At 44.4% G+C, this 143,345-nt stretch overlaps 3 protein-coding genes across 8 annotated transcripts; all 3 read left to right on the plus strand.

Annotated features, from left to right (window-relative positions):
* Positions 1-21,793: 21,793 nt before the first annotated feature.
* On the plus strand, positions 21,794-84,521 carry HK2 (hexokinase 2). 3 transcript variants are annotated; one of them, XM_043603803.1, is made up of 18 exons: positions 21,794-22,348; positions 41,559-41,721; positions 57,553-57,701; positions 62,461-62,580; positions 63,197-63,292; positions 64,098-64,197; positions 64,485-64,668; positions 67,731-67,886; positions 69,155-69,388; positions 70,376-70,680; positions 72,019-72,167; positions 72,398-72,517; positions 76,035-76,130; positions 76,585-76,684; positions 76,782-76,965; positions 78,216-78,371; positions 79,611-79,844; positions 82,215-84,521. In XM_043603803.1, exons 1-18 carry the CDS (start codon positions 22,286-22,288, stop codon positions 82,357-82,359), a joined length of 2,754 nt encoding a protein of 917 aa, XP_043459738.1. In that variant the 5' UTR covers positions 21,794-22,285; the 3' UTR covers positions 82,360-84,521. The 3 variants fall into 3 exon arrangements, with proteins under 3 accessions (XP_043459738.1, XP_043459739.1, XP_043459740.1); XM_043603805.1 differs by lacking the exon at positions 21,794-22,348 and adding an exon at positions 22,752-22,868; XM_043603804.1 differs by lacking the exon at positions 72,398-72,517 and having other exon boundaries at positions 21,817-22,348.
* A 23,188-nt stretch (positions 84,522-107,709) lies between these two features.
* On the plus strand, positions 107,710-108,376 carry LOC122466998 (60S ribosomal protein L12-like). The gene has a single exon (XM_043553288.1). The coding sequence runs from the start codon at positions 107,839-107,841 to the stop codon at positions 108,331-108,333; it is 495 nt and encodes a 164-aa protein (XP_043409223.1). The 5' UTR covers positions 107,710-107,838; the 3' UTR covers positions 108,334-108,376.
* A 9,728-nt stretch (positions 108,377-118,104) lies between these two features.
* On the plus strand, positions 118,105-130,048 carry POLE4 (DNA polymerase epsilon 4, accessory subunit). Of its 4 annotated transcripts, none has more exons than XM_043603806.1 (5): positions 118,105-118,371; positions 118,952-119,036; positions 119,664-119,705; positions 120,147-120,293; positions 129,686-130,048. In XM_043603806.1, exons 1-4 carry the CDS (start codon positions 118,162-118,164, stop codon positions 120,248-120,250), a joined length of 441 nt encoding a protein of 146 aa, XP_043459741.1. In that variant the 5' UTR covers positions 118,105-118,161; the 3' UTR covers positions 120,251-120,293; positions 129,686-130,048. The 4 variants fall into 4 exon arrangements, with proteins under 4 accessions (XP_043459741.1, XP_043459742.1, XP_043459743.1 ...); XM_043603807.1 differs by having other exon boundaries at positions 120,151-120,293; XM_043603808.1 differs by lacking the exon at positions 120,147-120,293 and having other exon boundaries at positions 118,106-118,371; positions 119,664-119,709; positions 129,725-130,048.
* Positions 130,049-143,345: the final 13,297 nt, after the last annotated feature.

Genomic DNA, 143,345 nt, shown 5'->3' on the forward strand with positions numbered 1-143,345 from the left:
CATCCTGGCTCCCAAGAAAAGAATATGCCCATCTCGTCTCAATTTCCTTTTCAGTGAACTCATGTGGGTAGCTTGCAATCAGCCATGGTGGGAGTATTTATACTACAGAAATCAGGAAAAGGTACAAGTCAGGCCTTATTTATTTTTAAGAGAGCCAATTTTCTAGTACATCAGTAGATTCTCACCTGGCAGCGTAAAGAGAAGAGCATTCTAGGCAGGATTTATGAGAGACAAAGCAGGTAGGTATGGAGGCACCGGCTTGTTTGGGAAAGCCAATCCTCTGCTGTCCTACAGGGCTGACTAGTCAGTGGCAGGCACTGAGGCTGGATGGAAGGATGGGTGGCTGCATTGAGATGGGCCTTGTGAGTCATGCAAAGGTACTGGGGATTGTATTTCAGGAAGACAATAACTGGTAGGAAACTAGTTGGTGGATGAGCATGCAGTGGGACTGGTGGCAGGAAGACTGGTTAGGAGATACCTACGAGAGTTCACAGAGCCTCACCAAGTCTTTGCTTGTGTGGGTCAAGGCATGTCCAACAGCACGATTTCTCTTTGGACTCGAGCCTAACTAGTCCAATCAAGCCTCAGATGTCTGTTAGACTCAGAATTCAAGTCCCATTCCAACATATCTCTGGAACCCTTAGTTATGGTAAACAAACCTCCTTATGGCCAAAATCTCTTTAAAAACAAACAAAAACCTTCCCATGCTTCCCTGATATCTGGTTCTTTCTGGAGAGCACTGGGCTGTTCATTGACCAATTCCCATTTAGGCGGTGGAGGCAGGTTGTCAGAATTCTTCTAGTGTTTTGCTGCTTTTGCCCCCAAATTTTCCTCTGTCTTGTCTGGAACTCTCTGTCATTTGGCGAAGTACCAACCTGTTTTTCCTGCGTGCTCTATGGATCTTCTGCCTAGTCCTCGAGGTCCTAGAAACTCAGGTCACAGTGTTTTCGCCCAGTTCAAGTTCTGTGTCATCCTGGAAAACTTTATGCAGTTGATCTACCCTATATCTGGACTCAAAGTTCCCTGATCTCATGATTGATTTAATAGATCTATTTTAAATTTTGTATCTTACAGAGAATGTACTGTATTATCTGGCATTCCTGGGGGTATTTACCAGGAAGCAGAAGTTATCACTGTTCTTCAAACTCTTTCCTAACATATCACTCCTCCATTGTCTCCTTTGTTTTTCAGAAACCAACTCTTTTTTTATTTATTTTTATTAAAATTAAAAAAAAATTTTAATTTACATCCAAGTTAGTTACCATATAGTGCAATAACTATTTCACAGGAATTTTAGATTCCAGTGATTCATCCCCTATGTATAACACCCAGTCCTCATCCCGACGAGTGTCTTCCTTAATGCCCCTTACCCATTTAGCCAAGTCACCCACCAACAACCCCTCCAGCAACCCTCAGTTTGTTCTCTATACTTAAGAGTCTCTTATGTTTTGTAATTTTTTTTATGTTTATTTATTTTTGAGAGAGACAGAGACAGAGACAGCACAAGCAGGGGAGGGGCAGAGAGAGAGGGAGACAAAGGATCTGAAGCAGGCTCTGCACTGACAGCAGGGAGCCTGAGGTGGGGCTTGAACTCATGAAGTTCGACATCATGACCTGAACCAAAGTCGGACACTTAACCAACCGAGCCACCCAGATGTCACTAAAAATTTTTTAAAAGTAATCTGTGTTTCTAATGTGGGTCTCAAACTCACATTCCCAAGATCAAGAGTTGTGTGCTTTTCTGACTGAGCCAGCCAGGGGCTCCAGAAACCAACTCTTTTGAGGATCATGCCATCTGATTATGCCACTTTGTCTCATCACTGACATCAGTGTGACCTGGGTAGTCACCCAGGGCTCCACACTCAGAAGAGTCCCCCAATTGGTTTAATGCTCTACTGTTGCTATCTTGAAGCTTTTGTTTTGTTTTTGTTTTAAGCAGGCTTTACATCCAATGTGGGTCTTGAACTCCCAACCCCGAGATCAAGAGTCACATGCTCTACTGAATGAGCTAGCCAGGTACCCCATCTTGAAGTTCTTAATAATTTTGTCTTTGAACTTGTGTTTAGCAAGTGAAGTCCAATATGTGAACATGCAACGTGTGGGTCTGCCATTCCTCACTGCCCCATGTGTATTGCACTCATAGTGCCACATAAAAAAAGGAATTTGGGGGACACATGATGTGTGGGAGTTCTGTGAGACTTAAAATGAATACTAGGTAAGTCTGTTATTTCTGTGTCTGAATAAGTGGGATTTTTATAGCCCCACAGGCCACACTTCCTGTTACACTAGACCTTGCTTCAAATGCAGGAAGAAGGTACTTTAGGGAGCAAAAACAGTCAAGGACCCCTAATCATATCCTTTCTTATTGTATCAGCCAGCCACTTATTCTGCAAATGATGACGCAGAAGGAAAGGGAAAGATCAGGAGACCCACAGTTCCTTTTCTTTCCAGTCCTTCCTTACTCCTTGGGAAGACTAAGGTAGAGAATGTTGGTAGATTGATATGTACATTAAGAAGTAAAATAAAAATGGGTAAGTTACTTTTATTCTGATAAGAATGTGTTTGTGGGAGGGTTTGTGTCAGGAAGGACACATGGCAGAACAGGGAGAGCAATGAATACAAACTTAAGTAGTTTGGACCAGATTTTGTGGGTAGTGAGTCTTGATCAGAACAATGATATGGTTAAAGCAAGCAAGCAAGCAAACAAACAAACAAACAACTTCAGGTGATATGGGTGTGGGAACAGTGGCTCACATTAGGACTTCTGAGGGTGGGGGAGGATTGGAGTAGGGCACTATCAGGAAGGGCTTTGAGTGATAAGCTAAAGGTTTTAAGTGTTATCTTTTCAGCTAGCGTTTTTTTCAAAAGGTTGTAAAGCAGTAGAACCCTTTTTACTAAAATAATCTTAGCAGAAGTCCAACATATCAAGCAGACACAAGCAGCCACCAGGTTTGCCTGTCTTGGAAGCCACTGGTGGAGGTGACGGGGATCCAGACTGAAGGGGGAGAAGGCAGAAGAGCTGGGGTCAGGGTTAGAAAGAGATGATGAGGGGTGCCTGGGTGGCTCAGTTGGTTGAGCATCCAACTCTCAATTGCAGCTCAGGTCATGATCCCAGGGTTGTGGGATCAAGTCCTGAGTCAGGCTCTGCACTGAGCATGGAGCTTGCTTGAGATTCTCTTCCTCTCTGCCCCTCTCCCCTGCTTGCATGCACTCACATGTGCATGCTCTCTCTCTAAAAGAAAGAAAGAAAGAAAGAGAAAGAAAGAAAGAGAGAGAGATACTGGCTTATGGGGGAGGCAGCAGAGATGAAGGCAACAAGGTGGACTTGAAGAACTTAGCAGGGAGAGACAATAGGCAGGGGAGGGGAGAACCCAACCTCAGGCAGGATGGAGGAAGGAGGGGTTTTGGTGTGGTGGGATGAGGCTCTTGGCTGCCACCAGGGAGCAAGACTTAGAAAATATCTGGTCCAGCTGTGTGACCACTGTCACAGATAGTCATTCCTGCCTGTACCCCTAACTTTGTTCAGTGCTGGGACTTTTTTGACGAATTTGTGGAATAAACTTTCAAATTTAGAGTCTTATGAGAATTGTAATACTATGTTCATGCAGTCTGACAATCTGCAGAAGTAAAAGGATCCCTCCACTTGGGCTGTTGGGGAGTTGGAAGATCCAACTGGCCTTGAGTCCTATTACATACACCATGGGTGCTTGACTGTCAAGAATTGTGAAGGGTTTGAGATTTTACTTTACCTGCAAACTAATAAGCCTGCCTCATGGATGCTGGCAGAAGACACAAGATTCCTGTGTCAGAGATAAAGCACAGCTTATTACTTATAGCAAGAGCAGTAACTCAAGTAACATCACTTGTGCATTTGTTCCTCAAACCTCAGTTTCCATAGGGTAATACATGAAAGGACCAGGTAATGCTTGCGCAGGTAGGGGACTACATTATAAGAGAGGAATCCCAAGTTTGGGGAACTTGAATATTTTATAACGGACACTAAGCCTACCTGAACTTTGCCCTGAAGGGAGATGCTATCTTTATTACACCAAACAGTAAACAAACTTGCCAGTGCTCTAGAGGGAGACATTATCTCTGTCTTCCAAGGTGGTTTGCTATACCAACATCCTTGAAAAGATAGTCTCAAATAAAGTCAGGTAGTCCTCTGACCCCAAGATATGCAGAAATGCCAGAAAACTGTGGAGAGTTATTTCCTAAAATGACAAGGCTCTGATAATGATGACCTGGAGGGATGACAACATCCCTTCACTCCCTATCTCTTTCCTCCTGGACACTATTAGGCAGTTGAAGAGAATAACCTTCCTTTAGGAAGGTTTAGGTTTAAAAGGTCCTTCTTTTTTTTTTTAAATTTTTTAATGTTTATTTATTTTTGAGACTGAGAGAGACAGAGTGTGAACGGGGAAGGGTCAGAGAGAGAGGGAGACACAGAATCCGAAGTAGGCTCCAGGCTCTGAGCTGTCAGCACCGATGCGGGGCTCAAACTCACAGACCGTGAGATCATGACCTGAGCTGAAGTCGGAAGCTCAATCGACTGAGCCACCCAGGTGCCCCTAAAAGGTCCTTCTAACCACCAGTCTTGTTCCTTTATAACCTAGCCAGACTGAAGATTCATACTTTGGCACTTTCAGATGAGGATGAATTGTGGCAATAGCCTGCAAGATGGGACCTGGAACTGTAGTTACTTCAAGCCAGTTCTCTAAAGCATATATCCTCAGCTCCTTCAGAGGCTGGAAGACTCAAACAGAGGCTGCATTTGTTGTAGTGGTTCAGGCCTGTACACTGAGGGAAACTAACCTCATTTCCATCACAGTGACTGGCTGCAATGGGGATCATTATCCATTACTGTAGGCAACTAGGTATAGATTGGATGTCATGGAGCTCAACTTATGGCAGGTTGACTAGAGAAAAACTTAGCTCAGGACCCATATTGGGTGTGACAAACCAACTCAAACAAATCCTCTCTATTGAAGAGTATGAATGTCATATCCACAGACGGATGCTGGCATACCCTTGGTAAGCAAAGCTATGGGTCATCCAAGTCCAGGATTCACTGGAACCCAGGAAAACTAAAGAGTTAAGGATAAACAGATCTTGCATGCCCTCACATTCCCTTGTACCATCATCTCTGTTTCTGATCTATCCTTGAAATTTTGTACTGTAATATCATGTCCTAAGATAATTAAAAGGCCTTTTAATCAGTGTGTGACTAGACCCAGAGTCAGAGGTAGGGAATAAATGAAGGATTCCTACATGTGAATGAGCAGAGATGCTGGGAATGAGGCATTATGCTCTAGCCAGGACACCACAAATACTGAGTTGATCAAGCATCTGCTGGTAAGGAGAGAAGTTAGCTTCACTGTCTGCACTGTTAGAGACAAAGGTGAAGACTTGTTGCTAGCTGCTCCTGAAAAACTACGTGGTGTGGTCCTCAATGTATGGGAGGCCTTGAAAAATTTTCAAGCACATTAGAAAATAAAACTCCTTTGTGCATACTCCCTCACTAGAGGATCTCACCCTTTCCCAAGGCTTTAAATGCAACCTTATATTGGGGTACCTGAGTGGCTCAGTTGGTTAAGTGTCTGACTTTGGTTCAGGTCATGATCTCATGGTCTGTGAGTGCAGAGCCTGCTTCAGATCCTCTGTCTCCCTCTCTCTGCTCCTCCCCTACTAGCACACTCTCTCTCTCAAAAATTAATAAACTTATTTTAAAAATAAAATAAATGCAACCTTATGCTAACAACTCCCAAATGTATCTCCAACAATATTTCTGATATGAACACAAACTCATCAAACTGGCTACTTGCCATCTCTACTTAGATTACCATAATTATTTCAGTTTAGCGTGTCCAAAATGGAACTCGGGATCTACCCACTAATCCACTCTTCCCCATGTTCCCCTGTCTCAATAAGTGGTACTGCCAATTTGCTTAAGTGAGAAACCTGGAGTCATTCTTCGCCTCTCACATCCAGACTACTAGCAAGTGTTCTCACTTCTATCTCCAAAACGTCTCTCTACTCCATCTATTTGTCTCTCTTTCTGCAGCTGTCATCTTTGACCAAGCCACTTTCATTGTTGGCCTGGTTGACTCAATGGCCCCCTAACTGGGTACCCACTTCTACTCTTTTCCAACCCATGCTCCAGATGGTAGCCAGAGTGGCTTACAAACCATATACATTGAACCATGTCACTCATATGCTTAGTATTCTTTAGAGTCTTCCCACTCAATTTAGAATAAAAATTCCACTTTCCTCTCATGGTCTCCCATATTCTCCATGAATCTGAGGCTCATCTCATGCCCCCCTTCCTCTATGCTGTCCTTATCAGTACTTCTTGCAGTGGCTTGTGCTTGCCAAAATGTTTCCTATTCTCATGCCAGTGAGTATGCTTTCCCCTCTCCTGCAAGGCTTTTTGGTCCCAGTCTGCCTGGTTGATATCTGGGGATGCCAGTGTTTTCCATGTGCAATGTCCTCTAGAACTGTACATCAAGGCAGCCCTCTTTCCTGACCACACAATTATATTGGGCTGCCAGCTTCTCACTCTCAGAGCACATTTTTTACCCTCATAGCATATGTCATAATTTGTATCACATACTTATTCGGATTTTGCATTTCCTCCCCAAACTGTAAGCTCCATGAAGGTAGGGATCATGTTTGTCATGTTAACCACTATCTCTTTGGGCTTGATACAGTGCTTGATGTTGAATGAATAAATGAATGAATGAATGAATGAATGAATGAATGAATGAATGCAAGTCTATAGGGAAAGTGGCACAGGGTGATAGGGGGCTGGGTAAAGACAAATCAAGCAGCAGCACGGCACCAATACTGAGGGAAGCTTGAAGCTAGAGGGCACGGTATGCTGAGTGCTGCTCTGAGAGTCCTATCCCTGAAAGCTCTTAGAACTGTGTGCTGATCGTTTTCTAAGTGGGGATAAATATTAACATGCTATCATTACCCTGAATGTGACCTCAAGCTATGCAGTGCTAGTTGAAGGCTTTATCTCATGACATGATCATCAAACACACAAAATGAAGAGAGATCAGTAGTCTCTGCCTCAGTCACATTGAACCCTTGCCTTTTCACCCACTCCTTACGCCCCCACTCCAAACCCTGATATTCTTTGCCTTCTCAAGCCACTGTGTTCTGCCTCTGCTTTTTATCTTTTTATCTTTTTTTTTTTTTTTTTTTTTTTTTGGTGCTCCCTTCTCAATGCCCCAGAAGGCTACCCTTTCTTTTCAGTAAACTATATTCCATGGGGGTCTCAGGCATTCTGGACCTTGACTTGTTGTTGAGTCGACAGCCTCTATGCTCCCATCTTTCCCTTTGGTCTAGCCAATTATCTTGGCTAGAGAGCCCCTGCTGTCTGCCTGCCCCCACTAATCAGCACGGACTCTCACTGATCCCTGTGTCATGTTGGCAATCTGACACCTTCTCTCAGAGGCTACACATAGCGATCTCTCAGGAGGGAGGGAGAGCCACTCCTCATGCTCCTGTGGTTTGAGAACATTACTTCATTAGTAAATACCTAGAAAAACCAAATTTCTGGTTTAAAACAGACCCTTTCTCTACAGTTTCTTTCTACTTCCTTTTAAACTTCCTTTTTTATTTGTTTGTATATATAGTCAACAGATGTTAGAACCAAAACATTTCTGCTGAAAAAACGTAGCATTTGATATATTTATTTGTTATTGTTATTTAAAATTTTATTACATTTTATAATGGTGCCCATGCTATAAAATTGAATTGGTATGAAAGGTAAACACAAATGTTAAGTTTCCCTCCCATGTCTGCACTGCCCCACTTCCCTCTAAGTTTCTTTCTTAGCCTCCTGGAGATCTTACATGCACTTACAAGCAGGCATGTGTTTTCACTCTCCTCCTACCCCCACTCTACATTGTTCTGTATCTTGCTCTCTTCTCTAAGTGCCGTGTTCTACATCAATAATCCAAAATCTCCACCACTTTTTATAGCTGTGTAGTTTTCCATTACTTGGACAAATCATAATTTACATTAATAAAATACACATATGATGTCACATATATTCAAATATATTTGTGAACACATTCCTAAAAGTCAAAGGACATTTTTAATTTGATAAAGGTTTTCAAATGATCCTCTGGAGAAATTGGTGAAGACACCTCTTTCCATACATCTTTGTCAGCTTAGTTTCTATATCTTGCAATGTTGTCAGTCTGTGAGTTGAAGAATGCATTGCCATTGTGATTATCATTTTTCTTTTTGTAAGTGATCTCAAGTATTTTTTCATATATTTAGAGGACTTATGTATTTTTTCTATGAACTCTTCATATTCTTGCCCCCTCCTTTTTTTTTCAAATAGGAGGATGGTCTTTTTCTTATTGATTTGTGATTTATTATTTATGTTCTAAGGAAGTTTATTTATGGTGGGTTTGTCTTGAGGAATTAAAATTTTTTTAATGTACCTAAATCCATCTTTCTTTTGAGGTATCTGGTTTTTTGTGTGATGCTTTTAAGCTTTAATTGGTGATTATCACAAAAATTTTCCCAAGATTTTTTTCTAATAATTTAATTTTTTAACATATAAATCTTTGCTTCATCTGGAATTTATTTTGCTATAAGCAGTAAGATAAGAATCCATATTAATTTGTCTGCCCAGATGGTCACCCTGATGTTGAACATTTACTAGTTAATCCATCTTTTCCTTGCTAATTTGAAAAACCACCCTTAGCATATGACACCCTTCGATGTCTCTGGGTCTGTTTCTGGGCTTTTTACTTTGCCCACTGGGGTCTGTCTGTCTAATCAAGTCTGGCTGCGTGTTTTAAGCCTTTTTACTTCTATCTTTATGTCAAAGGGGTTGCAACAATATTTTAGGCTAGTGTTAGGGGTGTTATTCATATCTGGCAAAACTAACTGGGCCATATGGAGACTGAATCCTTAATCCTGGCCTAAATCACTCTTTATTTAGTCCATTGCCAACTATAACAAAAGAGGTTCTGACATTAAGGGGCAACGGGCCTGGGAAGTCTAGACGCCACATTTTGTTCTCAGTTAAGCCTCACAACCACCCCCATGAAGTAAGGTGTTCCTTAGGTTATTTTGGTTGCAAGAACTGGGGCTGGTTCAAATAATAAGGGATGCTTTATTTTCCTATATAAATAAGAGGGACATAAATGTCAGCCACCTCCTCAGGAGAAGCCACACCATAAGACCTTATAGGAAGCTCTTTTATTTTGTTTTTTTCCTGTTTCTTTCTCTCTTTTTTTGATAAGTTGCTTATCATTTTTGTGATTTAAAAACATAAGCATACAAGACTCATTTTACAAGGTTGAATGCATGCATATTTAAGGACCTATGTCAAACATATTAGAGTGCTGACTTATGACAAGGATTGGGGAAGAAAAAGAAATCAGTATCAAGGTTGAAGGGTTACAAAAAATGAAAACAAAAAGAAATAAACCACGAGTAGAGGGGCATTTAATGGGCTGATGAGAGTGTGCTATGCAGTGAAGATCAGTGAACCATTTGCATTTGAGATCCTTTAAAAACTTAAAAGTCAAAATGTAAGACTCCAGGCAGAACTCATAGTTGTGTGGACTCCCTGAGACAGGGCTCGGGTTGTTGGGTAGGTTCCAAGGGGACTGAGAGAGCTCGGAGAGGCAGTGGCGGGCTCTTCTCAGAGGAAGATTAGGAAGCACAGGACAGCCACATCTCATGGACACTTCACTCATGTGACTCACAGTGAGGTCCAGGGGCATGGCCATTGCCTGGCAGCTAGTCAGAAATGCAGAAACTCAGGTCTGACACCAGATCCACTTAATCAGAGTCTGACTTTTCACAGGATCCCCAGGTGATTAGACTAAATCATTAAATTTTGAGAACCTCTGCTCTAGGACATTGTTTGGGAAGTGGAAGGTTGCTTCGGATCCAGTGCAGTTCAACCTCCTGAGCCACCTCACTGTCCCTCCACGGTGGCCATCACAGCTTTGACCGCAGAGTGGAAGCAGTCCTCAGTGGTGACAAGGTTTAGGATGTAACCTCAGAGCACAAAGAGGGTGGAGACCACTGGAGTTGGAAAAGTCAGGAAGCTGGTGAGGCTAGGGCATTTTGTAATTGTCCCTAGGGTCACTGAAGTCTCCCAGGATTCTGTAGGACTTGGAGAAGAGAGGAAAACTATGATCCAGGCACCCAAAAGGGCAGTGAAAGAGGAGGAGTGACCAGGATGTGAATTTCACAATGAAATGTGAAAAGGCCTGGGGTGATCCAGCTGGTGGCCATGAGTCTTACAGGAATGGACCTTTTTCTTAAGGATAAAAGCAGCATTGACACTGGGAATACCAATATCACCTCCCAACCCTCAGGTCTGAGGTGTGGGAGAGGAGAGGCCTCTAGAGGAGAGCCAGGGTTCAGGTAAGGCCCAGAGGTGAAGGGCACACTCTGTGGAGAAGCTAAGGATGCAGGGTAATTTGTTTGGTGCAAATCTGGGGCTCCAGAAGGCACACTGTATTGGGATGTGAAAAGAGAAATAGAAAGTTTGGTTCGAGAAATACAGGGAGGAGATGGAGGACACAAATGACTGGACGGGGTCAACATGTGGGGAATTGTATCAGTCAGTATACAATAGGCTATCCTGCTTCAACAAATGACCCCAAATCTAAGCGGCTGAAAGCTACAAAGGTTATTTCTTGCTTATACTACTTGTCCATTATAGGTTGATGTGGAATCTGCTCCATGTCATCCTCATTTAGGGATCCAGGATGACAGAGGCTGTGTGTCTGTGCTTCCATGATAGCCAAAGCTCAATTCTTTTGTGTGTGTGGTCTTGTTGGAGTTTTCATTGACCAAAGCAAGTCACGTGACCACATCTAAATTTAAAGGGACAGGATTGTGCAAGTCCATCCTATCATGGACTTAGAGGGAGAACTAGAAATATTGGGTGGCTAGAATTAATGATTACCACAGGTAGTGACTAACTTATAGGGATGTGAGACATAGGGTGAATTAACCTGACTTTAAGTTTCAGAAGAGAACTCTGGGATAGTTATGTTGGCATGCAGACCTGCTGCTGTCCACTGGAGGGTGACTGAGTCCTGATGACACCAGAAGTCTGTGCCCATTCCATGGGCATGAATTAGTTCTCAGTATATTTCCAGAGGCTTAGTAATCGGAAATCTACACACATATATACGGTTCTTGGGATGGCATGTCAACCCTGCTCTTTGCTCTAAAAAGTTGGTCTTTGTAATTAATGGTTTTGTTTTCAAGCCAAAGAGATATTGGATAAATAATTGTCTCAGCAAAAAACAAAGAACAGGGATATATTGTTCTTCTGGGTATTTTAGCTGATACTTTAATCTTGACTCCCTGAACTCCCATGTCTCCTTCAGATACCAACCAATGTTGTGAAAGGGAGCAGCCAGCCTCACATTTTTCCTGATTGCTAAAATCCATCTGAAAAGATTTAGAAAAGTTCATTTAGAATGTTCTTCGATTGGCCAGTGAGCAAGTATCCTGTGGCCATTTTGAGTGCCTAGCCTTCTAGTTCTGCAGAAACATGCATATTAAATCAAGAATGTTAGGGGTATATGGCAGTGGGTGAAAAGGGTGAAGAAAGTCAAAAGGTACAGACTTCCAGTTATAAAATAAATATCATGAGGATGTAATAAACAGCACGGTGAAATACTTAATAATATTGTATTATATTTTGAAAGTTGCTAAGAGAGTAGATCTCATCACAAGGGAAGAAACTGTGTGGTGGTGGGTGTTAACTAAACTTATTGTGATGATCATTTTTTTTTGCGATATACACAAATATTGAATCATTATGTTGTGCACCTGAAGCTAATATAATGCAGGAAATCTATGCTCGACCCCAATACCTATGAAGCAGCAATGTAAGGAAGATTGTTAGCTGCCTAGCACATCCTTTCTTCTCCCTAAAAAAAACCCTGATATTGTTTGTGAGCCATCAGATGACTAAGGGAAGGGGACCCCATCCTCAGCTCTAGGGCTGGGCCCTGATTAGTCTCAGCCAGGCTGTTTCAGTCCTGGCAATACTGACATTTGAGCCTGGTAATTCTTTGTTGTGAGGGCTGTCATGTGTGTGTTATAGGATGTCGAGCAGCATTTCTGCCAGTAGCACCCTGACTACAGTTGATATAAGCAAAAGTGTCTCCACACCTTGTCAAATATCTCCTGGGAGGAAAAACCACCCCTAATTGAGAACCACTGGTGTGAGCTAACCATGATAATCCTATTCTTCTTTCTAGATAACTAGTGTAAGAGTGGGTGTGTAACCAGGCGCCTGGATGGCTCATTTGGTTAAGCATCTGACTCTTGGTTTTGGCTCCAGTCATGATCTTAGTTTGTGGGATCAAGCCCCGCTGTTAGCACAGAGCCTGCTTGAGATTCTCTCTCTCCTTCTTTCTGTCCCTCCCCTGCTTATGCTCTCTCTCTCCAAATAAATAAACTTAAAAAAAAAATGGGTATGTGACCATTTGGCTAATGAGATTGGGGGAAGGAAAGCTGCTGAGGGTGGTGGGTTGAGGAAATGTTTTCTTCCTTACAAAAAAGACCCAAGAGGAGATAGGCCCTTTCCCTTTCTCTGGATCTTGTAGTTTGTGGCTGAAACCCGGACATGTTTGTAGCCATCTTACTACCAGCATGAAGATGAAGCCAACTCAGGCGGTGAGGCAGAGCCAAGAGATTCTCAGAGAAGTATGGCCAGAGCCCTGATGCACCCAGCCAGGAGTCCAGTCCACCATTGGGGTGGCTTTTCATTTGACCAACAAATATGTTTTTGTTGGAGTCAGAGTGTTCTGTTCCTTGCACCTGAAACCATCCAACTGGCAGAGAGAGAGGTAGGGCCCTCACTCATTCCTGCTGGGACAAGGGCTCTCTTAAAAGTAATACATTACCCATCACTGAAGTGACAGGAGGTTAGGAATTTAATTGGGTTTTGGCAAGTTAATAAGAAGAAAACTGAGCTCCTACTGTCTAGAGGGGAAGAAATGAGGCATCTATAAAGATAAGGACCAGATACCACGGGGCCAGGAAGGAACAGATAAAAAGATCAGAGAAGTAAGTGCAAAGAGATAGTGCTTAGTAGGTGGAGGAGTCAGATTTAGATGCAAAACTGATATAGGTTCAGGAGATGTTCCAAGCACTGAGACTAAAATACCCAGAGCCACGATGCAGTCATGGTTTTTGGATTGGCTGCACATTGGAATCACCTGGGGAGCTTTAAAAAATACTGATGCCTGGGTGCCACCCCCGGACATCCTGATATAATTGGACTAGGGTGTGGCCTGGGCATTATTTTTTTAAGTTAAAATTTTTAATTTTTTGGTGGGTTCAGGTGTCTCACCCCATGTCATTTTTACTCTATTGTTTTGACTTTGATGCAGGCTGGTTGGGTCTGAGGACCTAGAGTGCAGTCTCACAGAACCAGCCAAGAGGGTCCTTGGCTTCATGCAGGATAGAAATCAAACTCAAGCCAAGAGGAAGTGAGAGCAGAGTTTATTGAATACATAGAGAGAGCTGATGCAGACAGGACATCTGGGAGACTCAGAAAGGAGAGTGAGTCTCATCTCTGCTTTGGTCTGGGGTTTTTATTGAGGACTGTGGTCCAGTTTGTGTGTCTTCTCAGGTATCCAGGGACACAGATGAGTAGTTAGGTGTCCTCTATAAGTCACTTATGCTCTGGAGCCAGGGGTCTTGGTGAGTCAGTGGTCTAGGAAAATGTTCCTGACAACCCTGCCTGGTCACTCCTTAGATGTTATCTATTGTGCTGGAAGCCTCCAAAGAAATCATTAACCCTTTGATGTTTACAAGGAGGACATACATTACCTGTTTCATAAGGTGTGTGTAAGGCAGGGGTGCAGGTCCTAGGAAGAACAGAATCAGGAAAAGGAGAAAAGAAAGCAGTTTTTCATGATGTCCCTTTATTTTATTTTTTTTAAGGTTTATGTATTTATTTTGAGAGAGAAAGAGAGAGAGACAGAGACAGAGAATCCCAAGCAGGCTCTACACTGTCAGCATAGAGGCTGATACGGGGCTCCATCCCATGAACCCAAGAGATCATGACCTGCACCGAGATCAAGAATAGGACACGCAACCAACTGAGCCACCCAGGTGCCCCTCATGGGGTCCCTTTAGTTTCCCAGTAGATTCTTTTCTTAATTTCATCCCATTTTTTTGTGAATATTTGTACTCGGTACAGATGACTACTACACAATACAGTCTTCTCCCATGCTTGTCTTCCAGTCATTCAGTTCCTCTACCTAGAGGATAGTTTAGAACTAACACAGATAATATGTTTATTTTATTTCCTATTCCTTTTTATCTGAAAGGACTTTGTATGCACACTTTTCTACATCTTCCATTTTGACTTAACTGTATCTTACAGATTATTCCATTTTAATACTTAGGGAGTATCTTTTTCTTTTCTTAATGTGAAGCCAAGTTATTCTATTATCCGGATGTGCTTTACTCTACTTAACCAGTCTTCAAATGATAGGATTTAAGTTGGTCCTAGTCTTGTTTTGACAAATGATGCCCCAGTGAATAACCTTACACAGAATGTGTAGGTATAGTTGTAAGAAAAATGGGCTCTCAGGGTCAATGGGCAGGTGTACTTGCAGTTGGAGAGTGTCAAGGAGACCTTATGGAGGCCGTGTTTTTCCATTAATAATGTGCTGGGTGAAACAGCATCTCTTTCCTCATGGTAAGGTGTATTATCATTATTTGATTTTTGCCAAGCTGACGGGTGAAAAAATGGTCTAGCTGTATGTTTTAACTGTGTATTTTCACCATTTGGAGTGAAGTTTATACTTTTTTCATATGTCAAATAGCCATGTATTCCTTTCCTGTGAACTCTGTATTCTTTACCCAAGGGTTTTTTTTAATTTTTATTTCTTTTTCTTATTAATTTGAAGAAGCTCTTTATACAGTAGAAAAATAAGCCTTTTGTATCTGATATGTATTTTTGTCTTGGTTGTCTTTTGACTTTACTCAATAGATACTCTTTTATGGGTCTTTTCTCTCATGACATTTAGATTTTCAGCCTTTCTCAGGAAGGACTTCACTACTCTGACATTAAAAAAGCAAATGAACAAGCTTCTTTCTGTGGTTTCCAGAATTTGGAGGATAGTTTTGTTTATGTTTCCATATGATGCTAGAATCAGCCTGTTTATTTTTTTAAAATCCATTACTTTCAGTTGGATCACATTTAAAGGCTACAAGTTTACCAGAGGAATTGAAATCCAGGGAAGCAACATTAAGCCTCCCTACCTGTTCTAGGCATCCTGAATTCCTTGTAATTTTAAATCCTAGACTTTTTGCCTTTTTGCTTACTATTACGACAGAGGAAAAGTTGCCATTAACATCTGTTGATTGTTTACATGGCATCAGGATTTGTAAAAGCTCTCCAGATGATTCCAATAGAGTGGATATATAAGGGCAGGAAGAGGGGTTGCAGGGAGGGCGGTTAGCTGTAATCAGGAAGGCATACTTTGTCACTGCCATTGTTTAGAATTGCCAGCCCATGGAGATAATAAAAACCCAGACAGGCTAAAGGTTTATTATTATTTATACACTCTCTACAGCAAGGTACCCCTTGTTGTCTGTCCCCAGGGCCAACGGCCCCCACCCCTCAGTATACCATTCTTCCAGAGAGCAGCCAAGAGTGAGAATCGCCATTTTAGAGTCTTTCTTGTCCCCACCCCTTGCATTCAGTTATCTCTCATGTTCTATTTGAGCTACCTCTTACTTTTCTCACTTCTTTCACTTCCCCAACCTTTTGCCATAAACAGCGTAGAGGCTTTCAGCATCTTTCCTCAGGACTCTGGTCTCACTCTTCACCATCTGTCCTCCATGTTGCTTCTAGGCCAGGTGCTCTGACTTTGAGTGCCAACAGGATTCTAATATTTTCCTTTTTGTGGAACACTCCTTGCCTACCTGCCCAACCTTCTTCCTGTCATTCCCCACTGAGATCAGCTCTTTAGACCAGAGTGCTACATACCATTTGGAACAAACCAATCTCTCCCATGTCCCAGAGACTCTGCATTCGCTATTCTTGACGTCTGGATTTGTTTTTTTAATGTTTGTTTGTTTATTTTTAAAAATATTTATTTATTTACTTTAAAATACTTATTTACTTATTTATTTTGAGAGAGATAGAAAGAGAGAGAGAGGAGGGGTAGAGGGGCAGAGAGAGAGAAGGAGAGCGAGAATCCCACTGTCCAGGCAGAGCCTGGTGTGGGGCTTGAACTCATAAAACATGAGATCATGACCTGAGCCGAAGTTGGATGCTTAACCAACTGAGCCACCCAGGTGCCTCTGGAATATTTATTTATTTATTTATTTATTTAAACGTTTATTCATTTTTGAGAGACAGAGAGAGAGAGCGCATGAGCGGGGAAGGAGCAGAGAGAGGGAGACACAGAATTCGAAGCAGACTCCAGACTCTGAGCTGTCAGCACAGAGCCCAATGCGGGGCTTGAACTCACAAACTGCGAGATCATGACCTGAGCCAAAGTCAGACACTCAACTGACTGAGCCACCCTGGCGCCCCGCCCCTGGGATTTTTTTAATCATTGAACTCTTCTTGCGTAGAAGACTTGATTATTATGAGTGATGTGTTTAAGAAACTGGTATTCAGGATCTACTGTGTATCAGTTTCTGAACTAGAGTCTTTGCATATTCTATCTCTTGATTTCGACTTTGCATATGAGGAAACTGGGACTCAGAAAGGTCCAAGGCCACACAGTGTTGTCACGCGAGCCTCAGCATGTCCCCATGCTCTTCTCAAACTGTTTGGGGGATATATAGCTCTATGGCTTTCAAGATGAGAGCATCAGACTCCATAGCTCTCATGTTTGGGATGGCACTGGAGGGGGGCCTCCTGGCAATATTTCCTATTTTCCTTATTTGCTGGGACACTGAATACATCTGTGGGCAGGGACTGAGTTACAGAATGTGTGTGGAGAGGGTCAATTATCCAGCACGTGTCAATTTATTTATACTTGTTTTCCTGGTGCCATTTGGCCTACTACCTATTTTCTATCTAGTTTAACTCCCGTCCAGTACAGATGTTCCATTTTTTAATTGTTTTGATATATTTTGGACTTTTAGGAAGCCAATTTCTCGAAGGGTCCTCTAAACTCTATCATGTAGCATATTCAGTGACTGCTGGGTGTGGTGGATGTTTATAAAGCTTTGGGCCCATCCAGCCCTTTTCTCAAAGTTAAGATTCCTGACCCTCAGGGCTGCTTTCCCAGCTTCCCTTGCAGCTAGGGCATGGGCATGTGGCTCAAGCTCTGACAACCAGCTGCAAGATGTCAATTTGGATGCAAATTGCACCAGAAAGGAGGTGCTGTGCAGAGTTCCTTCTAGCAAGGATGCTGAGGGACAGACATTCAATTGTCAAAGATGGCTGTGGCCTGTCCTGGCTAATCCTGTGCCCAGCATCAGGGGTGTGGGCAGAGATGCCTGAGCCCAGTGGCCAGAGCAAGAACATTTCCACTAGCAGAGTCTGATGATATAATTTGGGCATCACTCTTGAATGGCAAGAGCTTGATTCTCTGGCCCTCCAGAAGATCCTGAAAGGGGCTAAATATACATCAGTTAACTATTTTTCTGCTTAAACTAGCTTGACTAGGTTCTTTTTGTAAATCTGACTGATAAAATGAGGTAGTTGTGTATCTTGTGGCTTACATTTTTCTGTTTTAACTGCTTTCAATGCCTTTTTTCCCCAATCTCCCAAATTCATACATTATAACTACGAAACTATGAACTATGAAACACAAGCGATTATGGAAATAATTAGGGCCCAAAGTTAAAGACAACACAATGCAAGGTTCCAAGTATTTACATTCAGGGAAGGACCACCCTCAGTCTTAAAATCCTCTGCATAACCTCATCACTTATAACTTGCTGCAAACTTGATAAATCCTAATAAGAAAAAGAAATATTTGGGAGATAGAGATCTTTTGGCAAAGAGGTCCCTTCCCAGGACGGCTCCCTAAAGGCTGATGGCCAGGTTCGGGTCAGTCCTATGTGAGGCCTGATATAAAAGCTGACATTTGTGTCCATCATACCACCCTTGGCTGACTCTGTCTCTGTATTGCAGCTCTGTCTCTTCCTCTTCTGAAACTCATATAGAAACACATACATGTTTAGCTCTCAGCAATCAACCTTTCCATTCTGCACTAATTGTTTTATGTGTTGGTTTTATATCTCTGATTAAACAATTAATTCCTCAGGGGCAAGGACCATGTCTTGTGTTTCTTTTATATTTATTACAGCATTGAACAGGCTGTCCTGAACATTGTAAGGGTTTGCTTAATAAATATTTGCTGATTGATTTCTCTCTTGGAGCTGTGGAGTGTAAATTAATGGATATCTCCTGATTCTAAAATGTCTGTGAGTGTATGTGTGTGTGTCTGTGTGCGTGAGAAGGGGAGAGAGAGAAAGAGAGAGAGGGGTCTGAGAGTTAATAAATCATAAACTCAAGGCATGGATTTTGGAGCTAGAAAAGTCAAAGACACAAGTCTTAGCCTTGTGAGCAAACCACCATTAGTTTGTCATGTATAAATTGCGGCTTATAACAATACCTACCTTAACTACCTCCTGGGATTGTGGGCTTCAGAAGAGATAGTTTGTATTTGAGACACCCTGTGATTATTACCTGGTCCACATGAAGTGGGACCAGAGAGGGGAGTTGAGAAGAGGCTCTAAAGTTAGTGTATAGAGAAGGGATCAGAGCTGACTTGACCCACTGGGTTTAGTCCCACTTGCCTGGGGCTAACAGGTTTTATAACACTGGACTATTGGGTTTCCAAGTATTTCCAGGTAGCAGACATCCTCCTCTTTATCCTCGACTTCTAGCCAAGGGCATCAATTCTACCTCAGACTTTAAAACATCTAAACCTGTAGCCTGTTACCTTGTATCACTCCCACCTTGGTTCAGGCCCTGGTCCTACCTTACAGCTTAGGGCTCTTTCTGCCTCTGGTCTCTAACCTCCTCCCCCATGGCCCCCACATGGAGGATAGTTATTGGCCTAAAAAAGCAAATCTGATCACATCACTTCTCTATGAAGCTTTGTTGGATGTCTAAACCTATGTTTTTTTGTTTTGTTTTGTTTTGTTTTGTTTTTTGGTATTTCTATATCTAAAGAGGGAAGCCCAGTTATGAGGCTGTTTCAGTCAGGTGAGAGATGTTGGGTGTGTGAACTAGGAAAGATCTAGAGGTAGAAAAGATTAGACAAATAAATATTTAAAACTATAAACCCTTTCTGTGTATGCATGTGTGTACTGTTATATAAAACATGAACAATGGTTATTTCTAAAATTTCTTCTATTCATTTAGATATTCAACAAATATTTATTGTGTGCCCACCATGTGCTGGGAACCATTCTAGGCACTGCAGATATGAGGGAACAACATAGATACAGGTCTTGCCTTCTAACAGCTCACTGTCTAGTTAGGAAAGAAAGAACACACAGAAAATCAATAGGAAATCCATCAGGACCATGTGAGTGTGACTGGGGGAACCACTTGAGATAAACTGGTCAGGAGAAAGTCCTCTGAAGAGGTGATATTTAAGCTGAACTTCAATGAGGAGCAAGAGTCAGCTAAAACACAGATCTGGAGAAGGATATTCCAGATAGAAGAAAAACAAAGAGTAAAGGCCCTTGGATGGGAAAAGAGTTTGGCATTTTTGAGGACAACATGCCCGTGTGAATGCCAGGCAGTGTGCTGGGGAAAGTAGTATGGGATGGGGTGAAAAGGGAGCCGGGGGCTTTATCATACCATTGTCAGGATTTTGAATTTTATTCTAGGGTTAGAATCCATTAGATGGCTTTGAGCCAGGGAGGGAGAGACACAGAATGGTTTATCTTTTAAACAGGTCACTCTGGTCCCTGAGTAAGAAGACTGTGTAGGGGTCATGATGGAGGCAGACATAAATGGAAGCTGTGACAAAATTGGCTGATGTAGTGTTGGCACTGGCTGGGTTGTTGATGGCTTGGCTAGGAGGTATCCAAGGACATGGAGAGAAGCGATCAATTACAGGGTTTATTCTATGGGTCAGACTGACTGCTTGCTGATGGACTGACTGGATATGAGGGTGAGTGGCAGGAAGGAATTAAGGATGACTTAGGGTGGATGGTGATGTCATTTGCTGAGACAACTGGGAAAGGCATAGATTAGGGGAAAATAGTTGTGTTTGGCTTTGGACATGTTAAGTGTGAGATGTAAGTCATTCAGTGGAGGTGACAAATGGTTGTTGGAGAAATGTCTGGAGCTCCTGGAGAGCTATAGATTTATATCTGTGAGTTACCAGCATGTAGATAATGTAACAGTCATGAGGCTGGGAGGGATCACCCCGGGAGAGAGCATAACCAGATCAGAGGGTGGAGGACAGCCCTGGAATATTCCAGCATTCACCAGTAGAGAAAACAGGGTCTGAGGAGCCGGAGGAACACCGGGAGGGTGGAGCTTCCTGAACTCCCACAGAGGAAGGTGTGTCCAGATATCTGGAGGATGTGGTCAACTATGCACAGGTATCACAAGAAGTGCAGTAAGACAAGGGTAGAAGTGAGATAAGAACACAGGATTTGGCAACATGCAGGTCGTTATGATGAGAATGACAAAAGCAGTTTGGGACCCAGGCCTGAAGTTGGCAAGGGTACATAGCTTTTAAGAAGTTTTGCTGAGAGGATGGATCATGGATGTTTTTGTTATTTCTGTCTCTGTATTCCAACCATGAACATTTAATACCTACATAATACTACAATAATACATACTTTGCAGATAGCACCCCACTCTTTGGGAGAAGGAGAAACTCCTCAGTACAACACGGAAGCCCTTCATCTCCCCTCCCTTGCTACCTCTCCAACCCCAGGCTCACTATTCTCCACAAGCACCAATCTGCTGTCTGCAGCAGCCTATATTTCATTCTCGCTAGCTGCCACCGCGTATATGACCTCCCACTCCTCTCAGCATCTGTAAGCCACCCCATCCCGCCCCCCACACGGATTCGGTTACACACGAATCACCCACCCAGTTTCACCCACACGTCCGTCCCACAGATGCAGATAAAGCTCCTTTCCTGCTTTCTCTTTCCCCAGGCCCCTTAGAGAGGTAGGATAGGAAACTAGGGAAGAGAATTGGGCCTCAAAGTCAGGCGGGTGTGGGTTCCTTCCTGCATCTGCCACTTACTAGCTGTCTGACTTTGGGCAAGTCTCTTAACGGCTCGTGCCTCAGTCTTCTCATCTGTAAAATGAGGTTAGTAAAAAACACACCCTATCCGTTTTGCGATGCCTGAGCAGCAGCTACGGTGCCTCATTTTGCTTCACCGTTGCTCCCTGTTGAGCCACAACAGGTGAGGACTGAGATGCTTCAGAAATGTGACCCGGCAATGGGGGCCCCTCACATGACCCCGAGATACCAGAGGTGTCTCTCTCCCCGAACAAGGCACGTGCGGGCCGGGTGACCTGTCTTTCCAGTAGGCCCACACTCTGGATCTGTGATCACGCGCCCCCCACCCATAGCTGAGCCTGACGCGGCGGTGGCTCATGCGCCTTTCCGCCCCAGCCTCTAGCCACGGACCACACGTCCCATCCCTGCCGCCCGGCCCCGCCCCCTGCCCCGGGCGCGCCCCTCCAGTTTGCCGGCTCGGGTGTCGGAGGGGCCGCGCCCGCGGGCCGCGGGCGCGGATTGGCTGAGCCGCGGCGGCGGGCGGCCCGTGGGCGCACACACCCTCCCCGTGCAGCCAATGGGAGTGCGCGCGTCACTGACCGGGAGGCCCGCGAGCCGGCAGCCCCTCAATAAGCCACATTGTTGCACGAAACTCCGGAGCAGGAGTCCCGGGCCGCCGCTAGCGCCGCCGTGTCATTAAGCGAAGATCCGTGGGCAAGAGCAGCACGCGTGTTGAGCCGGAGAGGTCCGCTCGCTCAAGTGAGGCCGGACTGAGATTCTTCCCAAGTTGAGCCTTTGGTGATTCTGTGGTGAAGTTAGCGCCTTGGCGGCGGGGCCACCCCGACACGTCGCCAGGAGTGATTTTTGGGCGCCTTCTGGGAATTCGGACTCCCAAAACCTGTTTCTGGAGACCCTAGACTCTCCCGCCAGGCGTGCCATCGCCTTCTTTTTGTGCCGCCCGGATTCACTGCTCCCGGCCGGGCCGCCAAGCCCGGATACAAAGCGGTCGGACCGCGCTGCCCTCCGCCCCCGCACGCGCTCCAGCCTCGGTTTCCCAACTCGGCGCCGACGGGCCGCGGCAGGATGATCGCCTCACATCTGCTCGCCTACTTCTTCACGGAGCTCAACCATGACCAAGTGCAGAAGGTAGGCAAGCGCGTGCAGGGGCGGCTGGCTCGCTTCTGACAAAGTTGTGCGGTCCCCGGCCGGCCGCGGACTCTCCGTCTTGACCCTGCGGGGGACCGCTTCCACCCCATTCGGGGCCGTGGGTGCGGAAAAAGTCAGGGCTGCCGGGAAACTCCAGGGCGCGAGGAGCCACGTCCGCTAGGCACCGGCAGGCGTGTGCGCGCGTGCGAGGCGCCTGGGCTCGCGCTCCGCGCGGCTCTCCGCCTTCCTGACACCCTGCGCGCGCTCGCGCTTTTTTCTTTTCTTTTTTTTTTTTCCGCTGGAGGGGCGGGTCAGCCAGCACGTAGTCTGAGACTGCGGAGTCCACATGGGTGGAGCCCCCCTTTGGCCGCCGGAGTTCCGGCGAGAGCACGTGTGGAGAATCTTGGCTGCGGTGGGGGAGGCTCCTCTGCCACGTGGGACTGCCAGGGGGCTCCCGCGCCGAACGAGCGCGTCTTGGGGACGTGCAGTTCCCCTCGGCGTTCCTCATGGCCTCGCGCAGGTGGGCTTGGGGAGAGGCCCCCTCCCCCGCCAGAGGGAGTTGGGACCGGGGCCAAGTAACTCCGCCCGCCGCACCCCCTCCCCGGAACTGAGGCGCCCGGAACTGAGGCCCCGCGAGGGGCGTACATCCCCCACCGATCGGCCTCTGGACCGCCAGGCCTGGAGTGGCCGAGGCCCGCCTCCAAGAAGAGGGCCAACTTTGGTTGATACTTCTGGTGCTCCTAAAACTTGCTCGAGGAGGATCTCCCCGCCCCCCCCCCCCTTTTCCGTCTTTTTAAGAAAAGTTTTTGTTATGTAAACGAGCTTATTCCTGCCTTAGGCTCCGACAGGTCTGCCTACCTAGTTCTCGGCAGGTTCATATTCTCTCTCTTTTCTCCCCCCCCCCCCCCCCCCCCCCCCCCCCCCCCCCGGTCTCTCGCCAGGTCATTTCCATAAGAAAGAGCTTCTGGCCCCGCCGGGACCAAACTCTAGGTGCTTCGGGATATGGGGTGGGGGTGGGGCCCGGCCCAAGGTGCAATCACTCTAGGGAGAATTGAGTTTCTGAAATCCTGGGAATTTCTGGATTGGCACCTGACCATGCACCTCAGCTAGGACTTGAGAAGAGGGGATGGGCTGAGGCGGAGGTAGGGGTGTCCAGACCTGTGAGGCAATGACAGCGTTGCTCAATTGCATACTTGAAGCTTCTGTGTCTTACAGGGAACACAATTTTGGGAGAATGTCTTGACATAAATTCGGTGCGGGGACCTGCTCTTACTCCCATTCTGGGTATTGTGAGAGCAAAGGTGGGCTGCCATTATGGTGCTTTCAGAGCAGAGACACATGAACCCCCATATAAAACATGGCCATACTCAGCCTCAGACTGGAGTAGCAAGCAGCGGGAGGCTGGTTTAGTTGAGTTTTACTCTGCTTATAAAACGGCTGTTGCTCTCTCATTCCTGGGATGTAGCTCTGCTCTGCACTTTAATGCAGTTTATTTAAGAATGTGTCTGTGAGCCGGCAGGATCTTGGCAACTTCTTTCGGCTTCTCTGCCCAAGAAGTGAGTTAACCCTTGGGGAAGACTCATCCCTTGGCAAATTCTAAAGCAGGAAGCTGGAGGATTATTAATCCAGGGGAGGTCTTCTCGGATGTGTGAATATCAGACCAGGACATTTTAATTCTTTTACAAATTGTCTCCTACTCCAGGGGAGGGAGGCTAAGACCTGAACCGTGTCATAGAATGGATTGGGGGCCATCTCTTTGGTCCCAGAGTGGAGAGATTACTAGCCAGGGTATCTGGAAATGAGTTCTAATCTCTGTTTTATGGTTTATTAACCTCAGGACCTGAGCAAGTCACTTTGCCTCTTTGGCCTGCTGATTTCTTTTTGTGTCTTCAGCAGGCTCCACGCTCAGTGCGGAGCCTGACATCATGACCTGAGCCAAAATAAAGAGTTGGAAGCTTTAACTGACTGAGCCATCCAGGTGCCCCTGGTTTCTCTTGGTAAAAGGGGAATGACAGCAGTGGTCCTGTCCACTTTATAGAGTTGTGATGATTAAGCACAGTAATGTAGAAATGTCTTTCTTGTAGGTTACTCTTATCTACACTCACAACTTCTTTTACCCTGTGAAGTATCTGGGGGGAGACAGGTGTATTTCCTCTAAATTACCAATGGGGGCAGAATAGAGTCAGGCCCTTAACTTACCAGGTGTCAGAACCTGGAGCTTGGCCTCCTGGCTTAGGTGAGCAAAGCTGTTTGATTCCAGCTGCAATTAGATAGGAAGTAGGAAGAGAATCAGAATATTTTGGAAGCATCTTTTCAAGTTGCTGCTACAAGGATGAGTTAGGAAAGAAGGATGAAGCTTGAGTTTAATTTTAGAGTCTTTTGAAAAGGTCTTGATTTGGACTCTTCTGAAATCCCCATTATCTTACATATTCTGGGTTGTGGTCTGAGGCATGGAAAACATAGATTCACCTGCCCAGAACTGTCACCCACCTCCCTTCCCCCACCCCCCGCCTCCAATTTGTATCCTGATGGACAAGCCCAATGTTTTGTACCATTAGGAGGAGAGTAAGCGTCGTTTGCTCACTTTTGCCGATTAATGCTTTGAAACTCAAGAGCAAATACTTATAGCATCTACTGTGTACCAGGCACTGGTTTAAGCTCTTTACATTTGTTAGCTTATTAACATTCATAACAACCTCACAAAGTAGATGCAGTTATTGACAGCATTCCTGTTTTATTGGTGAGGAACGAAGGCATAGTAACTTGTCCAGGGTCACTAGCTTTTTTGTAAAACGTGGGAATTAAAGCCATGCAGTTGGGCTCCAGAGTCCCATGGTCTTGACCATGTTCACCTGCTTCTGGTAACAATATTGGACTCCATCCTAGCCTGTGTCTGCATTCACTCTTGGATGCTGGCAGCACCCTCACTTAGCATGCCCAGAAATGCAACTAGCTCTTCTCTTGGTTGCATTAATGGCACCAGTACCCTCTGGCCATTCTGGCTGGGAGCTTTGGACTCATTTCATTGACTTTCCTTTCTGATTGCTACACATTTGTCAACCGGTGTCTGGCTTACTTCAGAGGCCTCCTAGGGTTTCTCTGTTTCCACTCTCTTTCTGGAGCCAGATTGGAACATTTCAGAAGCCTTTTAACACCGCATGCTGAATGCCCCTGACTCCTTCATATTCTGTATCTTCACTCCCCAAGGACTTGCCTGGCCATTCCTTTGAATGCCACACTCTTCACACTAGGTGCTTTTTCCTTATCATGGCATTTTTATCATCCCACTATGCATCAGAGTTGGTAGTTTTCAGTTCCAGTTCCCTCCTCAGGACAGGGAGAATCCTGGCTGTTCATCTTTGTAGCCACAGTTTCTGGCTACTGATGTACTCAATGAGTGTGAGGATGAGGGAGGGGACCTTCCTGGAGACAGCAGCTCAGCAAGGGCTGTGGGAAGGGGAGGAGGGTGAGAAGCAGATTGGAGGATGGCTAGTCCTGGGCTGAAGGGATGGGTGGATGGGGAGACATTAAGAGAGAAAGGCAGTGGGCTCTTCCTTCGTCAAGGCCCAAGGTTGATCCTGAGAAAAGGTGGGGGGGCTTGGGGGACACGGGGAAAAAGGCAGAGGGTAAGGGTGTTTCCTGTCTTCCAGCAATCAAGGCTTTATGCTCTGTCTGTGGAGAGATAGAGGATTCTTTTTATTAATTGCGGTATAGTTAATATTCAAGATACAGGGTTTTTGCCGCTTGGGAATGAGGATCAGTTTTAACCATGGAAGTGAAATGAAGTGTGCATGCCTGCCTTTAGCCATTGGCCAAATTATTTAACATGCACAGACTGGTGACATATTTTCACTCCAGTTATGGAATATAGATAGCTCATTCGGGCTTCTTTCTGTGTGAGTGAAGGGTGGCTTTCAACTCTGGACTTAAGAGTGGGAGGAATATCTTGGAAGCGAAAATTCAGCAGAGCCCCTAAGAGTCAAGATAGGCAAGAGTTTTAATGTTTTCTGAGAACTTATTGTGGGTACCAAGCCCTCTGGCTACTACGTGGGAAACTGAAACTAAGACCCCTTTCACTTGTCTGGTGAGATAAGTTAGTAGTGAAGAGAGGGTGCCTTACCATGGGGTGAAGAGTTAGAGACCTCCAGAGAACCTTGATGGGTATGCCTTGAGCACCTGCTATGTGCCACTAATCTTCAGATAAGGGGTTAAAATACCAGGAGTTCAGTACTGATCACAACCTTACTGAGATTAGTTTTGGCTGAGTTAACTGACATTGACAGGTACAGTTTTGCGTTTGTTCAGCTTGTATGTACTACTTAGCATCCTAATACTGTCTCTTCCCTGCTCAGGAGCAGTTGATGGTGGTAGGAATATTTTGTAACTTTTGCTAATCATCCATTTTTTTTTGTATCACCAAATTTCTATTTCAGAGAGCTCTGGGAAGCACTTTTCTTTACCATTGAACTAATTAAAATTCCCTTTGAGGCTCCTCAGATAAAGCCAACTTTTTTTTTTTTTTTAACATCACTTTTCAAAGTTGAACTTTTCCAGCACTGTGAGGAGGGTGAGAGCAGTTAGGGGCCCTTTTCCAAGGAGAATCAAAACAACACAAACTGCAACAGTTTTCTCAAAATCTGGCAGCCAGAGTAAGGAGATCTGATGTACTAAAAGACCTCAGGAACCCCAGAAAACTGGCTTCCTTTGTTCAGATACTTCTTTAAAAGACAACTCTAGATAATGGGTTCCTCATTATCATTGTTGAGTTTTGCAGTCAGCAAGTTTGGTTTGTTTTCCAACACTGTGTGTTGTCTGTCTTTTCCTTTCCAAAGCAGTGGGGGGCTGGGGGTTGAACAGATCAGATCCCAGAGTTCATTGGCTGAGTCTTAATATCGCACACCACAGATCACAGGCTATGCTTTCTTGTACTGGAGTGGTTGTTTCTGCTTGCTTCTCAAGCAGGTCTTTCAACTGAAGTGCTGTTGGCATTTTGGGCCATGCAGTCTTTTGTGAGGGGTGATCCCAATCTATAGTAAAGAGCAAGGATTCCCACTGTACCCAAGTTGACAGGGGCAAAGCCTGTGTTTTATTTGTTTCTTTGTTTGGTTTTGTTTTTGTTACTACTTCTTTGGAACCATAGTTTTCAACTATTGGTGATTTTGCCCTCCAGTGGACTTTGGTAATGTTTGGAGACATTTTTGTCTGTCACAGGTTAGGTGGGTGAGGATACGTTATTGCATCTAGTAGGTAGAAGCAAGGGAGGTGCTCAATCCTACAACACACAGGACAGTCCCCTTGCAACAAAGACTTTTTTGGCCCCAGATATCTGTAGGTTGAGAAGCTGTGTTAGAAGAGCATAGTTCATCCCCTCCTTCAGTTTTATAGCGCATTGTTCATGGTCATAGAGCTACTTAATAGCATCTGTAACTAGGACCTTGGCTGTCAGCTCTCAGGGTGCCAGGACATGGGACAGTCATGGTAGGAAGTGGTCTTTTACAAAAGTTGAATTTGAGGTGAAGTCTGCAGACCATGGCAGTCAGCAGATGTCCATGACCCCTGGATAATGGGTAGGTTACCTGGGTTACTGTTTTTCTGTATTTAACCAGAAGAATGTGGGCAATGTAAGCACTCCAGGAAGCCCATGGGAGAGAAGTCTGCTCAGTTATCCACAAGAGAATCTCACCCTGGTTGTTGCTGGGATTTTCATGGAGGCCAGGCATCCATCAGGCTTCTGAACAAAGCAGGCGGATGAGCTGACAGAACATGAGTAAAGGAGCTACTATAGCTGGGGGCAGAAGAGAGAGGCCAGTGATACCCACCAAGGGCCAGTCCAGCAGTCATATTGGGAGAAGCTGTGTGGTGAGTGATAGAGCCAGTCTCCTAGGGTTGAGTCCTGGCTTATGTAACCAGCTTTGTGAACTTGGGCCAGTTAATTTAACCTTTGTAGGGCACTGTTTCTTCCTCTTGTAAAATGGAGAGTTTTGGAATTAATGCCTTAATAGGGTTATTGTAGGGATTAAAGAGAGTTCATATATAGGAAGCTCTTGGAGCTGTGCCTGACACATAGTCAGTTCTTCATGTTTTAAATATTAGTACATAGAGAACTACAAGCATATAGTACCACACTCTTAGATATCCTATTGTGCTGTCATCTGGGCAGGAGCAAAAGAGGCCCTTTTTCTTTTTTCCCCGAGGGCTTTTAGGGCATATGGATTCTGGAACATTGGTGCTTTCTGTCAGATGTCGGGTTGGAGTAGAAGATAGGGAGGGCAGAAGGATAGGAAGTTCCTAAATATGAGGACTAAGGAAGCATCCTCACCTGCCCTCTCTGCCATCTAAAACTGTGTCTTTCCTGGGCATAGGAGAACCATCCTTAAGTTCTTTGTCTAACTTGCTTTCCTCTGGGAAGTAGCATCTCCACTGGAGGGTCTCGGGGATGCCATGGCCACTGGTGTACCACAGCTTGAAGCATCCTCCGTGAAAGGCATGACTGATCACAGCATCAGTTCCACCCTTTTCACTGTAGAAACCTAGTCCCCTCCTCTTTAGTCCCTCCCCCAAAGGTCAGAGGCTCCCAGGGCAGTTGCTGAGACCACTTATGCTGCAGTTGGCCAATGAGATGCTTGTTTACCCTTCCTTACATCTGCCCCAGACTCTGACTTCCCACTGGGAAGCCGCTTGGGGTGGGGGATGCCCTGGGCTGTTGAGTCATGGTAGGTTTTGGTCCCACTGATCCCTGGAGTTTCACTGAAAGGAACCATCAATCTCATGTTATTTTGGCACATCGGGTAGAGGATCTGTGGCCATCTTGGGTCTCAGCAGAGAGCTCTTTGCCCCTCATATACAGACTCTGGGCTGTCTAATGTGGCCCTTCCTGACACTTGGGTACCCAGGGCCCTTTCTTGACAAAGCCCAAGGCAACCTTCTTTGTGGAACCCACACTTGCCTTCCCCGATCCCTGTATAGGCTTTGTCTTGTCCAAACCCAGTTGGGAGTCTTGGCTTTGTTGCCCTGAAATGCTGCTCTCTTTTAAGGGTGGCCATGCTTTTTGCACTTTTGTCTATGGGTCTCTAAGCATTTCCTTGATGTTCCTTCCTAGGAGTGACCTTGGTTAAAACTTACCTTGGAGTTAACCAAGAGAGTGAGTCAGGGCTGAGACCTTGGTCCTTGGTGCCCACCCATCCAGCCTTCCTGCCTCTTCTCACCTTAGCTCAGTGACTCCACCCTGGAGGTGGTTCATGTGCTTCAAAGGCCTTGTTCCCAGACTCTTCCTTCTGGCATCTCATATTGTCTGATAGAGGAGTTAAGACAGATAAGCCATCAGGGTTAAATGAGGGCATGTGAAGCTACACTTTTCCTTTTTCCCATTTGAGAGACTTCCTCCTCCTGCTTCCTCCCAAATTTTCCTGTCTCAATCCCTTCCAGGGAAGCTTTCTAGCCACGTCTCATCAGTTCCTCCATCAATACCTAAAGCTCTTAAAATAACAAACATTTCTAAGTGCTGGGCTTTGTCTATGCACTCACACTCAGGCCATCCTGAAGCAGCCCTCTCAGGTAGACATTATTATTACCTATTGTTCAGATAAAGACAGTAGGGTACAGAAAGGGACAGCACCTTCCTTGTTCAAGGGCCAGCCAGAATTCAAACCCAGGCAGCCTGACCCCAGAACCCAGACCCTTAAGCCCAGCCCTTAAACACAACTGGAGATGGCCACTTGTGTTTCAGTTTCATGGGGCTGTGAGTCAGGTGTCATTTGGGACCTTTGGATCATCTAGTTCCAGTTCTTCATTTTATAGATGAGGAAACCAGGTGCTGTGTACCGAGTGACCAGCCCAAGTTTATATAGGACAAGCCCCAGAGCAAGAACCCAGTTTCTTGGTCCCTGTTTCCCTTTTGGCACCAGTTGTGCAGCATGAGCTCTTCCCATCAGTCAGGCGTGGGCTCCTCAAGAACAGAGGCAGGATTTGCCTTGCGGCCTGTACCTAGAGTAACCCTATAATTTATTGTCCAAACTGGGCCACTTTGGGTAAAAGGGGACACTGTTAATACTTACGCTGCTACCTCAGTGTAAACTGAGCTCGTTCTAGGCTAACTGGACATATGGTTGCCCTGTCCGTGGTGGCTGTGATTGTGGGGTGGGCGGGCAGACTGGGAAGGTCTGGGGCAGGACATGGTGCGCAGGGACAGATCCACAGGGGCTCAGTGCAGCAGGTGGACACCTGGCAGCAGGCAGGAGTAGGTCGTTCAGACACGAGGCTCAGGGGTAGACTCAGGTCCCTGGCATGGGGCTATCCAGGGAAGGCAGAATCTGACACTTCGGGGACCTGGGGGACTAACCAGGGCAGCCAGGTAGCTGTAGAGGAAACCATGCTACTGCCAGGGTCATGTGCCGTCAGGGCTCAGGTGAAAAACAGGGTTAGGCTCTGAGCCCCTAGGTATTCTAGAATGGCTAGCTCTCCCCTTTACCCAGGTTACTCTCCTACTGCTTCGGCACACTGTAGCCCCTTGTATGTGACTGTGACATATGATTTGAACACCTAGTGTATCTCAGTACTGAGATAACTGTTGGCATCACAAGTGTGAAGTTGGGAACCTGTGTGAGTGCCCTTAGTCCTCTGGGACCAGCGAGGGTGGAAAGACACAAGGTACCAAAAGTGTTTTGGCAGCTGGGAATTTGGGGAGATGCCATTTGTTCTGGGCCCTGAAGGTCAAGTGGGAGTTTGTTAGACCAGAGGAGGAGAACATTCTAGGTGTGGGGTCAACATGTATACCTTTGTAACCTTTTTGAGGCACTCCTTAGAATTCTATTGATGTGTGCATGATTTAAGGGATTGTAAATCTGTATTTTATTACGGTGAAAGGAACTGCCCACTATCTGCCCTTACTTTCAGTTTGTAATTACTTGCTGACATATTTGCCTCCTACCAATAGACTGAACCCCTTGCAGGCAAATACTGGGGTCTCCTTTCCCCTGGCATCCTCTGCCCCTAGCACACTCCATTTAGCACTCAATTAATGTGTGTAAATAACTGTGCCAGGGTCATGTACACCTGGGACATATCATCACCATGCTGCCCAACAGCTGGAACAGAATGTCTGAGGACAGGAAGGTCCCATCCATGTCCCAAATCCCATCTCCTGGACCCCTGATGGGTGCTGTTGCCTGAGGTCTGTCTGGCTGTAACTCCAGGCAGCTGAGGCAAGAACTGGAAGAACAGGAAACCCTGTGACTCACGGAGGTGCAGCAGGATCCCGGAGGAGTGGCCTATAAGCCTCTAGGTCAGCTCCACACTTAGCCTGGCGCCCCAGGCTTGTGAGTGCGTCGTGCGTCAGCTGGAATCTCCCTGAGGTGGCATGGTGGCCCCAGTGAGGTTCTGCCTTGTCCCATCCTGAAGAAAGTGTTTTGGCAGATCTGTTACTTTTGGTTGGCTGCCTTTCAGAGGAAGGAGACTTAAAGAATCCAGGATCTGCTGTGTCTTTGCCTCCTCAGTTTATCTTTTTTTCTTTTCTTTTTTCTTTTCTTTTTTCTTTTCTTTTCTTTTCTTTTCTTTTCTTTTCTTTTCTTTTCTTTTCTTTTCTCTTCTCTTCTCTTCTCTTCTCTTCTCTTCTCTTCTCTTCTCTTTTCTTTTCTTTTCTTTTTTTATCAGAAACATCTGGCTTTGGCTTGGCAACATTACAGGATAAACTTGCTGCTCTTTGCACAGCCTCGGTCCTCCCAGGAGAAGTTTGTGAAGGCATTATTATTAATGAGGTCACTGACAGTAGTTACCTGGGTTTCCCAGGATGGGCACACCTGTGCCCTAGGTTAGGGCACTCAGCTGACCACTGGATGTTGTAGGGCCTGCTAGGGACTTGGCCTGTGGTTTGGGGAAGCTTCTCCAAGCCTTGGTTTCCTTGTCAAAGATTTGAGGTAACACCGGCAAAGGAATAATGCAAAAATAAATTCTTTTGAAACTAAGTTGCAAGCCTGTGTCAGCATGTAGAGTCACTGGAAGGCTGTGTGTGGCTGCATTTAGATTATGGCTCCCCCCTCTGGTCTGACCTCTTACAGACTTCTTTGATCTTCTTGGGCCCTCTTGACCATGAGTAGGGGGTAGACCAGGGCCTTGACCTTTATTCCTCCTGTATTTTAAAATTATAGTATAATATACAAAAGAAACTGAAAACACCAGGTAACCACCACCCAGATACAGTAACCGATCATTACCAGCACTAAGTGTAATCACTGTCCTACCTTCTGTCAGCATAGATCTGTTTCTGTACTTCATATAAATGGACTCATAAGGTATGTCCCTTTCAGTGTCTAGCTTCTTTCGCCCAACTTTATTATTTTTTTATTTCTTATTACAAAAAATTTTTTAAATGTTTATTTTTGAGAAAGAGAGAGAGAGAGCTCGAGTTGGGGAGGGGCAGAGAGAGAGAGGGAGACACAGAATCTGAAGCAGGCTCCAGGCTCTGAGCAGTCAGCACAGAGCCTGACATGGGCCCAAACCCGAGAACCGAGAGATGATGACCTAAGCTGAAGTTGGATGCTTAACCGACTGAACCACCCAGGCACCTCTCTTTCACCCAACCTTATATTGTGAGATTCATCTATGTATGTTGCTATATGTGTGGTAGGTGGTGTTTTTTGTTTTTGATTTTTTTAATTTAAATTCAAGTTAGTTAACATATAGTGTGATAATGATGTCAGGAATAGAATTTAGTGATTCATCACTTACGTATAACACCCAGTGGGTAGGTGGTGGTTCTTAACAATTGCTGTATAGTATCCCTTCTCCTCTACCCCCAACCCTGTTTCAACTGTCTGATTTAAAGCAGATGAGACCAGTCAGAGCCCTTCAAGAGGGTGCAGACTTTCTGAAATTTGTTTTCAGAAACTTGTATATATACAAATATACAGGTCATCTGTGTAGATGGCCTGATTATATCTTTGGGACAAGAACGTGAGTGCTAGGAAAGTTAAAATTCAATCAGTTGGTCTGCTTGGGGTCTGGAAGAGGCTAAAGAGTAGCAGTCAGCTGCTGTCCCTCCAGCACCTCCTGGAGCCTGGGGACAGAATGTCCAGCAGTGCTTCCGGGTGGCCCTGACGTTACATGCTTGTGGAGTTGCTTTCTTATCCAGTTTATTCATTTGAATTCACACTTCTGTTGAAGAGGATGTGTTCTGTAGGGATGGCTGATGAGCATTTGTTTGATCATGTATTATTTATTATTTCTGCTTACTAAAAGGATTAGGTGATCTAGTTCAGCTTTCAGTAAAAGGAATAGACAAGGGTGAATACCAACACGTATGGAACCAGGGACGGTTCACTGGAGTGGAGAGCAGAGCTCTGAGTTTCCCGGCAGTCTGGGCAAAAAGGACAGCTGTCCTTGAAGCAGTTGTTTTCATTTCACTGGCCTGTGGCAGGAAACAGTGACTCTGGGCAGCCAGACTTTCTCCTGGCACCAAACCCTACAGAAATGTAAATGGTCAGTAAATAACACAGCAACTTTACACAGTGGGGTGACTTTTATGATCCTTCCTTCCTGTGATCCCATGACTAAAAGTGGTAGGTTTAAATTTTTTTTTTTTCAACGTTTATTTATTTTTGGGCCAGAGAGAGACAGAGCATGAACGGGGGAGGGGCAGAGAGAGAGGGAGACACAGAATCGGAAACAGGCTCCAGGCTCTGAGCCATCAGCCCAGAGCCCGACGCGGGGCTCGAACTCACGGGCTGCGAGATCGTGACCTGGCTGAAGTCGGACGCCCAACCGACTGCGCCACCCAGGCGCCCCTAAAAGTGGTAGGTTTAAATCATACTAATATGAAGACATTGTAGTAGGGAGTTAATGTAATACAGTGAGGTGAGTAGTTTTCTGGTCCTAGAATTCATAATGTCTTTCCAAGATCTTGGCCCACACCTTCTGAGCCTTTTCACATAATATCCCTACTCTCCAGGTCAACATCTATCCACTGAAATGTATGTTGGATATATGTTCTTAGCCCAGAACAGTCTCCCCTGCATGCCAGTGTCACTGGCCACTTACTCACACCTGTGACACTTCTGGGGCTGCCTTGCATTGTGCTCCCTTTGTTATCTACTGGGATCCATCCTCCATTCATTTCAGAGACATTCATTTGTTGGGTCTAAAATACGATTTGAGTTCTGTGCTATCTTGTAAAGTCTTAGAGAATAGGAATCTTGAGTTCTTTTAAAAAAATTTTTGTTTGTGTGTGTATATATGTAATGTATCATTCAATGGCATTCAGTACATTCACGTTGTCGTACAACCATCATTACTATTCATTTCCAGAATTGATTTCTTCTATTAATTAATTTATTTTTTAAAATTTTTTATTCATTTTTGAGAAAGAGAGAGACAGAACATTAGTTGGGGAGGGGCAGAAAGAGAGGGAGACACAGAATCCAAAGCAAGCTCCAGTCTCTGAGCTGGCAGCACAGACCCTGACGTGGGGCTCGAACTCAACGAACTGTGAGATCATGACCTGAGCTGAAGTCGGACGCTTAACTGACCAAGCCACCCAGGCGCCCCTGATTTCTTTTAAAATCATGTTCCTGTACACTGTAGTGCTTTGCATGTAACTGGTTTTCATCACAGGCTATACAATGGGAGAAACTGGGGTTGAAGCAATGGCCAGAGTTCTGGGGTTGAATGATACAAATCTTACAGAGACAGATGTTGAAATTTAAGGTTTCTTCCACACTTCCCTTTGAAACCTCTTAAGGTATTCAACTTAGGATTTGTAATACTTTGTATAATCAACTGCCAAAATTAGAATATTGTTGTCTTCTGGATCTGACCAGTTTGGTCAGGACTGTTTTCCCACTGGGATCAGACAGGGCGGCTTTAGGATGTAGTCAGTGGCCACCAGCCATTCAGTTGGAATTGGCCTGCAAGATGACATGGGCCCTTGTGGACCAGCAGCAGGATTGTCATTTATTGTTTTTGACAATAGAAGAAGGTGTCTGGGTGATTCAGATCGTAGTCTCAGCTGTGTGACCTTGGTCAAGTCTGCCCCCTTGGCCTCAGTCTTTCCAAGGTCCCTTTCTGGCTTCCACCTGTAGGCCTTTCCTTTCAGGACTTCCCCATGCCTGACCGGGGCTGTGTCTCCTCCACCCAGGACACTGCATACTTTTTGGTGGATCTTTTGTGAGGGTGACCTGCTGTCTCCATTCTCTGCATCATTGCTGTGCCATAATTTCCCCTCCTTTTAGGGCTAGTCTGGAGGAAAATGTGGACACTGAAGAAGACAGGCTTTTCATTTAGGGTGTTACCTCATTTCATAAAGAGTATGGTATTAATTTCTCTTTAGAACTTCTCCTGCCTCTACTCACAATCCTCTAGAGGAAACAGGGATGTTGGACTGGTGTGTTAGCAGAAGAAACTGACCAAAATTGCCCAATGAGGAAGTTCTAGTCTCAAGATTGCTAAAGAGATGTCATTTAAAACTGCTATCAGGGCGCCTGGGTGGCTCAGTTGGTTAAGCATCTGACTTCAGCTCGGGTCACGATCTTGCAGTTTGTGGGTTCAAGTCCCACGTTGGGCTCTGTGCTGACAGCTTAGAGCCTGGAGCCTGCTAAGGATTCTGTGTCTCCCTCTCTCTCTGCCCCTCCCCTGCCCGTGCTCTGTGCTCTGTATCTCTCTCTCTCTCTCTCTCTCTCTCTCTCTCTTTCCCTCAAAAATAAATAGACATTAAAAATTTTTTAAACTGTTACCACTTTTTCTTTAACACACGTGCTTGCCTCCAGGCAGGCAGGTGGCCTTCTAATACCTCAGCCAGGCTTTGCTTTCAGCCTGCCTCTGTTTCCCCAGTTTCTTCTTTCCCTCTTTCTCCCTGCTAGAGTTTTAAAGAGAAGCAGCCCAGTGTGATAGGTCACACATCTACCACAGAAAGAGAAGGAACAATTTGGGGAAACAGCCTCTCCTTTTGTTAACCCTGAATGTGACTAAGGTAGTGTTAAGAAGTGTCACTGATCTGCTGACGGTGCCACTGGCCAGTGGGGAGTCTAGGAGAAAAAGAGAACGGTTAGATAGAGCTTTAGGTCCATCATAAAGTCATTTATGCCAGTGACTGCTGTGTGGCACATTCATCCCGTTTTACAGGGAGGAAACTGGGTCTCAGAGAGTGACTCATCCAGTGTTACATACCTGTACATATGCTACAGCCAGGATTTGAATGATTTTTCTGATGCCACAGCTTGGCTAGACCATCTCTAACTATGAAATGAGGGTTGGCCTGAGTGATTCTGCTTTGATAGTTTCCAACCACCTGAATGTTTCCAACAAGTATACAGGGTTTAATCTTTCCAATTCCCAGCACCCAGGATCAACACAGGATTATTTCACACTTGGCCTAATGTCTTATTAACTACTGACTTCCAAAGACTGCAGGTAGAAAAATGGTAGAAATGACCTTAGGTAGTGTTGACCGGAATATAGCCCACCATTCTCACATTATTGGCATGGTGGTACCAGCCTAAGGAGAGGGGAAGATGTTTGAACTTCTAAAGGTATCAGTCAGTTTGGTCAGTCTGGAATGAATCTCTGGAATTCTTAATGTTTTTAAAAAGCTTCTCATGTCAGTCATGCTGATGTGTCGCCAAGTTTGGGAACTCTTATCCCAAGTGGTAGAATGGAGACTAGACAGAAGTTCTCAGAAAGTAGATTTCTCTCAAATTGAGGAAACATTTTTTAACACCTAGGGCTGACCAATAGTAGCGGCTAACCACCTTAGAGTACTGAGCCTGTCATGCTTGGAAGCATTCAAACCTAGGCCTGATGGTTGCTGGGGCAAGAGAGACAAACCTGACAAACTAGACAAAACAACAACAACAACAACAACAACAACAACAACAAAAACCGCATGATGCCCCAAGGGCATTTTTAAGGGTATTTTTTAGTTGCAGTCCTACTGCCCTGCGTCCATCTGATACCTCTTAAATGACTTTGTCTGTGATTTTGGGCCTGGTGCTCCCTCCCTTTGGCTGCACAGTGGGAGAGGTTGGCAGGATCTTGCAAAGTTGCATTCACTTTCTTCCCAATCTAGGAAAATCGTCTTTGTATGGAAGCTGTTTCTTGTTTCTGGCTCTTAGCTTCCCTCGGCCACCCTTCACCCAACCCAGCAGTGCCAGCCAAGGCTGGGTGGGCCCCGCAGAGTGTTTAGGAAGCTGTAACTTTAGGCGATTAAGCATTCCTTCCTACTAAACTCAGGGTGGCCATATCATTGTGCTGTGAAGAAGGGGAAGTTCGGGCCAAGGTGCTCTTGTTGCATTTTTCAGAGCTGTCCCATATCCTTTCTTTGGTCTCATGTGTTAGAGAGGAAATCAAGACCCCAGGGTCATCCAAGAAACCACAGGACAGGTGAAGTACAGGTGGTGGTCCCAAGTGCACGGCTTTAGAGTCAGATGCACCTCAGTTTGAATCCTAGCTCTGCTCCTCACCATCAAGTGGCTTGTAAAACAGGGGTGTAGAGGGGCGCCTGGGTGGCGCAGTCGGTTAAGCGTCCGACTTCAGCCAGGTCACGATCTTGCGGTCCGGGAGTTCGAGCCCCGCGTCAGGCTCTGGGCTGATGGCTCAGAGCCTGGAGCCTGTTTCAGATTCTGTGTCTCCCTCTCTCTCTGCCCCTCCCCCGTTCATGCTCTGTCTCTCTCTGCCGCAAAAATAAATAAACGTTGAAAAAAAATTAAAAAACAAAACAAAACAGGGGTGTAGAAGTTTTACAAAAGGGCAATGGCAGTCAAGTCAGTAAAGTCGTAGGATGGTGTCTGGCAGGTAAGAAATATTCAGTACGTGTTTAGCTACTGTAACAATCATCGTCATTGTTTTCGTCTGTCACCGGACACCAAAAGATGACTATACTCTTAGGTAAAAGGCAGTGTGACTTGAATTAAGGCTGTTTACTTGTTAGTCTTTGAGGGTTAAGGATGAGAAGTATAGACTGGATTTCCAAGCAGCCTGTCACAGCTGAAGCATCAAAGTTAAATGAACAATGGCCGCTGTAGAACTGTGGCCAGTCCACCTTTGCTCTTTCGTGTACATGACCTCGCCCTCCGAGGTCGTGGCCATGCAGCCTCTTAATAAAGCAGTACAGGCTTTGCTTTCCTGGCTGGCTTCCTTTGTAACACCCAGAGCCATCCGTGCTGGCGGTGGGGCCAGCCGGGGCGGGGTGGGGAGTAGGGGAGTGGGTCGCAGTGAAGCTTCTGGCACTCTACTTCTCTCTTTGCAAAAGTAGTAATATGGGAGCTCCAGTTTTATCATGTGGCAAACTCATGACAATGTCCAGAGACATGTCTGCTGCCTCTACTGCCCTCTGATCTGCCAGACCATTCCCCTTGGCCATGCTCTTTGCTGTTTGACCTTTGTATCTGCATCAGGGGATGACTGAATAGAAGATGGCCTTTTTAGTGGGCATGGCACTGTAGTGCCATTTGGCCAGTATAGTCTAGTCCCAGCCTGGCCCTTTGCGTCTCTGTGACTGGGCACATTGCTATCCCTTTCTGGTAGAGTGGAGGTGATAACATTGCCTACCTCACAGGGTTGTTGTGAGGGTTACATGAATTCATGAATGTAAAACCTTGAGAACAGCGTCTGTGCCACGTATGGGTTTACTGTTATTACTCAGGCTGCTCTTGGACATGGCCTGGTGTTGGTCCGTGGTCTGGTGGCCCTGGGTTATGTACATTAGCTTTATCAGCCAGGAGGCAGTGTTCTGGGCCAGCCCAGGTGTCCCCGTATCTGGAGCAGGAGGCCTCTGGGGTGATTAAAGTTGCCCTGGGCCCAGGGTCACCGGGGATTTGCCTCCCACCAACAGGGAGGGGACTTGAATGGTGTAGGGCTGAGGTTGTGCCCTTTTACCTCCTGGGGAGCCTCAAACATTGTGAGGGAGGCCAGGTATCTCAGGAGCACTTTGGCTGTCCAGTGTTATAGGATACCCGGATCAGTGGTGGGGCTGGTGTCCACACAGCCCTGAGAGGCTGAGGCTGATGGTGGGCTCATGGCAAATGACGTGCCAGGGGCCTGAGGTCAGCAAACAGAATGGGCGATTGGGTTCTTCCTGATTTAGACCAATACACTTGGATAGTCTGTGGTGGCTTTTCAATAAATGCTGGCCACAAGCATGTTCAGGGAAATCCTCATTTCTGCAAATTTGAAACCCAGCCTGACAAGCTCAGTTCCTCTCTGTTGGCTGGGGAGGGAGAGAAGTGGCTGACTGCTTTTCTCTACTCCTACCTTGCTCTTGCCCACCCTGTGTAGGCAAGGGTTGCGTCTCAGTGTTGTGTTTTAACCACACGGTGGTTGTGGAGCAAGGTGGGCTGACTCACCAGAGACTCTTGGCCTGGCTTGTGGCTATTTTTAGCGTTTTACTCCACACTCTGATCTTTCACCTTTGGGGATTTTATTTATTTTTAATTTTTCACCTTTTGGGATTTTTGAAGAATGATCAAAGATGAGTCTTGAGCAGGATATTTGAAATGATCCAAGGAGGGCCAATCTTTTTGTTCTACAGGGGCAGAAAGAGGCCCAAAGGGGAGGATGTGCCCCAGACCCCATAGGGAGTTAGGATACAGCCTGGAATAGAGAAGATGTGAGTAGGGGGACTGTCTCTGCTGAACAGACTGAGTTCTTTTCTCAAAGGATTAAGCACCTTTTGCTGTTCCTCTGGAAATCTTAGGCTGCAAGTTTGGTTAAAAAAGAAATTCTAGACGGCCCAACAAAAAAGGCTGGAAACTGTAACAGGCTATAATGCTAACAAGCACATTTGTCTGGAAACTCTGATTATAAAAATGTGTGCTTCTTTGTCAAAGTTGAGCAAGGGCAGGGGCAGGCGGGTGCTTACTTGTCTCCCACAGGAATAACAGAGGCAGTGGTCATCAGCCAAGCTTTGCCCTTGGGGACCCTGACATTTCAGAGCAGGGAATAGCAGGGTTGCTTGAAGTCTCTCAGTTTGCTGATGATGCTGAGAGGACCGTAACCTTGTGTCTGGTCTACCCTTCCATGGCCAGCAGTGTCACCTGTCCTGGACACTGCTGCTGAGGATAAGGGTATTGCGGAAACTTGTGTGCCTCCTTGGATGGAAGTCTATCAGACCTTTTCCTGATAGGAGAAAACTGGGACCAACCATGGCCAAGGCAGACTAGAACTTCCAAGGAGGAAACTGTGAGAGGGACTCCTAATGCCTCTTTGAGTAGTAAATCAAGTACATGTAGCTTTATGTTGGGAATAAGATCAATGACATAAATAGGGAGAGCTGTCTCTGCCTCTGAGGACAGGAGAGCTTGTGTTGCTATTTATGTAGAGGCTCTATTCTGTGTCAGCCACATGCCAGGGATGCAGGGGTGAACACACAGATGTGGTTCTTCTTGGCCTTGGTGCTTATGGTTTGGACACCAAGAAATTCATATTATGGATGGTGTTGTGAAGGGAAAACTCTGAGTTTTTGGAATAATGGGAGGCCTGACTGTTTCATTAGAAGGATGGGAGGCCTCCATGGAGAGAGGTCTGGAGGGGGCTGAAGAAATGGGATGGAACAAAGAGCTGTGAGGGCCCCTGTGCATGGGTTCCGAGGCAGGGAAGGACTGAACCAAGGGTAGGTAGGGTTTGCACAAGGAGTGCAGAGACATGCGATGAGCTTAGGAGGTGGCGAGAGGCCAGATCATGTGGGGCCTTGGAAGGATTTCAGGTTTGGTTCTCATCGGAAGCCACTGGAAGGTTTAAGCAGGGGAATGGTTAGAGTCTGGCTAGGGGTAGAAATTAGATGAAAGAGGTAAAGGCAGAATTGGGGATTGTGTAAGTGAGGCAAGAGGAGCCGGCTGCTCGGCCTAGGGTGGGGGATAATAGGATTGCCAGGACTGGCCTTGAGGTGTGTGGGGGTCAGTAAAGAACCCCAGCTCCCAGGATATTGTCACAGACCTTTAAACTCAGCCTTTCTGGAAAGAACTCTTCCTCTTCCCCAGTGTGCCTTTCCCCTCAACTTCACCACTCTCCAGAAATAAAGTTAAACCTATTTTTTTCATTTGAGAAATTTGAGTTTAGTATTTTTTTTAACAGTCTTGTCAAATAGATTCCAAGTAAATGGTCTTTAATAATAATTTTCTGTACATAATAGACTTTATTCTTTCGAAGGACTGAGTGATGTTCTACCACATAGATGGCTGTACCAACTGATTTAAACTACAGGTCTGTACTCTTGTTTCCCCCTTTGCAGGTCGACCAGTATCTCTACCACATGCGTCTTTCTGATGAGAACCTTCTGGAGATCTCTCAGCGGTTCCGCAAGGAGATGGAAAAAGGGCTTGGAGCCACCACCCACCCCACTGCTTCAGTGAAAATGCTGCCCACCTTTGTGAGGTCTACTCCAGATGGGACAGGTACTGCCCTGGGGTAGGGGGTGTTGGCTCTGGGTGGTCCATTGCTTGGGGAAGATTTGGGTGGCCTGGCTCAGGGTCCCAAAGAGCGATGTATCAGTGAAGGTTCTTTGATTTCACCCATCAGAAACTAGCCCTGGCTAGGTTAAGCATACAGGAAATTTAGTGAAGTCTGTAGGGTGGGATAGACAGGAAAATGGGGCAAGCAGGCAACCATTTGTTTCCTGTCCATGTGCTGAGACAGGCTGATTGGCACACTCTGTCCTCAGGGTGATGGAGGACAAACACATTTAAGGGGGTCACAGCCATGGGCCAGGGCAGTCACTCTACATGGCACATTCCACAGCCTTGCTGGAGAAACAGTACAGTACAGATTGTCCTAGATTGTTTCTTGAACTCTGTGAGAAAAGAATACTTGAGGTCCACATACACTTGGGACAACGTGAAGAGCCACGGTGCAGCTTAAGGTATTAAGGGCTCTGAAGGTGTGCGCATGACCCCGCCAGGCTTTGTTTAATCCCCTTATTTGGATATAGACCCTAGCTTTCATGATGCAGCATCCAGGAAACCAGAGTAAAAGATTATGGTGAAGGTAGAAGTTGGAAGGTAGGTTGGGCTAGATCACAGAAAGCCTTGCGTGCACACCTGAAACCGTGAGTCTTTCTTCAGTGAGCACTAGGGAGTAACCAAGTTCTCGTGGGGTGTGGGCAGAACGGCAGCAGCAGCAGTGGATGACGGGCAGCTGGTAGAGACAGAGTGTGGCCCTGGTGGGATGTGCTGGGCAGACACAGAGGACTCGGAGGTGATGCTGGGATGTCGAACCCTGCTGTCTAGGGGCTGCAACATCCTCAGAGAGGGGACGCGACTCAGTTGTATCAGCACATTCACACAGCTTGTTTCACTTACTGCTCACAGTATCCGTTCGTTTTAGGGATGAGGTACCTGTGGGGGCCGCGAGGGGTGAGCAGTGTAGGATAACTACCCACACGTGGAGGGTTGGGAGAAAGAGCCCCAGGGGCAGCTGCCAGGGCAGTGGAGGAACCAGCAAGCACAGATTCCCGAGAGCCTGAGGGAGGAGAGGCTTATCCATGTGCCATATGCCTTCAGATTTTCTATCCCATGTGGGCCGTTGAGGCTAACCTGCCTGAGAGCCTCTGGGGGCCTGGTTTGTCTGACAAGACTTTGTACCTTCCTACGATTTGTAAAACAAGTATGTTTGCCCTGGGACTCAGCCTGGACCCGGCACCGAGGGTGTGACCTTGTTCAGGGTTGTTCTGAGTATATGTCTCAGCCCTTCCATGAGTTCCTTGAGGTGAGTGGCCTCCTCCAGTTCTTGGGTATCCCTCGTATACCGTCCAGATTGGCACTGTTTACTGTACCTGCCACTCCCTCTGACCTGCAGCCACACCCGCTTCTATTGTTTTATTTGACATTCTGATAAATTTACTAGCTCCTTCAGGCCAGGGACATTGTTTTATTTCAGATACCACCACAAGGCAAGTACCCTGAATATTTACTAAATTTTTGTGGGTTAAGAGCTTTTCTGAGCACCTACATGCAGTAACTCATTTACTTTTGATAAAACCCTATAAGGTAAGTCCAAATTTTGTCTACTTTTTTTTTTTTTTTTTTTTTAAGAGGAGGAATTTGATGCTTGGATGGTCAAATAACTTGCCTAAGGTCACACAGCTAATGAGAGGCTGAGTCAGGATTCAAACTCATATATGCCAAAGGTCAGGCATCAAGACTGCACCCAGCCCATTGTGTGTGTGCGTGCACGCGTGAGCCTGTGCACTCAGCACCAGAGAACACAAGCGCAGCTGAAATTGTTTGAAATGTGGTTGGGGCTGGATGTCTGGCTTAAGTATAAGTAGGTGAATAAATTTGCTGAGGAGAACTAGGTTTGAGACCGGCATTTAAAATTCTCACTGCTTTCCTGAGGTTGGAGACCTGGACACCTCCCTCTGCCTCAGAGTTTGCATCGATTACTGTGCTATGTGGTCACTGACTCTTCTTCCCTGACCTCAGGCTGGAGTCCTGGGAGTCCCGTCTGCGTGCCAGGCCGAAGGAGCAAGCATGTACTTAGCCTCCGTGAACATGAGGTGCCTGGACTGAGGATAAGAGTCAGAGGCTGACTCTCGCAGCCTTCTGGAGCAGAAGGATCTAGGGCAAGATCCTTTTTGCCTGACCTCCTTTCCACACGGAAATGGAGATTTTATGTGACTTTTGTGATACACAGAGTGCCTCTTGATAGTGTCAAACTCTACAGGGTAAATGGGGATGACGTGTATTGGAATGTTTTATTCACTTAAGCAGAAGCAAGTTCCGCCTAAGAGTGCTGTAGACCAGACTGTAGGAACCCCAGCCCTCAGCCCCTTCGTTTCTCACTTGCTGGGGTCCTTGGGCCAGCTCCTCACCTTAGCTCTCCAGGACTCGGCTTTTTCTCCTTTGTAAAATTAAGTGGTGGATCTGGCAGTCCCAATCTGTTCTACATTTGTACTAGAACCAGTGTGCTAGTTATCGATGCGCAAAAAAAGTTCTCTGAAATAGTGTGATTGGGGAAAACCCCTTAGTGTCCATCAGTTGGGCTCTGGTCAATTCATGCAGAAAATAGTCCTTTGCACCCATTATAAAGCATGAGATAGACTTAACCTATATTCATACTCTGTAAACTCACATATATTTATGTGTGTGTGTACAGGTACATAAAGTCCCAAGGGCGCACACTGAACTATTAATAGTAGTTTTCCTGGTACACGAGGTTGGCAATAACTAGTCAAGTTGAAGGTATGTGTATTTGATAACTCAGTAATACTATGTCCAACTATATTGTCACTTGAACAGACTTCCATATGAACCCAAGGAGGCATGTTCAAGAATGTTCCTAATACTGTTGCTTATAATGACAGCATATTGGAAACAGTTTATGGAATATCCCTGTGGATAGAATAACTATGTGGCATGTTACATAAATGAACATATATTAATACAGATACTTCTAAAAAACGGTGAGTGAAACATTGGGGAAGGACACATACCTCCTCCTAGTTGGATGTAACTTAAAAAAAATCCCTCAATGTCGTGCATTGCTTATGGACAGACACACATCATGAAATTATTAGGCTGTAATATGGAATATATACACAAGATGAATGATAGGGGTTGCTTTTGGAAATCAAGAAAGGAAAATGAAATTGGGGAGGGGAACATGAGAGAATGCAATTTAAAATGGTCAACATCAAGGTTTTATGCTTTGTTAGTGCTGGCTCAGAGTTATAGAATGTGGCATTAAGGACTGACTTCTTCAGTAGGTAAAGCCTATCAAAAATGAAATTTCTGGGGGTGCCTGGGTGGCTCAGTTGGTTAAGCGTCGACTTCAGCTCACATGATCTCATGGTTCGTGAGTTTGAGCCCCACGTCAGGCTCTGTGCTGACAGCTCAGAGCCTGGAGCCTGCTTCAGATTCTGTGTCTTCCTCTATGTCTGCCTCTCCCCCGCTCATGCTTTCTCTTTCTCTCTCTTAGAAATAAATAAACGTTAAAAAAATATTTAAACAATGAAATTTCTGCTTTGTTATTGGCACCCCAGTGAAGGGCTGAGAGGGGAGACCTTGGGGTCAGTTGTTTATAGGGATCTCTGCCTCTCCCCTAGATTGGTCACACAGCCCATGGGGCCTTGCTGCTGTGTTTGCTTCCTGGCCCAGGACACAGCCTGGGTTCTGTTGCTGCTACTGGTGGTTATGTGTCTCTCCCACAGAAGGCTAGGGGCTTTACTCAAGTGATGACTTTTCCACAATGTCCTTCCACAGCCTGTTCCTTGCCAGTATTATTTTTTGAATCTGGGTGATTAAACCTGGGATCTAAATCTCTGATCTAGAAGGACCTAATCTTTAAGTCAGTGGCTGTCTAACTTTTCTGGACTACAGGCTCATACCAAGAAACACATATGTATAATTATTTATGTACAGCTGGAACAAGTTTCAGGGGCCAATGTCTATTGTTAAGTGTGATGTAGTCAGATACATTGCAGTCCATTCTTTAAAAAAAGCTGCTAGTCAGGAGCTGCTGAGTTTTTTCCAGCTTGCAGTTTGAAAGCTACTGCCTTAAAGGCTCCTCACCCAGTCTTGTCCTAGACTGGCATTTGTAAAATTGACTACTTGGTGGGGAGGGAGGTGGTTTCAGGGCAGTGTGTCATGAGGGGTGAGGATAGAATTCTAGTTTAAATGGGGTTGAATTCAAGCTGTGTGCTTTAGAGCAGCTTAGAACAGGTTAGAGCAGTGTGTGCCCTGGTCCTCCATTTTCTCACTTGTAAAAAGAACCATCAGGGGGTTGGTGATCCATGAATTAAGGGGGAATTGGATATGTGACCGTCTCATGTTCTGTAAACACGATTCTGTGTGGCCACAACCCACCTCTGTGAGGCATGGCCAGCACCAAGTTCACTGAGAGAGGGCCCTGCATTTTGGAGCGAGGACCAGGTTCCAACTCTTGTTTGTATGGGCCCGAGCTGTCTAATGGTAGTGAAACTCATGGTAGAAAGTGTGGGAGAGACTTCAGGAAGTTTCAGGCCATCCATTTATGATGGAGGTCTCCATTAACCCTGAAGAAAAATGAACCTCCAAGTCATGGTTTGAATTCTGTGTGAGAAGGAAGGGAATGCCAGTGGCCAATGAGCCCGTGGGGACTGATACTAAAACATCTACACTTTATAGATTGTGTGGACCATGCAATGCAAAGAAACATAGTTGGCACAGATAAAGATGAAATATATGTAGATGGGCCAAGAATATCTTATTCACATGACTGTCAGTCAGGGTATATAAAAAAAATTCTCTCTCTTCCTCTGCCTCTCCTTCCCCCTCCTCACCCCCACCTCCCATAAATAGTTGAAAGATTTCTATAACAGACATCTATATACGGACTATCTAGATACTTCTATGTTGGTATTTTACTAGATTTGCCTTACCAAACTCCTCAGTCCTAACCCATCAGTCCCTCTTGTTTTATTTGATGCATTTGCAAAGTAAATGACAGAAATCAGTTTATTTCAACCCTAAAACTTCAATATGCACATTACTAACTAGATTTCAATATTTGTTGTTTTTAATGTAAAATTTACATACGATGAAATGACAAATTGTAAGTATCATCTGATGAGTTGACAAATACATAATACTTGTAATACAGTGTATATATCTAATACAACCTCCACTGAGATAGTGGACATTACCATCAGCCCAGAAAGTTCCCTCATGTTCCTTCCCAGGCAATCCCTGTCCTTGACCCCAGAAGCAATAATGTTAAAATTTTCCATGTGTATTAGTTTTGCCTGTTGAACAACTCTCCATAAATGTAGCCATTCGGTATTTACTCTTTGTGCAAGGCTTCATTTATCCATTATAATGTCGGCTTTATCCATGTTGTGTAGATCAGTATTTCATTCCTTTTGGTTGCTGACTTCATGGTATGATTGGAATCCTATACGACATGCATACTGATGGACACCTGGGCTGTTTCCAGGTTTCGCCTATTAGAACTAAAGCAGCTGTGGGCATTTTTGCACGAGCCTCTTTGTGGACTCACGTTTTCATTTTCTTAGGTCAAAAACTAGCAGTGGGATTTCTGGGTCGTAAAGTTTGGTGTATATTTAAGAAACTGCAAGACCTTCCCCAAAGTGGTTGAACCCCATTCCATTTTATATTTTACACTCCTACCAACAATGTGAGAGTTCTGCTTTTCCCTTATCCTTACCAATATTTGTTTTCTATACCCTTCCCCTCCCTTCTTTTGTGTTTTGCAGTACAGCATTGAATAAAGAAAGCATTCATTTGTATCTGCCAGGGACCCCATCATCTCTGACCTCTCTGGAGGCAGCCCTAACCTAAACTACGGCTGTGCTTGTGTTGTGGTGCAGCCCCACCCGCAGTCCTGTCGGGGGGCCTACTGCATACATCACAGGGATGTGGCTTTCAGAGGACCGTTCCATCTTAAGAGTTAACGTAAGAATAATTGATACCATTTAATGAGTATCCACAATGTCTGTGATAGGCTATTCACATAAATAATCAGTTTTATTCTCCATGCAAACTCTGTCAGAGAGACATTCCAATTTAAAAATAAGGCAACTGAGGCTAAAAGAAGGTTGGTGATTGCCAAGGTCACACATGGCCAGTGAATGGCAGAGGTGAAGAGTTTGGGTTTAAAGATTTAAGCAGATGTAGTCCTCACTCCATGCCCATTAGGTTCATAATTTACATCAGCTCATGTTGCTGAACAAAAGTTTCTAGAGCAAATTGGACTAGCATCTTTGTAAATACATCGTAAATACGGGTTGGCTTTGTACCGTCAAAATAAGAAGCTCAAGTACAACCCACACGAGAATCTACGAATTTTTCAGATGCAAGTCCTAATTTAGAAATAAAATATCTTTGTAGTGTTTTTATCACCCTCTTGTTAGGCAAGATTGTTTAGATATAAAAATGCCTTGTAAGGCAGAGTGAGTTGAAGGCTTTGCTGTATTGATCATCTGATAATTCCCCACTTCCCTAAATTGTTAATTATTTTCACAGGTGACTACATCTTTACTATCTAGCCAGAATGAACTCCTTGGAGAGTAGGGTATGATGATGATGATGATGATGATGATGATGATGATGATGGTGATGGTGATACTACAACTGTAGGCTTATTAAATGCCAACTACTGTGCTGAGCACTGTATTTGAGCAATCCCATTAATTCTGACAGTGACCCAGTGGGAGGCACTATGAACCCCATTATATGGAAAAAGAAACCAGATTTGTTTGATTAGCCAACTTGCCCAAAGTCACATAGGGAGCAAATGGAAGGGTTTGATTTTAAGCCAGCCAGCTGTGTGCCAATGTTTAGGTACTTAGGCATATCCCAAGCAGTGCATTTTATGCTTATCTGCCACCTTCACCCTCCACCCCCTGCTAGCACAGTGCATTCATTCTCCTAGTAACTCAGTTCTACCTCTTCAGTTTGGCTCCAAAGAGTCCCCACCGAGTCTGGTCCTCTGTGAGGCAGTACTGTGCTAAGCTGCCTTGTGCCCTGCCTCTGAAAAGTGAAAATCGTCCTTGGAGAGGTAAGGCTTACACAGATGAAATGATTATAGAATGATACTCAGTCATGTAATGCAAGCACATGATATGATAAAAACTAGGCTGCTAATAGGTTGCACAGAGGCTGTTAAAACCCGAAAGGAGTCCTTATCTTGGTTGCTCAGCATTATATCAACAGGCGTGCAGTGGAGTCAGATCAACCAGCACACAACACAAGTTAGTGGATTTTTATGGTGCCTGGAATAAGCCAAAGATTGTATTGATAAGAGGCCTTCATATAATATAGTAGCTAGAGTTTATTAAACATTTACATGTGGCCGGCATTGTGCCAAACACCTCACACGTTCATTGCATTGAATCTTGGCCCAAAACTGTGTGTGTGTGTGTGTGTGTGTGTGTGTGTGTGTGTGTGCACGTGCACACCCCTGTGCCTTGGGGAGTGGAGAGGTGGTGCTGGCTAGAGAGAAGGTTATTGCTATTCCATTTTAACAGATGATGAAACTCGAGTGTCAGGTTTCTAATAATTTACTTGAAATTGTATGACTAATATACATTAAAACCGGATTTGAACCCCTGGTCTGCCTGCCTGAAAACCTTAACACACTCAGAGCCTACAAAGTATTGAAACATATTTTAATCCTTTGAAGGGTGGTTTCACATCTATGGAGTGAATGCAACACTTCTGTGACTGGAACATATTTCGAACTTAAGAAACGTTTCCTGAGTATCAAAACACGAGGATGGTGCTTTCCGGTGGTGTTCTGGGAGGTTTGGGGGGCACCTAATGTGTTTATGTCCTCCAGCCCCTTTCCTTCAATTGGTGAAGCTCTGTTTTTCTCCAGTTTTACATTTTGGCATTTGGCATCTTATTGCTTAAATGATTAGAAGACCAATGGCGTAGAAGATCAGATTACCCCATTCCTTGATTGCTGTAGACCCAGCATTGACTGTGTCATTTGATACCTTTAATAACATGGAGTTACTTTATTTCTGAGCTATTGAGTGGGGTCCAGCATTGTATGGTAATGGGGTAGCAGGGATCTTGGGGCTTAAAAAAAGGCTGCCAGATGTGGTAGTGGCTGTGGTGGTTCCAAGTACATGGGAAATAACATGCCTCAAAACCTGTGTCTGCCAAAGATAGTTTTGCTGGATTACCTATCCAGGACCTGGGTTGGAGACCATGCCATACATTCTTAGAGCAGTCTATTGCAGTATGCTAGCAGGCCCTTGAAAACTAAAGAATAAACAGGATCTCCAACCCAGGGCTACTCCATGGAAGAAGATTGAATGTTCAGTGCAGTCATCTGGGGCCCCTGGAGGTGTTCTTGCTATGTCAGGGCAGGCAGGAGCTACTCCCTTTTGGGGCATTGAATTATGAAAGGGCCATTTCAGGGACTGGATGTGAAAGTGTGGATATGTGTCTTTGACCTACCTCATGGTTCAAGGCTGCATGTGTCTGGCATTAGATGACAAGAGGGGATGACCTTATGGTTGGATATAACATGGCCCTGGGGTGACCAGCCATCCTGGTGTGCCTGGCACGCTCCCAGTTTTAGCACTAAAAGTCCCATGTCAATCTTGAGCAAACAGAGGTGGTTGACTATTGTACATAGTCCTGGAAACCAGGGCTTCATCATTGCTTGGCCCAAGAGTCTTGTGGCATCCTCCTCACCAGCTCTGGTTCTAGACCCGTCATCCACAGTGCTACTGAAGACCTCTTGAAAACAAAGCTAACCCTGTGCTTAAAATCTGGCGTTCTTGGCATTGGCATTTGCTACATGTATGTAGCCATGCTGTAGGATCCCTACGTTGCAACCACTCCTGATGTGCCATTCCCTAACACACCGTCAACTTCCGCACCCTTATGTGTGTCCCCCTTTCCATGTCTGGCAACTTCATCCCATCCTCTCAGACCTGGCTGTCTTGTGTTGCTTCCCAAGAAGCCGTCCTTGTCCAAGCAACCAATCATTCCTTCTTATTGGTGCTCCTACCATGTACTAGCCACAGTGCATCTAACTACTTCCTTTCTCCCCGTCCGGTCAGGTACTGGGTTGCACACAGCACCAGGTAGCCGAGAAGCAGTGAGTGTTGTGTTCAGTGCCCAGTGTTGAAATAGCTAATTGCAGACTGGGAGGCACTTTGTTGGCAGGGCCTAGAATAGATTTTCAGTGTTTGACTCTCAACACAGTGATTTTTAAAATGTTGGTTTTAGTAGTGGACCCCATTCCCAACCTTAAACAAAATGAAATCTTACGTAGAACCCCATATCTAAGACAGTGAAAGTAGAGGAAAGAGATATAATTGGAAGTGAGGAGGTGGGGGGTGAGGTTGTACCTTGATTGGCCTTCCTTCACCACCGAGGCCAGACTTCACCACCTTCAAGGATCCCAGAACTCTGGGAATGCTGCGTAAAAGCCGCTTATTCAGAAAGAGGCTTCTGGAGCTTGTGGTTCTGAGGAAGCTCTGGGGTGAGGGGACTGGGCTCTGGCTCCAACCATAACCCTGCAGGGCACTGCCCCTTCTTTTTTTTTTTTTTTTTTTTTTTTTTAATTTTTATTTTTAGGACAGAGAGAGACAGAGCATGAATGGGGAAGGGGCAGAGAGAGAGGGAGACACAGAATCGGAAACAGGCTCCAGGCTCTGAGCCATCAGCCCAGAGCCCGACGTGGGGCTCGAACTCACGGACCGTGAGATCGCGACCTGGCTGAAGTCGGACGCTTAACCGACTGCGCCACCCAGGCGCCCCAAAGGCACTGCCCCTTCTAAACGAATGTAGTTGCCTTTGACGAAGGTCAGTGTTGCTTCAAAAGACAAAACCAAACCAAAGCTGTTTGCAAGTCACTGTTAGAGCACTGGTGGGCACAGTGCTGCAAGTGCTGCTGGGAGGAACAGGTGGTGGAGCTATTTTAATTAGTGACAAGTACTTAATGATTGAAAATAGATCCTGTTGGAAAATTCAGTTGGCCCTTGCCTTTCGTTCCTCAAAAATTGTGTGGACATTGCCAGGTACAGGGCACGTATTTGTGTGCTGTTAACAATGAGGGAGTTACGGCCTGCTCCGACACATTCTGGTGTCTGATCCACCAACCTGATGGGGACTGTCATGTTCAGGTGGCCAGTCTAATGCCATTTTAGTTTTCCTCAGCCTTTCCCTGAGACAGGTGAGTTCCCAGGAGAAATTGAAACCCTTTTATCTTGCTGACCTTATGTATTTGATAAGAGCCTCACTGCAAGTGGGCAGAATGGTAGTCCAGGATGGGAAATGAGTCAGCAAACACACTCTGTCAGACAGAACACCTCGGATCTTAACTGTTGGGCAATTTGATGGGGATTGGAGGGTGGTGTGACTTAATGCCCCTGTTGCCAGTTCCTCTTCACTGGGTGCCAGCAGCTCTTCTTTGAGTCCTTGTTTTCTTTCAGAAGAGGGTTGGTATCTCTTCTCTTGTCTGGTTTTGGAGGGAAATGCTTTTAATTAGGAGGACCTTCAGCAGAGAGGGCCTGGTGGGAACAGAGTTTCTATGTGATTGTCTGAGATGGCAGCAACTTGTGGCTACAAAAAAGCCTGCATCAACAAGCTTTGGAAGGTTCTGGGCTCCTGGGGGAGAAGGACGCTTCACCTCTGGCCAGAGGATGTGTGTCTGCCAGCTCCCATTCAAGTCTGAGAGCACTTGGCCATCCAGTAGGCCTGGGGGTGGGGGGTGGAGATGGACTGCAGTCACTGATAAAAGATTAGGGTGTCTTTGCTTTCTTTTTCAGGCTTTCTGAGGCTTATTTGCCTCATCCTGGATTCTGTGCCAGGTCCTCCTCAGCTTCCAGGAACGAGAGACATGGGTATGGTGCAGTGGGATAGGCACGGGCTCTGAGGTCAGATGGACCCAGCAGTCATTTATCCCTGCGTGACCTTAATCAAATGACTCAATTTATGAACTACAGTATCACTTCCTCTGACACCCAGGCCAGCTTGGAGGTTGCTGGTGACCTCTGGCATTATATACTTTTGGCATTATTAAAGAAGAATTCCTTATTTGAGGATTTACAACTTTCCCATGAAGGAACCTCCTTGCTCATCACAATAGAAAACTTTGCTAGAGAACCAGACCTGAATTATGAATCTTGGTTTCAGTTACTTGACCTGAGTCTTGGTTTTCTCATCAGGAAAATTGGAATTTTAATGCCCCATAGGGTTGCTGAGGTAAGTAATGAGCTAATGCTTATAAACAAAGTGACCATCACTTAACAAATGTTAGTTTATCTTCCATTAAAAACACCTACGTGTTGGGCTGTCGGTCAACTCAATCTCCCTTATACCTGCCTCTGCCTTTCCATTGTTTCATTACCACAGTCATCCAGATGCCAATGATGAAGTCTGAACTCTGTCCCAGGGACGAGAGAGATGAAGATGGGGTTCTGTCTTCATTTTGCTATAAAATCACCTTAAAAAAAATAGAGCGGGAGCTGAGAAATTAGCTCAAATGGTGGAGTGCTTGCTTAGCATGTGAGAAGTAGTGGGATCAATGCCCACATTCTCCACAGCTGAATTTTATGAAGGGGGTTCTCCCACCTGGGCCAATTTACACGAAAATGGTGGCCATGTGGCGAGCAGCTGGGTGCCCCTAGCAATGTGCCTACTGTGAGCGATGGATGGGGTGGGGGAGCTTCAACAACAACAACAACAACAACAACAACAACAAAAACAACAAAGAAATACAGAATATTAATTTGATCTTTCAAATAAACCTCAAGTGGAACTTCACTTCCTTTATTTTAGCAGCGGTGGTGGCCACATTTAGGAGGAGTTGGGGGGTGTTAGAAAGGGAGGGCTACTACTGTAATCTTCAGAATTTCTATGGACAAAACCTAAAACCCAGAAACCACAAATACTTTGACAACATAAAAATTAAAAAGTTTCTGCATGCCCAAAATGCCGCAAATAAAATGAAAAGACAGATATCCAACTGGAAAAAATAATTATAAATATACAACCAAAAAACTATTTTCTTTAATATACAAAGAGTTCTTTTAGGCTATTAAGAAAATAATGAATGTATTTTAAAAAAAGGCAAAAGATGTGACTAGAAAGTTCACAGAACAAGGAATTCCAAAGGCCAGTTAACAATTCAAAAAGTGTAACCTTACACAAAAGAAGGAAACCAAGTTTAAAAAAGGAGATACCACTTAGACCAAAGAAGTTGGCAAAGATTAATTGCCACATAACATGAGACCCTGGTGAGAACAAAACTTAGCTGTTGGTTTGTGTGGAAATTGTTGAGAACTTTTAGGCATGAACTTGTAGGCAATGTCTTCCAAATTAAAAACACAACATCCTTAGAACCAGCAATTCCAACCCCTTTCTTTGAATGTGTCTGTTAACAGCCTCCACTGTCTTTATAAAATAAAGGTACCTAAGGACACCCAAGAAACATTAATAGTGATTATTTGGAGAAGAAAAGAGATTTGCTTTTTGTTTTTCCCACTTTTGTACTGTTTGAGCTTTTTTAGAAAAAAAATCAGATGTTCATATTTTATTATTTTTAGAAAGTTAAATTGCTTTCCAGACATAACAGCATGCTCAACAATGAAAGAAACCTTACCTCTGACCTGATGGTCTCATATATAAACCGGTAGGTATTCAGACATTTTGTTTAACAAATGAACCATCAAGGAGCAAATGCAATAGGAGATGTTTTCTTAATATGTTGCCTCAAATATGTTACCAGCTATAATTCAGCAGAATGATTTCTCTGGACCTTATTGGGTCCTCTGTCACATGGCTGTGCACTTTAAGAAACCTACTGTGGGCATGTTTTCCGGCCCTAGAGCCTTGCTCCCACCCCCACCCTGTCTAGTCTGACGGTCCCAGGCCCATAGATGTGATGCTCCTTCATGCTCCATCATACACTCCTCTGTCTGCTCTCGGCTTCTGGAATGTCCTAGAAGGTTCACGGTGGAGGTGGGACTTGAGCCACTCGAGTAGGTGTAGGTAGGGATTGGAGGGCCTGAGAAGAACTACATAATCAACAAAAGAATAGAACAGTAGTTTTATTGATGGTTTACTGTGAACCTACATATTTGTGCATAGTGTGTTTGGTATTTCAAGTCTGCCTCACAACCCCTGGGAGAAGTCAGCATTAGGGGCCATGTTCTGTAGGTGAGGTGACATGCTCAGAGGCCACATAGGTAGTGAGGAAGCTGAGCTGGAATTCAAAACAAAGCCTGTCTGCCCATCTCTGAAGGCCCAGCCCTTCACCACTGCTCTGTGGGAGCCTCTCACACATGGTGTGGGGTGAGCACTAGGAAGGGTCTGTCCACTGTCCCACGAGGTCACCTTAGGATTTAGCTCCAGGAGTCCTGGTGCTGGGTCTGCCTCAGAGACATTAGACCCTGAAAGGAGTACAGTCCTTGGCTGTGGTAGTTGTGATCCCATGTGTTTGCAGAAGGGGTGCCGGGGAGGAGGGATGCAGAGGAATGTCTGTTCCGGCAGAGTCTGAAAAGAAAGCAAGGGATGACATTCCTTCCTGGGAACGGAGGCTGGGCTGGCCTTGAATCATGACCCCCGTGGTCGCCGATTCAGCGCATTGCATGCATCCTAGGCTACAGAGTGCTGATGCAGGCAGTTCATCTTTGATTTTCCTTTTCATCCCCCATGACAACCACCACATAGCTTTTCCTGCAGTCTGGCTGGGTTCCCACTACCAGGGGAGGCTCAGAACTGGAGTGCCTGGAAAAGTCGCCCATGGCCACGAGAGGGGCAGAGTCACCCCAGGTGGGGTTGATGTTGCCCCAGCTATTTAACAGCTGTAGCTGGTGGGGTTGGGAGGCTCTCCAGATGCCAGAGAGGGGACTGAAAAGTAGCGCCCCAGAGGAGGAATGCTGAAGTCACTGGGGCAGGTTCCAATGGCTTTTCTTGGACAGGTTCCTTCTGTCCCTGCTGGTGAGGGTGATTTAGCTTTTCAGTCTGAGAGGCAGCCCTAACAGTGGGCCTGGGGGACGCCAGTGTGGGGGTTGGGCAGTGTGTGGAGTCCTGGATGGAGAGTTTCTAGTACTTATGGAGTGTGTCCTAAGTTCTCGGCACTGTGCTGGGTGTTTAAGGCACAGTGTCTAGTTTTTCCCCTCATAACAACCACCTGAACTATGATGTTCCCATTTCAGAGATGAGGCAGTTGAAGCTCAGGGACTTGCCATGGCCAACATGGCCAGAGTTCTAACACAGGTAACCACAGGTAACGTGGGCTCCAGAGCCAGGCTCTGTATGTTGCTACTCCCAGACCACAGTTGTGTGCTCTTAGGCTGTGGGTTGTGTCCTCAGGGAGCCGGGCAGAAGTAGCTTTTCTCAGGTCCAAACAGTTATTGCTGCTGAGAGGGCCTGGGCACAGAATGGATCCATGTTGGCTCATTCAGTCAGAGCTTTTCCCTGCCCCTCCCAATCCATTCTGCTGTACTTAAGTGGCTGTCACCTACCTGGAAATGGGCTGAGTGTTGACAAATATGCCAATAAGTGAATTCCCTAGGAAATAATTCTGTTTCCTTCGAGAAGGTGTGGGGCAGGGCAGTGGAAGACTGGTGGAACCACTGCTTGTGGGAGAGGCTGCTGAGGGAGTGAGCCCACCTCCCCCAGCCCTTGCCTGCCCTGCCAGCCCCCAGCCCTGGCTCTGGCCTCCGCGCCTCTTCAGCACTTTTGTTCTGTGCCATACAATGGAGCGTGTCCCTGCAACCAGCTGTATTATTGTCTGGAATCTGGATGTTTCCTGTCGACACTGCTCGTTTCCTGGGGAGGAGGGACTGTGCCTTCCTGGTGACACCTGAAGATCTTGACCCACTTGTGTTTGTGGAGTCTCCCTGTCCCCCCTTTATCCCCGCTCTGTAGCCTGCCTGCGTGGATCAGCTGAGTGGCCTGACTCTTGTCTTACATACCCTTGGGTCAGCATTCTCTCACATTCTAATAAGCCTGGGATCTTTTTGGGGGGCACTTGATTGGCTGGTTTGCTAGGCCTCTTAATTTATAGCCATTGGATTCCATTTGCGTCATCACATGACCCTCTTATCCTGCCATATAGGATATTGCTATCATTGTATTCAAACGTTAAAAAGTAAATTTTGTATGGGGACCACAATTTGGCTGAAGACCCAGGGGCCCATAGGCCTATAGCAGTGTGCTGGGTGTCCTGGGGCACAAAGAGCAAAACTGAGGCGTGGACTCCTGGTACGGAGCTTGATGGGCCCCTTGAGCTTGATGGGGACCTGGCTGAAAGTCCCTGGGAAATAGTTAGCTCTTGTGAGGGAGTGGGTACCCTATCATTGGATGTGAGGCTGTGTCATTGTGTGAATTTTTATTTTTTATTTTTTAATGTTTATTTTATTTTTGAGAGAGAGAGAGAGAGAGAGACAGAGCGCAAGTGGAGGAGGCTCAGAGAGAAAGGGAGACACAGAATCCAAGCAGGCTCCAGGCTCTGAGCTGTCAACATGGAGCCTGATGCGGGGCTTGAACTCTCGAACCTCGAGATCCCAACCTGAGCCGAAGTCAGACACCTAACCGACTGATCCACCCAGGCACCCCTCATTGTGTGAATTCTAAAAGTAATATAAAGGTGCATTAAGAAAAAGAATCAGATCGTTTATGGAAAAAAGTAAGACCCCTTGGCCACTCCATCACTGGGAGATGACCAGTGTTTATGGAGGGACTCATGGGTTTTGAGTCTTGGTCTCTGTGAAGATCTTGTCTTTCCTAAACTAATAGTGGCCTTTCCTCTCTCTATAGAACATGGAGAGTTTCTGGCTCTGGACCTTGGGGGGACCAACTTCCGTGTGCTTCGTGTAAGAGTAACAGACAATGGGCTCCAGAAGGTCGAGATGGAGAACCAGATCTATGCCATCCCTGAGGACCTCATGCGAGGCAGCGGCACCCAGGTATGACCCTTCTCTCAGAGCGGCCACTGGGATCTGGGCCCCACGGGAGCAGACTCTATTCTTCCTCTGTCTGGGGGAAGGAGACCCTGACTAAGGTTCAGGTTTCCTGGCGTATGTCTGCCTGGTGATCCCTTTCTATGCCTGGAGGTTGAGTGGGGCGCCTCCATCAGGAGAGGTGCATGCGGGCCAGAGAGCAGGGAACATGTGAATGAGGCCCCGGGGTCCGGATGTACCATAGCAGGTGGTGTTTTGATTTGCCATGTCTTTTGAGGTCTGCTTGCGTGGGCTGGTTACCGATGAAAGTCTGCTGTCAGGACGCTGGGCTCACGCTGCCGGACGCCTGTGATTGGCAGTGGTGCCGCTGAATAGCAAGTCAGAAGACACAGTTGTGGTTTGACACCGCCACCTGCCACTGTGGTCATTCTGCAGCCCTCTTTGGTGTATACTTGCTACCATAGCATCACATGAAAATGGAAGTTGGCCCTTTACCTTTGTGGTTATTTGCTCTTTCTCTTCTTGACTGTCTAACACAGAAGAGGTTTTGCACACAGGGATGAAAGCCTATTGAGAAAGCATCAAAATCCAGTCTGTCCCACCTGGCACTGCAGTGGACATATTGCCCCAAATCCTGCTTGGTCATCCCCATATCTTTGTGGCTTCTAGAGCATCTAAACAATCAAAGGAGTGAATGCAGAAGAAATGTGAAATCCAAGAAAGAATCCTCTCAGTAACAGCCAGAAAAAAAGGAGCAAGGATGGAATTGCCACTGATAGTCTCCAAACATATATTGAGCTTCTACTGTGCATTGTGCAGTGATCCTTGCTGGGAATTAAAGTCCTGGCCTCTCCCCTCCGGGGCTTACAGCACAGCTGGACCACCAGGTCACACACCCCACCCCTCACAAAAGGTCATAAGTGGGTTGAAGTGGATGAGTGACTGTCAGGAGGAGGAGGAGGAGCTGACACATGATGACCCATTGTGTGTCAGGCTGAGCAAAAGCTTTTTGTATGCATTTCCTCTTTTTGTCCTCATGCTGGCCCTGTGAGGCTGAGTGTTCATGTAATCTGCTTTATAGATGTGGAATTGCGTTTTAAAAGATTGAGTGAATGACTTGGCTTTAGATCATAGGGGTGGTTGGGGCCAGAGGCACAACACAAAGCCCGATTGATGACATTAGAACCTGCATCTGCACAACTCTAGGGGGCTCTGTCCACTTGGTAGGCCACACGATGTGGTCCATGTGAGTGGTGCTTCCTTGAATTAGGCAACATGGTGGTCCTAGATCCCGACCACCTGCCCTGCTTCCAGAGTAGGAGGTGCCCCCTGAAGGGGCTGGTGCTCCTACAGACAAGAAATCTTGTGGGGCAGGCCCTTTGGGGGCTGTCCCTCCCAAGAGTTCCCCCAGGGGATCCCTTCTAGAGAGGGGACTCTCACTGCCACCACACCAGAAGTATCTGGCCAGGTGGTGGGTATCAGCCACGGGTCCAGCATTATTCTCTGCTCTTGGGTGTCCAGGGAACCTGGTCTCCCCTTTCAGCTGCTCTGCAAGAACCTTCCTTGGGGTGTTCTTCCTGCTCCTTCAACTTCTCTCAGTCCAATCACTGAAGACATTCCTGGATGATAGCACTGCTATAGGGATCACTCTCAGCTTGAGCAGTGGTTATTCCTGTTGTATTTTCTACCCAGTGTGTACGCAATAAAAGAGTGAATGGAGGACATGAAATCCAATAAGATGCCCTTCCAGTGTGGTCACCTTTTCTTAGGCCTTAGAGTTTAGAAGAGGTGGGGCCTAGTGTATGGTTCTCACCACACTGGGCCACCTCCTCAGAAGGAAATTTCAGACCACAAGTAGATCATGTGGGGGAGATACTTTTAGACTCTTTATTTGTCCCTGGGTACAGCTCTGAGGGTAAATCTGCTTTCCTTGTTTTAATGCTGGGGTTGGACAAGGGAGGCAAAGTCCTTGAGACTGAGATTTGAGCTCTCACATAGCTCCAGGACATACAGACAATGTTTAGTCCAAATTTGAAAAAAAAAAAAAAAAAAAAATCTGAGATCCACCGGGAAGAAACATAAAGCTATTGTGATATTTCAAAAGTTTTGAATCAATGGAAAAGTGCTAAATAAAAATGAAACCGAAGAAAATTAGAAGAAAATATAGGTGTTTGTTTCACCCTAAGGAAGGGAAAGAATACTATATGCCTAAAGCAGAAACCAGTTGGTAAGAAAATTGGAACGAAATTTATAGTGGATATTTTAGTGGTGGAATTGCTGGTGCTTTTTTTCCTCCCTATATTTTCCTTTGCCTTTTTTTTTTGGATGGTAGGTATCAGTCTTTTAATTGGGAGGAGAACAAATGGATTTTAAACGTAAAGTTTCATTAAAACCAAGACCAAATCACCAAACCCTAAACTTGCAAAGGTTTCTGAGGATCTGTGAACCTGGACAGTGTGGGTTCCTGGATAAAATCTGTCTTCAGGCACATGAACTTGCACTTGAGAGCAGTGAATTGCAAATTGTAATAGTGGCCACTTTAGATTTTTAAAGTGTATCTTATGGGAAGGGGAGTGAACAGATTCTGAGACCAATAAGGAAAAGGAAACCATTCTAACCTTATGAAATGATGCCCTTTGAGACTTTTTATGGCAGGAAGGTATTAGCTCTTTCTCCCAGTATCTTATCCTTAGATCATCAGCTAATAGAAAAGGAGATAGTCTTCCAATTAAGGAAGCTGATGGTCTGCTCTTTCTTGCTTAACCAAGTACTGTCTAGTAGAACTTTTTGCAATGGTAGAACTGTTCTGATTCTGCCCTGTGCAATATCGAAGCCACTAGCTAGCTACTAGTGGCATTGAGCACTTGAAATATGGCTAGTGTTGTGACTCAAGAAGTAACTATTAAATTTTTTAACATTTTAAGTGATTAAGATAACATGTGGCTAGTGGCTACTGTATCAGGCAGCATATAATTTAGTGCCTCTTCACTGCCTTTCCTCGTTGGCAACACAGTTGGAAAGGGAGCAGTGGATCGGGGCTGGATGAGGGAAACCATTTTGCTTTTCCCCCCTCCTAAAGCTCCCCCTCTTCATCTCTGATGACTAGAGTACCAGGAAGAAGGTGCTGGGAGTTGGTGATTTGTAAATTTTGTCTCTGATCAACTTCCCAACAGAAAATCAGAACTTGTTGAGTATCTATCTAAAAACCCTATGTCATATTAAAATACTTGGCTTCTGCTCAAGGTAATTAGCACTTGTGCATTGGTGATCCTCTTCATGAGAGAGCTTTGTCATTGCCCAATCTTTTTGCTCTTGAGAATGTTTTGGTTTGGAGATTGAGAGTTTCAGCATCAGCTGAGGTTAATTTTGCATGTGATTAGACAGAGGGGCAGGATCAATGCAGGACATTGTTAGAGCTGGCCACCTTCTAGATGGGGTTGGCCTGTCTTCCTGGATCACTCCCACTGAGCATACCCCAGACATCTGGGGAGCCAGTGGGCCTCTCAGCCTACCCTGCCACCTGCAACCTCTTAATTCCTTTGTAAATGCAAATACTTTTTGGGGTTTAGGGCAGTGGTTCTCAAACCTGCTTCAGGATTACCTGGAGGGCCTCACCCCTGCAGTTTTTGATTCAGTAGGTTTAGGTTTGGGCTTCAGAATTTACATTTAGAGTATGATGGTGGTGTTGTTGCTGGTCTAGGACCACATTTTGGGAACCTCTGATTTAGTGGGATCTTCCTTGCTTCTGTCTGGAAAAGAAAAGGTATATTTTCATCCATCCCCCTTGGCTTTTAGATTTTGCCATCTGGTCAACCTGGCCCGTGGCACCTATTTAGTCTCTATGGCCTCTGCTTACTTTTTTGTACCAGAATGCCCCTGGCCTCAGCCTCTAAGCATCTGGAGGGAGTCACTGCCTCTCTTTGAGGATGCTCAGTGGGCAGGAAGGAAGCTATGGGGCTATGGGCCTTGGGACTGATCGAAAGCCTGGATAATTGTAAATACAGCTTTTTCTTAGAAGCTGTGGGTCCTGCTTGGCATGGTCACAGTTGTGAGGCTGCCCATCCATAAAACCCTATACATTCTTCAGTGCTCTTCATGGACTTACTGGGTTTTTCATTTTGAAGTTAAAAAACAAAGATACTTCTTTGAAATGTTCCTAGGAAATTACTTTTCTAGAATGGAAGAAAAATATGGGTTATTGTTGTTGTTATTATTATTATTATTATTATTATTATTATTATTTTGTTAAGTTCATTCTATGAATGCCAACCAGAGAATGTCCCATTCCCTCCCCAGTCACAAGAGACAGGGATGCTAGAATACTTCTTGGCAGTAAGATGGGCTGTCCTTTCTGAGACAGTCAGCTGTGCACCCATGACAAGGAGTGTTCTGGCAGAGCCACCAAAGGATGTTCTGTTCCCAGGGTATGTGATGACTTTCTGACTAGCTTTAGCTATGATTTCCCCTGCCTCACAGGGTTATTTTGACAGTGGTTTGGATAAATAGTTTGAGTGGAAGACAGTATTTAATCAGCACTAACTGCTGTGAAGTCCTTATATGTGTGACTCATTTAATCCCTGTGGTAACGCTGAGGGCAGGTACAGTTGTCACCCTCATTCTATAGGTGAGCAAATTAAGACTTCAGAAGGGATACGTATCTTGCACACATTCAGCTAGTTCCTTGCTGAGCCCAATGTGTATGTATGCTTTTAATCTCCATGTTATTCTCCCTCCCTTCTCATCTTCTTGTGTTGTGTGCCCTTAGCTGTTTGACCACATTGCTGAATGCCTGGCTAACTTCATGGATAAGCTACAAATCAAAGACAAGAAGCTCCCATTGGGTTTTACTTTCTCATTCCCCTGTGTCCAAACGAAGCTAGATGAGGTAAGATGAGTTCTTTAGACCCTTGTTGCTTCATTCATTGGGCTGGGAGGTCTGGGATGAACTTTGAGCCAGTTGCTGCTGTGGTTTTAGAGGCGGCTCTGATGGTTGTTTGGATGAGGTTTGAGTATTAAGAGTTCTGTCCTTCTGGGTGAGTGTATGTAGGTCTGGGGGGGGGGGGGGGATGGTGAAGTATCAGAAGTGCGGGGGGGAGGGTCTTTATCACTCTTCCCTCAAAGAACAATATGAAGTACATTATCTTTATCCCTTGTAGGGAAACAGGAATGAGAAATTAGGAACTCCTTTGATCTAGAGTATCATAATAAAGATCCTTGGAAGAAAGATGCCTGGGGAGTTAATGATGAGAGTATCTGATTTTGGCATTTCTGTAGCCTGTTCTTTTCAGTTCTTGGGGGCAGTAGGTCATGAAGGAATCATTCATTTAATCTTCTTTCTGGGTCTTTGATGAGGCCCCAGTTTCTTTTTCCTAGGCTAGTCAGGAAGCAGTACAAATATTTAAGCACGGTTGTAATTTAGCTTAGCTCCATGGCAGAGGTCTCCACTCACTAATGGCTGTTTGAGTAGTGTGGTCAGTGTTCATTCCTTGGTCCTTTTCCAGAGTTTCCTGGTGTCCTGGACCAAGGGGTTCAAGTCCAGTGGCGTGGAAGGCAAAGACGTGGTTACTCTGATCCGGAAGGCCATCCAGAGGAGAGGGGTGAGTTGGGGAGGCAGGAGCTTGGGGTCTGGAAGCTCTTTACATTCTTATGGGTCCACTCTGAAATCTTTCCTAGTCTGTTCCCAAATCAGCATGAGAACCTTTTTGTGGTTCTTAAGGAGAGGTTTTCTCTTCCTTCTCTGCTAGGTTTACCTAATAAGATTTAATTTTTTTCCAGTTTTATTGAGATATAGTTTACATACAGCTAAATTTAAGACATACCTCATAATGACTTGGCATCCATATACTGCAAAATGATTGCCACACTGATAATCTTACATATAATCAGATGCTTCTGGGTCTTCAGATTATCACGATGGATAAATAATCTTAGCCTCAGTACAGGAAAAACCCTTCAGTCTTTAACCTGAAGAAGACTTGAATATCATTTTCAATTAAGAAGGTTGGGATGATGTTGGCATTAGGATGGAATGAGGCAGAGAGAGAACAAGATAAAGGCCTGGTCACAGAAGTTAGGAGGGAGGGAGGGAGAGAGAGAAGAGAGAGAAGGAGAAGGGGACAACAATGACAAAGTGGGCTCTTGTGAGTGCAGTGGTGTCTGTAAACTAGACTGCAGGGCGGTGGCTTCCATGGTGAGGACATGCAGGGTGGGGAGTGAGTTGCTGCTGTCAGACTGCATCTGAGCCCAATTCCCAGCTCTAACCTTCTTTGGCTTCAAGTAGGGTCAGTAAGGAGGCAGCCCTAATGCACTTGAGTTCTGTGCCTTGCTGCTCTTTATCTCCATCTTCACAATTGCAACCTTTCTGTGATGGTGAAGGTCAGAGCTCCGCTTTTATCCCTGTAGGACTTTGATATTGATATTGTGGCCGTGGTGAATGACACAGTTGGGACCATGATGACCTGTGGTTATGATGACCAGAATTGTGAGATTGGTCTCATTGTGGGTGAGTGAACAATGGGTGTGGGGGCTGGAAAGGGAGGAGGGCTCCATGGCCTGCATGACTCTTTGTAATTCATATTAGAAGAGAGTGGTACAGTCACTTCAGAGGGCTGAGCCAGGATTTGTGGGTTGGAGGTGGTTGTGGACTGGACCATGTTGGGATACTCCAGGAGCCTGCACTGGGGAATCCCAACCACCCTAGGTGGTCTCAAGATGGGGGAGTAAGAGGGAGCTGGGGGCTGGAGAGAGGCTGGTGTAGGTGGGTGCTGAGCAGTCCCTTGTTTTGGCCAGGCACGGGCAGCAATGCCTGCTACATGGAAGAGATGCGCCACATTGACATGGTGGAGGGCGACGAGGGGCGGATGTGTATCAACATGGAGTGGGGGGCCTTTGGGGACGACGGCACACTTGATGACTTCCGCACTGAGTTTGATCAGGAGATCGACATGGGCTCCCTGAACCCTGGGAAGCAACTGTGAGCAGCACCCCTTGTGTGTGGCGGGCTTGTGGGGGGTGTGTGGGCTCAGGAGCTGAGGTGGGATCCGGCCAAGGCTGGGGTGGGGGTGGTTCTCACTTTTGCTTTAGTCTTATATCCCCAAAAGGTTGCTGGGGCAGCCACTGGTTATGGGAATGGTGTGCTCATCACAAGCATTGTGACTATAAATTGCTGAGAGGGCTCTAAAACAGATAAAACAAGCAGACAAACCAGAGTGTAGGTTATAATTTGTCTACATCCTTTAGAGCTTTCATTTTAGAAGGTCCTTTTCTAAGTGTTGGCCCTGCTCTTCTTTCTGCCACCTTAAATTTGTAAGTTGTCCATAGTAACAGTCTGTGAGTCACAGAAGAAAAGTCATGTTGAGGTGGCCAGGGGGAGGGTCTCTGAATGCTGTTGTCATAGCTTCCACCTCTGCCATTGCCCAGAGTAGGAGGCCAGACGGTTGTCTCCTCAACACTGGCTGAGGCTCTGAACTCAGACATATGGTAGAGTTGCCTGCGGGCTGAGCTGGGCCCCATGGAGACCTAGGGTCTCCGGTCCCAGCTCTAGGCAAACCCAAGGCCTGTGGAAAAGCCAGCTAAGGAGCCTCCTTGGCCGCTTCCTAGACCTGTGGCTCAGCAGGCATTCTTGGGTGGACAGGACCAGGAGGGCCTCCAACATTTTGCACCCTGAGTGTTATACTCTCCAGCCTGGCTAGACTTGATTTTTAGTTTCTTTTGACTGTTACGAAATATTATTTCACTCCCATTATTACACCAACATTGGCCCAATGTCCCCTATTAGCAATCTTGAAACAGGGATTGCTGTAAACTCCGAAGGCAATTACAAAATGTTTTGAGCAATTCAGGCCCCCTCTGGTCTATGCTATGTTGCTATGACTATTGCAGGAAAGCCGCTGGCATAGATCTCTGCTTGGGGAGGAAAGCCCAATTCTATAAGCGAGCTCGGCAACGGGGACCCTTTTTCTTTTTTTCTTTTTTTTTTAATTTTTTTTTTTTCCAACGTTTATTTATTTTTGGGACAGAGAGAGACAGAGCATGAACGGGGGAGGGGCAGAGAGAGAGGGAGACACAGAATGGGAAACAGGCTCCAGGCTCTGAGCCATCAGCCCAGAGCCCGACGCGGGGCTCGAACTCACGGGCCGCGAGATCGTGACCTGGCTGAAGTCGGACGCTTAACCGACTGAGCCACCCAGGCGCCCCAAGGACCCTTTTTCTTTACAGGGAGAGTCCTTACTTCTTCAAAGCGTGGTTTATTTAACTCATAAGCTTCTCCCATGTATCCAAGCATGAGTCCACTTACTTGCAATTTTCATAGGCACACACTGGCTGTGTCTGCCATGGCCGGTGAAAATTTATGGACCCAAAAGTCATTTATTCAAAGTCTGCCTCTAAGAACAAGGCACACCCAAGCCATTCTGAGGAGCCATATGCCCTTTAAAGGGTCAGAAGACAGAATTGCCAGCCCGGCCTTGGGAGCACACCACTGTCTCAGACTTAGACAAATCAAAGGTTGGGCTAACCTACCAGAATGTCAGCTAAGGTAGCCCTGAGGTCATTATTGGGCTCCAGTAGGAACTTTTCTCACTCTTTATGTGTTTCTAAACAAATCTTTTTCTTTTTTTTTTTTTAAAGTTTATTTATTTTTGAGAGAGAGAGAGCGCGTGTGCACGCACAAGTGAGGGAGGGGCAGAGAGAGAGGGAGACACAGAATCCGAAGCAGGCTCCAGGCTCCGAGCTGTCAGCACAGAGCCGACCCGGGGTTCAAACCCACGAACCGTGAGATCATGACCAGAGCTGAAGTCGGGTGTTTAACCGACTGAGCCACCCTGGCACCCCTAAACAAATATTTTTCTAAATGTTGACTGAAACAAAGTGTTTTTAAAAAGCTGGAGTGAAAGCTTTTATAAATCACTCACACTTCGGAGCCCCACTGGACCCCTCCCGTATCTCTATCTCCTAGCTATTTTGGAAAAGGTGTCGAGGCAGACAGACACACGAGGTCCTTAGTGTTAGAGCCAGGCTGCCTCCCCAGGCAGTGTGCCTGTGCTGGTGCTTGAATCCTCTGCTCAAACAATGTTGTGAGCTCTGCACTTAGCTCCAGTTCTGCTCTACGTACCTTGTCCTGGGTCTTCAGCCAGTCACTTCCTGATGGCCGTACCAGGTGGGTTGTACCAGGTGACTTCAGAGTCCCTTCCACACTCTTGCTCTGGGTTTCCTCACTAGAGCCCAGCTTAGTTAGTGTCTGCTGGCCCTGGGGGCCACCTCTCTGGGCTCCGGATCATTAGATGCCAAGGAAGGGCCTTCTTTGCCACAAAGAATGGTGAAGCTTCAGTTTCTCTGACACAATTTGAGCCGGAAAGACTGGCTTCTAAAGAAAACAGCATCACCTAGTGTTGAAAAAAAAAGTTAGCCGATTGCTTGGGGGCGGGCCTCTGCCTTTCTAAAACATGCGTTTATCTGGTTCCCTCCCTGCTCAGAGACTTCCAAAATGTCCCACTCCCAGATTCCCAGACCATCTGACATTTAAAGCTCCTAATCTGGCTCAACCTGCCCATCACCCCACCCCTGGGGTTGTGGGTTGTTTTCCAGAAATCCACAAATGATCTTGCAAAAGGAGGACAGTATGAGACGTTGAGTTGCTGGGCCTGCACCCCTGATTTAATCTATTGACCTTTTTTTCCTTTTGTATATAAATATTGAGGTTCTATACAAAGTTTCATCTTAGAAAAGTATTTCCTGGCTAGAGAAAAAAAAATGTAAAGTCACTTTTACTGCATGTAACTTACTTTATTTAAAATTCAGGCTGTCCCAGAATATGTCGCACATCCCCTGGATGTTTAGTTTGGCTGCTAAAGGCCTTTTTTCTCCATAGTTCAAGGCCCCCCCGGCCTACAGAGATGGCCCAGACGTCCCTGATCCTGCAGCCTCCCCTGAGCTGTCACCTGTCTGCACATCTTACTCCTAGCAGCGCCATCAAGTTAACATGTCATTGTGCCTCCGCTTACATGTACTTATTGTTTGGTCTGTATCTCCCTGCAGATTTGAGAAGATGATCAGTGGGATGTATATGGGTGAACTGGTGAGACTTATCCTGGTGAAGATGGCCAAGGAGGAGCTGCTTTTTGGGGGGAAGCTCAGCCCAGGGCTCCTCGCCACTGGCCACTTTGAGACCAAAGACGTTTCAGATATTGAAGGGTAAGCTTCCTGGTCCTTCTCTCTCTGTTCACTGGATCCCCAGAAGAGTGGACAGGCTGTTGGGGAATGAGGAAGGGGCACTGACCCTTGACCCTTCAGATTTGGACAGCAGGAGGGCCTTGCTCAACACGGGCCATGGCGGGCTTGTAGCTTGACTTCACTTTCCAGATAGTCTCCACTCTTGTGCACTACCTAAGTGGCTCATGGTGTTGCATGGGTGGGAGTCGGGCCGGGCTGAATGCTGGAGGCTCTCAGGGAGCCCCCTGATGACTCCTATGCATCTACTTTCTTTCCCTTCAGAAGCTCTGACATTTATTTCTCTGTTGGTGATTCTCCAAAAAGGCTCTCTCTTGACACCTTCTTCATAACAGAAGGAGAGGTCCCTGTTTAGAGCCCTGCTCTAAAATTTACCCATTTAGTTCCAATAGGTAGATCTGAGGCCTGCATTTCCCAGAGCGACATGGCTGGGAGTGAGGGTGGCCTGATTTTTGTTTTTTCAGTTAACAGTATCCAAAGAGTTGGGTCTACTTTCCTGTTTTAGAGACTTCCACTTGTTGCTTGAGCTGGTCCTGTCGTTTCAGGGACCAAATGATGGAGAGGTGGGGATTTGGGTGCTAAAGGGAGAAGTGAAACAGTTTCCTATACCTTCAGATGGAAACTCTTGAGTGGATTGTGCCTGCTTGTTAAGCCCTGAGGGGATGGAAGGATGTATACTGGTGAGGCACTTAGTTCCCCTGAGGAGAGTGCTAAGCTCACTGCAGCAGACTCTAGCACAGTCTCTCGCATAGATTAGAGCAGTGCCTGCTCCCTCGTGAAAGGCAATGAGCTGGCTGCTTCACAGAGAGAAAATGGGGTGGGCTCCACCACGGGACACTGTTCCGTCTACCCCTAGGCAAGCAAACACAGCATGCACACACACACACACACACACACACACACACACACCCCTTGATGTGTGAAGCCATGAGAGCAAGGCCTTGTCCTTACATCATGTACCCATAAAAAATATTAGTTTTTCTCAGTGGGAAAAAGGGGCACTTGAGCAGTGTGGTGTGTGTGTGTGTGTGTGTGTGTGTGTGTGTGTGTGTATGTATGTGTGTGTGTGAGATGAGCCTCATGTTGGGTCTGTTGTGTTTTCCCCTTTCTCTACCCTCACTGGGAGATGGTATTGGCTGGAGCTGAACGGTTTCCTTGTCAGCTGACATACCCCCTCCCCCTGGCCACAGTGGGTTGGACACATGCCCACACACTGTCCTTCTGTTTCTTAGGGAGAAGGACGGCATCCGGAAGGCCCGTGAGGTGCTAGTGCGGCTGGGCATAGACCCGACGCAGGAGGACTGCGTGGCCACTCACCGGGTGTGCCAGATCGTGTCCACACGCTCAGCCAGCTTGTGTGCAGCCACCCTGGCAGCCGTGCTGCGGCGCATCAAGGAGAACAAGGGCGAGGAGAGGCTGCGCTCCACCATTGGGGTTGATGGTTCTGTCTACAAGAAGCACCCTCAGTGAGTCAGCGTGCTGGGACCCATAGTGACAGGGCCCCCAGAACACTTGGAGAGCACTGACAGGCCTGAGAGAGACCCTAGTGACTGCCCAGCCAACTCTGGTTTGCATTCTGGCACAGTGGGGAGGGACGCGGAGTTGAGGAGCTCTGTAGAATTAGCTCCCAGCTGGGCATGTGAGGATCAGGAAGGTGTGTCCCTGGCAGGGGTTCAAGCCATCTCTGAAGGCTCTCGATGACTGCAGCTCTATCCAGGGCCCCCCTGGCTGGCGGTGGGGGGCGGGGGAGGGGGAGTGCTCTTTCTGCCACCCTCCTGTTTAGGAGTTAGGGTTTCTCTGTGCTTGTTTCTTTGACTCTCTCATGATTCTGGGTGGGCTCTGCGGGTACTGTGTCTTCTGCCAGGGGACACCCTAGTTCAGCCTCTCTGGCTGATCTGGGTATTGAATTCATCCTGCCCTTCCCTCCATGTTTGGATCCCTTGGGTCCAAGATATTCAAATTTCAGTTGGGACCTGGCCATCTCTCTATTGTACTTACTCATTATCTAATCATTTTTATCTAATAGGAGCGCCGGGTCAACGGGCCTTCACTAACTGAATGGTTGATGCAGAAGGTCTCAGGCCTAGCATTCCCTGGTTTTCTAGTCTAGTGCACATGAATCACCTGAGGATCTTGTTAAGAGGCAGATTCTGATTCGGAAGGGTTCGGCCTGAGATACAGGGTCTTACTACATTACTTACTGTGATTGTGTGTGGTGGGTAGTGACTTCCTATAACAGTCCTTCCTTTCACCCAGCCAGGGCGGTCACAGTTGCATAGCTGAGCTTTAATTAACACAGTGATGACCCTGACTTGGGAGAGTGGGGAGAGGATGATCAGGGTGGCATCTGCTCCTGCAGGTGCCTCCCGGCCTTTGAGCTGAGGCGGTGAGCCCTTTGCACCATTGACCCTAACCGCGGACACCCGTGTCTTACCCCGTCTTGGTGACTGCAGTTTCGCCAAGCGTCTTCACAAGACGGTTCGGCGCCTGGTGCCCGACTGCGACGTCCGTTTCCTGCGTTCCGAGGATGGCAGTGGCAAGGGGGCAGCCATGGTGACAGCAGTGGCCTACCGGCTGGCTGACCAACACAGAGCCCGCCAGAATACCCTGGAGTCTCTGAAGCTGAACCGTGAGCAGCTGCTGGAGGTTAAGAAGAGGATGAAGGTAGAAATGGAGCGAGGTCTGAGCAAGGAGACCCACGCCATTGCCCCCGTCAAGATGCTGCCCACCTACGTGTGTGCCACCCCTGATGGCACAGGTATGTGGCAGGCTGCCTCCCGGCTCGCGGTGCTGGGCCTGTTTCATGGTGTTGATGCCCAGGAGGACTCCCTTAGTCATGGCTTTGGATATTTGGACCAGAACATGTTTCTTCAGCTCTAGCACTAGGCAATTCTAGTGTTCAGTAAGCTCAGGCAAGGCATTCCTCTGCTATAAACTGAATAGTAATAATGATCAATACTTACTGAATGTTTACTATGTGTCAGACACTTCTGTAAGTGCTTTACACATATAAACTTAATTTTTAACTGTTAACAGCAATTAGTAATTAATTTTGTTAACAAACTAATATGCTTGGCACAAAACTGAGACACTGAAAAATTAAGAAACCTGCCCAAGTTCACACAGCTAGAAAATGGCAGAGCTGGGATTCAAACCCAGGAGTTTTTGGTTCCAGGGCCATTTCTTATAAATCCTAGGTCAGGGGTTGGCAAACTAACGCCCATGAGCTACATCTGGCCCACTGCCTATTTTTTTAAATAAAGTTTTCCTAATACACAGCCATGCCCATTTGTCCACATATTATTTATGGCTGCTCTGCACCACCATGACAAAGTTGTGTGGTTGCAGCAGGGACTGTGGCTCCCAAAACCTGAAATGTTTACTGCCCAACCCTTTGTAGAAAAAGATTGCTGACCTGTGGTTTAGGTCTTACAAATTAAGAAATGGAGATCTTTTCCCAATTTGGAGAGAACTGACGTTGAGTAAGCCAGTGTAGCAGTTGGGCCAAGACTGGGCCTTGGTCCCTGCTCTACCCTCTTCTGGCTCTGTGGGCCTGAGCGAGTGACTCAGCATAGGTCAGCCAGGTCTCCCTCCTCCATCAGAGGGAAATGCAGTGCCTCTTCCTCATGGCTGCCTGAGGGCTGCGTGAGGAGTATGTTTGAGGCACGTAGCACCTTATGATTGCCCAACAAAGGAGGGTTTTCTCATGTGAAAAGATTTCCCTTCAATTTCCTTTAAAGAGTTGAACTCTGCTATTTTTTACTCTATTCTAGAAGCTAACATAAGGTGGCCTTTGATTTAGCACAAATGACATGTTTAGATATTTTTGAGTATACTGTATCACAATTTCTGGTTTCCTGCAGAGCTCATTGTGACCTCTGGGACCCACCTGAACTCATCTGAGGACCGCTAAGGAGACAGCACGGCTCTGGCCCTCAGGGGTCTTACTTTTCTTTCCTGTTAGGTGGAGCACACAGTCCATCATCCCTGAGGGTGTTGAGGGGCTGCCAGGAGAGCTCCCCATTAGGGGAAAGTGCTTTAGACTATCACCCTCTGCTGTGCCCTAGTGCGTCATCTTCCCGGGTTTATATTGCAGAGAAAGGTGATTTCCTGGCCTTGGACCTTGGGGGTACCAATTTCCGCGTCCTGCTGGTACGTGTGAGGAATGGGAAGAGGCGCGGAGTGGAGATGCACAACAAGATCTACTCTATCCCACAGGAGGTCATGCATGGCACAGGGGATGAGGTGAGTCAAGGTGGCTTCTGGGAGGGGACCCCAGCAGACATTCACTTCCACCCTAGAGGACAGTGCTTTCTCTGCTCAGCCATGGTCCCAGGGAAGGCTAGGTGGGCCAGGGCCCTGGCCTTGTCTTCACTCATGTTAGTGCCTGAGCTTGCATTTCTCCTGAGAGGAGCTGCTGGGGGCAGCCTGCCCTGGCCAGGGCCCCTCCCTCAGAGCCTGTCTTCTCCCTGCAGCTTTTTGACCACATCGTGCAGTGCATCGCCGACTTCCTTGAGTACATGGGCATGAAGGGCGTGTCCCTGCCTCTGGGTTTCACCTTCTCCTTCCCCTGCCAGCAGAACAGCCTGGATGAGGTAACCGCCTTCCCAGAGGGCTTGCCTGTGGGCTTTATGGACTCTCCACCAGCCAGAGTTTGGAGCGGGGCAGAAAGTTGAGCTGAGAGGAGGAAAAGAAGGGCATGAGTAAGCAGTTATGATGAGGGGCCTGTTGATGGGAATGATTCAGTTGGAACTGGTAGAGGTAAAGTAGGTAACAATCTTAGGGATGATGATGATGCTGACCAAATATTAGCAACGAACATTTTTAAAGTACTATCTGCCAGGCACTGTGCTAGGCTGCCTATGTGCATTATCTTAACGCTCACAGCAACTGTGTAAGATAGGTGTTCATATGCTCATTTTGCAGAAAGGAAAACAAAGTCTATAGAGATGCCAAGTATCTTGCTTCAGATCAGAAGGCTTGGGAATAGCCAAGACAAGATTTGAATTCTGGTTTCCCGATACCCAAAGCCATGTTTTCAGTGATGCTCACCTGCTCCTGAGGCCTGTTTTGGGCTTGGGACATTTTCATTAATCTTCTGTTGTTTAGATGCTCTGGTGCTTCTCTAGTCTTAGCTTTGCTTTTCATTCCCTTTCAACTTGCCATGCAGGAATGAAGCAGGTGGGCAAAGAGTTGGTGCTCTCACATATCCCGGACATGGTGTGTTGAGAATGTAGGAGAGCTGAGTAGGTCATGCTTGGGCTTATTCTGCATTGATTATCAGCATATTAGATGTCAGAATACTGTTGTCTAAGCAGTTGTTCCTCTGTCTCCATTGGTCTTCTAGAAGCTCACATGCATGTTCACAACTGGTCAGTATGTGGTAGACAGAGTGGCCAGGGTACAAAAGGCATGATTCCTACTTGAGGTGCTTACAAACAAACTGTGATGTAAGCAAGCTCAGGAAGGCATGAGCTGCTGTTTGGAACGTGGTGCTGATGGGGTTCCGAGGCCCCGAGGATGCGCAGTGTGATGTTACCCGAGCACATACCTGGAAGGCATGAAAAATACTTGGATCATCTTCTAAGTCCAAAGCATGAGTTGATGGGGAAGAAAGGCAGGCAGGCCTGGCAGTGTGGAGGAGGGCACGTAGGTGGGAAATGTCACAGGTGCAGGGAGGTTGGTCCAGTAGGGAAGAAAGGCCAGCATTTCCCACAGGATCCCCGGAATAGCAACCCTCCTGTTGCTCAGCTGAGTTTTGTAAATGCTTCCTCCTCCTCCCCTCTGAGTTAAATTCATGTGCACCAGTACAGTGAAGGTTTTAGGATGTCGTGCAATAAAAACCCTTGCCTAATCCAGTATTTCCCAACATGTGTCACCATTTGTCCAGTGTTAGGGGTGCAGTGTTGCTTTTCACTTTTCTGTTCCTTTCCAGTTTTATTGAGATATTAACATGCACACTGTATAAGTTTAAGGTGTACAGCACAGTGATTTGACTTACATATGTTGTGAAATGATCACCACAAATAAGTTTACATCTGTCATCTCCTACAGATACAAAAAAAGAAAAAGAATAAAAGTGGTTCGTTTTCCTTGTGATGAGAACTCTTAGGATCTACTCTTAACTTTCTAATATACCCTATGGCAGTGCTTGCTGTTGCCATCATGATGTTCATCCCATCCTGAGTACTCATTTACCCTGTCACTGGAAGCTTATACCAATTCCCTCTCCCCAGTTTTTCTGATTCCTTTGTCTTTTCACATTATGTTTCTCAGTGTCAATGCACCGGGTTTTCAAAGGCTTCTCCATTTACATCAGTTTACCAAAGGGAATTACCAAACGTGCAGATAAATACTTACATGTTTCTTAATGAAACATTGCTTATTATAATGAAAACATTAGAAACTAACCCAATTGTTCAACAGTTGGGAAATAGTTAATAAGTTCTGAGCCATTCACTGCCGGGTATCAGCAACGAATGTTTTTGGAAGAAATATCAATGATGTGGGAAAAAACTGGTGGTAAGACTAACAAAAATGTTTTTAAGAAAAAGATAATCTCTATAGTATAGAAACCCACAAAAAATACCTTCATCATCAGAAGATGAGAACATAGGACTCCAGTGTGTTTGCTTCTAGGATTTTCCTGCTGAAATATTTTTAAATAGACGTGCCTTACTTTTCATGCCAGCATGTATCTATCTTTAAGAGTTTATCAGGTAACCCAACAACATATTCACTGTTTCTACCTGCATGGTAAGATTCCAGGTCATTGTGTTAGATTTCATTCTTTACGTTCTAAGTTTCTGTAGGGAGTACGTGTTCCATCTAGCACTGTGAAAATTAAGAGCAGATCAAACAGAGGCTGCGTTCTCTCTGTTCAATCGGTCTGTGAGCCGGGATCTGCTCTGGTAAGATTGTCTTATTGAGTGGAAAATCAGCAGGTGCTGAGGCCCAGAAGCCCCAACCTCCCTTGACCACCTCGTGGCCCTGGGCAAGTCTCCCCAGCTTCACGGGCCTCTCTGCATGTCTTATTATTAAGGACCACCTGAAATAATGTTATTTGATCATTCTGTAAACTTGAAAGTGCTAAATATAAAATTTCATTAGAGATGTGAAGCTAATTTGTAGGCAAGACAGCTAGAGATGAGCACACAGTTGTTTGGATGTAGGTATGTAAGCCAAGACACTGCTGGGATCATGTCTTATTTTTCCAAATCTCCTGGGATCTGAACACAGCGTGACACATCCAGGTTGACTTGTGACTCTAAACTCCTGGGCCATGAAATGCCAAGCAGGGGTGAGGCTGAGCAAGGCCTGGAGAAACCATGAAAGAGGGTGGGTAGTGAGCACACAGTCCATTTATGGATTCTGGCCTTGCAGGGAGGTGGCCCAATAGTTCTTGATGCTGTTTTCCGATGGGTTCCAGCAGCAAAGAGGAAACCAGGGGACAATAACCGAAACACTTCTCCCATATGTAAAATCTCCATGTGTGTATTCCCCTGAGGACCCTGTGACACGGCAGACGGCCACATTAAAGACGAGTGGCTTATGGGTGACTCTGAAGAGCCTAGAGTGCTTCCCTCACTGGGATGACGTGAAGCCTAGCTGTCACCCAACTGTCACCCAAGCAGGGCACTTGTTCACACCATCCTGGAATTTGACAATGAAGAGACAGACTCTGACCCTTCTGATGTGAATATAGGACAGGGCAGAGCAAACTGCTTTTCCCAGCAAAAAAAACACTTGTATAGAACTTAGCTCCCTGCAGGACCAGTGATGTGGTACTTAGGGGCCCATGGAGTCAGCTGGCCTGGGGGTGAGTCCCGCTCCTCTCCCCTAAGCTTCAGGCCTTGGGCAAGTTACTCCAGAGCCACAGTTACCTAGAAAATGGGCACAATAATGATAACTATGTCACCAGTTTGCTATGAGGATTAAACAATGGAACACACGCATAGGGGGTATGCAATCATTTGTGAGAGGGATGATTGGTCATTAAAGGGAATCTGTACTACCTGGTGAGGTTGAGAACGAGAGGCACAGCCGGGGCCCCAGGAATGACACAGGAACCCTCCTCTGCTGTCCTCATCTGTGCTCTTATGTGACTTTTAGAGCATCCTCCTCAAGTGGACTAAAGGCTTCAAGGCATCGGGCTGCGAGGGAGAGGATGTGGTCACCCTGCTGAAGGAAGCCATTCACCGGCGAGAGGTGGGAGAGGCATGCCACGAGGCCCAGAATGACCCGTGTTCGAAAAGTGGGGAAATGTTGGGTGTGGTTGCGTGGGTTAGGGGGAGAATTAGTGTGGTCCTTCGGTGGTGACCGAGTGTCCGCTGCGTGTTGAGCCCTGCTCTTGGCACTGGGGCTTCAGGAATGACCACAACAAACTCTGGTACTATAAACAAACCCATGAGCTAATGTCAGGTGCCTTAGAGCTGTGAAGAGACATGAAGTCAGGTGAGGACAGAGTGAGTGGGCTGGAGAAGGGCACTCCTAAATAGCACAACCGGGGAAGGTCTCTGAGGAGGTGACATTTGAACAAAAAGTGAGAATGAGCCAGGCTGTATCAAATACACTTTCTATACATATCAGTCTCCCTTGCAAGGGTCTGAAAGAACATGTTGTGGTTCTTTGGTGGACTGAGGATCTGCTTTTGCCCTCTCAGGAGTTTGACCTGGATGTGGTCGCCGTGGTGAATGACACAGTTGGGACGATGATGACCTGTGGCTATGAAGACCCTCACTGTGAAATCGGCCTCATTGTTGGTAAAGCCCCAGCAGTCCTTCCTGCGCTGTGACCCATGGCCTTAGACGGGTGTGGGGACGGTGCAGAGTGAGGCCCTGATGTGTTTGTGATTGGCAGGCACGGGCAGCAACGCCTGCTACATGGAGGAGATGCGGAACGTGGAGCTGGTGGAAGGGGAGGAGGGCCGGATGTGTGTCAACATGGAGTGGGGGGCCTTCGGGGACAACGGGTGCCTGGACGACTTCCGCACGGAATTTGATGTGGCTGTGGATGAGCTTTCTCTCAACCCTGGCAAACAGAGGTAGTTACCCCAGTGCCTGCGAGTCCTGGTACATGTACCCCAACTGCACTGTAGCAAGTGGTCAGATCCTCTGCAACAGCAAGTCCCAGGACACCTGTTTCTGAGATGTCAATAGAAGAAATTTCCTTGGCAAGGGTTTTCAAATAACATCCGGGAAGTACTACCGCTTGGACTATGACACCTTCAAAATCCAGTTGGGAAAACAAGAGTTGTGTTTTGAGGAGCATTTCTTAAAGGGAACTGGTGGCACAGGTTTTAGAAGGATGAAAAGATGTAAAGGGGATACTGAGGAACACAGAACTAGGAAATGTCAGAGGCAGCCTTCCTACCACTGCCTGTGAGAACAGGAAGGGATGGTGTTAAAACCTAGGTCTGGGACTGTGAGGAAAGACAGTTGAGTCATCTGCTGATAGTAGGGTAAAGAAGCTGGTGTAACAGAGAGGAACAGGAAGCAAACAGGAGTCTCTTCCTCCTCATCCATTCATTATGTAACATCCTCTATAGTCAGGACTGGACAAGGGCCAGCCCTAGCCTCACAAAGCATGATGGGGAGGTGCTCTGAGCTGCGAGCACACTTCCCATTGGGAAGATGTTGTGTGTAGTGTTTCCTAATTGGATTAATCAGGGACCATAGTTCTGCAGAATATACTTTGGTCAAGAGTACAAGTCACAGACGAAAATGCCTCAAGGGGCCAGATAAGTGTCATTAATGAAAGAAAGGGTGGGACAAGATGGAGTGGGGATGGGGGTCTTGGTTGCAACTGGGGGCCTCAGCTTTTTTAAAGGCACTATTGAGGGCCAAAAGGCCCTCAAGCCACCGAGCTGTCACATCAGTTCTGGTGGCCAAGACAGGGCTTCTCCAGTTGGCACTCAAGTAAAGTGATGATGATTAGTTTGGAGAGAATACATGCTGAATGTCTGATGAAGTTAAGGATTAAGACTTAGCATCCTGCCGTTTTCTTGGAGATGGGGTTTGAGTGTGTTTTCCTTCTTGGAGTTGGGAGTAAGCACCAGAAGGGAGATGAGCCCAGAAGATGGAGATGATCCCAGGGAACCCCATGGGCCTCAGGCACTGTAGTCAGTTTTGCCGAAGGCTGCAGGTCAATGTATGCAGATACCAGGAATCCTGCCCAAGTGGATCAAATAGCACTTCCTTTCCCACCAGGGGGAACCTGCATGCCCTCTACTTTCTAATGTGCTGGGCATCTCACCTTCCTGCTTAACCTCCATGCACATTATCTGCATTGCAGGTTTGAGAAAATGATCAGTGGCATGTATTTGGGCGAGATTGTCCGTAACATCCTCATCAATTTCACCAAGCGTGGGCTGCTCTTCCGTGGCCGCATCTCAGAACGACTCAAGACAAGAGGAATCTTTGAAACCAAGTTCCTGTCTCAGATTGAGAGGTGAGAATTTAGGGCCCGGGGTAGGGTGGGACCGTATCCTCCTTCTCATGGACAGACAAGCTGAAGGATTTCCGTAGCTCAAGTAAGGTCGGGGCATGGCTTACATAAACGTCAGTTTAGTAGCAAACACATTTGTTGTCTATAGTGTTTATTTAAAGTTATGGATAGTTGGCATTTTAAGGGCAAATATATAACATTCTCATGAAAAATCCTGCTGAGCTGGCACAAGGCACCTCCCCTCCCCCCATGCAAAGTAATGTGGGTGGGTTTTAGATCAACTATCAAAGGTAGAAAGATACCTGCTCATAGGATATAAACTGGAATGCACAAAGGAAGCTAGCCTATTAAAGTGCTTGCACCTGGCGGGAGGGTGCTTCTTAACTGCTGCTGTGGTAATAAGGCAGCCAGGATCGAGTGAAGATTGGCATGCCAGGCAATGGCCTGAAGAAATCAGGCCATGTGGTGGCTCATTAAAGCAAAACCCCCCTCCTCCAGTCTAATGGAAGCAAAGACCGTTCCAAATTACCATAGTGAATTTCGGAGCCCTTTAATAATTAATGCTATGCATTACTGTCAGGTGTATGGGAAAACAGGAACTGGATGACTGGCATGATTGGGGCCCCAGGACATCTGCACCAGTGAATAGAAAGAATATGTTCTAGTGTGCATGTCTGTCTGTGTGCAGGAAGCTGATTCCAGGGTTCTAAAACAGCTCCCTTTATATAATATTTATTTTCTTACAATTGTATTTACGTTTCCTGAGCCGTGAGTAGTTATCAGACCACCCCGGGTGGGGGAGCAGAGACAGAACAGGATCTCTGCTGGCAGGTGATGCTTGTCCTGCTGACCTGTGAACAGCAACAAGAAAATGGATAAGATAGAGCTGAAAATGCCAACTACAAGCCTTGTCACTGTCTTTATTCTTTCCAAATGAGTGGAATACGTAGATGGTGAATTTCCTTTTTTCTTGAGTGCCAGTTGTATGGTAGCAGTGCCCCGCCTCGGCTGGGCAAACTGGAATAGGAGCCCGTTTCTTTACGTTCCTGTCACACTCAGGTGGGCTCCGTGTGGTCCAGTGGGATGAGCATGGGTTCCTGAACTGAGTTCAAGAACAGGATCCACCTCTCAGGGAGCTCCTACGTGACCAGTCCCCTGGAGTGGTGGGTGGGCCACCAGCCCCTGGTGTATGTGACTGACCACTCCCTGTCTGTCTGCCCCCCCCCCCCCCCGCCCCCCCAGTGACTGCCTAGCCCTGCTGCAGGTCCGAGCCATCCTGCACCACCTGGGGCTCGAGAGCACCTGTGACGACAGCATCATCGTCAAAGAGGTGTGCACGGTGGTGGCACGGCGGGCGGCCCAGCTCTGTGGTGCGGGCATGGCTGCCGTGGTGGACAAAATACGAGAAAACCGTGGGTTGGACACCCTCAAAGTGACAGTAGGCGTGGATGGGACCCTCTACAAGCTACATCCTCAGTGAGTGCCTGACCTCCACTCTCCTTGTCCATCTTTCTTTCTCCATCTGTTCTTTCCTTGCTTTTCCTTCCTCTCTCTTCTTAGTTTATAGCAAAGCACCTGACATTCCAAATGAGTGTCTATAATATATATGCTTTACTTTAAAGGTTAAGAGCCAGAAGTAGGTCTGTGTTTTACCACCCAGCTTGGAAGACTCAGGCGCTATGCCCCTGTCCCCTGCCAGGGAAGGTACTCTGGTGACTTAGTCCCTTGCTTCCTTTCCCTGCTTATCTGTGTATGCATCACTATGGTTCCGTTTTACTTAATTTTGAACCTGCCATAAGGGGAGTCCTATGGCATCTCCTCTTTTGTGACTGGCTTTCCCCACACAGCATTTATAGCTTTGAGACGCATCCACATGGAAGAATGCAATTGCAGTTCATTAATTTTCAGGGCTGCGTAGCATACCTTTGAATGAGTATACTATAGTTTACTGTTCTGCTAATGGATATTGGGTTATTTCTAGATTTTGTCTGTTACAAACACTGCTCCTGTGAACATTCTAGGAAATGTAGGGGAACTCTGGAGCAAGATATTTTCTGCAGTTTGGTGTGGGGCTGGTAGATTATAGCCATGACTGTTTTTGTAAACATGAGCCATGCCCACTCATGTATATGTTGTCTCTGGCTGCTTTCACTCTACAATGGCAGAGTAGTTGCCACAAAGCTGAAAGTGTATCTACTGCCTTGCCCTTAAATTTTTTTTTTTTTTGAGAGAGAGAGAGAGAGAGAGAGAGAGCGAGCGTGCACAAGCATAGCATGGGGGAGGGGCAGAGGGAGAGAGAGAGAATCTCAAAACAGGCTCTGCACTCAGTGTAGAGCTCTTGGCAGGGCTCGATCTCAGGACCCTGGGATCACGACCTGAGCTGAAATCAAGAGTCTGGATAGTTCAACTGACTGAGCTACCCAGCCTCCCCTGTTTGGCCCTTTTTATAAAGCGTGTCCTTCAAACTCCCCCAATGTGGAAGCACTGAATTTTCTTTTCTTTCTACACTTTTTCCTGTTTCTCCATCTCTCTTCTTCTCTCATCAGCCATTGTTCCTCTCCCTTCTTCACTCATTTGCATTTGTTTTGAATGAATCATTTTTAATTTAGGAAGTACCCCAATCCCTTCCCCCCGCCCCTCCCCCCTACAAGCTTTTTAGCTCAAAGGTAAAAGAACAGAGCTGTTACCCTGGTCTGGGCAGTAGGTGAGGCAGAATGAGGAAAGAGAGACGCCTCTATTGAAATGTTGCCTGCTCGCAGCATGACTGTTTCTCGAGGAGCTGAGAGACTTGCCCAGAGTTTACACAGATAGTTAAAAGAGGGAAACTTGAGAAGTCGCAAGTCCCTTGTCTTGATGGTCAATGTCACTGAAGAGTAGGAATCTTGGTCCCAGAGGAGAGTTGGGAGGGGGACAGAAGCCAAGCCACTGGCACTGAGGCTTGCTTCATAGATGAGGAGGCCTTCCTGACCCTGCTATGTTGGGGTACATGGTGACCATCTCTTTCTCTAGTCCCATATTGAAAGGCTCTGTGATCACCGTAATGGGCCTACAGCCACCCATGAACCTGGTCCTTTTATCTTTAGTGTCATTTTGGATTACATGTGGATCTGATGTGAGTCCATACCCCCGGAAAATGAAGTATCAAGTGCATGGGGCTTTATCTTCCAGAATTTAGGGACAAGATATGCCCTTCTGCAGGGTATACTTGTGATGCCTATGACTGTTGAACTTCTCTTCCACTGATTACTTTTTTTTTAATTTAAATTTATTTTTATTTATTGTGTTTTTAATTTAATTTTATTTTTTATTTGTAAAAATTTACATCCAAATTAGCATATAAAATATTTTTAATGTTTATTTTTTGAAGGAGGGAGAGAGACACTATGTGAGCGGGGGAGGGGCAGAGAGAGAGACACACACACACAGAATCCAAAGCAGGCTCCAGGCTCTGAGCTGTCAGCACGGAGCCCGATGCGGGGCTTGAGCTCACGAACCGCGAAATCATGACCTGAGCCGAAGTCGGATGCTTAACCGACTGAGCCCCCAGGTGCCCCTGATTACTTTCAAGAACACAGCTTCCAGAATCTCCGATGATTGTCTTACAAGGATCTCTGCTCCCCACTTGCCTGCTATGACATAGAATTTGGGCATGTTGCCAGCCTCACAAGCCTTGGTTTTCAGATACACAATACAGAGTGTTTAATACATGGTAGCTGTCGTCCTCTTGCTCATCTTAATAATTCTTGGGTTTCCAGCATAACTTCTTAGGGTCTCATCTCTGAGGACACAAATCAATCATGACTAAGGAAGTTTTTTTTTCCTGTGTCTTCCTCCCCACGTTTACAGCTTTGCCAAAGTCATGCATGAGACGGTGAAAGACCTGGCTCCGAAATGTGATGTGTCCTTCCTGGAGTCCGAGGATGGCAGCGGGAAGGGGGCGGCTCTCATCACTGCTGTGGCCTGCCGCATCCGTGAGGCTGGACAGCGATAGAGTCCCTGAAATTGGAAGGGACTTCCTGGAGTTCCCTCTCTTCCCTCCTTTAAATTATAAGATGTCATCCCCTGTGTCAGAGACAGACCCCTTGGGTTTTCCTTGGCAGAGGAAGACCCGTCGGACTGGGTGTTGTCTCTATGTGTACTCACTGCAGAGTTCAGCGCCCAAGACTTAGCCCTCCTGAGATAAATAGGTTTTGAAGTAAGGACTTGTTCATACTTGTCACAACTCTTCCTATTGGTTCTCTGAAAACTTGAGAAGGCAAATTTTAACCTTTAGTAATCCCCCTGGCCAAATTCCATGTCCCTGTATAATCTCACAGAATGGGGACACTAATGAAAAGATACGGTTGCTTCACCATGGACCCTGAACGTGACATTTCTAGGTAAAGAGCATTCCCCAGTATGGAGGTGGATGTCGTTTCTGCTCTGAGATCTGTGGGGATCTCCAATAACTTGAGCCTGATCCTCCACAGGCAGAAGTGGCGGGGTGGGAGAAGAGGCAACGATGGAGGGAAATCCATGGATAGCCATGTGACGGCCCCTCTTTAACCTCACTTTTCAAGCCTGATGGGTTCCAGCGATGCTCTTCCTGGAATTAAAGCATCCCGAATCTGAGCAAGCAAAATCAAAGCCATGAGTTGACACATCCTGCAAGTGGGCTTGTCTTATCTCCTTGTGGGTTCCTGAGTCATCCATGAGCCATGGACCTTTGGGGGGATGGGGAGACTTTTTTGGTCTGTTTTTAAAATTTTTCCTGCAGAAGTGGAAACAACCCTACTTTCATTTAATTTATGTTTGAAATTTATTTACTTCATGAAGTACATCTGCTCCTTTATCTTGACACTGTATGTAACGATGGGCTGTATGTAATGTATTTATATGTCAATTTCTTATGTGTATAAATACACAGGGTGTCTTCAGACTTGGCCTCTGTAGTAGATGAGCATAATTTCAGGATGGAAGGTGAAGATACTGACAGGTTACTAGAAATACCTCATTCGCCTGCGGGAAGAGAAGGGAAGCCTCTTCAAGGTGAGTGAATGGCCAAGTAGCTCCTTCCCGGCACCTTTTTAACCTGCAGACTCAGAAACGCGGAAGGCAGGGAACAGTGAGGGAAGCTGGGTCTATGGACTGAAAAAAACCATAGCGACTGGCTGCTCTGTCTAGACCTTCCTGGGGCAATATTACCCAGGCTCTTAACCAAAGGAAACAGGAATCATTTCAGACAGACTCACTGCTTAGGAATTGTCATTCTTAGGGCAGTCAGTAGTATTTTTTAAGCTCTCTAAGAAGATAAAGGAAGCCACCAAAAACATTAAAAAAAAAAATCTGTTAATAGCAAACCAAAACTGAACAATGAAACAATCAAACAAAGAAAACCTCAGGGACAACACTTTTGGTGGATTTGTGCCCTCCTAGCAAAATCAGTTTGTTTCATAAATGTTTTATGAGAAGCATCGTCCAAGGGCTTCTCTAGGCTGAGCTGTTTTTATACACAATATTTATTTCAAACTGTTGGTGCGGTTGGGGGGAGTGGGGTGGCATAAAATCTTGTATACTCTTACTTTTCAGGAGTGCAGTTAATTCTGAGTCCAAAAGCCCATTTCTTCCCTAAAATATGCACCCACACACACTGCAACTACATGGTAAAGAGGGAATGGCCCCATAACATTATTGAGTAGGAATCAAGGATCAAAACAAGGAAGGAAAGACACGACTCAGTAGCACCCAGGTTTTGCACATCTCTCACACTTGTACTGAGAACAATGTTTAAGTTTGTTTATCACTAAAGAATGCCCAAGAAGTAGAGATGATTTTTAACTTTTAAACTTGAAAATTAGGCACTGTGTATGAAATTGCACCTTTTTTAAAGGTAGAGCTGTGTGTGTGGCTATTACACATGTGTTGTTGGTTTCCAAAAAGGAATGCTGGAATATGCATTTTGAATGTTTGTGTTCCCACAGTTAGGTGACAGTTCCTTGCTGATGCTGCTTTGCCTGATGTAAATATGGTGAATCTCAATCTTTGACCGGGATGTGTTGAATCTCAGATTATTGAGCACTCAGTCTAGTAAAGATGTTGTCATGTATAATAAGGAACTAGTTGAATTAACTATGTGATGTTAACTATTAATAAATTTTAACATTTTTCAAAATATTCAGTGTGTGATTCCTGAGAATTTTGAAGAATGTACTCATCTTTTGGGCATATGAGGATGTTCTAACTGGTGTGAGTAATTAATGAGTATCTTGATTTTGACTGTATGTGCTTGCTTGACAGGCATGTGGCCAAGACTTGGTCTTGACCCCAGATATTTCTCTTCTCAGAAACTCCGTTCCAATGGAACTGGAAGATAGATGACCTTTCCTAGGCCGTTTTTGAGCCTATAACTTTCAAGCATCGGTGAAGAACCATGACTGGTGCAGCAGAATACTGTTTAGGGAGTTTGGCCGAGATATTAGCAGAGCCTTCAGGGGCCTGTGGCTGGTCTCTGTAGGCATGTGATTCACATTCAGGGTATAAAGCCCTTACTTACGTGAACATCTAAAAAACATGCATGTCTATTCTCTCCTTACCTTTCCTCTCTCTCCAATAAACAAAATACAGACCTGGGCAATCCATTCCTCACAAGACCCCGCTGACACCCACTGACATGGCCCTCCCTGATTGACAGTGAAATTATGGAAGCATCCCATACACTCTTGTTGCAAGTGCTAACTGGTACAACCATTTAGGGGGAAACAGGCAATATACAACAAAAGCATGTTTTGTGTAATTTTCTAGAAATTTGTGCAGAGGAAATGGGTAGTTAGAGACCAAGATTTCACTTCGAAGGTATTGGCTACTGTATGATTTATAATAAAAAAACGTTCACTCCATACAATGGGAATGCCCACCCTGTGTGAGGGTCTGGTCAGGAAGACAATCTATTCCAGTTGGTTATACAGGTGATGAAAGAGCTGAGGAGCCAGAGTATGGAGAAGCAACCCAGAGATTAGCAATGTCCAAAAGATCCATTTCCATCCCACTGGCTGGACCAAGTCCAAAAGCTGGGGGGGGGCGGGGGGGGGGGCGGCGGTACAGGAACTGGAACCACAGACTAGGGAGGAAGTCAGTTAGAAATACCCTGGCTTCTCCCTCCCATCTTCTACTTTTTTGCAGTGTCTCCATTGGCTGAACCCGGCAAGGAGCCAGCTGGAAAGGGAGACTGTGACCAGTGGAGGGTGGGGCCTGGATCTGAGCAATAAGTAACTTGCATGGACCCCATAAAACCATGACAGTGTTGTAGAAGGGTATTTAATATCATAGAAAATGTTGACAACATGCCGTTTCATGATGCAAGTGTGTTACACAACAATATATTATGATCCTGTTTTTGTTAGGAAATTATTATCTACAACAGGATTAATGTGTTACCCTGAATGTCCCCTCTGCCTCGCTGGACAGTAGACACAAATGAGGCCTCCACCTCTGTGGTAACAGCTGTAGCGCCCCCTCAGCTGGCCCTCCACCCCTCTGGGATTTGGGCACCTCCACTTGGAGACCTCAGCAGTCCCCAACCCTGTGCTCACGCTGCTTCTCTACCCAGCTCCCCGCCTCTCCTCCAGGGGGTCCCTCGCAGCCTCCCGCCCCAGGAAAACCATTTCCTTCAAACAATGGACAGTCGGCACCCAAGTTGCTTAAAGCTGGGAAATAGCTTTTCCAGCTTCTGTCAAGCCCATTGCACCTTTTTTTTCTTTCTTTGCTGCTTTGTTTTCTGTAGGCCCCAGGTGCAGAAGGCTAAATTACTCATACTCCTCCTCAGTTCAGCGCATTTAATTTCTAGGCTTTGCAAGGACTTAGCTTTTTAAAAAATCTACTTAGTCCCCTTTATCCTCATTTCTCTTTCCCATTCTCCACTCATGACCAGCGATCGTGTTATTGTGTTGATGTGCACCTTACTTGTGTGTCTTTATGTAGCATCTATTGCTTTGTGAGCATGCTTTTTAATTTAAAAATGTTGGCTGTAAGTCTTTTTTTGCTTTCCACTAGGCATCACGCTTTTAAAGACCCATAGATGCTGCTGTGCATACAGCTAATCCATTACTTATAGTTACTGCACCGCCTCCCATGTGCGCATGCACCGTTTTCCCACCCAGGCTCCCAGTGCTGGGCGTGTGGCTCGACCCCACTCTGGCAGCACAATCATCACTGCGGGGATCATCTTTACACATGTCCCCTTAATCATCTTTGGATGATCTCTTTGGGCACATCCGCAGGAGCAGGCTAGCGGGATCACAGGTGGTGCATTTGCTTAATCTGATCCCATATTGCCAGGCTCCTCTCCTGAAAGGCTGCCTCAGCCTCCAGTCCCCCAACAGCGAATCTCCCGCAACCCTTGGCATTATCCAGCTTCCTAATTTTTATTAATGTGCTGAATGTAAAGTGAGATTGTAAGGTTGTTTTAATTTACATTTCTCTACGATAAGGGTGAGCATCTCTTTATATCTTTCTTGGCATCTTATGGTCTTTCTCAGTTAACTGCCTGTTCATTCTCTGCTGATTTTTTACCCAGGGTTTTTTTTTTTTTTTTTTCCTTGCTGATTTACCAGAGTCCCTTGTTTAATGTAGATATTAGTCTGTTGTTGCTTTAGGTGTTACATATATCTTCTCCCAGTATGCTATGTTTGTTCACAGCATCCTTTGGTGATAGGAGTCCCTCTCTTTTGGTGTAAGCAAATCCACCCATCCGTTTTGCTGTATGGCTGGTACTTCTGACCTTTCTCACCCTTAGCCCACTAACATTGTCTTCTGTTAATTTTATGTATAGTTTTACTTTTTACCTAAAAGGGTTAATGTAAAAAAAAAAACACTGTGGTCATCCATCTTCCCTGTGGCATCAGGTAGGTTCCAGTTTTGTTTGGGTTTGGTTTTTCATGCCATTAGTGTTTGTCTGCCCTTCCCCACTGATTTGTGGCAGCTTTTCTGAAGTGCGTGAAGTTTGCAAGGGTCAGTCTCTGAGTGCTCCTTTCTGCCCCGTCGATCTCTTTTGTTTGTTCTGGAGCCAGTAACATTTTTTACTACCATGACTTTCTAGCGTGTCTTAATATCTAGCAAACCAGTCTCTCCCTCTTTTCTTTTTCAGACTCGACTGTGCTAGTCATGGTCCTTTATTCCTCCATGTAAATTTTAGAATAAGCTTATCAAATCTCTGAAGAAAAATCGGCTCAACGTTTGATTAGGGTTACAATGAATTTAGTGATTTTCAGAGTGGAACTGACCTTTTTTGCACGTTCACAGGAGCATAGAATGTCTCTGCGTATTCATCGAATCTTTTCTGCCTTTTCTAAGAGTTTCAAAGTTTTCTCTATAGTAGTTTTGTGAATTCTTTGTGAAATTAATCCCCAGATAGTTTATACGTGCTGGACATGGTCCTTGATTTTCATTATATTTTCTGGCTGGTTATTGCAGAGTGTCTCAGCCTCAGCACTATGACATTTGGGGCTGGATGATCCTTCGTTGTGAAGACTGTCCTGTGCGTTGTAGGATGCTAGCAGCATTCCTGCCTTTCACTCATCAGGTGCCAGTAGCACCCCTTCCCCAGTTGTGCCAAAATGTCCTCAGACATTGCCAAATGTCCTCTGGGGATGGGGCTGTCACATAAATAACTGACATCCAGTATTTTATCCCCAATATTGCACGGGCATGTCTTACCACGTAATTATTTATTGCTTATCTGAAATTCAAATTTAACTGAGTGTCCTTTTAAATTTTACTTGGTAAATTTGTCAACCCTACCTGAGAGGCACAATTGCTCCTCATTGAAAACCACTGGTGTAGATAAGCATTAGAAATTTGTGTAGGTTGATCTTGTTTCCAATAACCTTGCTCAGTTTTATTAATTATAATAGGTTCTTTATTCTTTTGGTTTTTCTATGTAGATGACCATATATTTTATAAATAATTGAAATTTTATCTTTCCTTTCAAATTGCTCTACCTCTTTTTTTCTCTTCTTACCACATTAGTTAGGATCTCCAGCACTGTTTGTTAAACAGTAGCAGTAATAGTATATATTTGTCTCATTCCTAGTCTTCAAAGGAACATGCCTAAATTTTCTCCATTAAGAAAAATGTTTGGGGTGCCTGGGTGGCTCAGTTGGTTGAGTGTCAGACTTTGGCTCAGGTCATGATCTCACTATTCATGGGTTCGAGCCCCACTTGGACTCTGCTGACAGCTCAGAGCCTGGAGCCTGCTTTGGATTCTGTGTCTCCCTCTCCCTCTGTCCCTCACCCGCTTGTGCTGTCTCTCTCTCTCTCTCTCAAAAATAAATAAACATTAAAACATGTAATAAAAAAAAGGAAAAATGTTTGATGTAGGTGTTGGGTATCGATTTAAGGAACTTACTTTTTCTATTCCTAGTTTGTAAGATTTTTAATTATGAAATCTTAAATAGATGTTGTATACACTAAATGCTTTTTCTGTATCTATTGAAAAAGATGCATGGTTTTTCTCCTTTGGTCTTTACTGTGATGAATAACATCAATGCATTTGCTGGCAAATCTTTTACTGCTGGGATAAAGTATATCTTTTTCCATCATTGTTGGATCAGTGCAGTTGGTATCTTATTTTTTGCATTCTCATTCATAAGTGAAAGAGGTCTGTCATTTTTTACCCTTTGTATCATCCTGATCTGGTTTTGACTCGAGGTTACATTAATTTCGCAAAAAAAGCTGGGCGGTCTTCTCTCTTTTCATTTACTGGAACAATCTGTGATGGGATAAAGATTATCTGTCTCTGGAAAGTTGAGTGGAGCACATTACTTATAGGTCTAGTCAAGTATTCTATATCTTGACGTTCATATTTCCCAAGAAATTTATCAATAATGTTTAGATTGTTACACTGTTTAGAGAACACATGTCCATAATGCTTTAAAGACTTTTAAAAAATATTTTTAAAGATTTTATTTATTTATTTATTTTTTTAATGGTACAGAGAGTTTCATGTATTTATTTCTGTTGTCATTTGCATAAAGATTTTATTTTTAAGCAATTTCTACACTCAACATGGGGCTTGAACTCACAACCCTGAGATCAAGAATTGCAAGCTCCACAGACTGAGCCAGAGAGGCACCCCTATTTTTGAAACTTTCAAACATATTCAAAAGTAGAAGGATTACTGGATCCTTTGTGCTTCAATACTTATCAACTCCTGGCCAACCTTTTTTCGCCTATAACCCCCCACTCAGCCCCTTATATTAATGGGAGGCCAACATCTGACACATTAATATAAATTAATATTTATATAATTAATAATATATATAAAATAAATAATAAACAAGAAATTGCCAGTGTTTAAACTTCCAGTTGTTTCATAAATGTCATTTAAAAAATTTAAATCAGGGGGCACCTGGGTGGCTCAGTTGGTTTATCGTCTGACTTCAGCTCAAGTTGTGATCTCAGGGCTCAGGTTGTGATCTCATGGTTCATGAGTTACAGCCCTGCGTTGGGGCTCTGTGCTGACAGCTCAAAGCCTGGAGCCTGCTTCAGATTTTGTGTCTCCCTCTCCCTCTGCTCCTCCCCTGCTTGCACTCTGTCTGTCTCTCTCTCTCTCTCTCTCTCTCTCTCTCTAACTCAAAAACAAAAAGAAACATTAAAAAAATTAAATCAGAATCAAAGCAAAGTCTATGTATTGCACTTGATTGACCTGTCTTCTAATCTCTCCATAACAGGCTGCTCCCTCTGCTGTTTTCCTCTCATCTGAAAAAATCATGTCATTTGTCTAGTTTCCCATGATTGCCTCTCTGGTCTGTCATGTTTTCCTGTCCTCTGCATTCCTGTAAATTGGTGATGTAATCTCAACTCTTGATTGGATGTACATATGACATGTTAGCAAGCCTACTTCAAAGAGGTCATTGCATTATTCTTTACCTTTGTTGTGTCTGGACTTATGCCTTCCCTTCCTTGTATATTTGTTTATTTCAGTGGATAATTTCTCTTTCTCATCCCTTTTCTTGGCCAGTCTTGCCAGAATGTTATTTCATTAATCTTTTCAAAGAATTAGCTTATGAAAAAAAAAAAAGAATCAGGTTATGAGTTCTGTTAATTTTTTTTTTCTTTCTCCCCTTCATTAATGTTTGCCCTTTTGTATTTCTTCCTTGTTTCTTGGGCTTGCTTTGCTGCTCCTGTTCCAGCTTTTTAAGTGAGTTGTGTAGTTTGTCTTTGAAGTTAAGTTTCCCTCTGTCTACATACTGCATTGAAATTTCTTTTTTAAATTTTTTAAAATGTTTATTTATTTTTGAGAGAGAGGGAGAAACAGAGTGTGAGTGGGGGAGCACAGAGCCTGAGTGGGGCTCGAACTCATGAACCGTGAGATCATGACATGAGCCAGTTGGATGCTTAACCAACTGAGCACCCAACCCAGGCACCCCTACTGCATTGGAATTTCTAAGTAATTAGTAATTTGGCAAATGGGGTTTTTTTTCCAACTTTTAAAATTTAATATTCTTTTCTTTAGTTTCCAGTAATATATTTTTTTAAACTATCACTTTGTTACTTGTTTCTGATTTTTTGGGATGATGGTCTGAGAAATGGTCTGTTTAATACTGAGTCTTTAGAATGATTAAATCCTCCTTTGTGGCGTACTATATGGGCAATGCCATAAGCTTTCTAGATGTGTCTAAGAAGTTTTCATTCTCTGGTGCTGGGCCAGAATTAGTGAGAGGGAGACCTAAACATGGATATATTCTACAGCATTAACAGAAGTCATTTTTGAGCTTCTTGGTGGAAGTACAGCTTTATTTTCTTCCTCTTGGACAGCAGTTGTTTTTGTTTGCCTGTGTTTCCAAATGTTCTTGAAATCGATGTCAAAGATTTCACACACTTCCCCCCACCCTCAGGTAAGGGCACTGATAGGGACAAAGGGTGACATTTGCCCCTGTACATCATGTGGGTGGCTCATGTATCCTTCCTGGCCTGCCATCTTGGTCTGTAAAATGAAGGGATTTAAGCTCCCACCCAGCTTGAACATTTATGCTGTGTTGTTTGTAAGCTCCATCTGCTGCTGGCGTGGTTACCTGAAAATCCTGGCACCATGGTCCAGGCTCAGATGCCAGCATGGCTGGAAACCTCACGAACCTGGCCCTCGAGGGAGAGCATGATCCCACCCGCAGGCGAGGGATGAGGCCTTCCTCACTGCAATATCAGGAGATGATGTGGCCTTTTCCCTTCTTTCACTTAGTGATAAACGTGTTTCTTTCTTCATCATGTTCTTTGTTTTCCAGGCTGCAAGCCCGTTTTCAGGAAAAGGAGGCACGAAAGATGCCATTCAGAATGCTGAAATAAATAGCTATCAGTGCCCTTGGCAGTGCTAGGACTTCAGGCCTGCTGAGGGACAAATGTGTGCTCTCTGTTTTATTAAATGTATTCCTTCTTAATAAGCAGTGGGAAATGTCAGAATGATCCGCAGCCGTCTGCTGACCCTGGGGACTGAGGAGGGTGTTCCAGTAGGCCTCTGAGCTTCTATTTTTCTATTTAACTCAGTCAGGCCAGGCAGGAATGTCCTCACCTTGGGATTCCAGAATTGCCCCAGGGGTCAGCTCCTCCTTCTATCAGCAAAACCAAGCCACCCTTCCTGGGAAAATTTCTACACATCTACAAGCCCCAGATGCTGCCCTAAGTCCATTTTCTCATGCTCCATAGAGTGAATGTGTGTGGGGGGGGGGGTAGTTTGTGCGCATGGGTATTATTCAGTTTATATACGTTATACATGAAGAGCCTATGACTTTGGTTCACAACACTTGGATGCAAGAAATGTCACAGCACTGAAATTAGCTCTGAGCCTTCCCTCACCGAGAGGATGATAAGTCTGATATTGGGTATTATTGGGGTGCCCTTCCCCCCTGCCAGGATGGAGAGGGAGTCCCTGAAGACGACATAGTCCAGAAACACCTGAGAAAGGGGCTTCAGTTTTGAACACATAGAGCACCCCTGCTTTCCAAGCCCAGGTGACCTGTTGGAGAAGCCTTAGTGCCCGCCATCTTGCCAGGGCACCTGCAGAAGTATCCACCTCACTTGGCAACAGAGGCTGGCCCAGAGCCTGCTGAGGGGATGGCACCCCTGGAGGCAGCACCCGTGTGCCATTTATTTAGCAAATACCCATCCTTGCGCTGTCAGCAGCTCTGCCTCAGAGGCGCCCTCGTGTGGTCATGAAGGGGAACATTTCCCCGCCCCCAAGGGACCACCAGAGAGTCTGTGTCCTGGTTGTCCTGGTCCCCAGACTCCTCTCTGGGTCTGCTACTCACCTTGAAGACTGAAGGTTGCTCCAGCCTTAGACACTGGATGAGTATTTAGATTCCCTCCCAAACCAGCAGATTATTTTTTTTATTTTGTTTTTAAGTTTGTTTATTTTGAGAGAGAGGGGGCAAGCAAGCATGGGGGAAGTGGCAGAGAGAGAGGGGGAGAGAGGATCCCAAGCATGCTCTGCACAGTCAGCGCAGAGCCCAACGTGGGGCTCAAACTCGCAAACCATGAGATCATGATCTGAGCAAAAATCAAGGGTCAGACACTCAGTGGACTGAGCCACCCAGGTGCTCCCAAGCAGATTATTTTAAAATCATGCATGTTTCCTTTGTGTTCATATAGACAATATTTCAAAGGAGGAGAGGAAAGAAAAAGGAGGAGGATGGAGAAATCGGTAAGAAGGCTTGAACACTCCAGAAGATGGACTGGTAGGTAGGGATGAGGGTGGTGAGGTCTGAGGAGAACAGGCATTCAGAGCCCTGTCCATCCCCACCTCGCTCCACCGTTACCCCAGTACTTCTGGGTCCCTGTCTTGCAGGTTCTCATCCTGCACAGCTGGACTTTACAGCACGAGTCCATGACTAGAGAGAGCTGATTGTCTTAAAGAGATAGTCAGACTTCCCAAGGCAAGTGGTCTACCTTGGACAGTCTAAAAGAAAAGTCAGTTATTTACTGTAAATCAACAATGTAGTAAATTCATATTCAGTTAGGTTTATTGTAAATCAATACTTTAAATTTCCCACCTGAATGCTGTGGTGGGAGTTGAGAGCAGGCTGGCTATGGAGAAGTGCACTCAGAGAAATTCGCATCTGCACGGCACTGGGCCTCTCACTGGGACGCTTCCAAGGGCCTCGCCAGCTTTGTTTGACATCTAGCCAACACGGACACTTCTGGGCTCTCTTGCTCTCTGGTGTTTATGGAAATGCAGGAGTGTTTATTTTTTCTCTGGCTCACACTGTTTCTGTTGTCTTTGTAGCATTGTTTCTTCCAGCTCTCTGGAATAAATTTTTTTTCTTATGGTTCAGTGCTGAATCCTGACTTGTCTGTAGTTTGGATGAGGGATACTTTTGTAGAAGACCACGAAGGGACATTTTAATCAGAGAGTCTGGGACAGTGGAGAGCTCTGTGTTCTTTCCCGTTAGCAACACCTCACCAAGTAGAGTGAGATCAGGAACGACACCACAGCCACCAAAGGCTAAAGCAGAGGTCTCCAGGCCCCTCCCTGCACAAGTTCACTGTCAGTGGGCAGAGACACCCGATAGAGGCAAGAGTCAAATCTTCTGTCCATTAGCTCCAGCATCTTCCCTGCTTAGGGGCAGTGGGAAAGTGGACCCCACCCTGGAGGCCTTCCCTCCGATCTGCAGTTTCCCCAACATCCTCAGATCTGCAGTTTCATTCTCTGGTCTAACCCTTCATTCCTTCCACTTCTCAACCAGCAAATTACCCCAGATGCCCAACCTTATCCCCAGATGTTCCCTCTCTCCTGCCTTAATTCACTCATTCAAAAATATTGACTGAACAATTATTAGGACCATTGTTTTTGATACTGAGGATACAGCCATGGGCAAAATACATAAACTCCTGCCTTACATCCTTGTAGCAAGAGAGTGAGCACCTAACATATATTATGTCACATGTGGTTGGTGCTATGAAGAAAAATACAGCAGGGTTAGTGGATAGAGAATGATGGTGTGGGGCAGTGTGACTATTCTATACAGAGGAGAGAAGAAAGCCTTTTAAATAAAGGGGGAGCCACGTGCATGTGTGAGGAAAGAGCTTCCCACACAGAGGCAATGGCAAGAGGTGTTGAGGAGCATCGGAGGGGCCAGTGTGGCTGGCAGAGTGCATGGACAGGCGAGTGGCAGGGGACACGGTAAGATGGTAACTGGAAGCCAGGTCAGGTGAGGCCTTGAAACCATTATAAGCCTCGTGGAGTTTGTTCCAAGTGAAACAAGAAGTCATTGGAATGGTTTTGAGCAAAGCAATGCCAAAATCTGAGTTATGTTTTTTCTTTTTTTTTTAAATTTCTTTAATCTTTGTTTTTGAGAGACAGAGACAGAGACAGAGTGTGAGCAGGGGAGGGGCAGAGAGAGAGGGAGACAGAATCCAAAGCAGGCTCCAGGCTCTGAGCTGTCAGCACAGAGCCCAATGCAGGGTTTGAACTCACGAACCATGAGATCATGACCTGAGCCAAAGTCAGACGCTTAACTGACTGAGCCACCCAGGTGCCCCAAGAGTTATGTTTTCAAAAAGAGCACATTAGCTGCCATGCGGAGAATAGACAGACATGGAAAAACCAGCTATAAGTCTACTGCAGTAAACCAGGTGAGAGATGATGGACCAGGCAGGCAGCAGCACCAGTGGTGACAGCTGTCAAGCCGGATATATTCTTTTTTTAAAAAAATATTTTTACTGTTTATTTATTTTTGAGAGAGAGAGAGAGAGAGAGAGAGAGAGAGAGAGGAAGGGCCAGAGAGAGAGGGAGACACAGAATCTGAAGTAGGCTCCAGGCTGTCAGCACAGAGTCCAATGCGGGGCTTGAACTCATGAACTGTGAGATCATGACCTGAGCCGAAGTCAGACGCTTAACCAACTGAGCCACCCAGGTGCCCCAAGCTGGATATGTTCTGAAGATAAAGTCAATAAACTTGTTAACAGAATGGATAGGGGGTGTGAAGGGAAGAGAAGAAGAGAAGATCAAAGCTGACTCCAAGGTTTTTGGCTTGAGTAACTCAAAGAATGGAGTTGTCACCCACAACCCCCGGGACAGGGGTTGGTTTTGAAGAGCAAAATCAAGAGGTCTATTTTAAATCAACTCAGGAGCAACAGATTGTGGTCTTGAAATACCATGTTCCAGGTTTGCTGGTCCCAGATCTGGGGCAGGAAATTCACCACACGATTCCAGAGCATCTTAAAATACCAGAAAGCAAGGAATAGCAAAGATAATTCAGGGCCTGTCAAAAGGACTAAGCCACGTGTTAAAGGTGGGATAATGTGAGCACCAATAAAGATAAAACTGCAACGGACTGAAACAGCCTCAAAAATGTTTACATCCAAAAGTTTATGGTGACAGTAAATTTGGTCACTTCATTGGTCTCTGGTGGAGAATGGTAAGGAGCCAACTCATTATTTTGAAAACTGGTTAATACAGGAAAAAAGTCAAGCATTTATACTGCCTTTCCTATGCAAACGATACCTTGGAATAACCAAATAGTAGATGAGGGGACATCTCTCTCTACAGAAGTATTCCAGCTAATGAATAAAGAATTATAGAACTTAAAATTCACCATTTGGCAATCCTAATGAAGTAATAGACCCAGACAGTGAGCATAAACTTTGAATATGACAAAAAGAGAGAGAAACAGACATTATGTGCCTTCTGATGGAAAACTATACCACCACATATAGAATCTCAGTACCAATTTGTAGGTAATACACAGGTGGGACGTTCAGCAAAATCCTAAATTAAGGAAATTAAGGAAATCCTAAATTAAGGGTTAGGGTTAGGGTTAGGGTTAGGAAAAATCTTAAATTAAGGAAACTCTGTAGGACAAATGGTCTTATTTTAACAAGTACATTGAAAAGGAAAAAGAGAGAGGGAGGGAGAACTATAGATTAAAAGAGACTTAAAAGGTATATCAAACAATCGCACTGTAGATCTTTTTGGGATCCTGATTCAAACAAGCAATCTTACAAAAAATTGAGACCATTGAAAATTGGAACAGTGACTGGGTATTAGATGATATTAACGAGTTGTTATTTTCTGTGATTGCAATAATGATATGATGGTCATGTTTAAAAATGGGGTCTTATCAGGGCGCCTGGGTGGCTCAGTCAGTTAAGCGTTTGACTCTTGATTTCGGCTTGTCATGATATCACGGGTTCTCGGACTGAACCCTGCACTGGGCTCTGTGCTGACAACACAGAGCCTGCTTGGGATTCTCTCTCCCTCTCTCTCTGCCCCTCCCCTGCTCCTGTGGACACTTTCTGTCTCTGTCTCTGTCTCTGTCTCTCTCTCTCAAAATGAATAAACATTTAAAAAAATTAAAATGATGTCTTATCTTTTAGAGACACACACTGAAACATGCACAGATAAAATGATGCAGCCTGTATGTCTGGGACTGGCTTCAAAATAATGCAAGGTTCAAGGGGAAGAGAAGCAAGATTGGCCATGAGTTAGTCATGTTGAATCTGTGTGATGGGTATATGGGAATTCATTAGACCAATCTGTCTATCGATTTTGTAGGTGTTTGAAATTTCCCATTATAAGTAAAAGAGAGAGCATATTTATTTATTTTTTTAATTTTTTTTTCAACGTTTATTTATTTTTTTGGGGACAGAGAGAGACAGAGCATGAACGGGGGAGGGGCAGAGAGAGAGGGAGACACAGAATCGGAAACAGGCTCCAGGCTCCAAGCCATCAGCCCAGAGCCTGACGCAGGGCTCGAACTCACGGAGCACGAGATCGTGACCTGGCTGAAGTCGGACGCTTAACCGACTGCGCCACCCAGGCGCCCCGAGAGAGCATATTTAAAAAGAAAGTAAGGAACAGAGGAAGGTAAAGGAGAAGGGAAGGAGAGAGGAAGAAAGGAGAGGAAGGAGACAGTTGTGTTTTGGGCATGTGAAGTTGGAGCTGCTAATCTGATGTCCTGACAGAAACATCAAGTTGGTAGTTGGGTATGTGGGCCTGAAGTTCAGGACAATATTAAAGTTTGAGACAAAAAAAAACTAAGGAGTCCTAAATTTATATATGTGTGAAAATCATGGAACTGGTTGGGATCACCTTAAAAATGAATATGAATAAGAGAAAAGAGATGTTACAGACTAAATCTTGAGGATTTCCGAAATTGAGGGTCTGGAAGAGGAGGCAGAAAAGGAGGTGCTCTGCTGAACGTTGCATTTGGCAGAGGGTGGCCATCACCGACCTGGACCAGAGCAGTTTGGGGAAAGTTGCAGTGATTTCTGGAAGGCAGAGAAGGAGACCAGAGGCAGTGAGCATGGTTGAATCTTTAGAGGAATTTTTCAAGAGAGCAGCAGAAAAATTACACAGATATGTGAGCAGGGGTACAGGGATGACAGGTTAGTTTTCAAGGTGGGAGGAGTTACAGTATGTTTTTATTCTGGTGGGAATCATGAATAGACAGAATAAATAATGATGAAGGGAGGAGGCAGTTACCAGCAGGATGTCCTGAATCACCCCTGTGGGTCTGAAACAGGTTCATGATCAGGTTAACTACAATGCATTTGGTGTTATGCACACACACTTCACTGTCTGAAGCCTGAATATCAGCCCATGGCCTTCCCAGGGGCTCTGTAAAAGTGCTGATGTACCTTTGATGCTCATATAGCCATTCTGGAGCTGAGTCCACAGTGGGGGCATGAAGTTGGGGGCCTCCCAAGCGTAGGACTCAAGGATCAGCACAGGGTGCTTTGTGAGGTTCTGCATCAGCCCAGGTTGCGTACATTTGGAGATACTTTCTTGGGCAACCTGTACACATTCTTAGCAAAGTCCTTTACTCCTGCAAACTGGGTGGAACTGCGAAGGAATTGATGACTTTTGATTCCAATTAGGCTGTGTCCTTGCTGTGCTGCTCCTTGTGGCTGTCTGTGATGCAGGACACTGTGATGAGGCATGGCCAGGCCATGTGCTGCAGAAAGACCTGGGGAGAGTCAGCTGGTCAGCACTACAGTCCATGCTGAGGCCAGGCTCTGCTGGCACAGGAAGTCGAGATCCTGCTTCTGGGTCTGAGGAGGAAGCTGGAGGTAAGGCTGGGGTTTACCTCTGAAAGCTGAGCTGAGACCAGAGCAGGTGCTGGGGATGAAGTCACTGGAGGAGCTCTAGCCCTTGTGGATTTTTTGGCAACACACCTTTCCCCCATAAACACTTGTATTAAGTCTTCTTTTATTAGACTTATTTATTACCTTACTGGAAGGGTCTGAGAAGAGAGGGGGTGTGTTTAAAAGAATCACTCAGGTGATTCTCTGTGCTGAGAATAGACTAAGGGGAGCAAGGGCAGAAGCAGAAAGTTCAGTAAAGAAGCTATCCCAATGATCCAGGTGAAGGATGTGGGTGCCTTGGCAGAGGTGTTCGAAGAGGTCAGACTGGATTATTTTGAAAGTAAGGCCAGGACTACTGGTGGATTGCAAGTGCAGTGCTGGGGAGGAGAGGGCTGGAGGAGAGTGGGGGCTGTGCATGGTATTTGGGCTGTTTTCTTTTTTTTGGCACATAGATTTGCATTTTCACCTGTTGCATTTTCAAGCCACACGACTTGCTTTGGACAACAAGATATGAGCAGAAGAGATGTGTATGGCATTGAAGTGTGAGAGCGAGACCTTGCAATATGCCTTCTCCTGCCTCAAAGACTGTGGAAATATTTGGTCGGGTCCCTAAGTGAACATGAGGTGTAGAGCTCCGACAAACTTAGGCTAGACATGAGCAACAAAATAAACATTTGTTGTGTTTGCCCCTGAGATTTGGGGGTCTTTGTTATTGCAGCATAACCGAATGTATCCTGACAAATTCAGATAACAGGATGTGTTCTGAGCAACCGCAAGATGAGTTTTTCATTTCTTGAGATAAGAGGGAGTGTGGGAGGAGTGGGTTTTGAGGGAGAGAGTTCTGAGCTTGTTTTTGGACACACTGAGTTTGAACTTCATATCCTGCATCAGGCATCCAAGTGCAGACGTTGAATCAGCAGTTGGATACACGGATCTGATTTCTGGGGGAAAAGTCAGGCTGGACATTTAATACACTCGGGAGTTGTGAGCAGGAGGCCAGGTAAGATCACTAGGAAGTGAGTGCAGGTAGAGAAAAGTGTAGACAGCTTTAAGCCACCAAAGGAAGACTCACAACTGTGTCGGATGCTGCTGACAGGTCACCAAGGTAAGAACTCTCAACTGACTTGAGATTGCAATGTGGAGTGATTAGTAACCTCAACAAGAGCAATTCTGGTGGCATCAGGGGAATGAAACTGATTGAAGTGGGTTCAAGAAAGATTAGGAGGAGGGAAAGTGCAGTCTGAGTATAAACTCTTTTGAAGAGAATTGATGTAATAGAATGATGGTTGTGGGAGAAGTTTCGGGCCAAAGGAATTTTTTTTTTTTTTAATTTTTTTTTAACGTTTATTTATTTTTGGGACAGAGAGAGACAGAGCATGAACGGGCGAGGGGCAGAGAGAGAGGGAGACACAGAATCGGAAACAGGCTCCAGGCTCTGAGCCATCAGCCCAGAGCCCGACGCGGGGCTCGAACTCACGGACCGCGAGATCGTGACCTGGATGAAGTCGGACGCTTAACCACTGCGCCACCCAGGCGCCCCAGGAATTTTTAAATTAAAAACTTTTTTCCAGATGGAAAAAATTATAGTACATACACATGTTTTGGGAACACGTGCATGTTTCCTTCAGTAGAAAAAGAGAGATAAGAAATTGTTCACGTAGTGCGAGAGGAGCCAATGGATGAAGTGGTGTCGCATAAGGCTGCTGATCCTGCAGACGCTTGCACTTCGGAAGGTTCAGGGCCCCTGCCTTCTGGGGGGCGGGGCTAGGGTGGAGGGGTGGAGGGGTGGAGGGGAAGGAGGAGGTGGCTCAGACTCCCGTGCATTGATTCAGTGCCCGAATGGAAGGCAGAACAGGGGGTTGTTCTGGATGAGCAATAAGGTTTTTTGCAGGTCTAACAACTTATTATCTCAAAAGCGAACTTTTCCTAATAATCTAGCCATCAGCTCTTTGCTGTTCTTCATCTTGCAGACTGGACAGTCATTATGTAGTGTTGATTGCCCCCACTGAGCGGGAATTGGCTCTAGCCCTCCGCCCCCTGGCGCAGCTGACTCTGCTCGTAGCCCGTAGAAGAATTCAGGCCCCGCAGCCGGCCCATGAGCTTGAACCTAGCTTCAGGGCAGCAGGCACTTGACGGATACCTGTTTTTTCCCATTGGTAAAATTGGAATAATAATAGTACTTACCCCATTGATGCATTTAGAGGGTGCCAAGTGCTCAGCTGTTTCTCGGCACCTGAGAGTTTGAGCTGCTAGTATCCTCACCTGCCCTCACTTCTGCATTTCGCGCTGGATTTCCACCGCGCAGGTCTCTGCTGTAGAACCTTGGGTGGTCCCTGTTGCCCTCTGGCTCTGAACCGAACTTCTTCACTCATCAGATGGAGCCCTTCACGATCTGGCTCCAAACTCCTTTTCTAGCTCCGTGTCTCAGCACTTCCCTTCCACCCTCCTTGTAGTTCAGACACAGAAACTTGCCACTCTCCAACCCATGTCTTTTCTTTTTGCTTCCACAATTTCACAAAAGATACCCCGCCTTCACCTCCCTGAGAAATTCTGAGAAATTCTGCCCATTCTTTAAAATTCAAGTTAAGTAATACGTTTTCCTGGAGGATGTCCCTGACCTCACTCTGCACACCTCTGATCCTGGGCCGGCTCATTCTTTTTTACTTTGTTAAAAAAATTTTTTTAGAGCTTATTTATTTTTGAGATAGAGCACAAGCAGGAGAGGGGCAGAAAGACAGGGAGACACAGAATCCGAGGCAGGCTCCAGGCTCTGAGCTGTCAGCACAGCTCATTCTTAGGTCTGTCCCCTACCTCTAAGTTTGCCTGTCTGTCCCTCCCGCGATGAGCTCCTCATGAGCAGGAGCTTGTTTTGTTCCTTTATTTTTAGTGCCTTGAACGGCCTCTGGCACTAATAAACACCTTGGGGATGGCCAGTTCGGTTATTCCCTCCTTTGTATCTATCTCTTTCCAGCCCTTAGTGATGTGCATTGAATTATTTGTTGGGGGTCTGTCTTCTCCATTAAGCCACAAATGTCGTGGGAGACGAGACGTTAGCTTTTTACTACCCATGTTATCACAGTCTAACACACAACAGTGGCTCAACTAAAAAAAAAAAAAAAAAGGATAAAATTGAAGGCATGGACTCTGCCACCTTCCCAAGTGCCTGAAGCATCCCCTCATTTCTTGAGACGGCCTCCAGGTGGCGCCCGCCGCCCAGAGGAGCGGGCACTTGGGGCGAGGCCAGGTCCCCGCCTCTGGGTGGCCACGCTGCCTTTTCTCCACAAATGTGCCGCCTGTGTCATAGGTGCATGGCCTCCCTGTGCATTTGGGCCTCCTTGCAGATATTTTAGGAATGTTAACTAGGGAGGGAGGAAGGGTCTGCTGCCTTCCGGTGCCTCTTGGGTGTTATCTAAGCCTCCGGTGTAAGCAAGTGAAGGAGGCACATCTCTGCCCGTGGCTAACAGCTGCAACATGCACACACGCAAAATGTTATTTATTGGTCAAAATAATGATAACAAGTGCATGACTTGTCCACCACACTTGCTAGGTGTCAAGCACTGTTCTAAGTACTTTATATACATTAATTCGAAGGCTCATTATAAGATTAAAAAAGTTAAAATTTACATTTTGTAGTGAGGAAACTCAGGTATAAGAGTTTAAATAACTTGGCCAAGATTGCTCATTTAACAAGTAGCCCAGGTAGGGTTAGAACCCCGGCCGACTGGTGCCAGAATATGCAGGCTTTTCACTCTGCAAGCCGGCTTCTCTCTCACTATTGAGCTGAGTGGCCATCTAGCTGTCCAACTATCTAATGCCCAGCCAACCAGACTGCATTTATTCAGCACCTACCATGTGCCAAGTACTTCCTTTGCCTTAGGGCTAAGCGGGTGAATGAAACAGAGCATCTGCCTTTCAGGAGCCTCCTGCTGTCAAGGGAGACCAAAGTGTTGGGAGGGGGATGTGCCAAGTAGGTACCCAGGGACGCGTAGCAGAAATGGAGATGCCAGCCTTTTCCCTGTCTTCCCAGGCAGCTTGCCTGGCTTTTTTCTGGTGTCCCATTCCTATTATTGGTCTTTTTTTTTTTTTTTTTTTGTCCATCAATCTTGGCACTGGAAACTTGTTGGGGCTCAGGCATTCCCCTCTCCAATTTTGTCCCGGAAAGCTTGCATAGTGCTGGGCCCCCCGTGCTTACTGATTAACTTCCCCAGAGCTGCCTGCTGCCTAGACTTCTGGATATCAAGGACTCTGCTGCACTTGATTATTATACAACCAACTGACACACTGCCCCCATTCTCCCCACACTTTCCCATCACCATCCTGACCTCATCATCTACAGCCGCAGCTTGCCTGGTCCTCCACTAAGCTCTGCTTTCCGAGGCCGCAGCCCAGCCATACCATCTGCTCCACCTTTGAAATCTTTAAGCCCCAGCTTGAGTGCTGGGTAGGTTTTATTATCAGTAAATAATAAAATCACTCGTTCTGGCTCAGTCACACTTCTACTTCACTCCAATTGGTGGTGTCTATAAGACCTGCAGACTCTAGACTCTTTCCTTTTCTTTTTTTTAAAAACAATTTTAATGTTTATTCATTTTTGAGAGACGGAGAGAGACAGAGCACGAGCAGGGGAGGGGCAGAGAGAGAGAGGGAGACACAGAATCCATAGCAGACTCCAGGCTCTGAGCTGTCAGCACAGAGCCTGACGTGGGGCTCGAACTCACAAACCGTGAGATCATGACCTGAGCCAAAGTCATACGCTCAACTGACTGAACCACCCTGGTGCCCCACTTTCCTTTTCTTCTAATACATCAGTCCCCTGCTGGCTTTGCTTCCTTCCCCACCCATCCTAGATGTCATGGGTGATCACTGGAACCCTGTGATGGTCCCTCAACTTTTCTGTCTCCTCGTCAACACCTGCTCTCCAAGTCTGCCAGGCTGGATCAGCTGGAGTCTGCTTTCTCTCTTCCCTGGGGATGCTGCAGGAGTTCACACAGCTGGAAGGTTGGTGGCAGCTAGGACTGGCCACATGATTTGTGCAAAATGAACATGTGGGGTCCCTGTTAAGATTTTTAACAATTCCAAGATGGTGACAGCAAAGCATTAAATCAAGTGCAGGCCCTTCCAAGCACAGGACTGGGTGAGACTGTACAGGTCACACTCCCTTGAAGCTCTGTGCTAGGTCTTAGACATAGCTCCCCGCTTTGCAGAGCTTCCAGGGCTATCCGATCACCCTGATGCCTCAGATCTGCTGCCTCTCCTGCCCTCTCCATTGGCCAGCCACCATTGCTGTCCTCAGCTATCCCATAACATCCCAGTCCCAGACGACATTTCTCTAGCCTTGCTTGCATTCTGGAAGGTTTTCTTGAGTGGAGGAGAAAGGCCGGAGTTCCCACCTGTGTGAAAGCCATCTGGACCACACGGGCTGGTAGACAAAGACGTGAGAATCTCTGTCATAGTGAGCCCTCTCAGAGCCTGGCCTCCTTAGCTACCTGTGTGACTGCATCTAGACATCAACGGAAAAAAGACAGAGGATGGGGAAGAACTGACAGGTGGCTGTGCTCTCCTTGGCTACGGGTTGATGAGGCATTTCACCTGTGTTCCTGTATCTATTCCTTTACGGGCCTTTTATGTTCTAAGATGAGGGAATAGGCTCAGAAAGGTTAAGTAGTTGCTCCAGGTCACACAGCTGGTAACTGGCACACCTCTAAGCCTAGGTTGGTGCGAGGACAAAATCTACATGCTTTTCCCTTTATGTCTCCCTCTCCAAAGGGGCAGTGTTAGGTCTTGACACTTATTCACTAACCAAATCCAACACTTCTTTCTGCCCTGTCTCCTCCCCAGCACATTCCTCCTGAGGAAATTCAGTTTTATCCTCCGAACATGCCAAGATGACACTTATACAGTTCTCTTCACTGATAATAAAAACTACCCAGCATTCAAGGAGAAAAATTCACTTGGTTATTCTCTCACAACCCTTTTTTCCTCGAGTCCCCCACCACCCCCCTTTCCCCCATTGGGCTGGGAAGGAATGGGGGAGAATTCCATCTCCCTCTGCTCGATACTTGCCTATGGTCCTCATGCGACATCTCTCACCATTTCCTCCCCCATTCAAACCTTTGGCACCCACGTGGTCTGGGCCACGGCCAGGTCCACTGCTGTCCTGTCACGGATTGTGCTTCTGCCAGTGCCCTTCCCAAAGCACCATGAGTGGTACTTAGTAGATATGGAAATGAGAACACTGGCTGCATATTTGATGATGTTAAGGTGTTTTCTAAAATCTAGATGTGGTAAGAGCATTGAGGTCATATTTTTTTAAAGGATCATTTTTAAGAGACATACACTGAAATATTTATTGATGAAATCAAACCTGGGCTTGCCTCAGTATAGAAGGGGAGATATAGGTGGGAGTTTGGCCAGAATAAGATTGACTCTGAGCTGATGGTACTGAGTTTTGATGAAGGGCACATGGCGGGGGTGAGGTGGGGGGAGGGAGGGCGTTCACTGTACTCTTCCATCTGCTTCTACATTTATCTGAATTTCTCCATAGGAAAAGGTTTAAATAAAGAAATGTATTAGGTATTAAAATGAAGGGTAGTAAACTCAAGACGTCTGAGTATAGGAGAGGGGATGGTGGTGGGCAGAGCTGGGAAGAAGCCTAAAATTAGCGAGTGCAACAAGGTGAAGAAACATCACATTTGGGCTTTTCTAGAATTAATATGTAACCAGCTCTCTCTTCCCCTGCCCCCCTCCTGCCCCTATCATCAGCCAAGACAGGGCAGGGGGCCCAGTGTTCATCTCTGGAAGCCTGCCTCCTTCACATGTGTTGCTGGAACACTGGGGGCCTGTGCAAGTCTGAGCGGAGCTCCCCCAGGCTTCTGTCTAAGCAAATGGTGCCCTGGCCAGCCTGCAAGCTGCAGCCATTCTTGCCCTCTCTGCCACAGGATGCTGCTATAGAGCACTGGCCCCATACCCTGACTTCTGTTGCTTCTCGAACTGGCTAAGGAGTGCTTATTTGGGTGGGGACTCCAGAAGGCTGGCTGTATGGTGACCCCCCAAAAGGAATGGACATTCCTGAGGTGAATGAGACTGTTTTTCTTGCTCTTTCCATGTCTCCCTGCCTTTCCTCCCTGTTGGTAGTGGTACGTGGAAGCAGGAGTACAGGCAACCCTGGCTTCTAAACATGCAGTGATTATGGTCTGAGGAATTAAAGAGAATACGTGGTTTGAAGACACGTTGTTCTATGTTAATACTGTAAAATTCCAATCAGAAAATTTAACATAATCAGAAAATGGATTATCATTCATATTTTCCTGCATTTTCTGGGTAAGGCTTGCATTATTTAGTCTTCATCAATGAAGCACAGAAATAGCCTTTGATAGAGTGGTTGGAAGCCAGCATGCACAGCTGCCATGATGGATGATGCAACGTCATAAGTAATGAGGCAATCAGCATTAAATAAATGGTATCAGAGAACTGCAGAGGCACAAAAGAAAAACAAACAGCCCAAATCCCAAACCATCTTGTTTCAATACAAACAGGTTTCAAGCACGACACTGTGAGCAGTAACAGTGTTGCTGTCTTTTTCTTGTTGGGAGAGATAGAACATTAGCCAAAAGAGCACAAAGAGATGTTTCCTGCATCTGAACAGAACCACTTGGTGCCTGGACTGTATGAAAAATCTTCACATGTAGTGATAGAACAGTAAACAAATATGTAAATGCCTCTTTGCTACTGATGATTCTAAATCTTCATTGATTGATGTCAACATCTCACATGAGCCAATAAATTTTGAAATACATTTTAAAGTCAAATTGTTTAGATAGACAAGGACCCTGACAAAATGCTTTTCCAGGGCTCTGCACAGCAGGGGTGCCCTTGGTCACTGGTGGTCTTGAAAATTCTTGCAGTGGACTGGTGGCAATAAATACCTCATTGGAGTAAGTGCAAGAGGGACTGAGAAGACAAAAATTGGAGACAATGAATATAGACTAAGTTTTAAAAAGACTTTTGCTGTAAATAAGAGCAAAGAAACGAGGCAGAAGTTGGAGGGGTGTGTGGGGTGAAGAGTTGCCTTTTTTTTTTAAGTGTATGCTGAAAGGAATGGTTCAGCAGAGGGAGGAAAAGTTGATGTTGTAGGAGCGAGAGCAGTTTCCTTGAGTAGGAAAGAAGGGATGGGAATCTAATAGAGAGAGGTTGTGGGGCTGGCCATGGAGACGGGCATGGGCATCTCAGCCTGGTAGCAGGTAGGAAGGCAGAGTATGTGGGTACAGGTGCTACCCGGTGTGTAGGTGTGGTGGTGAGTTGGCAGAAGCTCTCTTCTCAGTGCTTCTATTTTCTCATGAAACAGGAAGTGAGGTCAGTGGCACAGTGAGTGTATGGTGAGAAGGTGATACAAGTTTGAGGAGATGAGAGTGAGGAATCACCATCTGGCTGAGGAGGTGAGGGAGCAGGCCAGGGAAATGTGGTAGGATTGCTGGCTGCCCTGACACCCACTTGAGACTGACAAGACTAGTGAGACCAGTCAGTTTGGTTTTTGTTATTGATACTGTTTTCTCTATTCACACATAACTGCATGAGTGTCAGCGTAGCATAGGCATGGGATTTGATCTAACCAGGGTTAATGTGCTGTTATTAGTCTGTTGCCTCTCAGCTCCAAATCCAGCTTCACTACTTGATGGTGATGTTGGCACGTTCCTCCTTAGCCAGATGATATGATGTTATGCTTCATCAGTAGAGGGAACTAGAGGAAAAAGGGGGCATTTCCTGGTTCCTATGAGCTTTTTTTGGAGGAGGCTTTTGTAGCACACAGTGGCGGGGCAGTGTGCAACACTTCTTCAAAGGCATCTTCCCAAAGCACCCAAAAGGTGAATTGCCAGCAAGTCTTTCCAGCAGACACGTCAATGACTTCACTGCTCATTGAGTCATAGGTCTGCACCCTGTCCAACAAGGTTTCAATTTCAGGTCCAGTGGTAAGGGTGGTGTCCCATGTTCGTTCCACCCTTGGGTTTTTTTTTATCTAGCCCTGGGGGTAGTGACTTCTCCCTATACATGCAATTTGTCTATGCTTTACACTTTCCTTTTTTTTTTTTTTTTTAAGTAGGCTTCATGCCCAGTACAGAGCCCAGTGCGGGGCTTGAACTTGCGATCCTGAGATCAAGACCTGAGCTGAGATCAAGAGTTGGAGGCTTAACCGACACAGCCACCCAGGCACCCCTAGATTTCACTTTACTCCTTAATAGTCAATCCCCATTAGAGTTAGTAATTTTTTTTATAGTAAGCTTTCCTTTCCATTCTTCCCTGGTACTATCTTAGTTTCAGAAACAAAGAAAAGCACTTTTGACTTTTGGCTCAGAGGAGGTGAGGTTGCAACAGTCTTTGCTTGTCCTGAATCTAGGTGTATCCTACACCAGTGGCCTCCACCATGCCACCTACGTTCGACCCCAATGAAATCAAAGTTGTATACCTGAGGTGCACCGATGGCGAAGTGGGTGCCACATCTGTCCTGGCCCCAAAGATCGTCCCATTGCGTCTGTCTCCAAAAAAGATTGGTGATGATATCGCCAAAGCAACTGGTGATTGGCAGGGTCTGAGGATTACAGTGAAACTGATCATTCGGAACAGACAGCTCCAGACTGAAGTGGTATCTCCTGCTTCTGCCCTGATTATCAAAGTCCTCAAGGAACTTCCAAGAGACAGAAAGAAGTGGAAAAACATTAAACACAGTGGAAATATCACTTTTGATGAGATTGTCAACATTGCCTGGCAGATGCGGCACCGATTTTTAGCTAGAGAACTCTCTGGAAACATTAAAGAGATTCTGGGGACCACCCAGTCTGCGGGCTATAATGTTGATGGCCACCCTCATGACATCGTAGATGACATCAATAGTGGTTCAGTGGCATGCCTAGCTAGTTAAGAACTACAAAGGAGAATATTTCAATACAGGATCATTTGACAACAACAAAACAAGAAAAAAGAAATAAAAGCAAGAAAAAAAATCCAAGATTTCATTATATTTTCAAAACTTTGAGTCTTACTCATTTACCCCCTAGTTCCCAAGGAGATGGTAGTCATATGGACAGTAAGGAGAGTGCATTAACAACGAAGGGACAGCCATGGTGGAGAGAAAGGCTGATCCACATGAGGACTTTGAGAGTCCTGGTATATCAGGGCAGGCCTTAAGGAGTGTTGTTTACTTGAGTAAATTGATGGAGAGGATATTGATACTAAGGTTGGACCCTAGAACACTAGTGTGTTCGTTTGCTAGGGCTGCCATAACAAAGTGCCATAGACTGGGTCTGGAGGCTAGACATCTGAAATCAAGGTGTAGCTATGGTGGATTCAGTTGGTATTAATAATGTGTGTCCTCCCAAATGTATATGTTGAAGTCCTAACCCCTAGTACCTCAAAATATGACCTCATTTGGATATAGAATCTTTATAGAGGTGACTATATTTGGAGATGGGGTCTTTAACAGAAGTAATTAAGGTGAAAGGAAGTCATAAGAGTGGGGCCCTGATCCAATAGGATTAGTGTCCTTATAAGACGAAACACCAAAGAGCTCTCCCTCTCTGTGCATGCACGAATAAGAGGTAATATGCACACACAGCAAAAAGGTTGCTGTCTATAGGCCCAGAAGAGAGCTCTCAGTAGGAAACAAATCAACCAACATCTTGATTTTGGACTTCACAGCCTCCAGAACTGTGAGAAATAAATTTCTGTTGTTTAAGCCACCTAATCGATGGTATTTTGTTATGGCAGCCTAGTCAGACCAACACAACTGGTTTAAATTATGTCTGCCCCGTTAGAAGCCAATTTCCCCAGTACCATCTCTATTTCCCCAATATCACCAGTGCCTGGCATGGTGCCTCTCACATAGTGGGCACTCAATAAATATTTGTTGAATGAATGATTAGTAAATCAATAAGAAGTGTTATTATCCTCATTTTATAGTGGAGAAAATTGACAGATATGAAAAGATACTTAAATAATCACAACCCAGAGATACAAATGGAATTTTCTTGATCAAAATTAACTAAAAAATCAAATAACATGTTCAGGCACCAATTACATTAGGAGTTGCTTTAGTTGGTTAGTGAAAAGGGTCGTTTTTGCTCTGAATTCACTCTAGTATCCTTTCTCTAATCAGAATCAGAGATCTGCCAATCCACATCTGGTTCCTTCCCTATAAATCAATGCTCTCAGAGTCACCAGACAGATACAAATCTTAGAGGAATTTCATTGCAAAGGCAATGCAGGGATATAAGAGGGTGAGTATTTGGTCATCTCCCAAGATACCTCACAGGGTGGCATTCCCTCTGCCAAGGGTCTGGTCCACACCCCACTGGTTTAGAAACTGGATCTGTCAACACACTGAGTGTGGATCCACCTCATTGTTCTCTTTTTAATTAAGTTCAGAGCTGATGCATGAAACCAGAATGTCTACTTATCAATTCACAAGAGGATTAGAACCACTTCTGTGTCTGGAATATTTGTCTCCACATGGCTGGCAGGTTCTTTCACTGAAGACAGACCTCTGAGGAAGGCAAATTATCAGCAGGTTGCTTCGTGAGCATGGAATCCAAATGAGGGGAACAAGTTAGATGATTGAAATTTATAGTGGCATTAAGCCAAGAAAGCCTGACACGGTCATTTTTTACTGTAGGTATGGCCATACCTATGGCACCAGAATATTTACAACCATTAGCTGAGAGGCCATCTCTAGTGGGCATTTCTTAAAAGGGCTCTGCTGATGTTTACCATCATGATGCCCCTTTTTCTATGCTTTCATTGGCAACCAGTCCTGCTTTGATGACCCTTTAAATCTTTTTCTTTGCTTAAACTTTCAGACTTATTCTTTTTCCTTAAGATGACTTTATATCTGTTCTGATCTGTTTTGTGTAGTTGTAGGGTTTAATTCTCTACAAATAAAGCATAACTTTATTTCTTTAACTTACATGTACTTGAGGGAGGCCTCACCTCACCAAATTCCTCAATAACCAAATAAGTATTTTCTGTTCTTATATTTTTACCTTACCTTACTTCATTCAAAATATATATTTGGGGGAACTTCTTATCAGACACTGTTTGTCCCATCTTTGTACTAGGTCAAATTACTTATTTTCTCATTTGTAGATAATTTTCATCTTAATTACTACTTATTGATTTATTAATTGGGTCACTGATTATTTCTTCCTCGTCACATGATTACACAAGAATAGTGTAAATAGCAATAAAAGAAATCCTGAGACATAGTGCTTTTCTTTCCATAATGATAAATCTTTGCTAAAGTCACCTTTAAGTTACATAGAAAATACATAAACACTTGGCCTTATTCACAAAACAGGTGGCAGGCTGGACTTGGCCCACAGACCATAGATTGCTGGGCTCTGATGTGTATTATCATCTTGGCCCAGGAAGGCACATAGGTTCACAATGTTTAGTATAGTGGAGGCAAACCTTATAGATGCAGGTTGCAAGCTTAGCATAGTTGTGTAAGGTGCTGCTTGTATGGATTTTCAACTGCACAGGGGGATCGGTGCCTCTAACCCCCGTGCTGTTCGAGAGTCAATAGTACTAGTACCCTTGGTAGACATTTCCAAATAACAATTCTTTCTCTGGGTTCTGACATGCTTTCTTAGGGGCTGGCAATTCCAGATGAGCCACAGTTAATGATTCATTCATTCACTAAATATTTATTAAGCACCCATTAAGTGCTAGGTACTGTACCACAGACTCAATGAACAAAAGTGGACAGAGACACTCCCTTAAAGGAGCTTATTGTGGAGGATGGGGGGAAGAGAGAAGTCAAATGTTGATCAAATAATCGCATAGGTAAATGCAGAATTGCAACCTGTGATCAATACTATGAAGGACAGGTGTTCAGTGGTATGTGTAACTTAACCTCTTCTGTGGGAAGATGAGTTGATAGGGGAAGACTTGCAATTTGAAGGAAGATGAGAAAAACTTTCATGGCAGAATTGCTATAGACTGGAAACAAAATCTGTATGGCTTGAGCACACAGATGAAATGGGACTAGAAAGGTTAGAAGAACCTAAATATGGAAAGTTTTGTAGACAACATTGAGTTTTTATTATTTCTTTGTTTTGTTTTGTTTTTGTTTTCATTTTTAAAAAAATTTTTTTTCAACATTTATTTATTTTTTTGGGGACAGAGAGAGACAGAGCATGAACAGAGGAGGGGCAGAGAGAGAGGGAGACACAGAATCAGAAACAGGCTCCAGGCTCTGAGCCATCAGCCCAGAGCCTGACACGGGGCTCGAACTCACGGACTGCGAGATCGTGACCTGGCTGAAGTCGGATGCTTAACCGACTGCGCCACCCAGGCGCCCCTGTTTTCATTTTTTTTTAATGTCTATTTATTTTTGAGAGAGAGAAAGAGTGTGAGTGGGGGAGGAGCAGAGAGAGAGGGAGACACAGAATCCGAAGCAGCTCCAGGCTCCGAGCTTTCAGCACAGAGCCTGACGTGGGGCTTGAACTCACGGACTGCGAGATCATGACCTGAGCTGACGTTGGACGCTTAACCGACTGAGCCACCCAGGTGCCCCAATGTTCATCTGTTTTGTATCTTGAATTCTACATATGAACGAAATCATATAATATTTGTCTTTCTCTGACTGACTTACCTGGCTTAGCATTATGCACTCTAGTTCCATCCACGTTGTTGTAAATGACAAGATTTCATTCTTTTTCATCGCCGAGTAATATCCCATTGTGTATTTATGTGTGTGTGTGTGTGTGTGTGTGTGTACACATACATCACATCTTCTTTATCCATTCATAAGTTGATGGACATTTGGGCTCTTTCCATACTCTTTCCAAGCTGTTGTTAATAGTGCTGCTATAAATATTGGCGTGCATGTGCCTCTTCGAATCAGCACTCCTGTATCCTTTGGATAAACACCTAGTGGTGCAATTGCTGGGTCATAGGGTAGGGTTTTAATTTTTTGAGGAACCTCCATACTGTTTTCCAGAGTGGCTAAACCAGTTTGCATTCCCACCAGCAATGCAAAAGGGTTCTTCTTTCACTGCTTCCTTGCCAACATCTGTTGTTACCTGAGTTGTTAAGTTTAGCCATTCTGACAGGTGTGAGGTGGTATCTCATTGTGGTTTTGATTTGTATTTCCCTGATGATGACCAATGTTGAACACTTTTTCATGTGTCTGTTAGCCATCTGGATGTCTTTGGAAAAATGTCTGTTCATGTCTTTTGCCCATTTTTTCACTGGGTTATTTGTTTACTGGGTGTTGAGTTTGGTAAGTTCATAGATTTTGGATACTAACCCTTTATATGATATGTTGTTTGCAAATATCTTCTCCCATTCTGTCAATTGCCTTTAGTTTTGCTGATTGTTTCCTTCTCTGTGCAGAAGTTTTTATTTTGATGAGGACCCAATAGTTCATTTTTGCCTTTGTTTCCCTTGCCTCCAGAGACATGTTGAGTAAGAAATTGCTGCAGCCAAGGTCAAAGAGGTTTTTGCCTGCTTTCTCCTAGAGGATTTTGATGGCTTCCTGTCTTACATTGAGGTCTTTCATCCATTTTGAGTTTATTTTTGTGTGTGGTGTAAGAAAGTGGTCCAGGTTCATTTTTCTGCATGTCGCTGTCCAGTTTTCCCAGCACCACTTGCTGAAGAGACTGTCTTTATTCCATTGGATATTCTTTCCTGCTTTGTCAAAGATTAGTTGGCCATACATTTGTGGGTCCATTTCTGGATTCTCTATTCTGTTCCATTGATCTGTTTTGTTTTGTTTTGTTTTGTTTTTTGTGCCAGTACCCTACTGTCTTGATGATTACAGCTTTGTAATACAGCTTGAGGTCTGGGATTGTGATGCCTCCAGATTTGGTTTTCTTTTTCAAGATTGCTTTGGGTATTCAGGGTCTTTTCTGGTTCCATACAAATTTCAGGATTGTTTGTTCTAGCTCTGTGAAGAATGCTTGTGTTATTTTGATAGGGATTGCATTGACTATGTAGTTTGCTTTGGGTAGTATTGACATTATAATAATATTTGTTCTTCCTATCCAGGAGCATGGAATATTTTTCCAGGTTTTTTTTGTGTGTGTGTGTGTGTGTGAATGTCTTCTTCAATTTCTTTCACAACCTTTGTATAGTTTTCAGCGTATAGACTTTTCACCTCTTTGGTTAGATTTATTCCTAGGTATTTTATGGGTTTTGGTGCAATTGTAAATGGGATCAATTCCTTGATTTCTCTTTCTGTTGCTTCATTATTGGTATATAGGAATGTAACTGATTTCTGTGCATTGGTTTTATATGCTGTGACTGCTGAATTCATGGATCAGTTCTAGCCGTTTTTGGTGGACTCTTTTGGGTTTTTCATGTAGAGTATCATGTCACCTGTGAAGAGTGAAAGTTTGACTTCCTCCTGGTCGATTTGGGTGCTTCTTATTCCTTTGTGTTGTCTGATTGCTGAGGCTAAGACTTTCAGTACTATGTTGAATAACAGTGGTGAGAGTGGACATACCTGTCTTGTTCCTAACCTTAGGGGGAAAGCTCTCATTTTTTCCCCATTGAGGATATTAGTGTTGGGTCTTTCATATATGGCTTTTATGATCTTGAGGTATGATCCTTCTATCCCTACTTCCTTGAGGGTTTTTATCAAAAAAGAATGCTGTATTTTGTCAAATGCTTTCTCTGCATCTATTGAGAGGATCATGTGGTTTTTGTCCTTTCTTTTATTGATGTGATGTATCACACTGATTGTTTTGCAGATATTGAACCAGTCCTGCATCCCAGGTATAAATCCCACTTGGTCATGGTGGGATTATTAAAATTATAAAATTATTAAAAGAATAATTCTTTTAATGTGTTGTTGGATCTGGTTGGCTAGTATCTTGTTGAGGATTTTTGTATTCATATTCATCAGGGAAATTGGTCTGTAGTTCTCCTTTTTAGTGGGGTCTTTGGTTTTGGAATCAAGGTACTGCTGGCTTCATTGAAAGAGTTTGGAAGTTTTCCTTTCTCTTCCTCTGTCCTCTCTCCACAAAACAGCTCCCTACCCTCCACGACTTTTCTCTTCCCCAGTTCACCTCTCAGAACTGTGCACTTGTGAAGTTCTGTGGCTCAAATTATGCAGATGTTTGTGTTAATCCTCAGATCAATTTCCTATGTGTTCAAAATGGTTTAGTGCTGATCTAGCTGCATTTCAGGGATGAGACAAACTCAGGGTCTCCATGCTGATCCACCACCTTAACTCCCCTCCAAATTATTATCATTTCAATCAAAGTTAGAAGGGAAGGATTGGGAACACTGCCTAAACAATATCTTTAAATACTGAATTAAGAGTAAACTATTCCTTTGTATCTTTTAAAGATTTAATACACTTAAAAAAATTTTTTTTGACATCTATTCATCTTTGAGAGACAGAGTGTGAGTGGGGGAGAGGCAGAGAGAGAGGGAGACACAGGCTCCAGGCTTGAGCTGTCAGCACAGAGCCCGATGCAGGGCTCGAACTCACAGACTGCGAGATCATGACTGGAGCCGAAGTCGGACGCCCAACCGACTGAGCCATCCAGGCGCCCCAAAACACTTTTCCTTTTATTTCTTTCTTTTCTTTTTCTCCATATGCTTTCTCTTTCTGATGAGTTGACTTTCAAGTGCTTAAGCGATTCCTGCATCCCAAGGTTTCCATGGCCAGGTTCATGATATTTTTTTCTTTCTCTTTAAAACAGTCCTATGGATTTTTTTACCTTGTGTTCCCTATGGTTTACTTAACATTTGACCCTACAGAAGTGTGAGTGTGTGTGTGTGTGTGTGTACACATACATATACGTAAAATACATATATGTATATGTTAAAGCAACCAGATTAGGTCCAGGATGGAGTTGCTTATGCTAAGCCCCATGTCAGCAAGTCAAAACTTAACTAGTTTCTATGTTCCGTTCTTCTAGAAAAGGAGGGCTTTTCTAGAAGCCCATCAATGCTTGCCTGCTGAACACAAGTTTCCTAACCTGGCTCTAAGACTTCTCTCTGCTCCATATAGGGAAACTAACCCTGCTTTAACCAATCAGCAAATGTCCAGTATAACTTCCTTACTCCTGTTCACTTTGGTCTGTAAAAATCTCTCGCCTTGTACAGATCTTCAGAGCTGCTTTCTATCTGCTAGGTTGGATGCTACCCAATTCATGAGTTGCTGAATAAAGCCAGTAAGATCTTTAAAATGTACTCAACTGAGTTTTAACCACATACAACACACATGCAATTATTTTATTTTTATAGTTTATTTTGAGAGACAGAATCCTAAGCAGGTTCTGCATTGTCAGTGCAGAGTCCAATGCGGGGCTCGAACTCATGAACTGTGAGATCATGACCTGAGCTGAAGTTGGATGCTTAACTGACTGAGCCACCCAGGTGTCCCAATATGAAATTATTTTAAAAAAATAATTCATAAATGAAATGTATTTCCACAAAATATATATCTAATGGATACAACTCTTATCCGAGGAGGGTAGATGATAACTTGTCTTAAATCATTAGTTTATCACATAAAATGTTCACATAATATTTCCTTTTTGCATTAATTTTCTTCTTGTAGCCTTTAAAGATAATTTTAGCCTTTCGTCCTATATGGTTGAAATGCAAACCTTTTTTTTGTGTGTGTGTGGCTTTTTTGACCCCTGTTTTCCTGTTTCCTCCGCGCTTTTACCACTAAAATTCAAGGACAGTAAAACACGATTCCCCTTTTAACACGACATAGTGCCTTTCAACACTCATAGTCATGAACTGCTGTGTGGTCTAAATAAACGTCTTCTTATTGTGATGGTAAAACCAAGGAAAGGAGAATGGAACTAGGCCAAGTGGACAACTGATGGGGGGGGGGCGTGGAAAGGAACTAGGAGAAGAAAGGGAAAGGAAGAGGAGGAAGTGGAAGAAGGTAGGGAAAATATGGATAACAGAGAAAACTGGGAAGAAAGAGGGGTTAAAGAGAATCCTCCAAAAGCCAATTTGCCTCTACCCTTCAGGAAGTCTGAACTAATTCCTGTCCCCAAAGTGGTCAATTCATTTATTATGTTAACTCAGAATTTAGGCAGCCATTAGTATTTAACTACTTTGACAGAGTTAGAATATTGCTCCATGGAGTGTCCCACTGTAAGGGGACACAAGAATCTGGCTGTGCTTTTACGAATTTTGTGTGGAGCTTTCCCTGTGCGGGAGTGCCCACAAATGTAATCTGAAGGTGGACTCTGGACTGAGATCCTAAAGGAGATTGTAGTGAAATTTTCGGTGCCAGAGACTCCTTTCTGAAGGTTTTAATCTTGCCCAGCCTCTTGCTCTGCTCTATTGGAGCCTCTGCTAATCCAGTCATGTAGCATTTACTACATCATTGATGAATGCAGACACTAGATATTCTTTAATTCAACTGTATCTTGGTTTGACTACATTCTGCAGTGGATAAATTAGCCACTTTGTGTTTTAACTTCCTCAACTGTAAAATAAAGGTTAAAATATCACCTACTTCAAAAAGGGGATTACAAAAATCGTTACTCGATAAACACATAAATGTAAAGCACTTTGAACCATGCACATAGTAACCGCTAAAAAATGTGAGCTATTGTAACAACAGACTTAGGTTCAAACTGTTATTGCAAACGTGAACTGATCTTTTATGCCAGATTTCAAACTTTGGTGTGGGGACTAATGGGGGTGGTGTGTGTTCTGAGAGTCTCTCTGCAGGCGTCTGTGACGTCAAAACTATTTTCTTAATAATACTAAGATGCTATTTGCCCTTTTCATTCTCATTTTCTCAAGAAGATGCAGAGGAGTTTCCAGATCTATGTTAAAAGTGATAACGTTAACATACAGAAGCAGCTGGAGAATCCAACTGTTTTCTATTAAAGCCATACATTCAAGAGATTTTCCTCATTAAACTTTTTTTTTTGAAGCACTTTGTGCTTGTCATAAAAATTGTTCACTTGTCATGAAAAACATTGTGTTAACGTGTAATGTATTAAATATTCTAAAACTGCTTTAATTTCGAATACAATAAATATCAATATAACCTACAGAAACAAAAGCTCTTTGCGATCCTTAGTAACTTCTAAGAGTGTAAACGGAGCCTGTGAACAAAAACTTTGAAAGCCAACACTGTGGTGCAACTCGCGATTGAACAGGCTTGTGATCGCCACAACTTCATACTTTCCAGCCTCTATGCTTTTTTCTTATGGTTTCCAGTCAGGACTGAAACTCTCCCATTTCTGCCTGCCAAGGTCCTACCTCCTTTTAGGGCATTTTGTTCTCCTTGACACTGGTCCAGATTTCGCGCCCTTCTCGGTACCCTTTTCCCCCAGTCCACTGCGCCCTCCGGAAAGCCCAGGCCTCGCAGGGGCACCTGCCCTTCTCAGCTTTGGCTATCACTTGCTTATCACTTGACTGAGACATTCTTGCGGGCCAGGTCTGGGTTTCTCCAGACCAAGGATGCTCCTCCCCCGCACTAGCCGGGCCCAACCACATTAGACCAGTAAGGGACGGTGCCTGGGCCCAACTAGGCCCCACAGGTTCACCGGTACCGGGAAATGAGTCCGCGGTAGCGCGGTAGCGACGGCGCAGGAAGAGCCGCCACGCCCAGCCGGGAGTCCCGGGAGCTTCCAGCCGCGTAAGGGGCGGAGCCACGCGCCCACAGGGGGCGTGGCCTTCGGCGCGCGCGGGAAAGGGGCCGGCGTCGCATGCGCGCGCACAGTCGGCGGCCGCGCGCAGCACGCTTGGGGCCCGGATGGCGGCGGCGGCGGCTGGAAATGGGACACCCCGCGAGGAGGAGGGGCCCAGTGGGGAGGCAGCGGCCCCGCCGCCGCAGGCCCCGACGAGTGTGCCCGGAGCTCGTCTCTCGAGGTTGCCGTTAGCGCGAGTGAAGGCCTTGGTGAAGGCGGACCCCGACGTGACCCTCGCGGGACAGGAAGCCATCTTCATTCTGGCACGAGCAGCGGTGCGGCGGGAGCGCGAAGGCCACACGGGGCTGCGGGGCGGGGAGGTGGCGAGGGGCGGGGCCGTGGCGAGGGGCGGGGCCTGGGGGGGGAACCTTCCTGGGGGCGGGGCTTAGCGGCGTCTTGGGAGGCTTGGGGAGAGGGGGAAGCCGGGGTGGAAGAGGGTCTGGACTGGGTGTGCGAAGAATGCGGAGGTGAGGGGCCGGGGCCAGATTCTGAGATAAAAGTCTAAGAGGGAACGCTAGGGGAAAGAGACACATACTTTCAGTAGTTGTATTGGTTTGTTAACACACCTGCCTCTTCATTAGGGCACGGACAACGACTTTAAATTGCTTTTACAATGCCTGACACAGCTTGTGGGAATCTCAAGTGAATGAGTCTGGAGAATTTACAAGTGAGGGAGCAGGAACGTGTCACGTCCTACTGGGGTAGAGGGAATGGGAGCAGATCGTCATGAAGTCCAGACTGAGAACCTTTCCATGCACCTGAGCACCCCTCACCTCCTTCCCACCACTCAAATAGAAGGGCTCACAAGAATTGTGCTAGAACCCATTGCTACAACTCTCCCCTTGTGCCTCACAGGAATTATTTGTGGAGACCATTGCAAAAGATGCCTACTGCTGTGCTCAACAAGGAAAGAGGAAAACCCTTCAGAGGAGAGATTTGGGTAGAGTGTCACTGTGGTATTTGGTATCTGGGGGCAAAGAAGGGAGGGCTGGGGGAAGCCACCTCTGTAAGATGAAAGGTGCCACATCCCTTTGGACTGCCACGGTGATAGAAAGTCCTACCTTTAGGGTCCCAGTGCTTTGGGTGGCTGTATAGGTGGTGGGGTAGGGAATGAAAGGAGTCCATGTGTTGCTAAAGCTGATTATACCCCTTTATGCTGTCTGCTATGTTGAATCAGACTTGACACTTCTTTTTCCCATAGAAACTGGGGGTTTGATTTGTTTCTTTTTAGTTGGTAACCCTTGTACATGTGTAAACTTTTGTGTACCTTAATTCCACTTTCCCTTCATTTTGCCAGACTCTTCTTTGATGACTTTCAGAGCAAAGGGTTTCCCCTTACCGAACAGTGTTTACCTGGGCTTTTCTACTCTTGTAGAGAGGCAGCTGATATGTAAGATTTAGTGGTGGAGTAGAAATGGATTCACAAAAGCAAGGGACAAATTTTATAAATGCCCTCATTTGCATAAAGCCTCACGCCCTTCACTATGTGGGTTGTGGTTTTTTTTTTTAAGAGGTTGGTGTCCAAATGACCAGAGTTAGTCAGGTGTCCCTTTACATTGTGTTTCAGATAATGCAATAGAAGCCGTGGATGAATTTGCTTTTCTGGAAGGTGAGTTCTCTATGGATGGATAATCATTTCCACCTGTCTTTCCCATGCTAATGAGCTGAGTTCAAAATCTTATAAAACTGCTATTTGGTTCTTCCTTGTCTGTTTAGTGATAATTCTTTCTACTTCCCATTAAGATGGGAAAAACTAATATGTTAAATCTGGTGAGATCTAGCAATTCTAATTCTCTTGGGTCATTAGAAGTTTTGCCTGAAAATTGCTAATTATAAAAAATGAGAGGCAATATAAGGACTCCAGTGGAGTTAGGTGCATTGAAAAGTTTGATTCATACTTTAATCTCCATTCCTAGATATAATCTTCCCCGTATCATAATGCTAGAGATCAGAAACAATTGCCAACATTTAAAAGGTTGCTTCTCGTTCTTTTTTCTTCTTCAGTCTGTATAACATTATTTAAAAAATTTTTTTTAATGTTTAATTTGAGAGAGAGCTCGCATGCTTGAGCGAGAGGGGCAGAGAGAGGGGGAAAGAGAGAGAATCCCAGGAATCCAGTACTGTCAGCTCAACGCGGGGTTCATCATGAGCTGAGCCGAAATCAAGAGTTGGACTCTTAACCGACTGAGCCACCCAGGTGCCCTATAGTTATTATTTTGCCACTGGGAGATTATGTACTTGCCTGTTTGTTGTTAAGAATTTTGGATTAACTTGTGTACTAAGTCTTGTCATTGAAATAGAAAATATTTGAGATACCTTATTTTAGCTATCTTCTTTCAGGGCTATTTCTCCTATTTAATTACTATATCTGATCAGCTTATTGTTCCCTGCACAAATTCTGCTTGAATATGTGAAAGCCGTGCACTTGCAGTTCATTCTTGCCCTTACAATACCAGGGTGTTCTCATTATCTCTTTCAAGCCTCATTATCTCCACAAATCCTTTGTGGCTTTATTTATTTCACTAGTTTTCTCTTTTGTTCTGTGTCATATATATCACTATTTTTCTCTTTTGTTCTGCGTCGTATCAATCTGGGCCTCTCACCCTTTTGATACATTCTTTTAAATGTGTTTCAAGATACATTTCCATAGCTAGCTTTAAGTCTAGATTATTGAGTATTCTTTCAGTTTGTAGGTCTGTCTTAATCCTTTTTTTGCTTACTCATTTTTCTTAGTAACTTGTTACCTGCCTACCTAAGGAAGGCAACTTCTTGTGACAGACTTCCCATCAGTTCTCCAAAAATGTTCAGAGCCTGCTTTACCAGCTCACTTTTAGTGACCAGTTTTTCAGAGTATATAATAAGATACATATTTTAAAGAGATAACACTACAGACCTGTGGATGATGAATTGGAGGGTACCACAGAATAGAAGTGGAGAGATCTTATGTAGTTTTCCCCTCTATCCTCTTCCATGGCATAGTACTTAGCTTGGATTTTTATTTTTATTATTAATTTATTTGTTTATTTAAGTTTATTTATTTATTTTGAGAGACAGAGTGTGAGAGCACGTGCACAAGCGGGGGAGGGGCAGAGAGAGAATTCCAAGCAGGCTCTGCACTGTCAGTGCAGAGCCTGCCTTGGCTGGTGGGGGGGTGGGGGTGGGGGACTTGAACTCAACAAACCTCGAGGTCATGACCTGAGCTTAAACCGAGTCAGGGCCCTTAACCAACTGAGCCACCCAGGTGCCCCTTAGGTTGGATTTTTCATAAATGGTCATTTATTGAGTGGTGGATATATTCATTTTCATCTTCTGATCCAATAATCTCAGTAGTTGCATTCGTCTGTTCTCTCTACATTAATATATCTGAATTTTGGCCATTTTAGCATTTGTAGATTGAGTATTCTCTTATTTTGTACTTGGTAAAATAAATGTTCTTATGTCCTTAGATGTATATGTTCTAAGTATAAAATTATTTTTTTCTTTTTTAATCAAGGCGATATATATCCATGCTTGAAAATCAAATATCTAATGTCTTACAATGAAATGCAGCTGGTGCTCCATGCCCTTTTGTTGTTTCTGTTTTTTAGCTTTTTAAGTGGTCACTTACATTTCTAAATAATATGCTTCATCTTTGGTTTTTCAACTATACATGTTATCTGTTAACTTCCTGCTGTGATAAATGAAGATTTGGGTAACCTGTACTGCTCCATAAATCCCTCTTCCCCCCTTCTGATTTTTGGTAGTTATGTCATTATTTTTATAATGTTGGGCATTATAAAAGGAACAAATTGTTCCTTTGTTACCTTTACAGTTTACATAACACTAAAATATCTATTTTTTTGGTTAACTCTCCACTTTGGAAGGTATGACTATCAGTGAGCCTATCTCTTCCTTTCCCATTTTTTAACCCACTCTTAATTCTCACTTAGTGTCATTAATACTTATACTTTGACATTGTCAAGGCTAATAACATATCTTCTTGTCATAGTTAAATCTCCCATGCTTTACCTGTAGGTCAAGTAGTTGAAAAACAGTAATGTGGACACTACCACTACCCTTCCTGTCCTTTAATCCCTCTTAGACATGTCTTCCCTGCAGGCAACTGTTATTAGTTTCTTGGGTAATTTTCTGGATGTTATATGCAAAGGTATTGATATATGTATATTCTAAGCCTTTCCTTATGAACACAGATAACAAATGTAAAGGCAATAAATAACAAAATGAACACCATTGTAACCACCAGCTAGGTTAAGAGATAGAATAGCATCAGCCCCCAGAAGTTCCATATATATTCCTTCTTTGTGATAGATCTTCTTTCCATCCCCTTTGCTGACTTAACAGTATCCTGACTTTTTGGTAATTACTTACTTGATTTTTCTTTATAGTTTTAGCACATAAGCATGTATCCTTTAACAGTGGGATTTAGTTTTATATATCATCTATGTGGTTGTACATATCTCGTTTGTTTTTTGTGCTGTATGGCATATGATTGTGTGACAGTATTACAGTTGGGCCATTAAAAAATTTTTTTTTAATATTTATTTTTGAGAGAGAAAGAGAGAGAGAATGCAAGTAGGGTAGGGCAGAGAGAGGGAGTCACAGAATCCAAAGCAGGCTTCCAGACTCTAGGCTGTCAGCACAGAGCCCAATGCGGGGCTCGAACTCATGAACTGCAAGATCATGACCTAGCTGAAGTTGGATGCATAACCAACTGAACCACCCAGGTCCCCACAACTGAACCATTTTAATGTGGATATTTGGATAACTTTTTTTTCTGTTATAAACAATTCATTATGAACATTCTTACACGTTTCTCCAGGTGTGTGTGTGTGTGTGTGTGTGTTTATGTATGTATGTATGTATGTATGTATGTGGGTATAGATAAAATTGCTGGGATATAGGATATGTATAACTCCATCTTTTGTAGATACTGCTGTCTAATAGATACTGTTGTGTCTATTCCCATGCGCATACTTCTTGCATGCCTGATTGACATTTCTACCAAGAGCATATGATAATTCCCATTGTTCCTCATTCTCATCAACACTTGGGATTTAATTTCTGCCAGTCTGGTGGGGATATTAATGATAATTGCATAGTACTTTTAATTTGCATTGCCCTGATTACTGGTGACATCTTCTCATACGTGTGTCCCTTTTTTGGGGGTGAGGTGGTGTCTTATTTTTATCTTGGATATTTTGTCTTTTTCCTTATTGATTCATAACTATAACTGTAATTATATATGTATATGCTTTTTCTTTTTCTTTTTCTTTTTCTTTTTCTTTTTCTTTTTTCTGGATATGAATCTTTTTCAGCATATGGGAAGCAGGTATCTTTTCCTGGTTTAGACTTGGCTTTTCACTGTTTAGAGTGCTTTTTGATGAATGAGGTTATTTTTTTAAGTTTATTTATTTTGAGAGAGAGAGAAAGGGCATGCACAAGTGGGAGGGGGCAGAGAGAGAGAGAGAGAGAGAGAGAGAGAGAGAATCTTAAACAGGCTCCACCCTGTCAGCACCGAGCCTGATGTGGGGCTTGACCTCACTAACCATGAGATCATGGCCTGAACTGAAATCAAGAGTAGGATGCTTAACTGACTGAGCCACCCAGCCACCCCAATAAATGAGTTCTTAATTAAAGATAGTCAAATGTGGGGGACCTGGGTGGCTCTGTTGGTTGAGCACCTGACTCAGGCTTAGGGCATGATCTCATGGTTAGTGAGTTCAGGCCCCACGTCAGGCTCGCTGCTGTCAGCACAGAGCACACTTCAGATCTAATGTCCCCATCTCTCTGCCCTCCCTTGTGCTCTGTCAAAAATAATTAAAACATTAACAAAAATAAAGATAGTCAAATGTATTAATGTTTTTCTTTATAGGTAATGCTCTTTGTTTTCCTGTTTAAGACCTTTTTCCCATACCATGTCATGAAGACATTCTCCTATATGCTAAAATTTTTGTAGTTTTCTTGTCTTTCATAAAACTTTAGTTGACTTTTTGTGTATCAGACTGAAGTGAGGGTCAATTTATTTTTTATCTTATTATTTAGATAGATACTTTTCCATATTATTTTCTTTGCAGTGCTACTTTTGTTAGAAATCAGGGCTGTTTCTGGGCTTTCTGTTGGGTCTATTCCCATGCCCATCGCACACAGTCTGAATTATAGTTGCTTTATTTGAAAGAACACATCTTCCCACCTTCTTTAAGTGTCTTGACTATTTTAAGTTCTTTGCACTTTCATGCGTATTTTAAGATCTGCTTGTCAAATTCCATGTAAAAAGCATATCGGTGGGGATTGTATTGAATCTGTAGATTATTTAGGGGGAGAAACTATATTTTTACAATAGTGAATCTTTCAGTCCATGAACATGGTATATTTCTCCATTTATTTAGATCTTTAATGTTTAAAAACCTTTTTTTTTTAAATTCATTTTTCAGAGAGACAGAGACAGCGTGAGTGGGGGAGAAGCAGAAAGCGGGAGAGAGAATCCCAAGCAGCCTCCACACTGTCAGTGCAGAGGCTGATGCGGGACTTGTACTTATGAAACCATGAGATCATGACCTGAGCCAAAACCAAGAGTCAGATGCTTAACTGACTGAGCCACCCAAGTGCCCCTTTAATGTTTCATAAATTAAGGTTTTTTATTTTCTGGGAAGAAATCTTGATGTATTTTGTTAGATGCTTTTCTTTAAGTATTTAATAATTTTGATTCTCTTGTTACTGGTATCTTTCTAAGAAAAAATTAATTTTCTGAATGTTGATAGTATAGAAATATAATTGGTTTTCTGTGTTAATTTTGTGCCTAGCATCTTGTTTAACTCTAATGATTTCTGTTGATTCTTTTGGATTTCCTTAGTTACACAGTAATATCCACTAGTAGTGACAATTTTGTGAAATTTTCCCAATCCTTTTCTTTTTAATTTCTTCTTGCCCTAGACTCTCCAGTCTAATGTTGAATAGATGTGCTGATAGCAGTCATCTTTATTTCAAAGGGGAAGCTTTCAGTGTTTCCCCATTAATTATACTTAACTCTAAGGTTTTTTGTAGTTTAATTTTAATAGATTGCAAATGCTCTATCAATGTTTATAAAGAGAGATTGGAGATTTTTTTCATATCGAATGTGAGCCTCATACAAATTAGTTGGAGAGTATGTATATCTTTTTGATCTGTTCTCTAGAAAATTTGTAAGATTGGAATTATTTCTTATTTGAATGGTATAATTCATCAGTGAAGCCATCTGAGCCTAGAATTTTCCTTGTGGGAAGATTTTTGATTGATGTTTTTGGATGGTATTGGGACCATTCTGATTTTATTTTATTTTCTTGAGGTCGTCTTGCCCTGCTTTCCCCTATAAGAGTTGTAGTTTTTCTAGGAATTTTACATTTTATCTAAATTTTCAAGTTTGTTGGCATAAAGTTCTTCATAGTACAGCTGACCCTTGAATAGCACAGGTTTTTTGTTTGTTTTAAATTTATTTATTTTGAGAGAGAGAGCATGTATGTGCAGGAAGGGCAGAGGGAGATGGAGAGAGAATCCCAACTAGACTCTGAGTGCTGTCAGCACAGAGCCTGATGTGTGGCTTGAACCCACAAACCTGTGAGATTATAACTGAGCTGAAATCAAGATTTGGATGCTTAACCTAGTGAGCCACCCAGGTGCCTCTGTTTGTTTTTAAAGTTTATTTTTCTTTTTCTTTAGTACTTTCTGTACCCAGCATGGGGCTTGAACTCACAACCCTAAGATCAAGAGCCATCTGCTCTTCTGACTGAGCCGGCCAGGCACCCCAAGTGGGCATTTTTTTTTTTTTTTTTAAGTAGGCTGCATGACGAGTGTGGAGCTTGAACTCATGACCCTGAGATTAAGAGTCACATGCTGTATTGACCGAGCCAACCAGGTACCCTAAATGGTACAGGTTCGAGCTGCTTCAGTGTATGTGGATTTTTTTTACAGTACAGCCCTATAAATGTATTTTTCCTTCCTTATTTTATTATTAACATTTTTTTCTAGGTGACTATATTGTAATAATAATCTAGGTGATTAATATGTGCTAATCAACTGTGTTATTGGTCAGCAGTAGGCTATTAGCAGTTAAGTGTTTGAACATTTTATATTTATAAATTGATCATTGTTACTTTTATTTGTGCTTTTTGCCTTAAAGATTATTTTGTTTGATATTTTTAAAACTTACAAGCTTTCTTTTGTTAGTATTTGAATGGTGTGTATTTTTCTCGTTTAAAAAATTTTTACCTTTCCGTATTTATAAATGGTATAATTGGATTATTTTTAAAACTTTAGGCTGACAGTCTTTGCAGCACTTAGTTCATTTATGTTTAATGCAATTAGTGATATATATATATATATGGGTTTAAATCTACCATATTATTTTGTGTTTCCCATTTGTCCTATTTTATGTTTTTTTTTTTTTTTTCAGTTTTTTGCCCTTGTTTTAAGTATAATTTGTTATTTCATTTTTCCCTCTATCCGGAAAGTATATACTCTCTCTTTTTTTTTTTAAAGTTACTTATTTTTTTTGAGAGAGAGAAAGAGCAGGTGAGCATAGCGCAGGGAGAGGCAGAGAGAGAGGGAGAGAATTCCCAGCAGGCTCTGCCCTGTCAGCGCAGAGCCAGAGCGAGACCTAGAGCCAGATTTGGGGTTTGAATTCCTCTAGTTCAATTCCACATTGTTGCAAATGGCAAGATTTTATTTTTTTTCATCACTGAGTAATACTCCATTGTGTATATATACCACATCTTCTTTATCCATTCATCAGTCGATGGACATTTGGGCTCTTTGCATACTTAGGCTATTGTCAATAGTGCTGCTATAAACATTGGGATGCATATGCCCCTTTGAAACAGGACACCCGTATTCCTTGGTAATGCGTAATAGTGCAATTGCTGGGTCGTAGGGTAGTTCTATTTTTAATTTTTTGAGGAACCTTCATAGTGTTTTCCACTATATTTTACTTTGGTTTTAAAGGCATCTTGCTGAATATAGAATTTTAGGTGGAAAGTTAATTTTATAGTGTTGAAGATCTCATTCTGTGTTTTGACTTCCATTGTTTCTGTTTAGAAATCACTGTTAATCTGTTAATTGTTTGAAGCTAATTTGTCCCTGTTTTGGATACTTTTAAGATTTTTATATTTGTCTTTGATATTTTTGGGGCTCCTGGGTAGCTCAGTCGGTTGGGCGACCGACTTTGGCTCAGGTCATGATCTCACACTCCGTGAGTTCGAGCCCCGCATCGGGCTCTGTGCTGACAGCTTGGAGCCTGGAGCCTGTTTCAGATTCTGTGTCTCCCTCTCTCTCTGACCCTCCCCCGTTCATGTTCTGTCTCTCTATGTCTCAAAAGATATTTTTGTAGTTTTACTTGGATGTATCTGGGTGCTGATTTCCCTCTATGTATCTGCTGCTTAGGCTTCTTAAATCTAGGGATTGGTGTCTTTTATCAGTCCTGGAGAAATCTCAGCTTGTATCTTTTCAGATAATGGCTCTGCTTTGTTCTTTCTCCTTTCTCATTAAGATTTCCATTAAATGTATGTTAAACCTCAGTCATAATTTTGCCTCTCTGTGCTGCATTCTGTGTAGTTTTTTTCTGATCTCCCAGTTTATTAATTCTCTCTCCAGTGAATTGTCTCCTTTAAACTTTTCTGTTAATTTTTTAGTTTGTTTTTGTATTTTCAGTTCTGTGAATTCCATTTGCCTGTTTGTTATTTGTATTTGCTCCAGGTGTTTTGAAGCTAGTCTTTTATTTGTTTAAACAAAGTAAGTGTAGTTGTTTTATAGTCTCCAGTCTAATTAATATCCAAAGCATTTTTGAGGCCGATTTATTTTATTTTTTTTCCTGACTTGTTTCTGTTGATATTGTTTCATAGTCTTTTTTCCTCTTTATGCCTAGCTTTCTTGATGTATTGGTCAATGTACTTGAATAAATTATTTTTTGGATAGTTTGAGGCTTGTATGATGAAACCTTTCTCCAAAGAAGATTTTCATTTGCTGCTGCACGGCACCTAGGGGAATGTATTAATCTCCTTAATCCAGATCCAAGACTTGAGGATTCTTGGTTCTCTGTGGTAATCTATGTGAACCCTGATGGCAAGTCTGCGAAGGGGCTGATTTAATTCTAGTGCAGTGTTACTCTGAGAGTGCCACTTTTTGGGACTGTAGCTTTTTAAAAAATCAGACCTTCTCTCTTGGGCACACTCTTAGATTTGACTCTTGATTTGCTCAGCCAAAATTTCTCAGCTCTATCTTTTGGACGGCAAATGATCTTAGGGCAAAAACAGGTTTGGAGGCTGGGTTTACTTTGTGTTCTTGCCTTCTCTAGATTTTAGATTTCACTTTTATTGGTGCCTCTTCAGTGCTTGAAGGATTTTCTTTTTAAAAATATTTCAATCAGGTTATCAGTTGATCTCAGCAGGAATTTGCCTTTATCACAGAGGCTATTTCTTTTTTTCTTTTTTAACTTAGAGGTATTTTTGCTTGGTTTTCTTGTGTTCTTTTCTGAATTATCTGTTTTATTCTAGGGTTTTTTTGTTTTTTTTTAATAAATTTTAATTTTTCCTTTCTCTCAAGTCTTCCCAGTAATTTCCATTCCGTTTAGGAATGAGGTAGTTAAGTCTGTTTGGAAGCTGTGTGTGTGTATGGGAAGGTGGTTTTTGCCTGGCACTTTTACTTTAGGGTGGGCTGGGGTGGGACCAGATGTTAAGCTGGGGTCCGGAAAGCCTTACTTTGGGGAGCTGGCATTTTCAGAGGTTCCTGTAGTTCTTCAGGTAATTCATTTAGTTTATTAGAAGAGAACCCCTGATTTTTTCCCATTTTGTTTTCTGGTAATGCTCCATGCTGGAAGGGTTGTAGGGAGATGGGGCCAGCTGTTTCTTATGTAGATCCTCAGGTCACTAACCCTTTCTGACCTGTTTCTTTCTGTCATTCCTGGTGTCTGAGTCTGGCTGGAATTTCCCCAAGGGTCTCCTAGGCGATGGGCTCCCACCTCTGTTGCCCCCCTCTATTCATTCTAGGCTGATTTGTTTTTCTATTTATAAACATACTTCAATCAGATTTCTATTCAGCTTTTTGTTGAAATCTCTTAACTGCTGATGGGCCCCATTCTTTATTGTGGATTTATACCTTTTTAAAACCTTTTATTTCTTTTGAATGGAATCTTGGAAGGGAGGGCATACAAATTTGTGAGCTCAGTCTCCCATCTTGAACTGGAAGTTTCTCAAAAGGTTATGAACTTTTTGCTTAGAAAACTTTTCTCCTTTATTCTGTATTAATCACACTTTGTATGGAATCCCCAAATGCTCATTAACTAACACAACAATTTCTTTGCTCTGTTCCCCACATCTCATTCTAACTCTCTAGACCTGTATGCTTAACTCTCAGCTGCCCACTTTCTGTAGTGACATGTTCTTTCTCTGAGATCTTTTGGATGGATATTCCCCCAAATGAGTAATTTGATCTTAGAGAATTGCCAGTACCAGAGCAGCTTCTACTCTAACTTTGCCCAGTTTGTGACACTCATCCAGTTCTTGAGGCATCTTGCTTTACATGTTGCTCTTTGTTTTTGTTTTTGTTTTTGTTTTTGTTTTAAAGGAACTTTGGATTGACTGCTGAGCTGGGCAGTTTTGTGAGCCTTTGGATTGATTGCTGAGCTGGGCAGTTTTGTGAGCCTTCACCTGCGTCCTTCGGACAACCCTCTCCTACAGGCCTCATCTTTGAAGAACGGAGTATTTGGAATATTGTACTTATATGCTTTTCCTGTCCTACCTTCACCTAAGCCGAGATAAGCAGAAATCTCACATGTTAGCTTTTCTCTACAAGGTCTTCCACCTACTGTGTCTTCCATTTAGGCTTGGATGCAGCTTATGCTGTTTGAGGCAGAGAAAAAGTAAATGATTTGTGTAGGTTGCTTAATGAATGATGAGGAACATAATAAAGGTTTCTGATCAATTTCAACATAGTGTGTTTTATAATCTTGCCTTTGTCCTTGTCGCTGTGACCAGAGGACCACCATGCCCAGTTACAGATCTTTCTGATCTTCCTTGCCAGCTGTTCTAAACCTCATTCCTTTGATTTATTTGCTTCTTTTTCCCCCAGTATGTCACCAGGATGTGATTCCAGGATTTATGGGATGCCATTTAAGTTCTTCAGAAGTTTAAATAAATGTGATCATAGTTTTAAAATCAGTTAAAATTTTAACAGCTTTATTGAGATATAATGTACATACTGTACCATTCACCCATTTAAAGTGTACATTTTAGTAGTTTTTAGTACATTCACAGATATTTGCAGCTATCACCACACTCAATTTTAAAATATCTTCATACTGATGGAATCATATGATACATGGTATTTTGTGTCTGGCATCTTTCACTTAGATAATGTTTTCAGGGTTTGTTTATATTATAGTATGTATCAGTACCCATTCCTTTTTTTATTTTTTAAATTGTGGCAAAATACACATCACGTGACATTTATTGTTTTAACTATTTTTAAGTGTACAGTTTTGTGGCATTAAGTATATTCACACTGTAGTGCAACAATCACCACCATCCATTTTCAAAACATTTTTCATACTCTGAAACTGCAACTGTAGCCATTAAATAATAACTGCTCATTCTCCCCTCCCTTAGGTCCTGCTAAATTTTGGTTTTTAAGGGAAGGCTTGGGTGATCTAGCAGGAAGGAGGCAAAGTACTTGGAGAGTAGTGGTTAAAGAGAGCAGCAGGAAGCTGATTTAAACACTTGATTGTTTTTCAGATTCATCTGTGGCATTTGTTTAAAATGCCCATTTCTAGGACCCCTAGGCCTAATAAATTAGAATCTCAGGGGGTGGAGCTCCAAGAATCTCTCTTATTATTTTTTTTCAAACAAATTCCCCAAGAAATTTTCTTCCCACCACTGGTTCACAGACTAGTCTACAGGAAAATGTAAATCTCCCTCCTAAGGGCAGAGGGAGATGAAGTATGTAGAATGTCTAGAATAGAGAGGAAGTGAAGGAAAACAACCACCACTCTTTAAGAAGTAAGGGGTAGGGGAGACCTGGATGGCTTAGTCTCTTATGCCTCTAACTTGGTTTCAGCTCAGGTCGTGATCTCAAGGTTGTGAGATCAAGGCCTGCGGTGTTGGACTCCTTGCTGGATGTGGACCCTGCTTGAGATTCTCTCCCTTTTCCGTCCCTCCCCAGCTCGTGCTACCTCTCTCCTCCCCCCCCCCCCCAAAAAAAACCAAAAAGTGAGAGGGGAACACCAGATATTGTAGGTCACCTGGTGAAGGTCCTGTATCACGGAAAGGACTGGGCACACAAAGGTGCAGAGAAAGATTCAAACCAAAGGAGGGCCCCAGTGAGACAGTCTGCAAAGCCGTTTGTTGAATCTATTTAATGTATTGGTGATCTCTAGTATATCAACACTTCTTGTCTATACAGTACTCACGATGCGCAATACCTGGCCCATGAGTCCTGCATGCGTATCTTTTGAACTGATTCATCCTTTATAAAATAGCCAGTGTCATGGTAAGAAGTGGTCTTGGAATGCTGCCATAAAGCCTGCACGTGACCTAGGAATTCAGAGGCTCCTACATTCCTGGGCCATAACCAGTAGGAGGAGGCTGACTCCCTGAGCCCTTGGTGAAGGCAGCCACCATTAGACCACCATTTGGTAGATGTGTTCTCTTCTGCCAGATGAGGTTAAGGTTGGGACAGTTTTAGGAATTTTCCTTGGAGTTTCCTGAGAAATGACAGTTACACTTTTCCTCTGGATTCTGGTCCAGAAGCCTCCAGACGCTAAGTAGTGTATCAATTGCAATATAGAATTCTTGCTGCTCTTTCATTGCAAGCTACCTGAACCTCAGGCATGTGTTGTCCCTGTATGCAAGATCTGGTGAAATGCAAAGGAAACAAGTATGAGGCTCTGCTCAGAAGTGCATGATCAAAGCTGTTTGCTCATAATAATATGCTCCAGTATGTGAGTGATGGTAGATCTCCCCAGGAATTTGGAAATAAGCTAGGAGGATTACCTTTTGAAAGTGGAACCTCTAAGGCTTTTCAGAGGCTAAATGGCTCCCAGACTCAGACCTGATCGAATACATCAAGAAGAATCTGCCAGTCAGTAGAGGGCACTGGTTAGTTATGAACAATAGGAAGGAGTCCCAGAGACAAATTGATAGGGCTCATTCTCCACTAGGTAGGGTAGCTTGAACCTTAGTGCTCTGAGGTGTTGACCAACTGTGTCATCCTGTCCCATTCAGGTGCCTTCAAACACTATAGTTATATCCAATGTCCATGGGGTCCTTGTGGGATCTAGGCTCCTTCCATCCAATAGCTTTGTCAGTCCCTTCTATGTTGTACTGTCCAAGAGAACTTTCTGTGATGATGGAAATGTTCTGTATCCATGCTGTAGCCACCTACCAGCAACATGTGGCTACCACACATGTGGTTAGCGTGACTGAGGAACTAAATTTTTAATTTAATTAATTTTTAATTTATTTAAGTTTTTATTTTGTTATGTATGTATGTATTGTCAAGTTAGCTAACATACAGTGTAGTCTGGGCTTCAGGAATAGATTTCCGTGATTCATCACTTTCATACCATAGCCAGTGCTCATCCCAACAAGTGCCCTCCTCAATGCTCATCACCCATTTTCACCATCCCCACAACCCCGACCCCCATAACCTTCAGTTTGTTCTCTGTATTTAAGAGGCTCTTATGGTTTGCCTCCCTTTCTGTATCTTATTTTTCCTTCCCGTCCCCATGATTATCCAAAATTCCACATATGAGTGAAATCATATATCTGTCTTTTTCTGACTTATTTCGCTTAGCATAAAATACACTCCAGTTCCATCCATCTTGTTTCAGATGGCAGGATTTCATTCTTTTTCATTGCTGAGTAGTATTCCATTGTGTATATATACCACATCTTCTTTATCCATTCATTAGTTGATGGACGTTTGGGCTCTTTCCATACTTTGACTATTGTGGATAGTGCTGCTATAAACATTGGGGTGCATGTGCCCCTTTGAATCAGCACTCCTGTATCCTTTGGATAAATACCTAGTAGTGCGGTTGCTGGGTTGTAGGGTAGTTATTTTTAATTTTTTGAAGAACCTCCACATTGTTTTCCAGAGTGGCTGTACCAGTTTGCATTCCCATCAACAGTGCAAGAGGGTTCCCCTTTCTCCACATCTTCACCAACATCTGTTGTTTCCTGAGTTGTTCATTTTAGCCACTCTGACCAGTGTGAGGTTGTCTCATTGTGGTTTTGATTTGTATTTCCCTGATGATGAATGATGTTGAGCATCTTTTCATGTGTCTGTTTGCTATCTGAATGTCTTCTTTGGAAAAGTGTTTGTTCATGTCTTCTGCCCATTTTTTCACTGAATTATTTGTTTTTTGGGTGTTGAGTTTGGTTAAGTTCTTTATAGATTTTTGATACTAACCCTTTATCTGATATGTCATTTGCAAATATCTTCTCCCATTCTGTTGGTTGCTTTTTAGTTTTGTTGATGGTTCCCTTTGCTGTGCAGAAGCTTTTTATCTTGATGAGGTCCCAATATTTCATGTTTGCGTTTGTTTCCCTTGCCTCTGGAGACATGTCAAGTACGAAGTTGCTGTGGCTGAAATCAAAGAGGTTACTGCCTGTTTTCTCCTGTAGGATTTTGATGGTTTCCTGTCTCACATTTAGGTCTTTCATCCATTTTGAATTTATTTTTGTGTATGGTCTAAGAAAGTGGTGCAGTTTCATTCTTCTCCATGTTGCTGTCCAGTTCTTCCAGTACCATTTGCTAAAGAGACTGTCTTTTTTCCATTGGATGTTATTTCCTGCTTTGTCAAAGATTAGTTGGCCATCCATTCTTGATCCATTTCTGAGTTCTCTATTCCATTGGTCTGTGTGTCTGTTTTTGTGCCAATACCATGCTGTCTTCATGATTACAGCTTTATAATACAGGCTAAAGTCCAGGATTGTGATGCCTCCAGCTTTGTTTTTGTTTTTGTTTTTGTTTTTTTTCCAACATTGACTGTTTGGGGTCTTTTGTGGTCCCATAAAAATTTTATTTTATTTAAAAAAATTTTTTTTAAACATTTATTTGTTTTTGAGACAGAGAGCATGAACAGGGGAGGGGCAGAGAGAGAGGGAGACACAGAATCTGAAACATGCTCCAGGCTCTGAGCAGTCAGCACAGAGCCCGATGCAGGGCTCGAACTCACGGACTGTGAGATCATGACCTGAACCGAAGTCGGACGCTTAACCGACTGAGCCACCCAGGTGCCCCCCCATACAAATTTTAGGATTGATTGTTCTAGCTCTGTGAAGAATGCTGGTACTATTTTGATTGGGATTTCATTGAGTGTGTAGATTGCTTTGGGTAGTATTGACATTTTGAAAATATTTGTTCTTCCAGTCCATGGGCATGGAAATGTTTTTCTATTTCTTTGTGTCTTCTTTTCTTCAATTTCTTTCATATACTTTCTGTAGTTTTCAGTGCACAGATCTTTTACCTCTTTGGTTAAGTTTATTCCTAGGTATTTTATGGTTACTGGTGCAATTGTAAATGGGATAGATTCCCTGATACCTCTTTCTGTTGCCTCATTATTGGTGTATAGAAATGCAACCGATTTCTGTACATTGATTTTATATCCTGCGATTTTGCTGAATTCATGTATCAGGTCTAGCAGTTTTTGGCTGAGTCTTTTGGGTTTTCTATGTAGAGTATCATGTCATCTGCGAAGAGTGAAAGTTTGACTTCTTTGCCAGTTTGGATATCTTTTATTTCATTTTGTTGTCTGATTGCTGAGGCTAGGACTTCCAACACTATGTTGAATAACAATACTATGTTGAACAGTGGTGAGAGTGGACATCCCTGTCGTGTTCCTTATCTCAGGGGGAAAGCTCTCAGTTTTTCCCCATTGGAGATGATATTATCTGTGGGCCTTGCATATATGGCTTTTATGATGTATATTCCTTCTATACTGACTTTCTTGAGGGTTTTTATCGAAAAGTGATGCTGTATTTTGTCAAATGCTTTTTCTGCATCTTTGACAGGATCATACGGTTCTTTTCCTTCCTTCTATTACTGTGAGATATCACGTTGATTGATGTGCAAATATTGAACCAGCCCTATAGCTGAGGAATGAATATCACTTGATTGTGGTGAATAATTCTTTTAATACACTGTTGAATTCAATTTGCTAGTATCTTGTTGAGAATTTTTGCATCCCTATTCATTAGGGATATTGGCGTGTAATTCTTTTTAGTGGGGTCTTTGGTTTGGGGAATCAAGGTAATGCTGGCTTCATAGAATGAGTTTGAAAGCTTTCCTTCCATTTCTATTTTTTGGAACAGTTTGTGCAGAATAGGTATTTACTCTGCTTTAAATGTCTGGTAGAGTTCCCCTGGGAAGCCATCTGGCCCAGGACTCTTATTTGTTGGGAAATTTTGATAACCAATTCAATTTCTTCACTGGTTATGAGTCAGTTCAAATTTTCTATTTCTTCCCTTTGGAGTTTTGGTAGTATGTGGGTGTCTAGGAATTTTTCCACTTCTTCCAGGTTGTCCAGTTTGTTGGCATATAATTTTTCATAATATTCTATAATAATTGTATTTATGTGGTGTTGGTTGTAATTTCTCTTCTTTCATTCATGATTTTATCTATTTGGGTTCTCTGTCTTTTCTTTATGAGAAATCTGGCTAGGGGTTTATCAATTTCTTTTGTTGTTCTAAAAACCCAGCTCTTAGATTCATTGATCTGTTCTACAGTTTTGTTTTGTTTTGTTTTGTTTGGATTCTGTATTGTTTATTTCTGGCTCTAATCTTTATTATTTACCCCTCTTCTGCTAGCTTTGGGCTTTCTTTGCTGCTGTCTTTCTAGTTTCTTTATATATGAGGTTGTATTATGTATTTGGGGCCTTTCTTGCTTCTTGAGATAGGCCTGAATTTCAATGTATTTTTCTCTCAGGGCTGCCTTTGCTGCATCCCAAAGGATTTGGACTGTCATGTTTTCATTTTCATTTGCTTCCATATATTTTTTAATTTCCTGGTTGACCCATTCATTCTTTAGTAGGATGTTCTTTAATCTCCATGTATTTGGGGGCTCTCCAAATATTTTCTTATGGTTGATTGCAAGTTTCGTAGCATTGTGATCTGAAAATATGCATGGTATGATCTCAATTATTTTATATTTGTTGAGGGCTGTTTTGTGACCCAGTACATGATCTATTTTGGAGAATGTTCCATGTGCACTCGAGAAGAATGTGTATTCTGCTGCTTTTGGATGAAAAGTTCTGAATCTGTTAAGTCCATTTGGTCCAATGTGTCATCCAGAGCCATTTTTTTCCATATTGATTTTCCACCTAGATGATCTGTCCGTTGTTGTAAGTGGAGTATTAAAGTCCCCTACAATCATGGTATTATTATCTTTACATTTCTTTATGTTTGTGATTAATTGATTTATATATTTGGGTGCTACATGTTGGGGGCATAAACATTTACAATCATTAGCTCTTCTTGATGGACAGACCCCTTAATTATGATATAATGCCCTTCTTCATCTCTTGTTACAGTCTTTGGTCCATAATCTAGTTTTTCTGATATAAGTATGGCTACTCCAGCTTTCTTTTGCCATCCAGTAGCATGATAGATGGTTCTCCATCCCCCCACTTTCGTTCTGCAGGTGTCCTTAGGTCAAATGAATTTCTTGTAGGCAGCATAAAGATGGGTCTTGTTTTTTCTTTATCCATTCTGATAAGAATGTCCCTGTGTCTTTTGATTGGGTCATTTAGTCCATTTACATTCTGAGTGATTATTGAAAGATATGAATTTAATGTCATTGTGTTATCTGTAGGTTTCATGCTTGTGGTGATGTCTCTGGTCCTTTGTAGTCTTTGCTGCTTTTCGCTCACAGAGCCCCCTTTAGGATCTTTTGCAGGGCTGGTTTAGTGGTCATGAACTCCTTTAGTTTTTATTTGAGAAAGCCTTTATCTCTCCTTCTATTCTGAATGAGAGCATTGCTGGATAAAGGATTCTTGGCTGCATATTTTTCCTGTTCAGCACATTGAATATTTTCTGCCATCCCCTTCTAGCCTGTCAAATTTCAATGGATAGGTCTGCTACTACCCTTATGTGTCTACCCTTGTAGGTTAAGGCCTGTTTGTCCCTAGCTGCTTTCAGAATTCTCTCCTTATCTTTGTATTTTGCCAATTTCACTATGATATGTCCTGGTATTGGCCTGTTTTTGTTGATTTTGAAGGGAGTTCTTTGTGCCTCTTGGACTTGGATGCCTCTGTTTCCTTCTCCAGATTAGGGAAGTTCTCAGCTATAATTTGTTCAAATAAACCTTCTGCCTCCTTCTTCTTTTGGAACTCCTTTGATATGTATATTTGGTTCATTGAATCACTTAGGTGATTAGGTCTCTAATTCTCCCCTCATGGTCTGTTAATTTCCTTTCCCTCTTTTTTTCAGCTTCATCATTTTCCATAATTTTATCTTCTATTTCACCTATTCTCTCCTCTGCTTCTTCCATCCTTGTTGTCACTGAATCTAGTTTATTTTGCATCTCATTTACAACATTTTTTAATTCATCACAACTAGTTCTTAGGTCTTTGATCTCTGCAGCAACAGATTCTTTGCTGTCTTCTATTCTTTTTTTTTTCAAGTCCAGCTATTAGTCTTTTGACTTTTATTCTGTATTCTTGTTCAGATATATTGTTTATATCTGTTTTGAGCAGTTCTCTGGCTGTCATTTCTTCCTGGAATTTCTTTTGAAGGGAATTGTTCCATTTTGTCATTTTGGCTAGGTTTCTGTATTTTATGTGTTTTAATAGCTTGTTATGTGTCCTGCACCTGTGAGTACTACTATATTAAAAAGGTGTCATACGTTGTCCAGGGCCTGGCACTTCAGGAAGTGTTTTTTGGAACATTTTGTGTACTGTGTTGTTGTGTCTTTGGCTCTTCTATCCCGCTGCTCATGGTGGTGGATTGATTGGACCTTCCACCAGGTGTCCTTTGATTTGTTCATTGAAGTAACCCTGGAAAAAAGGAAAAGGGGTGAGGAACCCCCCATACAAAGAGAAAAATGAAAGGGGTGAAATAAAAAAGACCAGGCAGAGAATCAAAGAGATCATAAGACTTATTCCAGAGAGAGAGAGAGAGAGAGAGAGAATAAAGAAGGAGATACAGAAAAAGGTATAAAAAGAATAGAGTAAAAATGCCTGATTAAACAAATAAACAACCAGAACAGAGAAAGAAAAAAAAAGGATGTGTGTGTGTGTGTGTGTGTATATATATATATATACACACACACACACACACACACACACTCATATATATATATATGTATGGTCATATATATACGTATATATATACGATTATATATATGTATATATATATGATTATATATACGTATGTATATGACCATATATATATATGATTATGGTCATATATATACATATATATAATCGTATATATATATACGATTATATATATATATACACATATCCTTTTTTTCTTTGTATTATATACATATAATACATATATATATAAGTATATATATATATAAAATAAGAATTTACCAAAAATCAAATCAATCTATGAGCCTGATTCCAAAGCGGGGAGGGGGAAGAGGAGGTTAGAAAGAAAAATAAGGGAAAAGAGAAGGAAAGAAAAGAGATAAAAACAAACAAAAAACACCAGACTACTTTACAAAACTGCAGGACAGTTGTCTGTTGGTGCCTGGGACTGGCGGCTGTGCTGGTCTGGAAGACAGGCAGTCTGGTTCGGTAAGTGTCAGTCTCACTCTGGTAGATAACCAGTTGCCAGACATGGAGGGGCGGGATTTGGTATAAGCGAGTCCCACCTCCACTGCCGGCCACTGTTCTGTTAACTGAAGCATCCCCACCTCGTGTTGGTGTTGGGGAGAAAAATGGGCATACCCCAGTCTCTCCTCCCTCGACCAGGGAGACAGCCCTCACAGGGTAGCCTGGGTGGGTGGCTTGTCCTGCTTCAGCCTCCCTGCCTCCTACGCCTTTGGCTGAGATTCAAACCCTGTTGTCTTAAAACATCCCCCACCAGGAGTACCTGGTTCTGGGGTAGTTCCACTCCACCCTGCTGATAAAAGGTCTTTGGCTGATGCCTACAGGGTCTTTTTTCTTTGGGGGTGCAATAAACCCTCTTCCTATAGTACCAGAGGAGGGGGATTGTTGTCTTCCAGTGCACCCCCAAGATTGCTACCGAGCCCTGGAGCTGGCTTCCCTTCCCCCCGAAGGTGCATACACATAGAGTGGCAGCTCCAGTCTGGAGAACGTCCTGCACTCCTGAAAATTATGATATTTAGCACCTAAGGTTGTTTGCAAAGTAGAAACTGACACTCTCTGTGTTTCTTGTTCCCCAGTCTGTGGTCTGGAAGTTTTTCTCTTGTCCAGACCCAATACCACACTTTCACAGCCTTTCTCTCCCTTTTGTCTCTCCACAGAAGGGGTCCCCTCCCCCATGCCTACACTGCCCGTTTTATCTCTCCCAATTCGCATACATACACCTATGTCCCTCCAAGCTGTCTTCATCCACCTGTGGAGAGTTTTCTGTTACTCCACATACTAATTTTGTGGGTGTTCCAAGTGTTCTGACCTCAATACTGTTGTTTTTGAGGGATGAGGGAAATCCCAGTCTCCCTACTTCTCTGTCATCTTAACTCTTCCTTCTCAAGTTTTTATTTAAATTCTAATTAGTTAACATATAGTGTAATGTTGGTTTCAGGAGTATAAATTTTTAATTTTACTTAATTTAAATTTAAATAACCAGAAGTCTTAGCCACAGAATCTCTTCTTTGAAACTCTTAACTGTAAAACTGTAGGCACAATAATATTTCTAAGCCTCGGTGACAGTAACGGTCACTACACCATATGGAGGGTCATAGAATAGTGCTAATAAAGCCCTCAGCACTGTGTGGGGCACATAGTACCAAGCCTACATTAGACATTGTTACTACAACTTTTGCCAACTGCAGCATAAGTCTTCAGCAATGCTTACTGAGCAATGAAGCCCTTTTTTATTCTGAACATCGCTCACCTGTGGTAACAAAAGCTCTAAATAAGAAATGAGGGCTCTTCCAAAGACACATGAAGGTAACGCCATAAATGGAGTGTGTCTGCACATCAGACATTGAGCTTCGTTAATGAGAGTCTGCTTCTGAGAAAAAGGTTCATCCTGATGTGCTGACAGTCCCAGGTTTCTTAGCCTGAGACATACTCACTGAGCTTATTAATGTCAATGTGAAGCACCTCTTGGAGATGCTAGAGAGCTTTTACCCAAGACAGACAACAAGCCCCTTTTGCTTTCCACTCCCTAATCGAGTCCAGTCCAGCGAGTGGGGAAAGACATGCTTTTAAAAAGTTATATATGTCCATCATTTCGTGGTGTTTTCTTGAGGAGCTGCTAATTAGCACATCTCTACCTTGTTAGAGATAATAAGTAGAGACTGATCAGGGCTCCCCAGGGCAGGGAGAGTTGTAGAAATCATCTGTCCTTACCTCAGGGATGTCACACCAGAGTGTCACAAAGCAGAGATGGAAGTTTGGCTGTTTAAATTACAATGCAGATAATGAATTTACCAAAGACTCTCAGTGCATTTTAAAGAAATGCATCATTTTAGAATAAACAACTGTGAAACTATTTCAAAACAATGCGCAATTGTATTGCTTCTTTGCCTTGCTGGAAAAAAAATCTTTGTGCCTTTGGTGCTTTGAAATAGTAAAATACTAATCTGGTGAATGTTGGCTGAAAATCTTAGGGATAATTTCAGGTTTCCTCCTCATGCCACTGTTGCTATATGGTGCAACTAAAAGCAAGAAGCCAAATTGTTTTTTCTTCTAATTGTCATCCCTAATTGTGAGTGACATGAATCACAGTGATTTCATGAAGCACTTCATAAAATGTGAAAAGGTCTTTAAGTCAGAATGTGTGTCCTAATAGAGAAAAATGTCAGACATAACCGAAATGGAGAGAGAAAATTCCCAAGAGCTCAATGTCATGGGAAACCCTCAAGCTCAGAGCATGACACATAGACTGTGGCCTAATAGCAGACACTTGGAAATAAGACAAGAGGAAATCCTAAGCTGGGGTGGCACTGGGAGAAGGGAGAGGAGAGCAAATATGCCAGCAGGTTCCAGCAAATCAGTATGTGTGCTAACAAGGATGAGTGAGGAATTGAAGGTGGTATGCCTTAAGGGTCACCAAGGTAGCCAGGGGCCTACAGGGCCTCCGGTGGCTGAACGGGCCTGCCCTCAGAGGATTTCACCAGGGGATTCCTCTGTGTTAAACTTCTGGAAAGGGCTGAGATATTCCTGGGGTTTGACTCTCATCAGTTTATATAGCTAGTGGTTTAGGAATGATGCTGTAAATAGCCCCGAGGAAGGTGCCTACCTACTAAGGCTGGCCCTGACAGCCAGCAGTCACAAACTGGGAGAGATGGGTAGATGCTTCTCCTCCATTGACAGTGGGAAAACATTACCCAGTGTTCTGAAAGATAAGGGAAACTTGTCGGGTGTGCTGAAAAGAACAATGCCCTGCTTCACAGCTGATGTAAACCGGACGGAAGATGCTGATGACTGATTATGACAAAAGCCAGGTTTGACCAGCCCTTTCTGCTCAGAGTCCTTTGTGACCACCTATTGGCCTTCAGGGTAAAGTCTGACTTGCTTAAGAAGATTTTACACAATATTTCTTCACAAAGTCTTTGTGATGGACCTTGTCCACCTCTCCATGCTTGCTTCTTTCCCCTGCCCTCCTAGTGGTCCAGCAAAGGCATTTCCTGCAGGAGTCATGGTCTCTGTGCTTGGGAGGTGCTGTTCCCTCTGCCTGCTGTATGTTTCTGTTCATTTTTTCTTTCCTGTTTGCTGACCTAAAGTCTAAGGCTGGGAAAATTTTCCTGGCTGCCCTCTAGGTGAGGGTGGTTGACCTTCCTCTGTGCTCCCAGGTGGCCCACCTCTCCCCTTCTTAAGGCTCATCTCACTGTGGAATCAGTGCCTGGTGCCCTATATGTGTCCCCATTAGGTTTCCTGCTCTGTGAGGAAGGGATGGTGTCTGCCTGCTTCTCTGTTAAGGCCTTGGTGTCCCCACTCTGGCTCTGGTGCGAGGCAAGTAAAAGGTTTGTTTGGAAAAAATTGTATTAAAATATTTATAGTTGAAAAAAGTAGTATGTAAATCTATGATTACTGTAAAAAAAACCCTAAACAACATTGAAGATAGATTCAAAGTGGAAGTTCCTTTTAGTCCAACTCCACCATGAAGCATCCCCATTGGTGTCCACTGTTGCCCATTTGCTATGTTAGCCTTCCAGTTTTGTACACATGCTTATATTCATGCATATGTAATTTTAGGGCAAAAGGAAAAAACAAGCCATATAATATATGTATGATACACACACACACACACACCATTTATGTGTATGCGTGCATGTGTGTGCACACACATGTGTAGTAAACATTCTAAGTTGTAAGCAACAGAAACAGACTTGGGTGATTTTAAACAGAAAAGGAATTTAATGTCTACTAGCTCCGGAAGTGGCAGCAGGCTGAGGAAGCAGGCTTGAGAAATGGGAAGAGCGGGAGGCTGGATGATCAACCCACAGCCAGAGTCCACAGGGCAGTCTGGTGCGGACACTGCAGCTGTCCCCTGAGCCAGCACTCCTCAGCCAGGCCCCACCGCCTCTGTCGGGTGCTGCTCACTGCTGCTGGAGCTGCCCCTGACCAGCAAATGCTGCCGCTGCTGCCACCACCCCTGCCTGCTCTTTGATTCATTCATTCTCTGTGCAAAGGCTCTGTCAGAGGACTGGCCCTGTTGTTAGGAGCCCGGAAGTCAGCTGCAAAGGCACTGCACCTGCGGGTGTCTGCAGACTTTGACTCCCAGGGAGGTGGCCTCTGCCCCCCGCTAAGTCTGTTCCTCTCATGATTTTTCTTCTAGTATTTTTTGTTTTCTTTTATGCTTAAGTTTTTGATCCATCTGGCATTTATTTTGGCCCATGGAGTGACATGGGGATCCATAATTACTTCTTGTCTGGGTGGCAACTCAGTTTTCCATATGCCATTTAAAAAATAATATGTCTCCATCCCTGCTTAGCACATGATATTTCGAAATGCCACCCTTTAAATGGATTAAATCTCATATGTGTTTGGATATATGTATTTATGGATTTTTTGTTCTGTTCCACTGATCTATTTGTGTACTAGTACCAAATTGCATATTTACAGCTTTTGTCAAAATAACTG

The sequence above is a fragment of the Prionailurus bengalensis genome, chromosome A3, assembly GCF_016509475.1.
Source record: "Prionailurus bengalensis isolate Pbe53 chromosome A3, Fcat_Pben_1.1_paternal_pri, whole genome shotgun sequence".
In the NCBI taxonomy this organism is placed as follows: Eukaryota; Metazoa; Chordata; class Mammalia; order Carnivora; family Felidae; genus Prionailurus; species Prionailurus bengalensis.

Bases quoted from the DNA above. Each gene is read 5' to 3' on its own strand.
- HK2 (XM_043603803.1), top strand. From the start codon at position 22,286: ATGATCGCCTCACATCTGCTCGCCTACTTCTTCACGGAGCTCAACCAT. The intron at 41,722-57,552 runs GTACTGCCCTGG...CTCTCTCTATAG, and splicing joins GTCTACTCCAGATGGGACAG to AACATGGAGAGTTTCTGGCT. The intron at 72,518-76,034 runs GTAACCGCCTTC...TGTGACTTTTAG, and splicing joins AGCAGAACAGCCTGGATGAG to AGCATCCTCCTCAAGTGGAC.
- POLE4 (XM_043603806.1), top strand. From the start codon at position 118,162: ATGGCGGCGGCGGCGGCTGGAAATGGGACACCCCGCGAGGAGGAGGGG. The intron at 119,037-119,663 runs GTAGAGTGTCAC...ATTGTGTTTCAG, and splicing joins CCTTCAGAGGAGAGATTTGG to ATAATGCAATAGAAGCCGTG. The intron at 119,706-120,146 runs GTGAGTTCTCTA...GTTTAATTTGAG, and splicing joins TGAATTTGCTTTTCTGGAAG to AGAGAGCTCGCATGCTTGAG.
- LOC122466998 (XM_043553288.1), top strand. From the start codon at position 107,839: ATGCCACCTACGTTCGACCCCAATGAAATCAAAGTTGTATACCTGAGG.